General features: G+C 45.9%; 1 protein-coding gene across 3 annotated transcripts; it reads left to right on the forward strand.

Moving 5' to 3' along the window:
• Positions 1 to 131,215: 131,215 nt before the first annotated feature.
• LOC100286187 (peroxisomal membrane protein PMP22) lies at positions 131,216 to 135,377 on the forward strand. Of its 3 annotated transcripts, NM_001159075.2 has the most exons (7): positions 131,219 to 131,633; positions 131,741 to 131,839; positions 133,294 to 133,395; positions 133,948 to 134,023; positions 134,339 to 134,409; positions 134,497 to 134,582; positions 134,686 to 135,093. In NM_001159075.2, the coding sequence occupies exons 1-7, from the start codon at positions 131,508 to 131,510 to the stop codon at positions 134,735 to 134,737; spliced, it is 612 nt and encodes a 203-aa protein (NP_001152547.2). In that variant the 5' UTR covers positions 131,219 to 131,507; the 3' UTR covers positions 134,738 to 135,093. The 3 variants fall into 3 exon arrangements, with proteins under 3 accessions (XP_008643876.1, NP_001152547.2, XP_020409014.1); XM_008645654.3 differs by lacking the exon at positions 134,497 to 134,582 and having other exon boundaries at positions 131,216 to 131,633; positions 135,084 to 135,377; XM_020553425.1 differs by lacking the exon at positions 131,741 to 131,839 and having other exon boundaries at positions 131,225 to 131,633; positions 134,686 to 134,985.
• Positions 135,378 to 144,179: the final 8,802 nt, after the last annotated feature.

The following is a 144,179-nucleotide window of genomic DNA, read 5'->3' on the forward strand; positions in this document are numbered from 1 at the left end:
AGCTAGGGGTCCGACGCCTCGATGCTCGCGGTGACTCGCAGCTCGTCATCGACCAAGTCATGAAGAACTCCCACCGCCGCGACCCGAAGATGGAAGCCTACTGCGATGAGGTTCGGCGCCTGGAAGACAAGTTCTACGGGCTCGAGCTCAACCACATCGCCCGACGCTACAACGAGACTGCGGACGAGCTGGCTAAAATAGCCTCGGGGCGAACAACGGTTCCCCCGGACGTCTTCTCCCGAGACCTGCATCAACCCTCCGTCAAGACCGACGACACGCTCGAGTCCGAGGTACCCTCGGCTCGGTCCGAGGTACCCTCGGCACAGTCTGAGGTACCCTCGGCTCAACCCGAGGCACCCTCAACTCAGCCCGAGGTACCCTCGGCCCCCGAGGGTGAGGCACTGCGCATCGAGGAGGAGCGAAGCGGGGTCACGCCTAATCGAAACTGGCAGACCCCGTACCTACAATATCTCCACCAAGGAGAGCTACCCCTCGACCGAGCCGAAGCTCGGCGGTTGGCGCGGCGCGCCAAGTCGTTCGTCTTGCTGGGAGATGGGAAGGAGCTCTACCACCGCAGCCCCTCAGGCATCCTCCAGCGATGCATCCCCATCGCCGAAGGCCAGGAGCTCCTACAAGAGATACACTCGGGGGCTTGCGGCCATCACGCAGCACCTCGAGCCCTTGTTGGAAACGCCTTCCGACAAGGTTTCTACTGGCCGACGGCGGTGGCCGACGCCACTAGAATTGTCCGCACCTGCGAAGGGTGTCAGTTCTACGCAAGGCAGACCCACCTGCCCGCTCAGGCTCTGCAGACGATACCCATCACCTGGCCTTTTACTGTGTGGGGTCCGGACCTCGTCGGCCCCTTGCAGAAGGCACCTGGGGGCTACACGCACCTGTTGGTCGCCATCGACAAATTCTCCAAGTGGATCGAGGTCCGACCCCTAAACAGCATCAGGTCCGAACAGGCGGTGGCGTTCTTCACCAACATCATCCATCGCTTTGGGATCCCGAACTCCATCATCACCGACAACGGCACCCAGTTCACCGGCAGAAAGTTCCTGGACTTCTGCAAGGATCACCACATCCGGGTGGACTGGGCCGCCGTTGCTCACCCCATGACGAATGGGCAAGTAGAGAGTGCCAACGACATGATTCTACAAGGACTCAAGCCTCGGATCTACAACGACCTCAACAAGTTCGGCAAGCGATGGATGAAGGAACTCCCCTCGGTGGTCTGGAGTCTGAGGACAACGCCGAGTCGAGCCACGGGCTTCACGCCGTTCTTTCTAGTCTATGGGGCCGAGGCCATCTTGCCCACAGACTTAGAATACGGTTCCCCGAGGACGAGGGCCTACGCTGACCAAAGCAATCAAGCTAATCGAGAAGACTCACTGGACCAGCTGGAAGAGGCTCGGGACATGGCCTTACTACACTCGGCGCGGTACCAGCAGTCCCTGCGACGCTACCACGCCCGAGGGGTTCAGCCCCGAGACCTCCAGGTGGGCGACCTGGTGCTTCGGCTGTGACAAGACGCCCGAGGGCGGCATAAGCTCACGCCTCCCTGGGAAGGGCCATTCGTCATCGCCAAAGTTCTGAAGCCCGGAACGTACAAGCTGGCCAATAATCAGGGCGAGGTCTACAACAACGCTTGGAACATCCAACAGCTACATCGCTTCTACCCTTAAGATGCTTTCAAGTTGTTTGTATGCCTCGTTCCTACGCAAAGTTTAGTCATCAAGGAAGGGTCAGCCTTGCCACGGCAAAGCCCGACCCTCCCTCGGGGGCTAAAAGGGGGGAACCCCCTCTGCATCAAAATTTTCAATCAAAAAGGCTTCCGCGTTCCCTCGGCTATGTCGGTAGCAGAACCCCAAGAAGCGAACGCAGGTGCATGTAAGTGGCAAGGCTGACTGAGCCGAGGGACTCCTACGCCTCTGGGTTACGGATACCTCACTCGTCACCTGCCACGAAATATGACTCCTACTTGGGCAAGCAACCCTGCTACTGACGAACGGGGCCGGACACGCAAAATGAAAGGAAAAGGGCACGACTTTATGCTACGATAATAAAGTGTTTGGGCCCCAGCGACCGCAAAAGACACACGTACATTCAAAGGAAACTGCTCCGGCAGAGTTAGGCGTCGCCCGGGGAAGGAGCCGCGCCTTCGGCTTCGTCCCCGCCTTCGGCAGAGTCCACCCCGGCTTCGGACGACGGCGCAGGCAGGAGGATCTCTGCCTCGAAGGTGGTCGCCAGCACTGCGCTCGGGCTCGCGGCGGCCGTGTCGAGCCTATGGACTTCAGCCAGGGCGGCTTCATCCTCGTCAGGGAGGCAATACCCCTCGCTGACCCGCTCCAGATCCACGACGTAGTGGGAAGCGAGCACGGCAAAGGCCCGCCTGACGCCATGGTGTAGCGCCTCGCAGAGTCTACCGCGCACGTGGTCACCCAAGGCCTGCAGGTGATTTTGAGGGGAGCTTCCTGAGGGGACGTCGCCAAAGCCAAAGACCCGGCAGAAGTCCGAGATGGCCTCGAACATGGCCGCGTGGTCGGCCTCCCTCTGCTCGGCCGCCTGGGCAAGCGCCCTGGTGGACTCATCAAGGGCAGACTCGAGCTCTGCGAACAGCCAGAGCGCAAAGCCTCAAACACAAGTGGAGGAAACAAGCTGAAACGAAACCCGAAAATAGCCAGGACACACCTCCGGTTCGGGCACGCTGCTCCGAGGCTGCGGCCTGGGCTACGGCTAGGTCTGCCGCAAGGGCTCCGGCCCGGCTTTCGGCCTCGGCAGCCTGGCCCCGAGATTGATCTCGCTCATCGACGACCTGGTCGAACTCCGACTGCCGTCGCTGCACCTCTGCGTGTGCCGCTGCACCTCTGCTCTCAGATCGGCGCAGGGCAACCGAAGGTCCGCCACCTCGGTGCCCTGCTGGGAGAGGCGCGCAGTAGCCCCGCGCGAGCGAGGTCCTCAGGGATCGCAGCGAGCCCCAGATATCGACCTCGTGGCGGATGAACGACGACTTGGCGGCGCTCAGATCCGTCAGATCCTGAGGGAAGGAAGCGGAGCGTCACAAAGGACGCCTTGGTCACAAAAAAGGTATGCCTAAAATCATTACCTGGAGGATCTTGGGGACGTCCCTGCAAAAGACCTCCAAGGATGACCGGAGCGACCCCACCGTTGCTTCGGCACACTCACGGAGCTCGTCCCAAGACTGCTCCTCCCGCTCATCGTCAAGAACGAAGAAGGGATCCGAAGCCTCACAGGTCCGGAACCGGAGCAACTGGTGCCGCCTCTCGGAGCTCCGCCGCGCAGGGACAAGGCTGCCGCTCGGCGGGACGGATCGCGTTTCCACGCCCCCCTCCTCCGAGGCACCGAGCGTCGACGCCTCGGCCATCTCAGCGTCGGCGGCGACAGGTCGCCCCCCGACTGGGACGGCAGCGGCTTCAGCAGCAGCTGGCGCCAGCGGCATGTCCGGTGGGCTCGAGGCCACGTCCGCGCTAGCCGCCTCCCCCAGCACGACGGCCACCTCGACAGAAGAGCCAGCCTCCGGAACTCGCTCCACGGCGACTGGTGCCGCCTGAGCCCCCCGCTGTGGAGCGCCTTGCGAGAAGGTCAGCTGAACGGCGAGGCCCGGCGCGGCATCGGCTGCGGAAGCCGACGCCGTCTTAAGGACTTTCCGGGGAGCCAGATCGGTCAGGCCATGGCTTCGCTTGCTGAGGAGGAAAGGAAAGTCGCGGTCGGGACATACGAATGAGGAGCCAGGACGAAGACGTTCTAAGGTACTTACCCGCTCTGGGCCATTATCAACCGTGCCTGAGGAGAGGTCTCTCGGATCTCGACCCCCGAAGGTACCGCCGAGGTCCGCCTCGCCGCCAGCTTCGGTACCATCCTCGCCTTGGGCACCTTGGACGCCCGGGAGACGGACTGCCCAGGCGCTGCCACGGCGACCTGAGGGTCGCTCTCCTGCGCTGCCGGCGTGGGCGACGGCTCTTGGGGAACAGGCGCCTCAGCCTGACTCCCCGGGGTCACCTCAACTTCCCCAGCCGAGGGGTCGAGTACCCCCTCGGTCCGCCCTCGCTCTTCGGGCCGGGACCTCGGCGTCCCGACCCCGGGAACTGACGGCACCAGCCCGCTCGGGGGCTGGCTTGACGACTCCTGGCCTAGCCTCAAACCCGGGCTGAGGCCGAGGCGGGCAGCCATGTCGTCATCCTCGTCATCGTCTTCATCATCGTCGTCGTCGTCAGGCGTTTCCGGCGACGGCTCCCTCGGGAGTCCATCCCTCTCCTGCCGACGACGGAGCTTTTCCAAGGCGTCTCAGGCCCGCGTCCGCTCGCGGGCCCGAGCCTTCTTCGCGTCCTTCTTCTTCTTCTTCTCCTCCGCGGCAACCCGCCGCGCTGCTCGGTCCACCGCGTCCTCCGGGACCCGTGGCCGGGAAGGCTTGTGCCACCCTACCTCCTGGAGACAGATGAAAAGTCTCGACCGTAAGGACCAAGGGCAATCTGACGCAAGGAGAAGGAAGGAGCGGACACTCACCAGGGTCACACACCCGCGGTCGGGGCGCATCAAGGGCTGGGAGAAGGCACTGGCGTCCGGTTTTCCCAACGCAACGGCCACCCACCCGTGGAGAACGTCGATGGGAAGGGGATCCGAGGACATCCGCGAGCCCTCCAAGTCGGCCTCCGGCGTCATCTCCCAAAGCCGCAACCGCCGCTCCGCCAAGGGAAGCACCCTCCGGCGGTGAATGGCGGCAATCACTCCCGCGGCGGTGAGCTCTCCTTTCCGCAACGCCTCCAGGGCCTTGAGAAGGGGCTCGAGATTCTTCTGTCTGTCGTGCGGGGTCCCGTAACGCCAAGCATCGGCGGCGATGGTGACCACTCGCTGAGAAAACGACGGGAGCATCTCGTCGTCATTCCGGAGGTAGAACCACCGGCGCTGCCACCCTTTATTCGAGGATGCAAGGACGACGGGAATATACTGCGACGCCCGCGACTGCCTCAACTGGAGGATGCAGCCGTCGGCCCGCACTGCCACGCGGACCCTTCTCTCCCCCGTCGGCGAAGCAAAAAGCTCTGCGGAGAAGAAATGAGTCCACAAGTCCCAGTGGGGGTCGATCCCCAAGTATCCTTCGCACACCGCTACGAAGATGGCGGCTTGTGAGATGGAGTTGGGGCTGAGGTTGTGCAACTCCACCCCATAGTTGTGCAGGATCGCCCGCATGAAGCGGCTTGCCGGCACACCGAATCCCCGCTCGTGGAAGGAGACGAAGCTCATGACGTACCCCGGCGGCGGGGACGGGACGGCTCCGCTCGGGGGGGGGGGAATCCACTCCGGCCGCCTCTCATCAGAGAGAGGGCGAAGTAAACCCTCAGCAACAAGGTCCTCCAAGTCATCCGCCGTGACTGTGGAGAAAGGCCATGGGTCGCGCGGCGAGACAATGGTCACCCGGTCGGCCATCACCGAGCAGAAGGGGTGGCGGCGGAAAGGACTAGGTGGGCGGTTTCCTTTTCTCTGGCTAAAACTCTCAGGTTGCGAAAACCTAAGAAGGAAGCAAGGAGCGAAGCAAAGAACCGTCACCAGACCCTCCCCCGAGTATATAAAGACCAAGGCGAGACCCGTTCAACGCGTCGCCCGAACCCGCCGCGGGATTCAAAGACTCAAAGCGAAACGACCGTTCCTCGAACGGCTCGCGCACGCGCAACGGCCGCCTCACGAACCGCTCGCCCCGTCGCATTAACTCCGCGGCGGGACAGGCGGCGCCTCAGGCAGGAGAAGCGAGCGACGCTTCGCCTTCGCCATAATGACCGCGTCAAAAAAAAGGTACGCCACGTCATTCGATTTCGTATCCTTTTCCTCTTTCTCTCTCTTACAACAGGGACCGGGAAAGGGGGATACCCCGAAAAGGATCCTTCTCCGTGAAGGAAACAGGCCCCGAGCCTCACTACTGATCAGAGGTTCGAAGGCTGGCCCCTCGGAGGGGTTCAACAGCCGCCTCAGAGCGCTTGGGTTCTGCGCCCACTACTGGTCAGAGGTTCTAAGGCCGGCCCCTCGGAAGGGTTCAACGGTCGCCTCAGGCCACTCAGGCTCCGCGCCCACTACTGATCAGGGGTTCGTAGGCTGGCCCTCGAAGGGTTCACAGCCGCCTCAGACACAGAGCGAGGGATGACCCTGGGTACGTTCGATACATAACCAAGGCTCGGGCTACGCTCCTGAGGTACCCTAGGACATTTCCGAGACCAGTGGGAACGATCTTGTAATGGAATCCCATCAGAGGGAGGCATCGAGCCCTCGGACCCCGTCGAAAGGGGACCGGGTCCGGCAGATCACCCGCATGTACTTTTGGAGCGCGCCTCCGGGCCTCTAGCCGACCCCTAACAAATGGGGCACGGGCGTCCACTTGGATTACCCGCCAGCAGCTCACCGGAGACACCATGTTTGACGCCCTCCGAGGGCAACATGGCGCTTTCCCCCCCTCCTCCTTGCGGAAAGGCGACGCATGGGCGTATGTAAAAAAGTCGAGTCTGTCCTTGACCGTCCTCTCGCCCTGTGCAGAGGCTCGGGGGCTGCTCTCGCAAACCCGGCTCCAGCCAAACCGTTGACAACGTCAACATACCAGCCCGAGAACTTGGGACCCGACCGTACACCCGGGCTATGGCCAGCTCGCATGAGGGAACGACCAGACCAGCCGAAGCATTGCACGAGGCATTAAGACCTCGAAGGAGTCAAACCACTCCTCCAAGGCCTCGGGGGCTATACCCGGCGGGTGCGCTCGCGTGCACCCACCGGAACAAAATGCAACCGAGAAAGGCTGGTCCCCTTGCAAAAAAGTGCGACAAAAGCCTCCAAGCGAGTATTAACACTCCCTTCGAGGCTCGGGGGCTACTGTCGGGGACCATAATTAGGGGTACCCTCAAGGCTCCTAAATCTCAGCTGGTAACCCCCATCAGCACAAAGCTGCAAAGGCCTGATGGGTGCGACTAAGTCAAGGATCGGTCCATTCGAGGGACGCGATCACGCCTCGCCCGAGCCCAGCCTCGGGCAAGGGCAGCCGACCCCGGAGGATCTACGTCTCGCCCGAGGCCCCCCTCCAGCAACGGGCACACCTTCGGCTCGCCCGAGGCCCAGTCTTCGCCAAGAAGCAACCTAGGCCAAATCGCCACGCCAACCGACCAAATCGCAGGAGCATTTAATGCAAAGGTGGTCTGACACCTTTATCCTGACGCACGCCCTCCAGTCGATAGAGCCGAAGAGACCGCAGTCACTTCGCCGCTCCACTGACCGGTCTGACAAGAGGACAGCGCCGCCTATGCCGCTCCGACTGCTGTGCCACTCGACAGAGTGAGGCTGACAGCAGCCAGGCCCGGCCTCAGGCGCCATAGGGAACTCCGCTTCGCCCGACCCCAGGGCTCGGACTCGGGCTCAGGCCCGAAAGACGACGAACTCCGCTTCGCCCGACCCCAGGGCTCGGACTCGGGCTCAGCCCCGGAAGACGACGAACTCCGCTTCGCCCGACCCCAGGGCTCGGACTCGGGCTCAGCCCCGGAAGACGACGAACTCCGCTTTGCCCACCCCAGGGCTCGGACTCGGGCTCAGCCCCGGAAGACGACGAACTTCGCTTCGCCCCGGAAGACGACGAACTTCGTTAGCACAATAATCGCCAAGTGGCTAGAGAGGAGTCAAAACACAATAACCACAAGAAATCAATCACAGAGATGGCACGATGGTTATCCCGTGGTTCAGCCAAGACCAACGCTTGCCTATTCCACGTTGTGGCGTCCCAACGGACGAGGGTTGCAATCAACCCCTCTCAAGCGGTCCAAAGACCCACTTGAATACCACGGTGTTTTGCTTTCTTTTTCTCAATCCCGTTTGCGAGGAATCTCCACAACTTGGAGCCTCTCGCCCTTACACTTGAAATTCACAAAGAAGCACGGAGCAAGGGAGGGATTAGCAACGCACTCAAGACAAGAAATCACAGCAACACCACGCACACAAGTCGCAACAAGAGCTCGCAACCCAACTCAATGAGTTCACAACTCCACTAGAGCTCTATATGCTATCACAATGAAACAAATGCGCGGAATCGGTGTCTTGGTGCTTAGAGATGTTGTAGGAATGCTTGGTATACTCCTCCATGCGCCTAGGAGTCCCTTTTATAGCCCCAAGGCAGCTAGGAGCCGTTGAGAGCAATCTGGGAAGGCAATTCTTGCCTTCTGCCGTCTGGCGCACCGGACAGTCCGTTGCACACCGAACACTGTCCGGTGCCCGATTTCTTTCCTTAACTGACGCAGCCGACCGTTGGCAGACTTGGAGCCGTTGGCGCACCGGACATGTCCGGTGCACACCGGACAGTCCGGTGCCCCCTTCTAGCCGTTGGCTCGGCCACGTGTCCCGCGCAGATCGCACGGCCGACCGTTGGCCCGGCCGACCGTTGGCTCACCGGACAGTCCGGTGCACACCGGACAGTCCGGTGAATTATAGCCGTACGTCGCCGGTGAATTCCCGAGAGCAGCCAGTTCGCCCGAGCCAGTCTGGCGCACCGGACACTGTCCGGTGCACCACCGGACAGTCCGGTGCTCCCAGACTGAGCAGATTCTTGGCTGCTCGAGCCAAGACATTCTCAATTGGATTTTTCCTGTTTCCAGCACTTAGACACAATACATTAGTCCATAAAACAATGTACTAAGTCTGAGAAACATACCTTTATCCTTGGTTTGTACTTTGTCCACCATTTTACATTTAAGCACTTGTGTTAGACACTAAATCACCAAAATACTTAGAAATGGCCCAAGGGCACATTTCCCTTTCAATCTCCCCCTTTTTGGTGATTTATGCCAACACAATATAAAGCAAGTAGAACAAATACAAAACCAATTCAAATAAGAACTCAAAATTGTTTTGATTCAATTTGACATATATGGATCACTCTATGCCACCACTTGGTTTGTTTTTGCAAATCAAATTCAAATTTCTATCTCTAAGTCAAACACACATGTTAGGACATAAAGAGAGTCATTCCAAGAGAAATTGATTCAAGATTTCAAAAACTCCCCTTTTTCCCATAATCAACATTTCTCCCCACAAGAAGCCATCTTTTGACAAGAGAGACAATAAAAGAGTTTTGACAATCCAAAAGCTCTATTCTACTATTTTTAAAATCTCTCAAGTGGTAGCTGATCCATTTATCGCTTTGGCCTTTATTTTCTCCCCCTTTGGCATCAAGCACCAAAATGGGATCAATCTTGGCCCCAGAACCCCATTGCCTCACCAAAATTTTCAATAAGAATACAAAGGCAATAAGAGTACATGAGATGAACTTGGAATAAGTTACCCTCTCAACGGAGTGCAGTGGAAGTCTTTCATGGTCCAAGTCCACCTTTTCCCTTTCAAACCTCCTTTGAGACTAAAACAAGCAAACTCAAGCACATGGTTAGTCTCAAAGGGTCAAGTTGTAGCACAGCTCCCCCTAAACATGTGCATCACTTTGCAACGGACTTGTGAGGTCCAGGGAGTGTTTGTACAACTTGAGCACCATTATTAAGCAACAAAATGCAGAAGGAACATGATCAAAAGGCATTAACACATGTATGCTACAAATCAATCCAAGTTCCGCGAATCTAGGACATTTAGCTCACTACGCAACCTGCAAAAGGTCTTCTCATCTAGAGGCTTGGTAAAGATATCGGCTAGCTGGTTCTCGGTGCTAACATGAAACACTTCGATATCTCCCTTTTGCTGGTGGTCTCTCAAAAAGTGATGCTGGATGTCTATGTGCTTTGTGCGGCTGTGTTCAACAGGATTTTCCGCCATGCGGATAGCACTCTCATTATCACATAGGAGTGGGACTTTGCTCAGATTGTAGCCAAAGTCCCTGAGGGTTTGCCTCATCCAAAGTAGTTGCGCGCAACACTGTCCTGTGGCAACATACTCGGCCTCAGCGGTGGATAGGGCAACGGAAGTTTGTTTCTTAGAGTTCCATGACACCAGGGACCTTCCTAAGAATTGGCACGTCCCCGATGTACTCTTCCTATCGACCTTACATCCAGCATAGTCGGAATCTGAATATCCAATCAAGTCAAAGGTAGACCCCTTTGGATACCAGAGCCCGAAGCAAGGCGTAGCAACTAAATATCTAAGGATTCGCTTCACTGCCATTAAGTGACACTCCTTAGGATCAGATTGAAATCTAGCACACATGCATATGCTAAGCATAATATCCGGTCTACTAGCACATAAGTAAAGTAATGACCCTATCATTGACCGGTATGCCTTTTGATCAACGGACTTACCTCCTTTGTTGAGGTCGGTGTGTCCGTCGGTCCCCATCGGAGTCTTTGCGGGCTTGGCGTCCTTCATCCCAAACCGCTTCAGCAAGTCTTGCGTGTACTTCGTTTGGGAGATGAAGGTGTCGTCCTTGAGTTGTTTCACTTGGAACCCAAGGAAGTAGTTCAACTCGCCCATCATCGACATCTCGAATTTCTGCGTCATCACCCTGCTAAACTCTTCACAAGACTTTTTATTAGTAGAACCAAATATTATGTCATCGACATAAATTTGGCACACAAAAAGATCACCGTCACAAGTCTTAGTGAAAAGAGTTGGATCGGCTTTCCCAACCTTGAAAGCATTAGCAATTAGAAAGTCTCTAAGGCATTCATACCATGCTCTTGGGGCTTGCTTAAGTTCATAGAGCGCCTTAGAGAGCTTACACACGTGGTCGGGGTACCGTTCATCCTCGAAGCCAGGGGGTTGCTCCACGTACACCTCCTCCTTGATCGGCCCATTGAGGAAAGCGCTCTTCACATCCATTTGGTACAACCTGAAAGAATGGTGAGCGGCATATGCTAGCAAAATACGAATAGACTCTAGCCTAGCCACAGGAGCAAAAGTCTCCTCAAAGTCCAAACCTGCGACTTGGGCATAACCTTTTGCCACAAGTCGAGCCTTGTTCCTCGTCACCACCCCGTGCTCGTCCTGTTTGTTGTGGAACACCCACTTGGTTCCCACAACGTTTTGCTTGGGACGAGGTACCAGTGTCCAAACTTCATTACACTTGAAGTTGTTGAGCTCCTCTTGCATGGCCAACACCCAGTCCGGATCTAGCAAGGCCTCTTCTACCCTGAAAGGCTCAATAGAAGAGACAAAGGAGTAATGCTCACAAAAATTAACTAATCGAGATCGAGTAGTTACTCCTTTACTAATATCACCCAGAATTTGGTCGACTGGATGATCCCTTTGGATCATCGCTCGAACTTGTGTTGGAGGTGCCGGTTGCGCTTCTTCCTCTATCACATGATCATCTTGTGCTCCCCCTTGATCACACGCCTCCTGTTGATGAACCTGTTCATCGTCTTGAGTTGGGGGATGCACCATAGTTGAGGAAGAAGGTTGATCTTGCTCCTTTTGTTCCTGTGGTCATACATCACCAATCGCCATGGTTCGTATAGCGGCCGTCGGAACATCTTCTTCATCTACATCATCAAGATCAACAACTTGCTCTCTTGAAGAGCCATTAGTCTCATCAAATACAATGTCGCTAGAGACTTCAACCAAACCCGATGATTTGTTGAAGACCTTATACGCCTTTGTATTTGAGTCATAACCTAACAAAAACCCTTCTACAGCTTTGGGAGCAAACTTAGAAGTTCTACCCTTCTTCACTAGAATGTAGCATTTACTCCCAAATACACGAAAGTACGATACATTGGGTTTGTTACCGGTTAGTAGTTCATACGACGTCTTCTTGAGAAGGCGATGAAGGTAGACCCTGTTGATGGCGTGGCAAGCCGTGTTCACGGCTTCCGACCAAAAGCACTCGGGGGTTTTGAACTCTCCTAGCATCGTCCTCGCCATATCGATTAGCGTCCTGTTCTTCCTCTCTACCACACCATTTTGCTGAGGTGTGTAGGGAGCGGAGAACTCGTGCTTGATCCCCTCCTCCTCAAGAAACTCCTCCACTTGAAGATTCTTGAATTCGGATCCGTTGTCGCTCCTTATCTTCTTCACCTTGAGATCAAACTCATTTTGAGCTCTCCTGAGGAAGCGCTTGAGGGTCCCTTGGGTTTCAGACTTATCCTGCAAAAAGAACACCCAAGTGAAGCGGGAAAAATCATCAACAATAACTAGACCATACTTACTTCCTCCAATGCTCAGATAGGCGACGGGTCCGAAGAGGTCCATATGTAGCAGCTCCAGGGGCTTTGATGTGGTCATCACATTCTTGCTGTGATGTGCTCCTCCCACCTGTTTACCTGCTTGACATGCTGCACTAGGTCTATCTTTTTCGAATTGCACGTTAGTCAAACCTATCACGTGTTCTCCCTTTAGAAGCTTGTGAAGGTTCTTCATCCCCACATGTGCTAAGCGGCGATGCCACAGCCAGCCCATGCTAGTCTTAGCGATTAGGCATGCATCTAGACCGGCCTCCTCTTTTGCAAAATCAACTAAATAAAGTTTGCCGTCTAGTACACCCTTAAAAGCTAGTGAACCATCACTTCTTCTAAAGACAGACACATCTACATTTGTAAATAGACAATTATATCCCATATTACATAATTGACTAACAGATAGTAAATTATATCCAAGTGACTCAACTAAAAACACATTAGAGATAGAGTGCTCATTGGATATTGCAATCTTGCCTAAACCTTTCACCTTGCCTTGGTTCCCATCACCGAATATGATTGAATCTTGGGAATCCTTATTTTTGACGTAGGAGGTGAACATCTTCTTCTCCCCCGTCATATGGTTTGTGCATCCGCTGTCGATAATCCAGCTTGAGCCCCCGGATGCATAAACCTGCAAGGTAAATTTAGGCTTGGGTCTTAGGTACCCAACTCTTGTTGGGTCCTACAAGGTTAGTCACAATTTCCTTAGGGACCCAAATTCAAGCTTTATCACCCTTGCATTTTGCCCCTAATTTCCTAGCTACTATCTTCCTATTCTTTCTACAAATAGCAAAGGAAGCATTTAAAGCATGATAAATTGTAGAGGGACCATTCATAACTTTTCTAGGAACATGAACAATATTCTTCCTAGGCACATGATGAATATTTTTCCTAGACATATCTCTACCATGCATGTAGGAAGAACTGGAAGCATACATAGCATAAGAGTCATAGGCATGTGAATCAAAAGTATTGCAACTCCTATGAGACTGTCTTCTATCATTGTACATAAAAGCATGGTTCTTTTTAGTACTACTTGCCATAGGGGCCTTCCCTTTCTCCTTGGCGGACATGGGAGCCTTATGGCTTGTTAAGTTCTTGGCTTCCCTCTTGAAGCCAAGCCCATCCTTAATTGAGGGGTGTCTACCAATCGTGTAGGCATCCCTAGCAAATTTTAGTTTATCAAAATCACTTTTGCTAGCCTTAAGTTGGGCATTAAGACTAGCCATTTCATCATTTAACTTTGCAATAGAAGCTATGTGTTCACTACAAGCATCAATATCAAAATCTTTACATCTATTGCAAATAACAACATTTTCTACACAAGTTGTTGCTATTTCTAACTTAGCACTCAAATCATCATTAATGCTCTTTAAGCTAGAAATTGTCTCATGGCAAGAAGATAGTTCACAAGAAAGCATTTCATTTCTCTTAACTTCTAAGGCATGAGATTTTTGTGCTTCTACAAACTTGTCATGTTCTTCATACAACAAGTCCTCTTGTTTTTCTAAAAGCCTATTCTTATTATTCAAGGCATCAATTAATTCATTAATTTTATCTACCTTGGTTCTATCTAGGCCCTTAAATAGACATGAATAATCTATTTCATCCTCATCACTAGATTCGTCCTCACTTGAAGAAGCATAAGTAGAGTTTCGAGTACATACCTTCTTCTCCCTTGCCATAAGGCATGTGTGACGCTCGTTGGGGAAGAGGGATGACTTGTTGAAGGCGGTGGCGGCGAGTCCTTCATTGTCGGAGTCGGAGGAGGAGCAATCCGAGTCCCACTCCTTTCCCAGATGTGCCTCGCCCTTGGCCTTCTTGTAATTTTTCTTCTTTTCCCTCTTGCTCCCGTGTTCCTGGTCACTTTCATTATCGAGACAGTTAGCAATAAAATGACCAATCTTACCGCATTTGAAGCATGAGCGCTTCCCCTTGGCTTTGGTCTTGCTTGGCTGTCCCTTGCGACCCTTAAGCGCCGTCTTGAATCTCTTGATGATGAGGGCCATCTCTTCATCATTAAGACCGGCGGCCTCAATTTGTGCTACCTTGCTGGGTAACGTCTCCTTGCTCCTTGTTGCCTTGAGAGCAAGAGGTTGAGGCTCATTGACTGGACCATTCAATGCGTCGTCCACGTATCTTGCTTCCTTGATCATCATTCGCCCGCTCACGAACTTTCCAAGTATCTCCTCGGGCGTCATCTTGGTGTACCTAGGATTCTCACGAATATTGTTTACAAGATGAGGATCAAGGACAGTAAAAGACCTTAGCATTAGGCGGACGACGTCGTGGTCCGTCCATCGTGTGCTTCCATAGCTTCTTATCTTGTTGACAAGGGTCTTTAGCCGGTTGTACGTTTGAGTTGGCTCTTCTCCCCTTATCATAGCGAATCTCCCGAGTTCGCCTTCCACCAACTCCATCTTGGTGAGCATTGTGACATCATTCCCCTCATGAGAGATCTTGAGGGTGTCCCAAATTTGCTTGGCGTTATCCAAGCCGCTCACTTTGTGGTATTCATCCCTGCACAAAGAAGCTAGAAGAACAGTAGTAGCTTGTGCATTTTTATGAATTTGCTCATTGATAAACATGGGACTATCACTACTATCAAAATGCATTCCACTTTCTACAATCTCCCATATGCTAGGATGGAGAGAGAACAAGTGACTACGCATTTTGTGACTCCAAAATCCGTAGTCCTCTCCATCAAAATGAGGAGGTTTACCAAGTGGAATAGATAATAAATGAGCATTTGTACTTTGAGGAATACGAGAGTAATCAAAAGAAAAGTTTGAATTGACCGTTTTCTTTTTCTCGTAGTCGTCGTCGTCGTCCTTTTGGGAAGAGGAAGATTCGTCGCTGTCGTAGTAGACGATCTCCTTGATGCGCCTTGTCTTTTTCTTCTTCTTCCCGTCTTTGTGCTTGTGGCTCGAGCCCGAGTCGGTAGGCTTGTCATCCTTCGGCTCATTGAAGATAGACTCCTTCTCGTTGTTGTTGACCACCATCCCCTTTCCCTTAGGATCCATCTCTTCGGGCGGTTAGTCCCTTTCTTGAAGAGAACGGCTCTGATACCAATTGAGAGCACCTAGAGGGGGGTGAATAGGTGATCCTGTGAAACTTGAAAACTTAAGCCACAAAACTTGGTTAATCGTTAGCACAATAATCGCCAAGTGGCTAGAGAGGAGTCAAAACACAATAACCACAAGAAATCAATCACAGAGATGGCACGATGGTTATCCCGTGGTTCGGCCAAGACCAACGCTTGCCTATTCCACGTTGTGGCGTCCCAACGGACAAGGGTTGCAATCAACCCCTCTCAAGCGGTCCAAAGACCCACTTGAATACCACAGTGTTTTGCTTTCTTTTTCTCAATCCCGTTTGCGAGGAATCTCCACAACTTGGAGCCTCTCGCCCTTACACTTGAAATTCACAAAGAAGCACGGAGCAAGGGAGGGATTAGCAACGCACTCAAGACAAGAAATCACAGCAACACCACGCACACAAGTCGCAACAAGAGCTCGCAACCCAACTCAATGAGTTCACAACTCCACTAGAGCTTTATATGCTATCACAATGAAACAAATGCGCGGAATCGGTGTCTTGGTGCTTAGAGATGTTGTAGGAATGCTTGGTATACTCCTCCATGCGCCTAGGGGTCCCTTTTATAGCCCCAAGGCAGCTAGGAGCCGTTGAGAGCAATCTGGGAAGGCAATTCTTGCCTTCTGCCGTCTGGCGCACCGGACAGTCCGTTGCACACCGAACACTGTCCGGTGCCCGATTTCTTTCCTTAACTGACGCAGCCGACCGTTGGCAGACTTGGAGCCGTTGGCGCACCGGACATGTCCGGTGCACACCGGACAGTCCGGTGCCCCCTTCTAGCCGTTGGCTCGGCCACGTGTCCCGCGCAGATCGCGCGGCCGACCGTTGGCCCGGCCGACTGTTGGCTCACCGGACAGTCCGGTGCACACCGGACAGTCCGGTGCACACCGGACAGTCCGGTGAATTATAGCCGTACGTCGCCGGTGAATTCCCGAGAGCAACCAGTTCGCCCGAGCCAGTCTGGCGCACCGGACACTGTCTGGTGCACCACCGGACAGTCCGGTGCTCCCAGACTGAGCAGATTCTTGGCTGCTCGAGCCAAGACATTCTCAATTGGATTTTTCCTGTTTCCAGCACTTAGACACAATACATTAGTCCATAAAACAATGTACTAAGTCTGAGAAACATACCTTTATCCTTGGTTTGTACTTTGTCCACCATTTTACATTTAAGAACTTGTGTTAGACACTAAATCACCAAAATACTTAGAAATGGCCCAAGGGCACATTTCCCTTTCACCGTCTCCCTCCGGCTGCCTCCCCCTTCGCGCTCCGTCTCGCGTCGACCCATCTGGGCTGGGGCACGCGGCGACAATTTACTCGTCGGTCCAGGGACCCCCCCGGTCTCGAAACGCCGACAGGTTTAAAACGCAAAAGTTATCACTGTTTTAAATTAGACTAAATTCCTGCATACGGATTAAAACGAAACAGTGAATAAATTACAAAACTGTCATCTTCTTCCTCCTCTCTTCTCCTTCCTCCCAACCATGGGAGGGGGAGGGGAGGGAGAGAGGAGGGGGTTGCGCAGGGGCCGAGCCGAGCGGGGCGCGCCCAGGGGAGGTCGGCTTGAGCCGCCAAGACCGTGGGCGCGCACTAGGGGAGACTGGCTCGGGCCGTCACCACCGCGGGCTAGACACCGGCGCCGCAGGCAGGGGCTGTGCGGTGGGGGAAAACAAGGGGAGGGGCACCGCCACCGGGGAAGGTGAGGGGAGGGATAGGGAGGCCCTGCACGGACGGGAAAACGAAGAAACCCTAGATATAACAATGTAGGTTTCTCTCTAGAGAAGAAGACCCTCGTCGGAGCCGAGCAGAAAATCGTCGATTGACGGAGATTCGGATGTCCGATTGTAAAGCCCAAAATTGGTAGAAAAAGAAATAAATAATAAAATAAATAGATATATTTATGATAGTATTTCTAGGATTTTTTTAAAAAGAAGCCTTTGGAGAATTTACTCGGACATTTCCTATTCATAATCAATTAATAATGTCAATTTAGTTAAATAGCCACTAAATAAATAATGGGGTGATGCATCTCTTGCTTGTAATTTGTGGTGATACATCCTATTAAAATGAGGTATCATAATTTAAATTTGACCTCAAAATTTTAAATGAAAACATAAAAGACAAAATGAGGAAAGAAATTGTGATTAAATCATTTATTACTAGAATTATATAATGGGAAGGAGAATAGATAATAATATGGAAATAGAAATGTTTATATTCATGATTGGATCATATTTGATATGGGGAAATCTGAATTTAAAATAGGAATTAGAATTTGAGTTGAATGGTAGAAATTTGAAATAGAAATTTGAAAATGTGAAAGAAATTAAAATAGAAAAGAAAAGGAAATGATCAAACTGGTGACTGGGCCGATTTCCTTCCCCGAGGCCCATCTACTCCTTATCCTCCTTTCCACCCACGCGGCCCACTTCCAAGTTTGCCCCGCTCTCGCAGTCGTCCGCGCGCCCGCGTTGTGGTGTCGCTGTCGGGTGGGGTCCAGATGTCGGTCGTCTAGCCGATTTTCTCTAGCGCACCCGTGTCGCCTACACGTGAGCCCCGTCAGCGACCACACCACACACGTGCTTCTGCCTTCGCTGGCTTGTGGACCGTCCCATCAGGCGCGTTTCCCCTCCTGCAGATCACACATGTTCGTCTTGGATGACCGCCATGTGGGGCCGGGTGTCAGGGCGTTTCTTCCCCACGGATCTCACCAACGGATGCAATATCGAGCCCATCCATGGTCGTCGTGATTTCCGGGCGGGTAGTTTCCACCCGAACCTGGGTATAAAAATCCACTCGCTGTGACCTCCTCTTCGCATCTCATCCAAGCACCACCACTGTAGATCATCAGGGCGTTTTGTCACGCTCGCCGGAATCACGTGGGCCACCGCGGACCTGTGGGCGAGGATTGGATTTGCTGTTGTCAATCCACGCTCGTGCCGCCGTCGGATTCTCGGGGCCGGGACTGGGAGCTTCGTCGTATTCCCCTGATGGTGCTAGTGGCCACCTCATGCGTGGCGTGACTGGGGGGCGCGACGAATTGCTCGCCGATGAGAAGGCCGCCAGGAAGCCACTGGGTCGCGTAGACCGGACAGTCCCGTTGCTCGATCTAAGGTGAAAACTTATCCAAGCTGTTGGTCATGCCCGTCTCCCCCTATCGCTCTATTCGGATCGAATTTTGGAGCACCATGGTCGTGGCGTGCTACTCCGGCGGGGGCGCCGTCGCCCTGAGCAACTGCTGCATCGGGGTCACGGCTAGGGAAAGAAGACGATGCGCGGGCCGTCTGATTGTTGTTGGGCGGTGGTGATTAGATCACATAGTAATAGAACCCGAGCCTTCAGATTGAAATCATGCAGTAGTTATTAAATCAGGCGCATACCGATTCAGGATCGGATCCAAGCCATCGATCGTCTAATCAGCGGCTCCGGTGAACTCAACCACTCAGTTCTGCGCTCATCTTACAAACAAGCCCCTGGGTTTCACCGAAATGAACCCGCCGTCCTGGTGAGAGTAGGGGAAATTCAGTTTTGGTCCTAAAAGTTACATGCTACACCCTGTAGTTTTTCAAAATATTAGCAGTAGTCCGCTGATTGCTGTTATTTGATAAAATTAATCCAAAAATGACTTCTAGTGTATAAATAATTCCAGAACCTTGTAAAATTCATAATTAATTCATTTTAACTTCTTTTTGGTCGATTCTAGTTGCATTAAATATATAATAATATTGTTTATCATCTGGTAACCATAGTTTGTTATGAAGCTTAGATTAAAAAGTATGTACTTAGTTTCTTTTTAATCCAATACTTAAAACTTCGGAAATCCATAACTTCTTCGTTTTAATTCCGATTTGGTTCGTTCAAGTCGCGTTAGCTTCGTATAAATATTTACTATGCTGTAACAACATTGATTATACCATATCGCATAATTCTGTAGTTAGATATTTATTTAACCTATGTCTACTAGATTAACTCTTCTAATCAAAGCTAACATGTTCATAATTATAATTGATTAAAATATAATCTCTAGTCAAGTTATAATTAAGATTAAAGTTGAATTAATTATTTCTTTAGATTATCTTTATAAAATCAAAACAAGACCTAGTGTAATTACTTAATCACATATGTCTTCCGAATACTATACCTCTTAAATCGTACCTCCGAATTTAGTGGTTCTCGAACCTAGGTTCTCGTTACGACACGTAGAATATTATAATAATTCACTCTGTGCTTATGTTTGGTGTGATGTTAATTTTGCCTATACACTGTTTGTTTGTATTGCTACGACTAGCGCGAGGTTACGAGTCACCTGAAGAGCAAGTTGATACCTGGAATCTCAAGCCCCAGGCAAGTTGTGCCCTTGATCACTTCTTTTTACCCAATAATGTTCTTATTAATCATAATGATCTGTATAGGTTAATTTTGATGGGGCCCAATAGTTTACCCTAGTTTGGCTATCTTTATACCTTATTTACCACTGAATTTTTGGGTAGTACCTGCTATTGCTTTATGGTTTTGGGTATAGAGATACACATTATTCATGATCATACTTTTATTAACAGTTTGTTATTTATTGTTTATGATAAGATCATTATGTTAATTGGAACATGGAGCGACCACCCGGGAAAATAGTGCTACCACAAGGGTGGTATGGGACGCCCTTGGCTAACTAATTAGGAAAGCTAGTGGAGGACTACCCGAAAGCGGCAAGGGCAGTAGGGAGTGGTCAGTGTAGGGAGGCCCTTGGGTTGATTTTGCTGCGATGGCGGTCAGGCGAGGGGTCCCTGCATTCGAGCTTCCTATAAACCATAGCGGGTTTTCTGAAGATAGTGGAACTTTGTAAATGTCTCGTAGTGTTACCCTGTCTCGCTTCCTTGGTAGAGGTGTATGGGAGTCACGATCCCTTGGCGATGGGTAACATGACTTGTGGGTAAAGATGTGCAACCTCTGCAGAGTGTAAAACTAGTATATCAGTCGTGCTCACGGTCATAAGCGGCTCAGACCCTCACATGATTAATTTATGGAATTAAATTCAATCTGTCATTTGCATCGCATTGTGATTTATTATCAATTTTGATCTATTTATTACGCTGGTTTGGTATTTACTTGCATTTATTAACTGGTAATAAAATTTGACCAACTTATTAAAAGTTATGCTCAGCTTTAACCCTTATTTGTTGATCGGCCTTACACTTCACATGAACTCCCACCTTTGGTGAGTTCATGCACATTATTCCCCACAACTTGTTGAGCTATGATCTTTTGTGAGGTCACTCTTGCAATATATAAACCCCCACAGGTGAAGAGAGCAGGTGGTCCAAGAGAAGCCACCCTGTAATGAGGAGTACGATTTGATCTAGGTGGTGTCTCCCAATCAGCTTGATGGCGCCAAGGAATAACATTTAGTTCGTTTTATTCTTATCATTTATTATTGTAAGACTTCCACTACGTAATAATGATACTCGTGACATTTATCTCTATACACTTTGGTCATTATATGTGATGTTCTTTTTTGGCGCACATATGAGACGCACCCGGCTTTATCCTTTAAATCCGGGCGTGACACCGATCGACGATCCGGACACACCGAGACGAAGTCCTCGACGATACAAACAAAACGGTATCCTCGGATTCTACAGACGATGCACGGATTGGGAGTAATTGCTCCCCGGGGTTGGAACCGCTCCGAACTTTGGCGAGCAATTCTGGGAGCTAGGAGTTAAATCTGAACCGTTTTGTGCTCTGGAACGTGCTCGACGAAGAGAAGTCGGGCATGCATATATATCTAGGGTTCGACGAGATCGAAATTCGGTTCAAATTCGAATTTTACCATTTATAAAATTCAGAAAAGCCTAGAAATCCATATTTTGTGCTCAAAATATTATAGATGCTTCCAAAAATTACAGAAAACTTCCTAGAAATGTTTTGGCACTTAATAAAATCAAAAACATACTTAGAGTTTCTAAAAATATTTTAAGTACCTCAAATAAATAGATTTTTGTTTTTAGAAAATATAAAAATATTCCGAAAAATATGAAAATCTACCGAGAGCTTCTATAGGATACACTAACATGTTTCAAACATATTTTGCCCTTAGGAACACCATGCAGCGACATGAATGCAACAACCAAAGTGCCTCTAGGGCTTATTCCGCTAGGTTTACACCAATCTAAAACAAAAATAATTCTCCATTTTTAGGAAAAAGAGAAGGAAAGCAGAGAAATGAGAGAGTAACACCTGAATTTGGTGGATATTAAAAAAGAAATTTTATTCCCCTAAATTCAGGGTGTTACGGGCACCTCATGTCCTAGTCCTATAGTGTCTGCTAAGTCTTTAGTGCACATCCTGATTCTTGAAGAGGATGTTGATGCTCCATCTCCAGCTAGTGTTCAGCTTGGCACCGACAACTCTAGATCTCTTCTTCAGCCTCGTTTTCCTCCATCAAAGTATGCTCGGTTTGATAGTTTGCTATGGAACAAATAGGAAGCTTTAAAGCAAAAACAAGTTGTGGACAACGTTTATCAGAGACAGGTGGATAAGCAGTCCATGCAGATTAACAAGAAAAGCAGTACATGAACGCGAAGAAGGTCTGCCCGTCAGCGTTACCCACCACTAGTGAGGAGAAGTGCAAGGATCAATGCCATAACCAAGGGCCTCAAGGTCTCCTTCGATCTTGGCTCATCTTCAGGGTCCCCAGAGGTATCTTTTCAGCATGTGTCACATGAGTTGGGAGATTTGTGTGAACTTAATTCCTTTTTAGGGCTGGTTAAATTTCCATCTACTCAAAATCTATTGGAGTATGATGGAATGCAGAAGGTGGTTGTTGAAAGATGTTGAGTGCCCCCTTTGGAGGCATCCGTGGAGGTGCTGCTTCGTCTAGATCCAGGCATGGAGGACAGCATCATCCCCGCAGGGCTCCTCCAAGCGCCATGATGATTAGTAGAACTATGAAATATTTTGTTGAGAAAATGACTGATGTATTTTGTTCCTTAGAACTTGTTTGGTTGCTTGACACTGTCCGTTGTTTCCCTAGGTTACCTATTAGCGGTCAGTTGATACTAGATGGCATGCACCTTATGTTTTGGATGACACTACGATTATCATCCTATAGTTGAGTATCAACGTCGCTAACTCTTTTGCATTGTTTTTTGTTGCTGTTGCTTTGGGGAAAACTAGGGCTGGGGCTTTCTCTTTTGATTATGGCTTGGATTTGATATCCACACGCTTGTCTGCTTTAATATGTAAAGTGTTTTGGATAGATGGATAACAACGTCAAAAAATGCAATGTTCTTAATTGGAACATCAGAGGATTGAATGGTGACGGTAAATGTCGTGCAATGCGACAGAAAATTGAGGAGAGCTACTGAAATGGAGGATATCACCCTTTTTTCTAAAAAAAGCTTGGTCCCAAATACTTCGATAGATTTGCCTTTAGCCCCTCTAAAGGCCCTTCAGGTGGCATCTTGAGTAGTTGGAATGACTCCATATTCTGGGGAACAACTCGGGAAACTAATGGACTCTCTATCACCATGGATTTTGTCTCTCGTTTATCTTCAGATCACTAGAAACTAACAACAATCTATGGCCCATGTCATAGCCCCAATCGTGTGGCTTTTATCAATTGGTTGAGTTCCCTTGTGATCTCCACATCAGATAATTGGATGCTGATTGGTGATTTCAACTTATGTCGATCGGCTGCTGACAGAAATAAGCCTGGGAAATGTTACGGATATGAATCTTTTTAATTCTATCATTAGCGATCTCGGTAATACTGAAATCCCCATGAGCACTACAGGAAAACACTTAATTCCCGTCGGGCAGGAACCGATGGGAATAAGCATTAAACCGACGAGAATAAGTAATTCCCGTCGGTTTAGGGCTTATTTGTAACACCCCTGGTGTTACTATAACTAAAACTTGAGCATGGCATCATAGCATTGGCATTGCATATGTTTGACACACCTAGAGTGCATTCACTAAGCAAAAATTTCAAACAAGTTGTATTGTTTTAAGTGTTTTGCAACTAGAACCCTAGTTAAGGAACTAAACCCTAAATGGGGATTATAGGGGTAAAACTTTACCCAGGTTAAGAAAACCTAAATACTTTAGGGTAAAAGTCATAAAATGACCCTAAGGGTAAGCTTGAATCACATTTATACCCCTGGGATGCCAGAAACCCTAATTGGAACCCTGGAAAACCCTAAATCAAACCCTAGGGGCTTATATGCAAAATTAGTCCACTTTTGGGCTAAAGTGCAAAAACCAAGCCAAATAGGTTTCTTAAGTCCTTTGGTTCACAAAAATGTGGACTTGAAAGCAAAACCCAAAGTTTTGGACTTAAATGCAAAATGGACCTCATTTGAGTTTTGCTCTAAGTCTGAAAATCAGTGAATGGGCTCAACTTTGGGGCTTTGTAACTTACAAAGCATAGGGTTTTTGCCCTAGGTCACCACATCAAAGTTGAAGACCAATTATAGGAGAACAACTTTGCTTGAGGTTGTGAGCTTAGTTGTTAAGAAGAATTTAGAGAAAACCAAGCCTAAAGTTGGGTTGTCAGGCTGTTATGTCTGAATTTTCAGACTAGCAGTGAACTGACCTCGACTTCAAGCTAGGTTTTGAGCATAATCCAGTGCTCAAATATGTTCAAGTCCTATAGTCGAATTGTAGATGGTATATTGCTCTACAATTTTGTTTAAGAAAGGCAATCGAGTTGCTGCACAAAATTGGAAGTTATGGGCTCTGGAAACTGGACTCTCAGTCACTCTGAACCGGTATTCCCATGGTACAGTGACCGCTTAACTGAAGAAGATCGGGTTCGTCCTCACCGCCGGTAGCCGCCGTCGTTGATCGCGACTCGTCACGATTCGTGCTCGGTGGTCTTTGGATAAGCACTGCCGATACGTGTCCTCAACGGCGGTGAGCTGGAAGTCACCCCGCTCGGCCACGGCACGTTCTTCCCCCCTGGCTCACCGCCCGCGGTAAGTACTCGCCGTCGACCGCCGCCTCTCGGCCGGGTGCCGCGTGGCTCTACACTTTCACCGTGTCGCCATAACCTTCTCTGAACCCTCCGTAGCTCACCGGAGTTACTGCCATGCTATGGGACACGTACTCCGTGCGCCAAGCTTCTTCCTCCCATCCGGCCGCCAGCGCAATTTGCTCAAATTGATCGCCGCCGCCCATGAACTCTATAAATTGAAGCCACCACACGCTCCGTATGGTAGTCAAGTACCTCGACGTCCAGTATTGCTCTCAGTGGTTCACCGACGAGCTCTAATTCCAAGTTTCCCCCAATTCCATCCGCAGCACCGTGAAAACTAGCCCTCCCGTGGCCAGCTCGTTCTGGTGAGTCGCCATCCAATTCGTATACTGTTTTCGTGCCTCTGCATGCTTGTGATGCTCTCGGTGGCGTCCGTTTGCTCAGTCCGGCCATGGTTGTACGGGAACGTGGGCTCGACGCCCCGGTTTCCGCCCTGAGCGTGGGCAGAGCAATTTCTTGGAGCACCGTTCGAAATTGAGGGCCGTTCTTAGGTCGCCTTAGGTCCGTAGAGACTCTCCGACCGTTAGCTTGAGTAGTCCTCGCCGGCCATGTCCAGTACGGGTCACGCCGGGAAGAATCCAGGGCGCGGCGTGGTCAGGGGCTATCGCGGGGAAGAAACAGAAGCTTGAGGGCGTTTCTGCAAATCGTCAGTGACTGCGTACAATAGTAAAAGGACCTTTTTCGGATTAGCTAGAAGCGCGAGGCCCTTTCTGCAAAATCGCCTGGGCGCGGGCGCGCGCGCGCGGGCGCGCGCGCGCGGGCGCGAGCGCGCTGTTCTCCCTGGACCTGGGCTTGTTGGGCCAGAATCGGCCCAGTACTGTTTTATCGTTTTCCTTTTTCTTTTCAGCAGAACTTTGAAAAACTGTAGAAAATAGTAGAAAAATCCTAAAATTACGAGACCAATTTTCCTAGGCTTGTTATTTTCCATAGTATTTAATAAAAATAGTTTTATGATTTTTAGTTTGAACAGGGAATTTTAGGGTATTTAAAATAGCCTAAACTATTGATTCTGGATTTTTAGAGAATAAATAATAAGCCCAAAATTTCCCAAACTTTTTATGTGAGCTTATCACATTATTTAGAAGCCATGGGTAGAGTTTGGTTTGATTTGGACCTTGTTTGATCACTAAACCCAAAACCACCCCCTCCCCTGCCCTATGAACTCCTTTACCGACTCCGGAAACCCTAAGTTCCCGGAACTCCGTGAAGGAAAGTTGTACTCAAGACATAAATGATAAGTTTATGTTGTCTTTGCATCCTCATGAGCATCCCATGGCATCCATTCTTATACATATGTATGGTTATGATTAGAACGAGAAGAAGAGGTAGAAGTAACTGAAGAGGAGACACCACCACCACCACCTTCGGAGTCTCAGGCTGGGAATCATTTCTACTTTGACATCTGTGGATCTGAGCCTGATTCACCAGTAAACGAAGGCAAGCCCCGGTGCATGCAACCCCTTTCCTTGTGTTTTTAAATACTTTTTGCACACTTAAGTCTAGTGAAATATGCATTAGGTTCATAGGAGTTACTTGAAACCCCCTTGATGCATTGCTTTTCCTTGATATCCACACCTTTATAGATACTTCTGTGAAGTATCAAAATTATGATTTACAAAAATGCTTAGCCTTGCTTAGATCTTGTGGATAGAAGTTGTCCTCAACACCATGGAGAGGATAGCTTCTACCTGCAAGAATATTTTCATTTGGAGCAATAGTGGGATCTTACTGCAAAGTTCCCTGTGATGCTCTTTCATCCTAAGGAACAGACACATTCCTAAGGATGGAAATATTTAAATTGAAACTTGGGGTAGGAACAGGTGATGTTCTACCCAGGTTGATTAAGGATTAACGCGTATGTAGGCGTGCTGACCGAGGACCCTTTAACTGGTCACATGCCTCGTCATGGGTAAGCCTTGCCTCGGGCAGACTAAGGCCGGAATAAGATAACACGAAATGGGCGTGGAGCGGTGGCGAGAGTAGCGTGTACCCTCCGTGGCAAGAGGCTGGACGGTGGTGTATCTGTGCTCTCGGTTTGCGTGAACCTGATCCGGTCTTAAGAACCCCGGTGGCGGGTTGACATATGCAAGGGTTAAGTGCTACATATGTCGTGTGATTGGAGATCCTCAGCTGAGTATAATCGATTCGGATCGCCGTACCTTCGCGGTTATGAAGACTTGGTCACTTCCCTGCAACCTAGAGTCAGGATGTGAACACAATGGATAAGAATGATGTTGTCTTGATGTGATGTGAAATTAGAATAGATGCAAATGGAGTCTATTAATACTTAACATGGCGTTAAAAGATTGAAAGTAAGGACTCACTTTAGTAAGCTCCTTCTGCAAAAGTATAAGTTGATTTTTGCTAAAGCCTCTCCTTGACTCCTATTTATCCAGCATACCCTTGAGAGTCTTTTCCTTAGTCGGGTAAGACTTGCTGAGTATTCCATACTCAGGGTTTATCCCTTTGTTGTTTTTAGGTGAGGAAGCGACAAACTTTTGTTGCTTCTGCTCCAAGGTGGTACCAAATGAGGAAAAAGAAGACTGAAGTGCGGGAGGACTCGGTCCTCCACTTAGGATCTTTTGTTTATTAAACTTATCGGGAGGAGTTTGTGCCTCCCCTGGCTTGTATAATATTACTACTCTGCACTCACTTATAGTCTGGTCTGTAATAATATAACTCAAGCTTGCTTATGAAATAAATGTAAGATTATGTAATTCGCTTCCGCATTTCTTCATCTCCGATGTTCTGTAATGTCTACAAGATGGGTGAGACGTTCCTGGTGAGGTAAGGAAAGATACCGAACTTGTCAAGTAGTTCGGGGGCACCTACAGGGTTGTCTGATGTCCGTTGGACAAGGGCAACTGTAGGTGGGCCTAATTACTTGGGAGGTTCCGCCACATTATTCCTGTCGGTTGTCAGCCGACAGGCGTCAGGTGTCGGGGATAAGGTTATTCCCGTCGGCGACTGACGGGAATAATTAATTCCCGTCGGCCACTAACTAGCCGACGGGAATTACGGCTAACTCCCATCGGTTGTGCTGGCCGACGGGCGTTATCGATTAATCCCCGTCGGTTCCCTAGGCCGACGGGAGCTAATAATTAATTCCCGTCGGCCCTACGTGGCCGACGGGAGTTAACTGGGCCGACGGGAGTTATTAATTAATTCCCGTTGGTTCGACCATAGCCGACGGGAATTAACTGGGCCGACGAGAATTACTCTATACTGCTATAAAAGCAACACTAAATTATATCACTATTTCTGCACACATAACATATATCACACATAACATAAATCACACATAACAGCCACATTACAAACACATGCATTCATACAAACATAACATCCACCAACATAGTTTACACAAACATTTCAAATATAAGTTCAAGTACGACATAGAGTCAACGAGTACGACATAGTATTGAAATATAAGTACGACATAAGTTCAAGTACGACCAAGAGTCAACGAGTTAAGAAACATGTTCAAGTGTTTAGGGATAACCACCACTTGGGTGGTTAGAGCTTTGACCGCTGCCGCCACCACCACCAGGAGGAGGGAACGCGAAGAGGGAGTCAACAAATCCAGTCCGTGCTGCGGGATCAGACCCACTACCACCCGCTTCGGGCGTAACCTATGCAAGTTAGCAAATATCAACACGTTAAATGCAAATATCAAAAAGTATACAAGTGTATAAATTAATCAAGAATTATCAAACGTACCCTATCTCCAGGTGCAGGTATATGTGTCGGAGGGGTGTTGAACTGTGGTGGTGGAACTGGTGTGTTTGCAAATTGGCTCCATTGTGGTGGCAGTGGAAAATTTGTTGCCATGCGCCCTGTTGCTGCATTAACTGTTAAACATATGTGTTAGTACTGAAGATGTTGTATTGAAATATAATAATTTAGAGTTCGGATTATGTGTACTCACTTAATACATCTCTTGGTTATGTGCATTGCAAGCCTCCATAAATTCGCGTTGTTGTCTCATCTCTTCACGCATCCTCATAATCTCCAACTCCTGCTCGTTCGGTCGACGTGAGCATGAGCTACGGGAAGACGAACCCGTCCTCTGAGATCTCATCGACGACAAGTCAATGAATTCGTCGAAGAGTGCGTATCTATAAGTGATTCAAAAAATGTGATTACTGCATAATCAATTTAGTGTCAACCATATAATTTCATCAGTTAGAGCTTACCGTCCATGCGCATTGCCACCACCACTTGCGTACACCACCGAGGGATCCACCGGCTCATGGCGCCAGTCGAAGTCAGGGCCATGGCGACGAACCATCTCCTCCCCATATGCCGCCTATACATCATTCACAACCTTACAAATGCAGGAATTTCTATACTTTGAACGTTTGTACTTTTGGGCCAAAACTCACCAAGCGATCCGTGGCTGTCTGGCTGCAGAGCTGGTTAGGGTTGTTCGGGTCTGGTCCTTTGTGGCCCTCCTGGTAGACCTCAATGTCACTAGGCTTTTGGCCACTCGTAGCTTCCTGTATAAACAAAAAACATTCATAAGCAATCGTACTATTTGCTGATCGGCATAGCTAGATCAAACTTACTATTCTTTTAGCTTTTCGTATCATGTCGTCACCGCCAAACTTGTGGTTAGGATTGGTTCCTTGACATTGTCTGTGATGCGCTGACGCTTTCTGGAAGCCTTCGGAAGCCCAATATCGACACCAAGCATAGTACGCATCAGGCACGGGCGCCATCCATAGAACCATCACCTGCACACACAATGTTACATATTATATCAATCACAACAATCAATATAAAGGGTAAAACAAATTGAATACTAACCTCACGATATTGATCCTCAGTCAAATATATCTTTGAGGACCCTTCCTTTTTATTTAAGGGGCCTGATTCTTCCGGGTGCTTTTGAAAATACAGGTTTGTAGCCTGAATTCTCGCATAGTATATGGCATCCTTCACCAGCTTCTTTGCATTGTTTTGGAAGACACGTTCAGCGTGCCCCATGTAATCATCTCCGAAAGGCAACCGATATCGAAGCTACAACATAAAGAATACAAATACAATGGTATAAGTCATAGATTTACAATATTAAGAAACATAACAAAAATAATAAAGAATTCATACCCAAAAGTCATTACGCACAAGTCCCTGTCTGTCGGTGTGGTTTCGTTCCTTTTTAAACTTGTACTCGTCCCAGGTACTGACGAGCACCTCATCCTCGGTATCACCGTTTGACACCTTCACTATACCAGAGTAGTGAAGGCGGCAAAGAGAACCCAACGTAAGGTTAACCTAAGTGTGGTGTCCCTTGCCGTCAAAGGACAGGTCCTCCCAATTCCTGCATTACACAAAAACATTAACAATACACATAATAGTTATATGAGATAAGTTAATATATTACACTCACTGATCTCCATGTGGCATGATTAAAGTCCTATCAGCCTCTCGCTCTATCGCGTGACGAGGCTTTACTGAGTGGCTTTTTCTTGAGCGACGTGTGTGTGTCGCTGAAGAGCCTCCCGAGCCATCATCCATCGGGTTGTCAGCCGGTTTGCCCTATTGGCCCCACTAGTCCCACGCCTGTTGCTGCTCTCTCTGGTGGTCCCACTGGTCCCATGGCTGGTAATGCTGTGCGGCCTGGTCCCATGTCACGTGCTCCACCTCCTCATTGTGCTCCACCTCCTCATTGTGCTGCTCAGCCTCATTGTGCTGCTCCTCCTCAATGTGCTGCTCCTCAGTGTGCTGCTCATCCTGGTACATACAACTCAAGATTTATTTGTAAATATGTAAACAAATTTATTTGTACAAGATATGTTATCTCATCTCCATGTACCGCGCTCAACAGCTCTCGACGTCTGCTGCTGCTCGAAGAACTGCCCTGAAAAGGCCCAGGCCCTTGAACAATCCCTTCACTGACTTCTTTGATTTTGGCAGCATCCTGCATAAAAAATAAGAAATTATTCATTAGTGCATCAAAAATGACATAATACTTAAAAAATAGAAACAAAGGAAATAACAAAAACAACTTTACTTGTTAAATATAATCAAAATCAGGATCTAGTTCTCTTCTATGCAGAGGTCGCCATGTAACTTTTCTCCTAACAGGTTGTCTTCTCTGTCTCTCGAGAAAAGTTAAGTCGTTAACGTCTGCAACTAGTGAATCTAATGCCGGTGCAGGATCAATATGAAAACTAGTTGGCAACTCTTCTTCTTGAAACACCTCATCAACCTGCTCAAGGTGACCAATTTGATATTCGTCCTCACCAGGAGTGTATAGGCATTCGCGGGGATTTACATTGTACACAACCCTCCATTTAGACAACTTTTCGCATGGATATGTCGAGAAATAAACTTGGTCTGCTTGATGGGCAAGGATATACGTGTCGTGTCCTTGAAGCAATTTTTCATGTTGGATCTGTGTCATCCCAAATTTGGTCCTATAATACTTCGGGTCATACCATTTACACTCAAAGAAAACTAGCGCTAAAGGCTTATTTCCAGCAAATGTAATCTCGATTATATTTTTGATTTTCCCGTAATAGCAGGCTTCGTGTCCTTCGATGTCGGTTGCCCTAGTAACGACTCCACTATTTTGAGTGGCGGCCATAGGATGACTTGATTCAAAAATGCTTGAACGAAAGCGATATCCATTGACGTCGTAACGTTCATAGCTTTTGGCAGTTACGCTTCCAATAGATAACTGACGTAAGTCATCATTCAAATTCATTTCCTCCCCAAACTGTCAATTATGCCACAAAGCATTAGCAAATTCTGTAATATTAGTTAACTGAAATTAGCTCTCGGAGCCACATAATTAAGACTTACACGGTCCCGAAGCCACATAATGAAATTAGGTCGCCCATGCATACCATCGCGTCGCAATTTGTCTATGTCTCTCGCTGTTGGCCTACCGAGACACCTCATGTTTTGTTCATCAAACTCGCTGTCAAATATTATTGTTTGACATGAGATATTTGATAACATAAACTAATTCACATATGGAGAGTTTAAGAAAATAAGTCTTACACAAAGTATTTCTCCACCTCAGGCATATTCGTGAACATGTACAGTAAAGCAAACTTCTGTTCTTCCATACTGAGGTGATATGCCTTGGGTGGACCAACGACTTTGCCGTTTGTCTGAAAAATCGAAAGATCACTACATGGAGGCATCTCTCGTTCATCATCATGGTACCTTTTCTTTCGAGCAAATACATTATGTTCTTCTGCAAAGTAACAACTTGTGAAGTGTGCTACCTCCTTTAGTTTAAATTGTTCCGCAATACATCCTTCAACTCTTGCCTTATTGCCCACCATTGGTCTAAGCTTCTTTAATGCTCTTTCTATATGAAACATCCACCTATACTGAACAGGACCACCGACCTTAGACTCATATGGAAGATGTATAAAGAGATGCTGCATAGGATTGAAGAAACCCGGTGGAAATATTTTTTCCAATTTGCACAAAAGCACCGGTGCCTGTTTCTCCAGTTGTTCCATCACATCTCTTCTGATTTCTTTAGCACACAACTGTCTGTAGAAATAGCTAACTTCAGCTAACGTTTTCTACACAGCTTCGGAAATGTACCCACGAAACATTACATGCATGAGCCTCTCCATAATTATGTGGAAGTCATGGCTCTTCACTCCATTCATCTTCATTGTCTTCAAGTTCACAGATCTTCTAAAACCAGTGGCATAACCATTGGGGAATTTAATATCCTTCATCCACTTCATCACTTCTTTCCGTTGCTTAGATTTCAGACAATAGTCAGCTTTTGGTTTGCCTCCGTTTTCTCTAAGCACTTGGGTTGGATGATCACATATCACTGCTAAGTCCATGCGTGCCTTGTCATTGTCTTTCATTTTATCAGGGAAATCCATGCATGTATTTATGAGGGCTTGGCAAAAGTTACTCTCTTGATGCATGACGTCGATGTTGTGCATCAAAATCAATGGCTTAGCATAAGGAAGCTCCCACAAGCCACATATGTGAGTCCAGTTATGCTCCTCACCAAAACCTTGATACCTTTTCCCACTCTCGTCTAGGACAAGTTTCATATGCTCTTCTATAATTTCTATCCCACTACGTCGCTTGGGCGGTCCCTTCGTGACGATGGTGCCCTTCCTAAATTCCTTTCTCTGCCTTCTGAAGGGGTGATTGAAGGGTAGAAAACATCTATGACAATCAAAGTAACATATCTTGCCACCAGCACTAAGACAAAAACAATCTGTATCTTTAGCACAATAAGGACACATCAATCTTCCATGCACGCTCCATCCAGAGAAAATACCATACGCCATAAAATCATGAACCGAGAACAGATATGCAACACGAAGATTGAATTTCTGCTTCTTGAAGCAGTCATAGGCTTCCGCACCTTGCCATAGCTTCTTTAACTCTTCAATCAGTGGTTGAAGCATCACATTGAGGCGTACGCCAGGATGCTCAGGCCCAGGTATAACAAGACATAGGAACATAAACTCATATTTCATGCAAAGAGCAGTTGGAAGGTTGTACGGTATGGCAATGATAGGCCAACATGAATACGACGTAGCAGTCATATTGAACGGCGTGAAACCATCAGTTGCCAAGCCGATACGAACATTTCTTGCATCGCTGGCAAAATTTGGATCAAATTTGTCAAGAGTCTTCCATGCATCACCATCTGACGGGTGCACCATTAACCCATCTTGTCTGTCCGTACAATCTTTATGCCACCTCATGTGCATAGCGGTCTTCCTTGAGAGAAACAAATGTTTCACTCTAGGAGTGAGAGGCATGTACCGAAGCTGTTTATGTGCAAACTTTGTCACCACCTTCTCCCCATCTTCATTTACAAGCTCCACATACCTCGACTTCCCACATTTTAAGCATTTCTGTTCTCTGCCATGTTCCTTCCAAAAAAACATACAGTTGTCCTGGCAAACATCAATCTTCTCATACTCCATACCAAGACCTTCAAGCAATTTCTTGGACTGGTACATGTCTTTGGGCATCTTATGACCCGTAGGAAGAACCTCGCTAATCAAATCCACAAGCTCCTTGTAACAATTAATTGAGAATGCAAACTTGGACTTGATTGACATCAGTCAGGTCACGAATTCGAGGACGGTCACGTCAGTGTGCCCGTGAAGAGGCTCTTCTGACGCTTTGAGTAGGTCGAAGAACTTCTGAACCTCTGGTGTAGGTGAATCATGATGATCTGGTGCTAGTTCAGGCTATAGATCCTCAAGCATCTGGTCCATCCTATCAACATCATCTTTACCGTCATCAACTTCTACTTCTGCTGCTCGTTCAAGGCATGACTCCCCGTGGAGATACCAGACCTTATAGCCTGGCACAAAACCATGCGAGCACAGGTGTAGTGTGACCTGCCTCTTGGTGTGGCTCGTCATATTTCTACATTTATTGCATGGACACCTAATATTATCTATTTGTGACAAAGCAGCTGCATGGTCCAGAAACATCTGCGTCTTGGCAAACCATTCACTTGTGTGACACCCACCCTTCTTGAAACCTTCATACATCCAATCACGTCTATCATCCATTATTGCGGTTGTGTGTACGAGTAAGAAGTGCGTGTGTGAGACATTCATGTTTCTAAACGTCACACATACATCTATAGATAAGTAGTTAAACTATATATATACATAACATAACTTCATCACATTAACATGATTAATACTTGGATAACATCAAATTCATTAAATAATAATATTTGAAATAACTACTATTTGTATAACACATCACATTCATCATCCAATTCATTAACTACAATGTATAAAGTCATATAAAGACTACTAACACTGTTAATTAACAAATTTAAACAAACTATAATCACATAACAGTTAACTCCCGTCGGCCACAAAAAACCAATAAAAATAAAACATTACAATATATATAATATACCTCGCTTTGCATGGACGGCGGTGGTGGATGACGTCGGTGGACGACAGTGATGGATGACGTCGATGTGGAGAGGCCGCGGCTACCGTGGACGGCGGCGGTCGTGGTCGGCGGCGGGCCTCGACGGGCGCGCGGGCGAGGGCGGCGGCCGTGCGCGCGGCGCGGGCGCGTGGTGCACAGGGCGGGCGCGGGGCGGCGGCTACCGGCGGCGTGGGATGGCGTGGGGCGGGCGCAGGGAGAGGGCAGCACGGCGGCGTGGCTCGGTAGAGGAAGAAGAAACAGGAAGATAGAAGAAAGGGCCCCCGACGTCAGTTATTTCGAATAACTCCCGTCGGCCTGGCGGCGCGGCCGATGGGAGTTACTTAATCGCCGTCAGCTTGTGCGTGGGCCGACGGGAATTAATTAATCCCCGTCGGCTACTTTGACTGGCCAACGGTAATTAATTAATCCTTGTTGGCTAAATTGACTGGCCGACGAGAATTAATTAATCCACGTCGGCCTTCTGCTGGCCGACGGGAATTAAGTTAGCCGACGGGGATGCTTTGGATTGCTGTAGTGGAGGTCAAAAATTATACATGGAGCAACATGCAGTCTGATCTGTTGTTGGTTTAATTAGATTGATGTTTCACCTGCATTTATTGGACCTCTTTATACCCTAACACTTTGTTGATTCCTTTGGCTAAGACCACCTCTGATCACATCCCTTGTGTAGCTCAAATTGGTACCTCCATTCCAAAAATTAATATTTTTTGTTTTGAGAATTTCTGGATCGAGCTACCAGGTTTATTAGAGGTCATTTCCAATGCTTGGAATAAAGAAATCAGAATTTCTTCTAGTGCCGCAAGAATTGTCGCCAAATTCAAGAATGTCAGATATGATCTAAAGAAATGGAGCAAAACAAGTTCCAACCTTAACTGCCTAATAATGAATTGTAAGAATGTTATTTTAGTCATTGACAAGTTAGAGAAACAAAGAGCTCTATTTCTTCAAGAAAAAATGAGAACAATCATCAAGACTCAAACTGCAAGACTCCTAAAATCTAAGAACAGTTACTAGAGGCAATGATACACTGAAATATCGGTAACCCTTGGAGATGAATGTACTAAATTTTCCATGATGTTGCAACAAACAGGTATAGACACAATGTCATTGCTTCTTTATCTAATGAGGAAGGTATTAGCTTCTCTGATCGTGAGGAAAAAGTTGCTTGTCTCTAGGGGATTTCAAGGAAAGAATGAGGGTCTCTAATGATCCCAACATGATCTTCAATTTAGCAGACTTGGTTCATCCTGTTGAAGGATTAGAGTCTCTCACTATGCATTTTTCAATAGACGAAATTTATATCATTGTGCAGAGCATGCCCACTGACAAGGCTCCTCATTCTTTTCAAACCATACCACCAATATTTTTCTTTCAGATCCTAGTACATCTTAGTGCTTCCAGGGTTTATAGAATATGTTGAATCATGAGCTTCTCTCAGAATAAGCTGGCAAAGATGTTCAATTTTCGATATATAGATCCCCTTTTTAAATCAAATTGTGCCTCGTTCATCTTTAGTGAAACCTAGAGCTTTACCCAAACAAATATGCGTTTTAATTTCCTTAATCTTCTCATCAGACTCTTGCCCTTTACGAATTCCTTGCTCCAATGTAGATTCCAGTTCCATAACTATTGCTTCTGTATTATTAACCATACCATGATTAAGTTGTTCCATCTCCCAACATAACTATTGCGGCATCAAATATGTAGTAACATTATTCAATTGACCTTTACGACTCAAAGCATCTGCCACTACATTCACCTTTCCCGGATGATATTGGATATCCAAATCATAATCTTTTATTAACTCAAGCCATCTTCGTTGTCTTAAATTGAGTTCCTTTTGGGTGAATATGTACTTCAAAATTTTGTGATGAGTGAAGATTTTGCACTTATTTTCACTCATGTAGTGCCTCCAAATCTTCAAAGTGTGCACTACAGCAGCTAACTCCAAATCATGCGTTGGTTAGTTCTTTTCATACGTTCACAGCTGCCTTGAGGCATAAGATATTACTTTTCCTTCCTGCATTAACACACATCCAAGACCTAAATACGAGGCAACACAATAAACATCAAATCCTTTGTGAATATCTGGCATAACCAAAACTAGTGTAGTGGTTAGCCTTTCCTTAAGTTCCTCAAAACATTTCTGGCAAGCTTCATCCCATTTAAACTCTTTACCTTTCTCCAGTAGTGAAGTAAGAGGTTTCACTAACTTGGAGAAGCCTTTGATTAATCTTTTGTAATAACTTGCTAATCCAAGAAAACTCATGATCTTTGACACATCATTCGGTTGCTTCAAATTTAGTTTTTCACTTATCTTGCCTAGATCTACCTTAATTCTACCATCAGTGATAATATGTCCTAGGAAAGCAACTTCCTTCAGCATAAAATCTCACTTCGAGAATTTCGAATACAATTGATTGTCACGAAGCTTCTGAAGAACTAATCTTAGATGATCTTCATGTGTTTCTTCATTCTAGGAGTATGCTAGTATATCATCAATGAATACGACCACAAACTAGTCGAGATATTCCATGAATACTTTATTCATCAAGTTCATAAAGTACACTGGTGCATTCATTAGTCCAAATTACATGGCTAAAAACTCATAACCCATATCTTGTGGTAAAGGTTGTCTTTAGTACAGCTTCAGTTTGATTCTTCAGCTGATGATATCCTAATCTTAGATCTACCTTTGAGAATATCTTAGCTCCTCTCATCGGATCAAACAAGTCTTCAATCCGAGGTAAGGGATATTTGTTCTTAATCGTTACTTCATTTAAACTTCTGTAATCAATACACATTCTCCTTGAACCATCCTTTTTATCCATAAATAGAACTAGAGCTCCCCTGCAAATGTGTCACACGTCGGGAACACGTCGGGATACTCACAGCGAAGGCCTAAAGGTTTGGGGGATGAGGGTCATGACGGCGGTGGCGGTGCAGGAGCAAAGAGCCTGAGATTTGAAGACGAGAGAGGTGGGAAGGGAATAGGAACGAGAACGCTCAAAACTCAAAAGTGAATTCGGGTCCATTTTACTTAGTTATGTTGTGTGACACATTAATGACCAGGGCGTACGATAGGTCCATTTTACCATATAATCACATTGCAGAGATAAGTTTTACATCTTATATCATATATATCATCAAACTAAGTCGAATTTACTATTTACTATATTTTTTATAATATGTCTAATCAGAACTATAATACGAAGACGGTTTTATATTTAAAAGTATCTAGTATACTCACTAACATCTAAGATAGTTCTTATAGTCTAGACGACTCTAATAATATCTTTATTTGAGATGGTTTAATGTACAGAGGTGGCTAATATACTAACCAAAATCTAATACAATTTTTGCAATCTTAATGACTCAAAAGATATATTTATTTGAGATAGTTTTCAATAACAATCTGTCTTAAATCAATATAAGACATTTCCTATGATATAACTGTCTCAAAACACTTCTTTATTACAGACGGGTCTCCAACAAACTGTCTTACTTTACTCATCGCCATATGAAAAAAAGACTCTTCTATAAAATACGTTGATATTCGTCTTAAATGTGTGTCTTAAATAAGCATATCTCTAGTAGTGCACCTAGGCAACTCCAAACACATGTGCATACTTCCCAAAGGAGCAAGCACAAAGGCAGTCATTCCTATCGTATGACCCTAGTTTAAAAGCGACCCAATCATACCAAGGAACCCATCCTAAGGGGCTCATGTGACCTAACTAACATGATCAAGATGCTTAAAAGGAGGGTGAATTGGGCTAATCTAAAATTTCTTACACAAACTAAATCCTACCAGATAGCTCACTTCACCCCTTGTGCTTAAGAGTGTTATCTAAACAAAACAATATAGCTTAGGTTTCAACCGTACTCTAGCATGGCAATTATTGTAGAAACAAGAATTGATTTGCTCGAATGTAAATGTGTAGTGTAGATAAGGATTAAGAAGATCACAATGTTTTGGCGAGGTATAGAAAAGTCGACACTCCCCATTAGCCTTTTTGGAGCAATCGCATAAGAGTGTTAGTCCCCCTTGATCCATGTAAGGACCAAGTGGTCTATATTGGATTATTATTTGCCACTCTAGTATGGTGAGTCACACAACCATTCACACCTTGAGTTGGGCCATCCATAATGTCCATAAAGTGATCACCTAACTCCAGTCGCCTAGGTGATGTTGATCACTAACAATATCAAGCACAAACTCTTACTTGACCCAACCAAGGCTAATGAGAATGGTGGATGCACACTTGCTTCTCTCAATGGACTAATGAGGCACTAATCTCATGGTTATCAGGACTCAATTATCTCACTAGGAAAAGGCCTTCCCTTTTCTCCAAATGGGTTCTTCAGTTCAACAAATGGGCATGAGACCAAGGGTATATATAGCCCCAAATCATGGAACTAGCCATTTCCCATCCACTTAGCTTTCATGGGTGCACCAGACATGTTTATTGCACACCAACTCTCTACACCAAACACATCTGATGCAAATCCATTGGTTAGTTTGTGAAACTAGTCGTTACTATAGTGGTGTCCAGTGCCATGATTGGTGTGTCACCAGACATGTTCAGTAAGTACACTTAATGGGCATAGGTGATGTAACGCCTTGAATTTGGGGGTATAGATTTGTTCCTCCAATATTCGCCAAATTTAGGCGTTACTCTCCTTTTCTCTTCATGTTTCGCTCCTTTCTCCTATTTTTAAAGCAATATAGAGACTGGTGTTTGTATCGCGTGTAACCAAAACCCTAAGTTGATATTGTTGTTGCATCATGCCGGAGCATATTTATTTTGTCTAATGTTGTGCCTAGGCGTGTGTTCGTCTAGTTTTGGTGTTTTTGGTGTTCGATTCACGGAGTGATCTTGATTAGAAGCAGGCGAGATTGAGTAGAGGGAAGTCGACCCGGCCCTAGGCGTGTGGCCTAGGTGCCCATGTCCTTCCCCGCGCAAAGTAACCTCTCTCTCTCCCTCTCTTCCACCTCTCCCCACCTCTCTCCCTGCCCTAGGGTGGATCCCGGTGAGCGGTTGCTGCCATCTGTCGAGCCCGTGGTGAGTTTCCCCTCTCCCTCCTCCCTTCCTCCCCCGCACGACCCTGCTCGTCGTCAGCTGCCCCTGTCTGCCCCCACCCCCCCCGACGGCGCCCCCCTGTCCGGCCCCTCCCCGTCGGCGCGTGGCCCCCGGCGTAGCCCCGCCACGTGAGGCTTCAGCCTTGGCGCTTGGCCTTGGCACATGACCCGGTCCCTGTGCGTGTAGCTCGGTTCTAGTGCGTGCGTCGTCGCGTTTTAAATCCCGTTGTAGTCATGCGCTTTGCCGTGCGACAACTCATTTTAACTCCGTTCGAGTAGTGTGTTGTGTCGCGCGCTTCGCCCCGCGATAATCCTTTTTAAATTCACCTAGAATTGTGTACATTAATCTAAGTGTGTAGTGTAATGGCGATTAATCAAATATCGAACTAAACAGAACCTAGCGCCAATTTTATTTATGCATTACACGATTATCAATTAATATGATTATGTTTAGATAAGTATTGTAATCCATAACTGCTGTCACACCTGGGTTTTAGGGGTCCAAAACCCGGCGCGAAATTATCACCAAATGTGCTAGGATCAAGTCTCACACATATGATGACTCATGGTAAAGAAACAAATGTCACATCTTTAATATATAACGGAGTTCTGTACAAAATAGTTAAATAATTACATCATATGAAGACAACGATCCAGCAACCCAAAGTTGACTGGGAGACAGGCCTAGACCTCTCACGAACACATCGCGCCATCTTTCATGCTCCTCATCTAGTGGTACCTATTCTTGACCTGGGGGATATAAGTACAGCAAGGGTGAGCTCACATACGTTCATCGCTCAACAAGTTTTGGGGAATAATGTGCATGAACTCACCAAAGGTGGGAGCTCATGTGAAGTGTAAGGCTTATCGAAGGAGATGGTTAAAGCTGAGCGTTGCTTTTAAAGTTGCTCAAAATTTTATTAGCAGTTACTAAGTATAAGTAGATACCAACCTAATTAAGTAAGAGATCACAATTGATAATAACACCCACAATGCAATGCATATGGCAGATTAAGTTTAGTTCCATAAGTTAATCATGTGAGTGTCTGAGCCGCTCATGACCGTGAGCACGACTGATATACCAGTTTTACAATTTGCAGAGGTTGCACATCTTTACCCACAGGTCGTGTTACCCATTTGCCACGGGGTTGTACGGACCCCATACATCTCTACCAAGGAAGCGAGGCAGGGTAGCACTACGTGGCCTTTCCAAAGTTCCACTAGTTTGAGAAAACCCGCTATGGATTCAGGAAGAAGGAAGCATAGGAATCCCTCGTCCGAAAAGCTTTAGAGAGAGTTTGACCCAAGGACCTCCCTATACTCTGCAGTGACGCCTCCCTGCTTGCCCCTACACGGGTAAGGTAATCTCTCCCTAGCTTTCCTAATTACTTGGCCAAGGGCGTCCCATTCCACCCTTGTGGTAGCACAGTTATCCTGGGTGGTTCTCCATGTCTCAATTAACAATATGATCTTATCATGAACAATAATTAAACAACAACATAATTGGAACATGATCATAATAAGACATTAGTTTCCCAAAACCAAGTAGAGCAATAGCAAATGTACCCAATAATTCATCTGATTGCATGGTGGGGGATAAACAATTCTAGGGAAACCTATGAGGTCCCATCAAATTAACCTGAGCATATCATAGTGATTAACAGTGAACATTATTAGGTAAAGAAAAGTGATCAAGGGCACAACTTTCCTAGGGCTCGAGATTCTAGGTAACAACTTGCTCTTCAAGTGACATGTAACCTCGCTGCTATTCGTAGCAATACAAACAAACATAATATAGGCAAATTTAACATCACACCAAACATAAGCACAAATTGAATAATAATGTTCTAGACATCGTAACAAGATCCTAGGTTTGAGAATCACTAAATTCGGAGTTACGGTTAAAGAGTTGTGATTTTCTGAAGGTTTAAATGCTGGATATAAAACAAACTATATGCATAATTTTAACCATAGGTTTCATGATAAAATAAGGTTACCAGATGATAAACAACATTATTATGAATTTAATGCAACTGGAATGGGTTAAAAAGGAGTTAAAATGAATTAAATATGAATTAAACAAGTTTCTGAAATTATTTTTATAATGAAAACCATTTTCTATATTAATATACCCTTTTATTTAATCATTGGGCTGCGACTATTATTTCAAAAGAGTGCAGGGGTTAAACTGCAAACTCCAGGGACTCGGATGTAACTGTTTTCTAACAGGTATGGACGGCGTGTTGATTACTTGAAAGGTCGAGGACTCATACACAAAGTGTCCAGCGATGAAGGGGTATCATCGGATCTAGGCCATCCGACCCCGAACGGGCGGTCCAGATTAGATGTAGTTGTGTGACGAGTCGGTACGCGGCTGGTGCACACGATCTGAGATCTGCGGTCGAGGTTTAACGAAGACGCGCCACAACCCCAGCCCTCTGATCAAATCGGACGGCCCACGCAACCCAGGCCGAAACAGTACACTTAATAGGATCTGGGCCGCCCATCACGCGATCAACTGTCCACATATTATCTCCTTCCCCCGCGGCGACCACCACGACACAGCAGTCACTACGCGACAGCGGGGACGCCGGAGAACGCCACTCAAACCCCCGACGCTCCAAATACCTTACTAACTAGTGCAATGCATAGAGGGTATGAAGGCGGATATGACGGAAGCTGACATACCACGAATTACACCGCAGAGAGGCACGGTCATGCCGCAGTGCGGTCCCGAGATGAAGGGTTGGCGCTGGCGGCCGATTGTCGACGACACGGACTCAAAAGAGCCCACGCCGCGAGTTGTGTACCTTCCACGACCTTTGACCACGACTCTGAATCGGGCTTGGCGATCGATTCGGTGAGCAGGGCGGGGATCGTCGACAACGGATCAGCTCCAATAGAGCACGGTGGCGGCGCCCGGTATGGTGTTTCCCTCACCTGACAGTGGTGGCCTATGACTCAAGCACGAGAAGATAGGAGAGACCCCTCCTTGGGTTTTATCCCCAGGTTGAGGGAATCCGGGACCCAATTTCCCGGCCAAACCGCTCAGTCGTTTCAACGACCATCGCGGCGAGGAAGGGAAGAACCCGACCGGTGGGGCCCAGGGTACAGCAAGGGGAAAGGAGGTAGGGGAAGCTGACATGTTGTAACACTCCAAGGTTCCACAAACAACCCGGAATGCTACTGTACTACACTTCCGACGTCCATATATAAAATTTCGGCAGCATCCCCTTTGCAAGATTGCATAAAAGAGGGAGCAACAGAGTATAAACATATATCATGACTAAAACATACTAAGTATTATTACTCGGCAAGCAAGGAAAGATAAACATACGACCTGAACTGAATTAACCAGTGCGCACGACCATATAAAAAAATAAACAAACTTCCTTTGACAATAAGTTTCTAATTAAATCATGGCTGCGCCTGGGCAGCGTTATTGTGAGAGTGAAAGTGGACGTGCTGCTACTCCTCTCATTCCCAACATGTATCAAGTACCTGCATTGAGTAATGCAAGAGTGAGATGACACATCTCAGCAAGTAAAATAATATCAAACAGTTTAACCACATAAGAACATTGTTTTACCACCACTTGATTCCACAACCTTCTTATTACGAAGGTGCAGCACGTATACAACGTACAACGCACCTAGTTACCACACCTCGCAGGTAGAAACCACAATAGTAACATAGTAATGTCACACTTCATATATTTCCTCATGAGTGCAAATGTCTGCAAATGCAAGGATGACTTCTGCCTTCATACCTCTAAGGATATGAAGCCGCATCGTACCCCTCCTCGGGCAACGTACGATGCTAAAAATGTACCGGTACGGTCGGACCATAAGATCACGACATAACTTCAAAATGCAAGATGGATGATGCGATGTGCATGTCATGCCTACAACACTTCATATAACATGATTCAAAAAGACACTTCAACTTCATCCAGATGGGAATCAACCACATATATCATTACCAAATTATGATCATCCACAATATTAGACAATTGAGAATTTTTCTCGAAAGCGCAGGGGAACTGCGCCTTTAATTATATTAAGAAGAGGAGAAATAGTACATAGTACAATAGCTCTCCTTACGGAGGCCAGAAACAAACATAAAGGAACGAATCCGTTAGGAATTCAGACTACCGACAAAGGGGCAGCCAAAAAGGAGAGACCCTTGGCCCCTGCTAGCACCCAAAGGTTTCTCTCCTCATCAGCCTGCTGCAGGATTCGAGAGAGGCTGGGGGTCTCTCCATCAAACACACATCTATTGCGGAGGTTCCATATCTTCCAGGCACCCAACATGATAAGAGAATTCAGCCCTTTCTTGACCATTCCCTGCGCTGCCTCAGCAGCCCCTTTCCACCACTCTAAGAAGGATGTAAGGCCAGGCTGTGGGGCCAGGGCATGTAACCCAAATTTCCTTAGGAGCATATACCAGAAAATTCTTGTGAAGACGCAGGAGATAAGAAGGTGGTTCATGGTTTCATCTTCCTGATCACAAAGAAGACACCTTTGCGGGTGATTCAGGCCCTTTTTGGCCAAACGATCAGCAGTCCAGCATCTGTTGTGTGCCACCAACCACATGAAAAAACGGCACTTTGAGGGGGCCCAAGATCTCCAGATTCTTTTGTAGTGATCAAAGGAGGCAGATCCTAAAAACAGACCATTATAAGTTGCTTTCGTTGTGTATTTACCATCTGTAGCAAGGCTGAAAACATGCTTATCCCTTATGTTTGGCTGTAACTCAATCCCTGAAAGGGATTCCCAAAGGTTTAGATAATCAACCAAGACTCTTACTGTAAGAGCCCCCTTAATATCTGAAATCCATTTCCTGTTTACAAGTGCTTCTTTCACCGTCCTTTTGTTAGCAATTCTTCTTGGAATTGACTTGTGCAGGCTAGGGGCAATATCAGCAATTCGAGTGCCATGCAGCCATCTATCATTCCAGAACAAGGTGTTTGAACCATCCCCAACCATAGAAACAAGAGCCATAGAGAAAAAAGCCCTAGCTTTGTTTGGGACCTGTATTGGAAGACTTGCCCAAGGCCGCCCCATATCTGTTTTCTGCAACCACAGCCATCTCATGCGGAGAGCCCAACAAAGCTCAGGGAGACTAGAGATTCCCAAGCCTCCCAGTTGAAGGGGACGACACACCTTTCCCCAGGCAACCAAACAGTGTCCTCCCTTTGCTTCCTTTGTGCCTCTCCAAAGAATAGACAATTGAGAATTAATACTCCCAAACAAATAAACTTCATCATAGAATTCAATGATTAACATAATTAAAACTTATGCATACTCAATGACAGGGAATAGGATGCAAACCAAACGGTAGCAACCACCACTGTATTTACTTGCCTTTACCGGAAGTTCGGGCAAATCCCTAAGTACGATCCGGAAGTCCACCACCTGTTTTTGACACCCAACTTAGTACATCAATTTCACATAATCAGGCCCATAAGCGACGCCGCACCTACGCACAACTCAAACCCCGCCGCGGGTTACATCTCTCCCTACACCCACCAAACTGCAGCGGCGCTGCTTAATAATTTCATAACTTTAAAATTATGACAGCAGTGGTAACAAACAAAAACTCCAGAGGCATCTACATAAAATTCCCCACAAGTTTTGTATACAATTTATAATTAAATTCCAATATCTAATTAGCCCAAAACAGTCCACAAGATGAACCCTGTAATCTGTTTTTCTTTGTCTTTTGGACAGCGACATACCCAGATTCAAACAGCGATATCTTTTAAAATATAATTCCAAATCAAGCGCATAAGTACTCATTGGAAAGATAAGACAAATCCCTACATGATTACCATACTGGTTAACACTAATTACCCACGAAAAATTCCCAGAAACTGCTAATACCACTGCTGTTCACCCACCTGAAAAATCTGTTTTTTTTGGACAGCAACATAACCGGATTCAAACAACGATATCTCCTGAATTATAACTCCGAATCGAGCGCATAAGTACTTGTTGGAAAGATAACATAAAGCCCTACATGATTCTCATACTGATTAACACTAATTACTTCCGAAATATCCCCAGAAACTGCTAATACTGCTGCTGTTCATCCCCCAGAAAATCTGTTTTTTTGGACAGCCACATACCCGGATTCAAACGGTGATAACATTCAATTTATAACTCCAAATTGAGCGCATAAATACTCGTTGGAAAGGTAAGGTAAAGTTCTACATGATCCCCAAACTGATTTCCCTTAATTCCTCACGAAAAAAACACAGAAACTGCTAGACTACTGCTGTTCACCCACCACCTAAAATTCTGGACAGCCCCCTCTACCCAATCGCAAACGCAACCTCTAATCAATTAAATTGCAGCGCAAATGAACAAGGGATGAACACAAAAATCACCTTGGATTCTCCCCCTTTCCTTCCTCCCTTCTTCCCTCCACCAAAACGATTGAAGACTCGCACCACGACGACGATGATCCGAGCGGCAAGGATTGGCACCTTGGGAGGAGGGGATTGAGGGGGGGGGGGGCTAGGGTTTGGTGGCTGCAAGAATGGAGAGAGGAGGAGATGGGCAGGGGGCGGCGGCCAAGGGGGAGAGAAGTGGGGGGGGGGGGCGGCTGCACATGGGGGGAGGGGGTTAGGAGGGAGGCGACTAGGGTTTGGGAGGGTTAATGGGCCGAAACTCCAATTGCGGCCCAACTAACCCACGCGACAGCTCCCGACCGCAACGTAAGCGTCAAATCAAATAAATTCTACTGCCCTAGTTGTGAATGTTTTCCACAAAATCCCAAATCCCCAAAACAACAACCGGATGAGGAAAAAAACAAAAAGAACAACCCCCAACTTCTCTTCTTTGCAAACCGGGTATCACACTCTACCCCTCTTAAAAAGAATTCGACCTCGAATTCTGACGCTTCTATCAGAACAACAAAAGAAATGTTAATGAATCAACAAAACTCACACATAAAGAAAAGTTCGAGTACTTCTGCCGCATCAGCTCCTCAAGCTCCTAGGATTCTAAGATACGCAGCAGACGACACTCTAGAGTCTGCTCTTGCTACACAGGAATCGGCTCTAGCTCGATTTGATGGTCTGGATCCCGAAAATACTTCCTCAACAAAAAGACATGGAATACTTGGTGTACATTGATCACAGATTCCGACAATTACATGTGCTAAGCCCAGCTGCCAACTCGGCCAAGATAGCAGACGGTCCTATATACCTCGGACCAAGCTTTCCTGACACCAAATCAATCATTGACATATGCAAGTACTTCAAGGAATGTATATATGAATGCAAGGCATATAATGTTCCTATAGGCTAAACCAAACTTAGCCACACAAGAGCAACTTCAAGAGAGCAACTTAATGCTTGCATATTTCTAGATAGCAGCACAACGGTTAATTGTTTTGCTCCTAACTCACAAAAATATGCATCGAAAATTAGTAAACTAGGACTTTATGGAAAACTTATAAAGTCCACTATACCCTTGGTATTATCATCACAACAAGATTTGACACTTAGAAAGGTCAAACAGTGCTAAATGTAAATTCTGTCCAGACTTGGACATAATTCAACTACTCAATTCAAAAATCCATAATTGGAGTCTCAATCATCCAATTCAGGTGCTCCCAGACTTTTTAGAAAGCTAGTAGAATTGTCTATAATTCATTTATAAACATATCAAGTTAATTCAATGCATATTAAGGTCAAAAGACACGAGAAAGGCTCTGCTGTCCAAATTTGGACAGATTCAGAGATCACACTTAAAACAGCTGTAACTTAACTTATAGATCTCCAAAAAAAAAATTTATCCAAAATTTGTTGTAACAATTAAGAAAAGTAATACAACTTATTTATAATTTATAAATAGTTATTCGAAGTTTAAATTGGGCAAACAAGGTCAGCTTCGAAATCTGTATAGAATCTGCACAGATTTCAAGACTGGACTTGAGAAAATCATAACTCCCAAACTACTAGACCTATGGTCATGAAATTTTTACACAAGTAAGATAAAAAAGTTGGCTACAACTTTTATATATAACATCTCTACAGAAAAGATGGTTTACTTCACTGAACTAGCTGCATAACTAAAATTGGTCATGCAGTCCCAATAACAAGCAATAGATTTTATCAGGTTCATTACTCTTCTAAGATTAAGCGTTCATTGAAAGACTAATAACTTTAGGTTCTTTATTACGAGACACCTAGAACAAATATAAGTATAGAAGCAATATGATAACCTTTTAAATCATTTAAGCCTAATCTCACATCATGCAAACAAGAATCAATTTAAGCATGTTATGTCTGCCCACATATTCATCCAAGCACATTCTATACATGATATCATAACTCCCTGCAGCTAACAAAATTTTGCAAATATAAACTCACTGAAAAGATTATAACATTCCCTAGAACTTTTATTATAGCGAGTGTCTCGGAATTGGTTTCCAAACCGATAAAACAATGCAACTCTTTTGTTTCAAAACTGATAAGATTGAAACAATGGACAACTAAAATTCAAAAACCTATAACTCCTGCTATACTCAACTTAAACTACAACGAACACGCGTTGGAAAAGTTTTGAAAATTGTCCACGACTTTTGCAATAAAGTTGCGCCCAAATTTATCCTTATAGCCCACAACTCTGCATGACCTACAGCTAAACTCAGCCTGAGATACTGCACATTAGAGATTCGACTTATATCCAGGCAACCACCTCTCCAAATCTATTTAACAGACAGTTACAAGTAAATACCCATTAAAAAGGTACTGAAAATACCTACAAGTTTTGCTTAAAGAGAATTCGCAAATTTGTGCTCTGCAACTATCAAAACGCGGTCGATTTATTGGTGATTATAACGACGCCTAAAGTTCAGACACAACAGTGCAACAACTTCAGAGCAACCTAACTCCAATTATATGCAATGAGAATTAGAAACCCATACTCTTTGAAAAGATCATGAAATTACTAAAACTTTCATAATCCACAAAGACCAAATTATACCGTCTTCAATGTCTACTCTTCCGTGCAAAATTAAAGACTCACTCTTCTAGAGACACCAACAAAGATGTTTTAAGAAACCCATATCTCTCAAATGTTTAGACCAAACATGGTGATTAAGCATCCTATGGAAAGATGCAGAAACATACTACAAAACATTCTAGATAAGTGAAGCCTGATTCAGCCTCCAACTAATTTAAAATGCCTCCCGAAACCAAACAACATATTATCAACAATAATAAAAAAACAATATAAAATGAAACCCAAGTCATTGGCAGGTGCCATCAACACTAGGATTTTCCACTACCAAACTGGGATGCAACTCCACAAAGTCTTTAAATAACACTCTACCAAATAGGTTAGAACACTAAGCACAACAATCAATGAATTCAACAACCTCGTTTGTTAATGCCACTAAGGTCAAACATCCATGTACCGACAATGTATGAAACACCTGACATACCCGTCTCTAGCTCTATAAAACATGGTTGTTATTACACTAGAATCCAACTACTAGAAATCTCCAAAACTATTCTGTTGACGTGAAGCAAATGGTGCTCATGTCATATAACATCTTTTCCCCCTCTCAAAAGAGATAAAATTTGCAATACTCATAAAGCAATGGAGGGATAACAACAAGAAAAAACTAATGTACTTCTTGACACAGACTCATGCAAAAGCTTCATAAATATTACTTTCAACACTAAAATAATAACACGATAATATGCTCAACAGGAGTAATTGGACTTCAATAAGATAATCCACCTAACCCAACTACTTTGATTAACCTCACATACAACAATTTGTACCTAGTGATGTCATAGGATGAATTCAAAGTAGTAGACATACATGATCTATCAAACCATCATTCATATAATAAAAATCTCCATCTAATGCAACAACCACATCATTATAGAGATAGATGACTAACAAACATAAGCAACTTCCAGTTAAACATTGACTTTGTTTAAGATAAAGCGGTCCAAATAATAATTCCACAAGCATGCATAGAGAACTGATCATATAAAAAAAACTACCATGTATCATCAGCGATTAAAAACAATATAAAACGGGTTGTCCATATCGTCCACATGACTAGCCTCCAACAAATAAAAATTATGCATAACCTTTTTGGCTATAGAAACAAACCATAAAAGGAAAATATGCATGCCTCTTCAACTATAATATAGACATAAAATCCACTTGAAATCACCCTATTTATTATTAAAGATAAGGTTGCACACAATAAGAAAACCTATCATGTAAACATGGTTGGACTTATCTACCCACGTCATCTTGCAAATTCACTTGAGTTCTTCTAGTCTCAAGATTTCATAGACAGTACAACATTGCCTTTGCTCTATGGAGACAAACCTATTGTACTCTAAGATCAAGTTGGCAAGTAGCCACACTAGCCAAAAAAAAGGTGAGGTGTAAAGCACTGCACCCATGGAAATATTACATTGATAAGTTGGGTTGTAACCCAACAGTCAATCAAACTCAACAACACCATAAAACTTCATTGTATAGTGTTTTCACGCTACACCAAGTCGGATTAGATCCTCTATACACAAGCTCAATAAACAATCGGTCCTGCAAGTACTAGAACCCAAGAATCCTTTTGGGAAAAAACATCCACAGTCAAGCATATAGAAATATATGATGGTAATAGCTCAGAGATTAGTAAACATTGCATCCCAAAAAACATCATGACGATATGTATATAAAACAAGTACATTAGTAGCTTCACTCGCATAATAATTTCAATAACAACCACATCAAGAAACCAATATTAAATAGAAGTAACATTTCATATCAAGCATTACGTCGTTAACGACATACCTCATCAAACCATAAAGGGGTTTGGAGTAAGGAAATTCTAGTCATCTATACAATAAAATACTAATATGAAAGATATATGAACCCATACCCTTCCTATATGTGCAAGTGTGTCAAATTTATCTTCAAATTGCGTAGAATCTAAAGCCTATCCTCTGATACCAACTGTAACACTCCAAGGTTCCACAAACAACCCGGAATGCTACTGTACTACACTTCCGACGTCCATATATAAAATTTCGGCAGCATCCCCTTTGCAAGATTGCATAAAAGAGGGAGCAACAGAGTATAAACATATATCATGACTAAAACATACTAAGTATTATTACTCGGCCAGCAAGGAAAGATAAACATACGACCTGAACTGAATTAACCAGTGCGCACGACCATATAAAAAAATAAACAAACTTCCTTTGACAATAAGTTTCTAATTAAATCATGGCTGCGCCTGGGCAGCGTTATTGTGAGAGTGAAAGTGGACGTGCTGCTACTCCCCTCATTCCCAACATGTATCAAGTACCTGCATTGAGTAATGCAAGAGTGAGATGACACATCTCAGCAAGTAAAATAATATCAAACAGTTTAACCACATAAGAACATTGTTTTACCACCACTTGATTCCACATCCTTCTTATTACGAAGGTGCAGCACGTATACAACGTACAACACACCTAGTTACCACACCTCGCAGGTAGAAACCACAATAGTAACATAGTAATGTCACACTTCATATATTTCCTCATGAGTGCAAATGTCTGCAAATGCAAGGATGACTTCTGTCTTCATACCTCTAAGGATATGAAGCCGCATCGTACCCCTCCTCGGGCAACGTACGATGCTAAAAATGTACCGGTACGGTCGGACCATAAGATCACGACATAACTTCAAAATGCAAGATGGATGATGCGATGTGCATGTCATGCCTACAACACTTCATATAACATGATTCAAAAAGACACTTCAACTTCATCCAGATGGGAATCAACCACATATATCATTACCAAATTATGATCATCCACAATATTAGACAATTGAGAATTAATACTCCCAAACAAATAAACTTCATCATAGAATTCAATGATTAACATAATTAAAACTTATGCATACTCAATGACAGGGAATAGGATGCAAACCAAACGGTAGCAACCACCACTGTATTTACTTGCCTTTACCGGAAGTTCGGGCAAATCCCTAAGTACGATCCGGAAGTCCACCACCTGTTTTTGACACCCAACTTAGTACACCAATTTCACATAATCAGGCCCATAAGCGACGCCGCACCTACGCACAACTCAAACCCCGCCGCGGGTTACATCTCTCCCTACACCCACCAAACTGCAGCGGCGCTGCTTAATAATTTCATAACTTTAAAATTATGACAGCAGTGGTAACAAACAAAAACTCCAGAGGCATCTACATAAAATTCCCCACAAGTTTTGTATACAATTTATAATTAAATTCCAATATATAATTAGCCCAAAACAGTCCACAAGATGAACCCTGTAATCTGTTTTTCTTTGTCTTTTGGACAGCGACATACCCAGATTCAAACAGCGATATCTTTTAAAATATAATTCCAAATCAAGTGCATAAGTACTAATTGGAAAGATAAGACAAATCCCTACATGATTACCATACTGGTTAACACTAATTACTCACGAAAAATTCCCAGAAACTGCTAATACCACTGCTGTTCACCCACCTGAAAAATCTGTTTTTTTGGACAGCAACATAACCGGATTCAAACGATGATAACTTTCAATTTATAACTCCAAATTGAGCGAATAAATACTCGTTGGAAAGGTAAGGTAAAGTTCTACATGATCCCCAAACTTATTTCCCTTAATTCCTCACGAAAAAACACAGAAACTGCTAGACTACTGCTGTTCACCCACCATCTAAAATTCTGGACAGCCCCCTCTACCCAATCGCAAACGCAACCTCTAATCAATTAAATTGCAGCGCAAATGAACAAGGGATGAACACAAAAATCACCTTAGATTCTCCCCCTTTCCTTCCTCCCTTCTTCCCTCCACCAAAACGATTGAAGACTCGCACCACGACGACGATGATCCGAGCGGCAAGGATTGGCACCTTGGGAGGAGGGGATTGAGGGGGGGGGGGGCGGCTAGGGTTTGGTGGCTGCAAGAATGGAGAGAGGAGGAGATGGGCAGGGGGGCGGCAGCCAAGGGGGGAGAGAAGTGGGGGGGGGCTGCACATGGGGGAGGGGGTTAGGAGGGAGGCGGCTAGGGTTTGGGAGGGTTAATGGGCCGAAACTCCAATTGCGGCCCAACTAACCCACGCGACAGCTCCCGACCGCAACACAAGCGTCAAATCAAATAAATTCTACTGCCCTAGTTGTGAATGTTTTCCACAAAATCCCAAATCCCCAAAACAACAACCGGATGAGGAAAAAAACAAAAAGAACAACCCCCAACTTCTCTTCTTTGCAAACCGGGTATCACACATGTAGGGCCCATCAGGCGGCGAGTGCAGGTGCGACAGAGGAGTAGCTAGGCCGCGTAGGTGAGCTGAGATCCAGGCGCGTGTGGTAGTGGGCCGGGGGAAGGAAAAACCGGTCCATGACGAGGCATCGTGTGTTTTCTTCAATTTTTCTTTTTCCTTTCTATTTCAAATTTCAAACACTCAAATCAAATTCAAATTTAAATTCATGTTTGAACGTTAGCTTCAATTATTAAACACAAAATATAATATGAATAATTTTTCTATTGCCCGTCATAATGTTATTTATTTATTATTATTATCTTATTTAGGTAATGAAATTTACACCAAATTTATTACACATGATATTGTTTTGGGGTGTGTAATCAATTTAAAGGTATATCCCAAAGTTCATATTCCTTTGTTTTGATAGAAAACATTTTCCAATGTCTAATCTTTATTAAGACATGTTTTGAGCAACATTATTTTATTATAACCATTCTCTTTATTTAATTCTAGGGGTAATAAATGATTATTACAATTTCCTTTCTCATTTTCTATTTTATGTTTTCATTTATAATTTAAGGTCAAATTTAAGTTATGTTTTCAAAATGCATCCCCAAAATTATCAGCAAGAGATGCACCTTTCCTTATTTATTCATTGGTTGCTTAACTACTTGAATATCATTAATTGATTATGAAAAGGAAGGGTTCTAATAAATTTCCAAGGTTTCTAGAATCCCCGAAACACTATCATGAATATATTCGTTTATTTATTTTATTATATATATATATATTATTTTTCTTCTACCAATTTTGGGCTTTGCAACTGCCTAACGTAATTGCTATGTCTCTCGGTCGTAGCTTCGACCGCTATAGTTTCTTTTCTCCCATAGTCATAGATGCGGGTCCTATGCCACTCGTCTGTTTAGTTGTAATATTTTATTGTGTGGTGTATTGTTTCTTTCTATGTTAAGATTGTAGAATGTATGTTTGAACTCGTATAGGTAACGGTATGTTGGCGGAGTCCGAAGGAGTTGCAGGCGAAGACCCTAAGCAGCAGCTGGTTGGTGAAGGCAAGTGTCCTCTGACCTATCTATGTCCTATACATTTTATAATTCACCTCCCTGCATTTACATAATTTATATCTAAGGATTGACTAATCTTTGTTTATCCTGTTCTTGTTCACCGATTTGGGTTGGATCATTTTTGGATTAGCTCTATGCTAGTGCTTTACATTAATCAATGAATATGATGAGATTATTTATGATACGATGTTTACCTTTTGATTATGAAAATGGCATTGTGACATTCATGGGGGACTCGAGCAATTTCTCGAGTGCCTCTTCGTAAGGACTGGTTCGTTGGATGACCACCCGGGAAAACAATACAACCATGAGGGTGGCATGTGACGCCCTTAGCTAATTAATTAGAGGAACTGAGGTGTAGTTTGCTTCGCCGTCGTGCCGTTAATGGGGCTCGGTGTATGCGGCTCGCTCTGCCAAGGGTGGTTTGCCCCTTGGAGAGGAGTGCGGTACATTTAGGAAACCTAACGGGTGACTACAGCCTTAGTGAATCTTTGTAAAGGCTTCATAGTGAATCCCTGGTCGTTCACCTCGGGTGTGAACAAGGGTCTTGCAAGACCGGGCTAGAGAGGGAATCACGACTCGTGGGTAAAGTGTGCAACCTCTGCAGAGTGTTATGAAACTGATATATCAGCCGTGCTCAAGGTTATGAGCGGCCTTGGGAGCTCCTTTGATTAGAGACACTATGAGTACAGATGATGACGAGGATAATTATGGTTTCAATGATTATGATTATGATTATGGTTATGGTTTCTGGTATTCTTTCCATTTGGAAGGAGTACTTTTTGGTTAATAACTTGGCTTTAATGCTAAAACTTGGCTCTCTACTAGTAATAATTATCTGACCAACTAAAAGTAATCGCTCTGAGCTTCACCCCACATAAAGATAGTCCAACACAGCCAAACAGAACAATTGTTGAGTTGTTGATGTGTACTCACCTTTGCTTTACAATACTAAACCCCCCTAGGTTGTTGAAAGTAGCCTAGAGGGGGTGAATAGGCTACACCTGAAAATTTTCACTAAAAACTTCGAGATAATGTTAAATTCAAGTTGCACTGGTGCAAACTGGTTCAGCTGATTTTGTTTACATCTGAACAAGTTTGAACCTGCTCAACTTAGATTAGATAAACAGTTAAACAAGTGTGACAAAGTAATGAGAGATTCTTTCTTAAGACTTGCCCTAGAGAAAATCCACCCAAATGGGTGACAAATCGATGTGAATTGATTTCACACGATTTGCACACAATATAATCAAATATAAGCTAACCAACAATTTAAAGCACTTTTCAAGAGCACACCAAGAACACACAATTTAACCCGAGGTTCGGCAACCACCACAAAGGTGTCCTACTCCTCGTTGAGGAGCCCACAAAGGGTTGTGTCTTTTCCAACCCTAATCCTCCACAAGCCGACCACCAAGGTCAAGGCAATCTCTTCTCAACTTAGCTCAACGAGCGGGTGATACAAACTTCTTGGGGTCGTCCACAAATTTGGAGACTCCCAAGCAACCTCTATCCGTCAAGGAACTCAAGGTTCCAAGAGTAACAAATCCGCACAAGATTCAAGTTTGTGATGAGCTCGGGAGATGAAGAGAAAGGGAGAATCGAGATGAAATCAACAGCGAGTTAGACCGACTTCACCTCACACCAAGGGTCCTTCAATCAATTGAAGGAGATGCGATTTTGGGTGTGAGAGGTGGATCGAATGCTCTTGTTTTAGAGTTGGTCAGCCAAGAAATCGTGGAGAGGGCAGAAGTGAATGAAGAGAGAGAGTGTGAGGGGTATATAAAGGAGCCCCCAAAAGCTGGTGGCCGTTGGGGAATCCTGTCTGAAAACCGATTGAACCGGTTGAACCGATTTCCACCAGGGTGGTTCTCGGCTCACTGGCTGACTCAGCCAGAGAGTGGACCGGTTCCAAATTCGATTGAACCGGCCTAAAATCGGTTGAACCGATTTTCCAACAGTCTGCACACGACTTTTTCTAATAGGACTGACAGGCAGACTGGTAGGACAGAAAGTGGCAGAGGGAACAGTGCAAAAACCGGTTGAGCCGGTTTTTAGTCCGGTTGAGCCGGGTTTTGAAATTGGCGAATAGATTTTTAGAAAACTGAAGAGAACCATGAGGAAATCTTAGTGGGAAGTGACAGTGGTTTTTCCAAGAGCATTCATGATCTAGTAAAATGTTTTCTTAGAGGATTTGAAAGAGGTTTGGACTGAGCTCATCGCAATTACTTACTCAACTATTATGGATCCCTCTTAATTGAATGACGATTCCTATGACTCAAGAATTGTAAAAAGTAAATTGTCGTTGTTCCCAAGCACTTGAAGCACGCTATATGATATAGAATTTTAACCCGCTGTGCTTTTCCATTTGCGTATATATAAAATCTGTGCTCCTCCTGTCTTTAGAATAACTGTATACATACTAGGAGCAAACTTGTTAGAAACTCTATTTGTTTTGTCATTTAATCACCAAAACCGTCAATCATGGTTGATTGCACTTACAATCTCCCCCTTTTGGTGATTGATGCCAAAACAAACTGGAGTATAGATAAAAACAAAATCACTTGCGAGATTGTGAATACTTATGTATGTGTGGCTCCCCCTAAATATGTGCATGAGTTTTGTGATCTTCATATTGACTTGATATGTCAATTATGCAACATATTTGGAGAGAGTGAATAGCCAACACATTACACAATTATTCGAGGGATGCAACAATATTATATAAGATATGATGATGTAAATGACATACTCTCACAATTTCATCATGTCATAGCATAAAATATATGATGGATAAGAAGGATCATAAAAATAATAAACTAGCTATTACAATAATGATTACCATCACATAATATTGTTCATGGCCCTAAGCCATCATCACAAGCATAGACAAATGCTAAAGTTATTACAGACAATAATGTTCATTACATAAATAAAAGTAGTACAGTTTAGCCCCTTGGGCTACCATCCATCAACCCTTCTCCCCCTTTTTGGCAACGAGCACCAAAAAAAACAGGAGAAGAGAAATAAACACATATCACCAGGAAGGGGAGGGATCAAAGAATCGCGACGCCAGATTGACTGCAAAGTTTTCCTCCCCAGGGTTAGCAGGGGGAGGAGTGCTGCCTGAAGGATCCTGGGGGGAGGATAAGATGAAGATGGACCCGGATCACCCTGGTGGGGAGGCGGGACAAACTGATTCCTGTCATCAAAGAATTCTTCTTCTTCAACATCTTCATCTTCAGCTGTCATGAATGGAACTCTATAAGTTTGTTGATGCCATTCATTAATTTCTGGAGGAGGTGCATGGATAGGCACGTCAGGCGAGCGAGGAGCAAAAGGGATACCCGTAGAGATAGACTGATGACGGAGATTATCATCCGTCTCCCGCTGCCGCCTGGCCAGCTCGTGAACATCAGCAGAAATATTCCTGCACATGGAGAAAAAAGCTGCTATCCCATGCCGCGACCACGACCTCGACCATGACCACGACCACGACCACGTGGTGTGGGAGAGCCACGACCAGGAGAAGGACGAGAGGGACCAGCAGTAGTTTGCTCACGAGAGCTTGCAGGAGCCTTCCTCAACCGCCCTGCTGGATTATTAGGGTCAATCCAGAAAGGGGTGTAGGAGAGATGTCTGGTGCCCTTTTCATATCTGAATTGGGTGACCACTTCAATCATTTTCATGATGAAGGGTGCATGCAGACATCCCTTGAGAGGAAAGCAAGAGGCATGAATAATTTCTTGCCAAATCATATCAAAGACATTCAAGCTCTCACTGATATTGGGCTTCATGAAGGAGAGAAGAACTTTGCTTTCACCTAGGATGTTCATTTGATTTCCCCCTTGGGAATGAGAGTCATCCTGAAAAGAGAGTTGAGGTATATGTAGTACTTATGCAAATTTGTGGATTTCCAGTACTCATCAGTCTCATAAATGTGAAGATCTTTAGCCTCAGCCCTGGTGGGAGGGCGAAAATCATGGATTTGGATCTTATCTCTAGCAATATCATCATCAGTGAATCCCAATATGTGAGCAAATCTCCTGTAGCTAACTTTGTACCAGCTTCCTTCAATAAAAAAATCATATAAGGAAAGTTGTAGGGACTTTCCTCATCAGCAGGCTTGATCCACAAAGTAGAGTAGAATTGAGCAATGATCTCATCATTCCAATCAAATTGGAAAGACATGATATTCTTCATTTTCTTTTGCTCACAGGCCCTTAGTGCCAATGTCATCTCTGGATCCCCAATACCTTCACACCCACTCAAGTTGATAAAGCGTTGATGGAGAATGGGCTGGTGCTTCTTGGGAAGAATAACCAAATTGTAGAAATCTACATGAAGTAGAATCCAAAAGCGATTACCTTCAATCCTGACATCACGAACATAGAGAGTAGGATTCTGAAAGCTCATGTCTTGAAGAAGAGCGGACCCTCCGCTGGCACTGAAACCAATAATCTCTTCGTTGGGGAACGACGAGCCTAAGCTTTGTGGAGCACCAATCCTTGGATGATGGGGGCATGAGCAGGAGGGAGGTCAACAACATCATCTTTGCCTCCTTCATCATCACTTGTAGACTCCCAGGCCTGAGGATTTGTCGCGGGACGAGAACGACTAGAAGGGTTTCGAGCCGTTCGTCCGTGAGTTCCTTGAGACCCAGAGGCCTCACCACACATCATGACATTGCCAGATCCTCGCCCACGCTTGGATCTGGACCGAGGGGGAGTCTCCTCATGAATTTCTGGGGAACTGTCATCAGAATCGGATTCAACGACAGATGGATTTCGACGATGAACCATCCTTAAGATCAAACAAAATACATATGGTGAGAGTGATATTGATGTTCAGGAGTTTAACGAACATGTTTGAGGAAAGATAAGTATAATATTGGGCATGCACTTTAACCGTTCATATGAGCGGTCTAGCTACAATAAACAATATCAACCTACTTAACTCAAAACAATGTTCGAAACAATGAGAACAAATAAGTGTGTCATACACCTGAACTACACAATCTCCTTGAAGATAATCTCAAGATATTCAAGAAATGAATAGATCGAGTCAAAAAAATAGGGAAGATGTAATAATACCTCGATCTGTGAAACCGTCCACAAAAAATCCCGAAGAGAAGTGGAGAGAGTGTGGAGGAGCTTGAGAGGATCGAATCCACAACAATCTCCACAAAGTTTTGGAGAGATTTAGTGGGTTTTTGGAAGGATTTGAGGGGAGAAGGTGAGAGAGGGAGAGAGAAATGAAGGCATCGGCGACTGGGAGAACTGAGAGAGAGAGAGATAGAAAGTAGAGGGGAAAGGAGAGAAAAGGGGGCGGCGGTGGCTGGGCAAACTGCCCAAAACCGGTTCAACCGGTCTAGAAACCGGTTCAACCGGTTTTGCTACAGCGCGCACAGTAAATGCACAGAAAAAGAGGTTTTACTGCGCAGACTACTGACGCACTGACAACGTAGACTGAGAGACAGACTTACGCGCAGACGCCGAGACGCAGAAAATCAGTTCAACCGGTTTTGAGACCGGTTCAACCGGTTTTCACCAGAGCAAAAACCGGTTGAGTGGCTGGCTCAGCCGATTTAATCAACCAAATTTCAGAAGGAGCCCGATAGGGCCTAGTATACAAACAATATTAATGATATGAATATCTTAGACAACAAAAGTAAGATTTCAAACTTCATCTTGTTCACAAAACAACTTTATACTAATCAATCATGATTCAAATTTTATTTCTTAAGACATGTTTCGAGAATCCAAGATATTTAGTTCACTCCTTAGAAAACAAAACCTAGTCTCACCAAGAGGTTTAGTGAAGATATCGACTAGTTGATTTTCGGTGCTTACATGGAATAATTCGATATCTCCTTTGGCTTCATGGTCTCTCAAGAAATGATGTCTAATATCGATATGTTTAGTTCTAGAGTGTTGCACAGGATTGTTTGCAAGTTTAATAGCAGTCTCATTGTCACACAGCAGTGGAATTTTGTTAAACTCACAACCAAAATCTCTCAGGGTTTGCTCCATCCATAACAATTGTGCACAGCATGCACCAGCTGCTATGTACTCAGCTTCTGAAGTAGAAAGTGCAACACCATTTTGGCAAGTGCCAGTAGTACTTTTTCGATCTACTTTGCAACCGGCATAATCTGAATCAGAATAGCCAAGTAAATCGAAAAAGGAGCCTTTAGGATACCATAAGCCTAGATTTTGGGTGTGGACTAAGTATCTTAGGATTCTCTTAACGTCTACAAGATGACATGCTTTTGGATTTGCTTGAAAACGAGCACACATGCATACACTTAACATTGTATCAGGTCTAGATGCACACAAGTAAAGCAGTGACCCTATCATTGATCTATATAGCTTTTGGTCTACCGGTTTACCTTCTTCATTTAGGTCAAGATGCCCATTTGATGACATTTGAGTCTTGATGGGTTTTGCCTTTGCCATACCAAACTTTTTCAACATATCTTGGGTGTATTTGGTTTGACACAAGAACGTTCCTTCCCTCAATTGCTTGACTTGAAATCCAAGAAAGAACTTGAGCTCACCCATCATAGACATCTCAAACCTGTTCGTCATTACCTTACTAAATTATTCACAAAATTTCTCGTTAGTACTACCAAATATAATGTCATCGACATATATTTGGCACACAAATAATTCATTATCAACTTTGCGAGTAAATAAGGTAGAGTCAGCTTTTCCTATCTCAAAACCATTTTTAAGCAGAAAATCTTTGAGACATTCATACCAAGCTCTAGGGGCCTGTTTAAGCCCTAGAGCGCTTTGTGGAGAAGAAAAACATGGTTGGGCTTCCTTGGATCTTCAAACCCTGGCGGTTGCTCCACATAGACCAACTCTTGTAGTGGTCCATTTAGAAATGCGCTCTTGACATTCATTTGGTACAACTTGAAATCATGATTAGTAGGATAGGCAATTAATATTATTATTGATTCTAACCTTGCTACCGGCGCAAATGTTTCACCAAAGTCAAGTACCTCCACTGGAGTGAAACCTTGGGCAACCAATCGTGCTTTGTTTCTTATAACAACACCATGCTCATCTTGTTTATTTCTAAAGACCCATTTGGTTCCAATCACATTTTGCTTAGATCTTTCAACTAAGGACCAGACTTCATTCTGAGTGAAGTTATTCAACTCCTCTTGCATTGCAATTATCCAATCCGGATCACTCAGCGCTTCTTCAACCTTAAGTGGCTCAAGAGAGGAAACAAACAAGTAAAATTCACAAAAAATTGCTAAACAGGATCTAGTTGTTACCCCTCTTTTGATGCTGCCAAGAATGTTGTCCACTGGATGATCTCTTTGGATGGTATGGTGAACCCGAGGATGAGGCACTAATGGTTGTCTTTGAATTTGCCCTTCATCATCATCCTCTTGTTCAAGAGAAACTTCATTAACAACAACTTCAGGTTCATCTTCCACAATTGTTGGCAACTCTTGTGGTTGATGAACTTCTTCAAGGATTGGATGACTTGAGGTTGATGTGTTTTCTTGGGTGGAGGATTTATCACCCGCCACCTTTGCACCCACATCAATGACCTCATTTGTCATCCAAAAGGTTTCTTCTTCATCATTCTTTTCTTGTGGTCTTACTTCACCTATTGCAAGCTTCTTTATGGCCTCACAAGGTGGTTCTTCATTTCCTGCAATATCATTAGAAACATGCCTTTGCGAGCCATTAGATTTATCAAATGTCACGTCTATCGCTATTTCAACAAGACCAGTGGTATTGTTGAAAACACGATATCCATGCACATTTGATGCATAACCAAGCAAGAAACCCTCGTCCACTCTAGGAGCAAACTTCAAGCTCTTGACTTTCTTGTTAAGAATGAAGCATTTACAACCAAAGACTCTAAAGTAATCAACCTTAGGTTTGTTACCAGTGAGAAGCTTGTAGGCAGTCTTCTTATAAATCTTATGAAGATATAGACAGTTGATTGCATGACAGGTGGTGTTGACCGCCTCGGCCAGAAGTTGTCAGGTGTCTTGTGTTCATCCAACATGGTTCTTGCGGCTTCAATTAGTGTTCGATTTTTCCTTTCCACTACACCATTTTGTTGTGGAGTGTAGGGGACCGAGAACTCATGTTTGATTCCTTCTTCGCATAAGAATTCTTCAACACCTGTATTCTTGAACTCTGTCCCATTGTCACTTCTCACTTTCTTGATTTTTAGCTCAAACTCATTTTGAGCTTTCTTCATGAATTTCTTCAAAGTCTCTTGGGTTTCACATTTGTCACTCAAAAATAAAACCCAGGTGAAGCGAGAAAAATCATCAACAATGACTAATCCATATTTACTTCCTCCAATACTTATGTAGGCCACAGGACCGAATAGGTCCATATGAAGAAGCTCATAAGGCCTCTTAGTTGTGACCACATTCTTTGATTGATGTGGGACTCCATGTTGTTTTCCTGCCTGGCATGCGCCACAAATCCTATCTTTCTCAAACACAACATTTGTTAGTCCAATGATGTGACTATCCTTTTGAAGTTTGGCCAAGTTCCTCATGCCGACATGAGCTAGCTGGCGATGCCATAGCCAACCCTTGTCGGATTTTGCCACTAAACAAGTCTCAGGTGTCACCTTATTTGTTGTGAAATCAACAAGATAAAGTTTACCCTTCAAGCGACCTGTAAAAGCAACAGAAGAATCCTCCCTTCTAAGGATCTTCACATCCACATCAGAAAATAGGCAGTTATATCCCATTCCACAAAGTTGTGAAACAGACATCAAATTGTAGCTTAAAGAATCTACTAGCAAAACATTTGAAAGTGACTGGTGGTCAGAGATAGGAATTTTACCAATACCAATCACTTCACTCTTGCCACTATCTCCAAACACAATTTCTTGTGCTTCTTGAGTTAGTTGCAAGGAGTGAAACATGTCTTTCTCCCTGGTCATGTGATTTGTACATCCATTGTCAAGCACCCAGCTTGACCCACTAGAGGAGTAGACCTGCAAAACAAATTTAGGCTATGCTTTTAGGTACCCAAATTGAATTGGGTCTTACGTTGTTAGTTATCGCCTTGGGTACCCACACACTCCTTTTCATAACCTTTCTCTTAGTGTAGGCACCCACATATTTAACAACCAGTTTTCCTGAATCCCAAGTCAACATATAATCACAAAGATAAGAATGAGAAATGGGAGCTCTAAACTTTTCTCCATTGGTGGAAACTGCTTCCTTCATCTTATCCTTTGTGTAACTCAAGTTTACCTTCACTTGAGTTGACTTATCATTTGAGGAGTGAATCCTCCCCAAGGCATCATATAGGGTGGTTCCCTCTATGAACTTGGGGGATCTCCACCCCTTATGCTCTATGCTAGGGTTTACCTTGTTTGAGTTGTACCCAAGCCCCTTTATCCCATTGTTGGGCTTCAATGACTTGTACTTGGGTTCAACTTTCTTTAACCCATCATTGCTAGAGCATTTCTTCAATATTTTCTTGACTTTCACCTGTGAGCTTTCCTTCCTTGCATGGTTAGTCAAGCAACAAGAAGCATGATATTTTGTACAATGTTTGCACATATTATTATTTGAGGAGCTAGCCTTAGATTCTACCAACAAAGATGAAGCGTTGAAGTTCTTGAAGTTCTTGATTTTGAACTGTCAAGCTTAACATGCTTGATTCAAGTGCATCTTTTTCATTTGCAAGACTAACTATAGAGGTTTTTATATTGGCCATTTCTTTCTCTTTATCCTCTATAGTTATTTTGACTAAAGATACAGTCAAAACTTCGAGCATCTCATCTTTATTGGATAGCAATTCTTGAAGCTCTTAGTTTCTCTCCTTTTCAAGGATGAGCAAGTCTTCTTGAGCGTCAAGGGTTGCTTTCCTTTTATCTAGCTTCTCCATCAATTTAGTGATTACATTGTATCCATTTAAACCAAATTATTTAATCATTTTATTTTTCATGGCAATTTATTCACCATCATCATTAGTAAAATCATCATTAAATAAGGTTACCTTATCTCCTTTTGCCATGAGGCAAGTAGGGGTGTAGGAGTCGTCAGAGAGGTTGGTGAGGAGTTGCGAGGTCGAGGTGGATTGAATGGCGACATTAGCCACCTCTTCCTCTTCCTCCGAGCTTGAACTCTCTTCGTCGGAGTTCCATTCTTCACCTATGTGGGCTTGGCCATACTTCTTCTTCTTGAAGTATCCCTTGCCCTTGCCTCCCTTCTTCAACTTGTCCCTTTTGTAATCTTTCTTGGCATCTTGTTCCTTCTTGTTTGGACAATCCGCAATGAAGTGACCGGTCTGGCCACATTCATAGCATGCCCTCTTCTTTCCTTTTCTCTGATATTTGTCATTCTTCCGTACAAACTTCTTGAAGGTCTTGATGAACATCGTCGTGTCCTCATCACTTGAACTATCTTCATCGCTTGATGTTTCAACCACCTTCTTTGACTTGTGGTCTTTGCTTTTCTTGGAAGAATCTTGCTCATTTGTAAACAAGGTATGTGAGTCTCTTGTTTTGATTGGAGCTTCTTTGGACTCATGTTGTTGACTTTTGGCAAATAGTTGATGAGGAGTCATCTCCTCATAATCATCACGATCTCTTATCATCCTTGCCAAACTCTTGTCCTTTTCTTTATAGGCTCTCATGAATAGCCTAGTGACCTTCGAGTCACTCCAATCTTCACTACCCAACACCCTTATTTTATTGACCAATACCATTAACCGGTCAAAGAGTGATTGAAGAGATTCACCCTTAGACCAATCATATCTTGCAAGTTCGCTTTCCAAAGCTTCAATTCTGTGTCTTTTAGTTTTGGGATCTCCTTCATGTGACATTTTCAAAATATTCCAAATGTCACGTGCATCTTCTCTTCCTTGAACTTTCCGGTACTCTTCCGGACAAAGGCTTCCTTTGATTATGCTCACTACTTGAGCATTGCGATGCACCTCTTGCATCATTTCTGATGTCATCTCTTCTCCTTGGGTAGGCTTATGCATACCTATATTAACAATCTCCCAAAGACTAGGATGCACACCGATTAAATGCGACTTCATCTTATCGGCCCACTCATCATAGTTCAACTCACTAAGAGTTGGTAACTTTCCGAGTGGAGCCGAAGAGAAGTTGGGAATAAAATTTCTAGAGTAATCAAATTGAACCTTATTGAATTTGGTACCTTTACTTTTGGTTGATGATGCTTCGGTGTTGAGACTTACCTTGCTCATCACCCTTGACACCAAAAGTTCCACCAAGTCGTCATTGCATTCAATTTTTCCTTTTCCTCTGTCTTCTTCGGCCTTTCTTCTTGTTTCTTCTTCCTTGGCCTTTTTCTTTGCATCTTCCTCTTTCATTTTGAGGAAAATTTTCTCCGCAATCTTCATGGCGAGGTCGAGGACCTTGGGGTCCACTTCCTCACCGGTGGAGGTGGTAGGGATTTCCTCGAGAAGAGGATCCACATGGTCCCTTTGCGTAGACATGATCGCAACCTCACGCGGGTAAGCGTAAAATGAGGCACGAAGCTTTGATACCAATTGAAAGTAGCCTAGGGGGGTGAATAGGCTACACCTGAAAATTTTCACTAAAAACTTCGAGATAATATTAAATTCAAGTTGCACTGGTGCAAACTGGTTCAGCTGATTTTGTTTACAGCTGAACAAGTTTGAACCTGCTCAACTTAGATTAGATAAACAGTTAAACAAGTGTGACAAAGTAATGAGAGATTCTTTCTTAAGACTTGCCCTAGAGAAAATCCACTCGAATGGGTGACAAATCGATGTGAATTGGTTTCACACGATTTGCACACAATATAATCAAATATAAACTAACCAACAATTTAAAGCACTTTTCAAGAGCACACCAAGAACACACGCTTTAACCCAAGGTTCGGCAACCACCACAAAGGTGTCCTACTCGTTGAGGAGCCCACAAAGGGCCAGGTCTTTTCCAACCCTAATCCTCCACAAGCCGACCACCAAGGTCAAGGCAATCTCTTCTCAACTTAGCTCAACGAGCGGGTGATACAAACTTCTTGGGGTCGTCCACAAATTTGGAGACTCCTAAGCAACCTCTATCCGTCAAGGAACTCAAGGTTCCAAGAGTAACAAATCCGCATAAGATTCAAGTTTGCGATGAGCTCGGGAGATGAAGAGAAAGGGAGAATCGAGATGAAATCAACTGCGAGTTAGATCGACTTCACCTCACACCAAGGGTCCTTCAATCAATTGAAGGAGATGCAATTTTGGGTATGAATGCTCTTGTTTTAGAGTTGGTCAGCCAAGAAATCGTGGAGAGGGCAGAAGTGAATGAAGAGAGAGAGTGTGAGGGGTATATAAAGGAGCCCCCAAAAGCTGGTGGCCGTTGGGGAATCCTATCTGAAAACCGGTTGAACTGGTTTTGAAACCGGTTGAACCGGTTTCCACCAGGGTGGTTCTCGGTTCACTGGCTGACTCAGCCGAAGAGTGGACCGGTTCCAAATTCGGTTGAACCGGCCCAAAAATTGGTTGAACCGATTTTCCAACAGTCTACACACGACATTTTCTAACAGGACTGACTGGCAGGACAGAAAGTGGCAGAGGGAACAGTGCAAAAACCGGTTGAGCCGGTTTTTGAAACTGGTAAACAGATTTTTAGAAAACTGAAGAGAACCATGGGGAAATCTTAGTGGGAAGTGAAAGTGGTTTTTCCAAGAGCATTCATGATCTAGTAAATTGTTTTCTTAGAGGATTTGAAAGAGGTTTGGACTGAGCTCATCACAATTACTTACTTAACTATTGTGGATCCCTCTTAATTGAACGATGATTCCCATGACTCAAGAATTGTAAAAAGTAAAATGTCGTTGTTCCCAAGCACTTGAAGCACGCTATATGATATAGAATTTTAATCCGCTGTGCTTTTCCATTTGCGTATATATAAAATCTGTGCTCCTCCTGTCTTTAGAATAACTGTATACATACTAGGAGCAAACTTGTTAGAAACTCTGTTTGTTTTGTCATTTAATCACCAAAACCCTCAGTCAGGGTTGATTGCACTTACAGTTGTCCACATTGCAACCCCTGCTCAGGAGAAGATGAAGTCGTGGTGGAGGATTTCCAGGAGTTCCAAGACTATGATAAGTTCTAGGCCTGGGTTGACGGCAAATCCCCAGTCGGCTGCCTGTGAAGGCCGTGTTTAGCTACGTTTCGTTTTCGCACTTTGATCTATGTTAATGACTATGTGGATGTCGTGGGAATCATGATGTAATCAAACTATTACCTTCTTTATGTTATTATTTGAGCACTGTGTGATGATGTCCGGTTATGTAAATTGTTGTGTACGTGAATTGCTGATCCTGACACATACTTGGTTCACATTCGGTTTGGCTTCTAAAACTGGGTCTGACATAAGTGGTATCATAGCCATGCTGACTGTAGGACCGCTAACCTAGAGTAGAATGGTCGTTCTAAGGATTATAGACCTCTATTCGCACCTTGACCTTGGTGTCACTTCAAAAGTTGGTCATCTCGACCAATCCTATGTTCTACTATATATTACTTCTTGCTAAAATTTTGTTTTTATTGTATTTCCTGAATTTTTATGGTTTACTTGCTGGTCATATTAGTTCTGTTCTTACTCTTATGCTTACGGTGTCTTTTGTAGATGGCTCATCTTAGACACACAACACGGAAGTCAGTCATTCCTTTCTTGCCCTCTCGTCTTACGAAGCGTCTGCTTCGTCACCCAGTGACTGGTCAGTCCAGCCACTTGGAGAGGTTGCACCACCGCCTGCACGAGGAGCAAGAGCGTCGGCGCCAGGGGCTAGAGCAGCAGGGCTCTTCCTCCTTGCCTCAGCAAGAGATAGAGTCTGCGAGGCATTGCTCCCCTGTGCCCCCGCTGGAGGCATCCACTGCACCACCACTGGGTGCCCCAGTCACTAGAGTAGCTGCTGGAGGAGACCCTGATGACGGAGACAGCGACGACAATAGCTCAAGCCACAGCACCAACCTCTCAAAGGAGCAGGAGCCGGAGGGATGGGTCGCCCGACCCATCACTCGTGACGCCGCTTGCGGGTGTCACTTCCACAATACGCTCGATACCTTGCTACACTGGGCACTTGGCCGGCACACTTGGTCCATAGAGTATCATTGTGTGGTCTACCAGCACATTTGTGGGGTATACCCGGACCACTGGGAGGCGACTTGCTTGGTGTGCCATCCGGAGGATGGCCTCCAGGGTGCGGAGGTCTGCTCAGAGCATTATTCTATCTCTGAGTGGGACTCAGCCGAGGCGACCATGCAGGATGCCGCACAATGTGCGCTTTCGCGGTACTGCTCGGTGCTCGGTGGGGTGGCCAGTGGTCTTGACCTGAAGTATTACACATGTCGTCCATCTAGCAGCATTGGAGGTGTGGTTGTCTCACCTATTGGTGAGGACAATCCTAGCTTGAGCAGCACAGTTAACCTAGCTGCCGTGCTAAACAGGAGCTGGACCACGCTTTAGACGAGCTAAGTAGGGCTCGTGCTGAGATCGCCCAGTTGCGGGCTGTGCGCGCGGAGCGCCATCACCTGGAGGATGGCTCTCCCGTCCCCGTTGGGACTCAACACCCTTACTGCTCGCCTTGGCGTGGACACCACATCTAAGGCAACCCCAACTGCAGGACCCGGATAAATTTAGTACCATAGATCGTCAGCGTTGGATTTTGTAATTAATGTTTAAAATATGAGTTTTAGTCTTAGTCTTAGTCAGTCTTAGTTAGTTAGGATAGTTTGCTTATCCTGTGTTTTTATGCTTGTCATGATGAACTATGATGGATTTGGATCTTTGTAATGATAGTCACCAAAGTGTGGGTACCCCCTGCATTTTTGTTTAGCTGTTAATGTTAATGAGATTAGTTATTTAGGTGGGAAACCTTTTATCTCTACTTTTCTCTTTATCTGAGAAGTTGTGTTTGCCTACGTTGGGAGTCAGTAAAGATGTGTGTTTGTTCAGTGTTGTGAAGAACTCTATACTCTTTTCTTATGCTGCAAGATTTGCAAGATTAGTTCTGATGTGTGATTGCCTTCCGCAGATGTCGGACCAAAGGCGTAGAGGAGGGAGCTGTGCCTAGCCAGAGCAGCAAGCCCCGCAAGATGAGGCACCGAAGCCGCAGTTGCCTCCGCCTACTTTGATGTCAATAGAGCAGATGTTCCTCATGCTAACTCAGGCAATTCAGGCAATTAGGTAGACCTTGGCAGCTATGTAGCAAGTTCAACAGCAACCTCAGCCTCAACCACAGATGCAGATGCCTAAAGATAAGTGTGCAAAGTTCATGAGAGTTCCCCATGTGTTCGTTCATTCTGCTGACCCCATGGACTCCGAGGGTTGGCTGTGTACCGTGGAGCATGAGTTGCACACCGCTCAGTGCAACAAAAGAGAGAAGGTTTTGTATGGTCCACGTCTGTTGAGGGGAGCAGCTCAGTCCTGCTGGGAGTCCTACCTCACCACCCACGTCGACCCCAAAGCCATCACTTGGGAAGAATTCAGAGATAACTTCCATCGATATCATGTTCCAGTAGGTCTAGTGATAGTGAAGAAAGAGGAGTTTCTAGCACTAAAGCAATGGCACCTGTCAGTCGGTGAGTACAGAGACAGGTTTCTGCAGCTAACCTGCTATGCTCCTGAAGATGTCAACACATATGCCAAGAGGCAGTACCATTTCTTGAGAGTCTTGGTTGATCCCTGCACTATCAGCTGATGAATCATACCTTCCCCACCTTTTAGCACCTGATCGACAGAGCAATCATGATTGAGAAGAAGCGCAAAGAGATGGAAGATTGAAAATGCAAGATTGGTGGACCTTAGCCCGAGAGCAACAATGGACCTCGTTTCTTAGGTAATCCACCTTAGCAGTTCAAGCAGAGTCACCCTCAGGGATATCAACAGTAGAACCAGTGTCTGCCTCAGCAGCAGTTCCAGAGGCAATACCCTCAGCATCAGTAGCAGTATCGCCAGAACAGCCAGCCAGGAGGAAGTTAGTTCCAGAGGCAGAATAATCAGGCACCTCATCTTCCTGCCCCAGCAACCAACCAGAGTAGTCAAGCAGCCCCTGTGCAAGGAAGAGGCAAAGGATGCTTTCATTGTGAAGAGCAGGACCATTGGGCGATGCATTGTTCAAAGAAGATGGCTCAACAGTAGCCGCCCAATGCCCCAGCAAGGCAGAATGCACCTCAGCAAGGAGCAGGCAATCGTGTTCAGATGCGCTACAACCATGGGAGGTTGAACCATCTGGAGGCCAAAGCAGTCTAGGAAACACCGGGCATGATAGTAGGTACGTTCCTAGTCGAATCCCATCTTGCAGAAGTGTTATTTGATACTGGAGCAACACATTCATTCATTATTGTATCATGGGTAGAAGCGCATAATCTCCCAATAACCACCATGACAACACCAATTCAAATTGACTCAGCCGGTGGAAAAGTCCAAGCCGATAGTGTATGCTTGAATGTAAGTGTGGAAACAGGGGGAAGTCCAAGCAGTTATCAATTGTGATAAGAGTACACTGAAGTTGGTGTCCCCACTAGGAGAAGAAGTGGTGACTGAGCTAGCTCACTTGAGCCAAACATAGGAGGTTGTAACCAGATGGCTATTGAAAGCGAAGAGGTCGATCCACTCGAGGCTATCAAGGTTGTGTCAGAATTTCTGGATGTGTTCCTTGAAGATTTACCAGGTATGCCACCTGAGCGAAAAAGTTGAGTTTGTGAAAGGAAAATGTGCCTTTGGGCCATTTCCATAATGTTTTGGTGATTAAATGTCCAACACGTTTGATTAAGTTCTTATGTGCCAAATAAAGTGAGAAGTACAAATCAAGGCACAAGGTATGTTTCTAGACTTAGTACATTGTTTTTTAACACTAATGTGTTTCTCTAAGTACTAGAAATAGTGAGAAAAGAGAAGAAAAGGATTGCAAAAGAATTGGCTATGTGCATCAAACTCTAGTTCGGCCTAGCACACCGGACTGTCCGGTGGTGCACCGGACAGTGTCCGGTGCGCCAGGCTGGTCCTCGGTGAACTCGCCGCTCTCGGGATTCGACGACGGCGTACGACTAAAAATCACCAGACTGTCCAGTGGTGCACCGGACTGTCTGGTGAGTCGTCCGCGGCGGATTAGTCGCTCTCGGGAAAAGCATCAGGGCGACGTGGCTATAATTCACCGAACTGTCCGGTGGTGCACCGGACTGTCCGGGGAGTCAATGGTCGCCAGCGCCAATGGTCGGCCGCGCAATCTGCGGGCGACACGTGGCTGCTCCAACGGTCAGCTAGGTGCACCGGACTGTCCGGTGTGCACCGAACAGTGTCCGGTGTGCCTTTTGGCCCAAAGGAGCAACGGTCAGCTCTGCCCGATTTGGAAGGAAAACGTGCATCGGACAAGCTACAGTGGTTGTCCGGTAGCGCAGTGGACTGTCTGGTGCGCCACTCGATAGAAGGCAAGGATAGCCTTCCTTGTTGGCCTCCAACGGCTCCTAGCTGCCTTAGGGCTATAAAAGGGACCCCCTAGGCGTATGGAGGAATCCTCTAAGTATTTACTAAGCATTCTAAGACTCCCACACTCCGCCTCCGCGCATTTGATCGATTGTGTTAGTGATTTGAGCTCCGTTCGAGTTGTGAACTCTTTGTGCTACGTTTCGAGCTCAAGTCTTGGCTTTGTGTGCGTGTGTGTGCTGCGGATTTGTGTCTTGTGTGTGTTGCTCTCCCAACCTTACTCTGCGCTTTCTTTGTGATCTCTATTGTAAGGGAGAGAGACTCCAAGTTGTGGAGATTCCTCGCAAACGAGAAAATACACTAAAAGAAAAGAACGTGGTATTCAAGTTGATCATCGGATCACTTGAAAGGGGTTGAGTGCAACCCTCGTCCATTGGGACGCCACAACGTGGAAGTAGGCAAGTGTTACTTGGCCGAACCACGGGATAAAAATTGTGTGTCTCTTGTGTTGCTTTCTCTGTGATTATTGTGTTCACAAGAACTCGCTTCAAAGCTACTTAGTCGCACTAACACTTCTATAACTAAGTTTTGTGGCTATTTACTGTTTGATTTTACAGGATCACCTATTCAGCCCCCTCTAGGTGCTCTCAGTTTGCCATAGAGCTTATTCCTAGCACCGCCCCTATTTCTAAAAGATCATACAGGGTATCTGGACTAGAATTGGTGGAGCTCAAGAAGTAGATAGATGAGCTATCAGAGAAAGTTACATTAGACCAAGTACCTCACCTTGGGCCTCTCCTGTCCTGTTCGTGGAAAAGAAAGATGGCACCAGGAGGATGTGCATCGATTACCGAGCTCTGAATGAAGTCACAATCAAGAACAAGTACCCTCTGCCCAGAATACAGGATCTGTTCGACCAGCTGAGACGAGCCAGTGTGTTCTCGAAGATAGATTTGAGGTCAGGTTATCATGAGCTTAGGATCTGACCTTCGGACATCCCGAAGACGACATTTATTACCATGTATGGGTTATATGAGTACACAGTTATGTCTTTTGGCCTAATGAATGCGCTAGCCTTCTTCATGAATCTGATGAACAATGTGTTCATGGATTACCTCAACAAGTTTGTGGTGGTGTTCATTGATGACATTCTCATATATTCTCAAAGTGAGGAAGAGCATGTGGATCATCTAAATATGGTATTGCAGAGGTTGCGAGAGCACTAGTTGTATGCAAAGTTGAGCAAATGCGAGATCTAGATTAATGAAGTCATGTTCTTGGGTCACATTAGAAATAGAGATGGATTGGCTGTGGATCCGAAGAAAGTGGCAGACATTTTGAACTGGAAAGCACCAACAGATGTTTGAGGAATCAAGAGGCTTACTTGGCCTCTCAAGGCCCTCAGGACCCTTAGACTCTCTCGATCTACAATGCCCTCTAGGTCAACAACCAAGCTCACATCTAGGCTAAGGTCCCTAATAGGCTAAGTTCTATGACTAGACCTCTCAGACATCGTTGAAAATGCCCTAAGGTAAGACTCCCATGGAAGTAAAATCCTCAAGGGTAGAACAACCCTAGGTGACATGCCCCCTAAGGTAGGGCAACCCTAAGTTAGACGACCCTAGTGCCATGTGCGCCCAAATTCTAGATGACCACATAGAACAAATGATTAGGATAAGGCTTCCATCCACTGCTCTAAATGCAATGGACAATGATCAAGGAGATGCACTGTTACCATGATGAAGTTAATAAGTGTACCTGTGACCACTGTGTGATGCGTGCTAGCCTCCTTATAGCCACACTTGAACATGCCAGCATACCCACAAGCATTATAAAGTATAAGTTGCTACATTTTATACCAACTATTACATACCTAATGGATTGGGCTTTGGTACCCACCACTATGATACATATCTGCCGCTATAACATGACAAGCTCAACAATATAGAATGTCTAACGCATGTACCATGTACAACTCTATGTCAAAGACAAGATAAGAGCAGTTGGGCCTTTGTTGGTAGGGTCCACTATCCAACAGGCATGTAACTCTCTCTCTCTCTCTCTCTTTGAGCTATAAAAAAGAGGGCTAGAGTATAGTAGAAAGGGCTTGCATTTTTGGATTCAATTCCAAAGCATGTCTTGGGGCTTTGGTTTCAATTTGATTTAGCATATACTCCATTAAAGCAGGATAGAAAGAGGAGAACTAGAGACCTTTTGTCTAGAACTCTCACCAAAACCAAAAGAAAAAGGGAGCTAATTAGTCATCTAGTGTTGGGGCGAAGGCGAAGACGCTACCCTTCGCTCGATGCCTTCGCCGATCTCGCCGCACCAACGGAGGCGAAGCGACCGGCAGTTTCCACCCTTCGTCCGACATGCCGCAAGACGAAGGCCCTCGACGAGGTCGCCCCGTCTCGCGTCCTCGTCCAACACGAAGGCCCACGCGGAATTCGGCCCATTGTAACAGGCCCCGCGCGGCTGAGTGTATTACGGGCTCGATTTATAAAGGATTTTCTGTAATGACAGTCTGTAACCCTGCTTTATGGGAATATTTCGGGGATGACCTAGGCGCCTGAGGGCACATGCGTCCTTAATCCAAGACGTTGGGTACTCAGGCACCTATAAATACCCCCGCACAGTGCCCTTGAGAGGCTAGATTAACAGAGCAATTGCCTTCCTGAGCCGAAACCTTGTTTGCATTACTTTCACTCCCCCGTTGGATCAACTTGCTCAGGAGAGCAAGTTCCAACATTTGGCGCGCACCGTTCGTGCTACGAAAAAACCACCCGCGATGGCACCCAAGAGAGCTAGCTCGAAGGCAGCCCCATCCGTTGACGAAGCAGCGAAGGCAGCGATGTTGGCCGAGAAAAAGGGCAAGGCCCTTGTCGACGCCACCCACCATGAAGCCTGCGAAGACGACGCACTCAGCAAGAGGCAGCGCAATGAACAACCCACACCCGAAGGCAGTCTCCGCACCTTCAGCTCCGTAGGACAACCGCAACCTCCCCCAGGCTTCGCTCCACCGGAGGGCGCGGACGCCACTGAGGATGGCGAAGTCATCGGCGTTTCAGCAGAGGAACAGCTACAGCTACGGGCCTTGTGCATCAAGAACCGCAACCTCCAGAAGCAAAAGGAGATCCTCGAGGCCAAGCGCCAACGTGTCTCTGTGCAGGCCAAGGTGCGCCAGATGATACACGACGAGGAGCAGAAGAATCAGGAGCTTGAGCAAGAGATTGCGCTCATGCAGAGCGAAGGCCAACTTAATCTGCAACAAGGCCCACCCCTCCAACAGCGCGCGCCATTCGAAGACCTGTTCATTCCTCAGCGCGGACCCATCTCGCACGCCACAACATTCCAAGGTGTCAACTACCTTGATGAGCGAAGTCCCCTGGCGCCGCACCTGCAAGTGTCATCATGGCCCACCAATTTCAGGGCAGGGACCTACCCCAAGTACAACGGCAGCACTGACCCAGCACAGTACATCATGAGCTATCAAGTTGCCGTTGCATCATCCAGAGGGGATGACGCCACGATGGCCAAGTCATTCATCATCGCCCTCGAAGGCCCGGCTCTCACCTGGTACACCAGGTTGCCCCCGTTGTCCATCGACTCCTGGAGAAGTCTCCGGGACAAATTTCTGCTCAACTTCCAAGGGTACCGCCCAGACACCGACGCCTTGGTTGAACTGTCACTCTGCAAACAGCTGGAAAGAGAGACTTTGTGGGAGTACTACCGCAAGTTTCTGACCCTCAAGTCACAACTGCCTTCGGTTGATGACCAAATAGCCATTCACTACGCCATCAGCGGCCTTCGGGCTGGCGTCCTTTACAGCCACTGCATCAGAGATCCACCCAAGAACCTCCAGGAGTTGTATCAGTTGTTCGAAAAATACGCCAGGTCAGAAGAGCTCCACCAGCGCAAGGTCGAGTCACAGAGGAAACCCAAAGACCCTCCGCAGTCCAGCCGTACGTGGACGAGACCTTCGCAGCCAGACTCTGGTCGGGACGGTCGTAGTCAGCAGCAAGTACACAACATCGCCAACCAGCACCCCTCTGGTGAGGCCCCTCGCCGCCAAGAGTATCCCCCCTAGGGCCGCGGCAACGGAACTCGTGGTCAGGGCCGAGGACGGGCGCAGCAGTCGCACTGATTTTACTGCTTGTTCCACGGCGAAGACTGCGCGCACCCTACAAGGGACTGCCCAAAAACGAAGGCCACCAGAGACAGGATGTCTCGGGCGCAACCAGCCGACAACCCTAGAGTTGTCGCGCACACATATCAACAACTCCCTCAACCATACAACCACGGCCCCACTCAGCTTCCACCTAACCACGCATACCCACACCACCAGGAGGTACAAATCGTACCTCCCCCACTCCCACCTCCACACCCGCAACAGCCAAACATCCACCACCCCAACCACCCCCAAGCACCAAAACAAGAAGACTTCGCCGATCAGCCGTATCGCGGAGTCATTCACATGATCACCGGGGGTCCAGCGTCGACTTCGACACGAAGCGACAGAAGAGGGACCACTACCGCAGCATCAACCACGTCGCCGTCACCGGTCCAGTCCTGCAGATAAAGTGGTCCCATGTCCCATTGACCTTCGACGCCCGAGACGTCGACCTGCGCAGCGCACCCCACATCGACGCCATGGTTATCAACTGCAGCATGGCAGGCTGGGACCTGCACAAAGTCTTAGTCAGTCGCCTACCCTACGTGGCTCGCCAACGTAGTGATGGTGCAGAAGAAGAGCGGCAAGTGACAAATGTGCATTGATTTCACCAGCCTCAACAAGGCCTGCCCCAAGGACAATTTCCCGCTGCCTCGGATCGACAAGATCATCGATAGTGCGGCCGGGTGCGAAGTCATGTCACTCCTTGATTTCTTTTCCGGCTACCAACAAATATATATGAAGGAGGAAGACAAAGCCAGCACCAGTTTCATAACACCCTTCGACACGTATTGCATCATCAGAATGCCAGAGGGACTTAAGAACGCTGGGTCCACATTCTCTGGGCTCACCAAAACGGTGCTCGAGAGCCAAGTCAGTAGAAACATATTTACGTATGTGGACGACATCGTCGTCGCCAGCAGAAGCAAGGAAGACCATCTGGCTGACCTCGCAGAAACGTTCGCGAACATGCGGGACACACGACTTCGCCTAAACCCCGAAAAGTGTGTCTTCGGCGTTTGCCAGGGGAAAATGCTGGGCTACCTGGTGTCGCACCGCGGGATCGAAGCCAACCCGACCAAAATCCAGGCCATCATCAACATGGTGCCCCCGCAGTCAGCCAGAGACGTCCAACGACTGACAGGCAGATTGGCCGCCCTCAACGGATTCATCTCCAAGTCCGCAAAGCGAAGCCTACCTTTCCTCAAAACACTCCGCGGCGCAGAAGACTTCGCATGGGGACCAGAGCAAGCGGCGGCCTTCGCTTCATTAAAACAGGACCTGTCAGAGTTGGCGATTCTTACAAGCCCCGACCCCTCGCTACCCCTGTTGCTCTACATCGCAGCTTCGCCGCATGCGGTCAGCGCAGCACTGGTTCAAGAGCAGGACAGAGAGGGCACGATTAGGCAATGTCCAGTTTATTACGTCTCTGAAGTACTCACGACATCAAAATGCAACATGACGGAACTGGAAAAAATCGCCTATGCAGTTGTCATGGCTTCACGCAAATTGCACCATTATTTTGAAGCGTTCAAGGTACGGGTCACCTCAGACAGGGGACTCGGCGAATTGTTTAGAAATCCGGAGGCATCTGTCCGGATTGCCAAATGGGCAGCCGAGCTTTCCGGCTACCATATCACCTTCTAGCCCAGGATAGCCATCAAGTCACAAGTCCTGGCAGACTTCATCATCGACTGGATCGGGCTGTGGCGGAACCGCCCGAATTATTCCAACTTAAGTGCCTAAGCCCTGCCTTAGAGGCTAGACCACACTTAAATGGGAATAACCCGTCAATCCCTCAGATCTAGTCCGACACGGCCACTGACAGGATCAAGTACCACAGTCTCACTCGATGGTGAGTCACAGAGCAAATACAATAAAGCATAAAACCATGCATTAAAGAGTATTAAGTTATTACATCATCATCGGAGTTTTGCAAAAGCGGTCATCATTGTTCGAAGTGCAGCGGAATAAAACTAACGGTAAATAAACAGAGAGATGGGGAAGCCTGTCCCATCACTCCTCATGCTCCTCCTCAGCCGAGGTAGGGTCTCACTCGACAGTCCAACCCGGTGGCAAGATGGACGGCCAAGTCACTCCAGCAACCATGTCCTCCAAGGAACCTGTAAAATTATGCCACAAGCAAGGCTGAGTATGCTAATACTCAGCTAGACTTACCCGGTGTGAGGAGTCTACTCCTCTACCTCTAGACATGCAGCTGTTTGGCTATGGGGTTTAGTTGCCAAAAGCACTAACTGAGTTTCTAAGTCAAGTTTTAACTTTGTCAATTTAAGTGTGACTCTATTAAGGCTAAAAGTGTATTATCTACTCATACATAGTAGCAAGCATTATTAGCAGTCAACAGCTTATATCAACTCATCACATTTCACTTGTTACTCAATGCAGTACAATGGATCAAGCAGTCTCATTAGCTGCGAGAAGCAGACGATTCGAATCGAGTTTTTATCCTTGCAAGGTAAACCTAAACACACGACATATAGGGGCACTCCGTCCCCACACACATCAACCGTCCCCATCGATTCCCCATCAGCAGATCAGGGCTCACCGCCTTGGCGTACAATGCCTCACTGACCCCAACTGCCGTCGTGCAGTGACCGCACTTGTACCCACCATAACCGGAATGGGAGACCACGTCTCAGGTCGCGTGAGGGGATATGTCCACTGAGGTTCACTCAGGTACTAGGCTTACCGATTTACCATATTTCTCGGCATGTGCTTAGTACGTTCAATCGCTTGACACAGGTATCCGCACGTTAATCCTTATTCCATTTTCCCATCTCGTAGACAACCAATCCCCATGGATTGTTGTCTACCACTAGTATCATAATAGTAGGAAGGTGGTACAACCAAATCCTGATCTCGCGCGAGTGCTAGAAAAATCACTCGTCTTCTACCGAGATCCTAATTAAATAAAGCAACTATTCGACCTATCATACTAGTATTCATCTCAAAAGGATTCCTGAGATCATGCAACTATGGTTTCAAACAATTCCTACACCTAAGTGCACAATCAATCCTACAATCATTAAGTGAAGTAAAATAGCATAAATAACAGGTTATGCATAAACCGGGGCTTGCCTTCCAAAGCAGTGGCAGGTAGGTCCTCTGGTGCAGACTCTGGTGCTGGATCCGGGGCTACCTCCTGAGCAGCTCCTTGCTCCGGCACAAGGACGTACTCTCCGTCAGCAAGGTTGCAGTCTATCGAAATGCAATGAATATGTATATCATGATTATGCAAGATTTAATAACATTATGCTAAAGAAACTAAGTCAAGAAATAACTTAGGGTTTCTTAGTCATGCGGGGCTTCCAGTGGTATATACTTATTACTTTTTAGGCTTAGGTTTTCATTAAGGATAACATAGTGGATTTGTATTGTCTTTATACATTTCAGTGGACAATTTACAAGGGTTTTAGGATGACATTAATTACCATTATTCATTTTCCTTTCTTTAATTTTCTACTTATGGTTTCTAGTGTAGGTTTGAACTACGACAGTGGTTTAATATTTTCCAAAAAATTTGTAAAAATTATAGTGGGTTGCCATTTGCTATTCTAGCCTGTTTTAAGAATTTGAGGCTCAACATATAAAGGCTATGCTTTAGACAAAAATAACAAGAGTTGTGTAAAATGGGCTACTTTACATTACATCTCTTAATTAGGGGTGAGTTCAACTCTAAGGGTTATTTTTGTTGGCATCTAACAGTAATAATAGGCTTCTGTGCCAAAAACCACAGAAGGCTAAGGGGTGGTTATTTAGTTATGATTTTCTAAAGTTTAATGCCAAAAAGGCACTTTCTACTACATTGTTATTTGAAAAATGTCAAACAGCAGATTTCATATTTTTCTTAAGTTCTTAATAGCAAAACATTTACTATCCCAAGGGTGGGGGTGTTTTCACCTTGGGGTTATTTTTGTAGGGTTTTTCTAAGTTTCCCTTGTCTTATTAAAATAAAAGGTATCCTACTTATTTTATACCAAAACAGGGTATGATAGATTTTTCCAGTAAACTACATTGCATAAATATCCTAACAAAAATAGGGGTATCCTCTGGTTCCTTATTTAAATCACATTTTCTATTTTTCTTAACCTTAAGCCTATTGTAAAACAAAGAGTAAAAACTAATCTAATGGGGTGGACAGAGAGGTTTAGCATTTTTAATTGGGTCAGTAGGTAGATATAAACTTCTCCAAATTTTGCTAACCCTAGTCAAACAATATTTCTATTTTTCCTTCTAATATTAAGTTTTTAGCAGTTTTCTTATTTAATTCAAAACTTCAGAAAAGAATACAGGAACTATGGGTTTTACTAATTTTATCTGATAGTTCATATTTCCCAGAGTCTAGCAAAATTGGTTTGACAATTTTTGGATGATTATTCTTCAAGTTATGCATTTATTAAGTTATCTGCCATATTAAAAGAAAATAAATTCGAAAATGGAAAAGAAAACAGGTTTGCGCTGAGGCCCCTGGGTTTTATCTCCCTCTTCTCTCACAAAATAGTCCTCAGTCTACTATTGGCGTGGGTCACTAACATAGTACAAAACCCCCTGGACCCAACCGAAATCTAACCCGCGCTCCCTGGCTGACTTAAACATTACCCGCGGCATAGATTACGGCGGCGAGGCTTACCTGCGGCGGTAGAGCTCCGGCGGGGTGGTCAGTGACGTCCGGGAGGTCACGACGGTCACGTCGGTGTGCGGGTTGGCGTCGGAGGTGGTCGGAGCTACCCTGGCCACGAGCACAGGCGGCGGGGGTCGTCGGCGGCTCCTGTTCCGGCCAAACCACGACGGTATAGTTCAATTAAGGTACACAAGGAGCTCCATGGGGTGATGTAGAGGCCATGCGCGCAACGAATTGGGAAATGGTGCAGAGGCTTACCCGGTCCACGTGCGCCGGCGGGTTCTTGAACTCCGGCGAGCACGATTGTGCTATTCCGGTGACGCGGGTCCTCGGTTCAAGCTTGAGTAAGCTTCACGGCCTCACCAGGAAGCTATCTGAAGGCTTGGATCAAACGAAGGAGGACGGGAAAGGGGCTGGCCACGGTGGTTGCTCTCGGGCGGCACTAGCGGGTTGTGGGGAGGTCGCCGGAGCTAAGGGCTGGCTCGGGAAAGTCAGGCGAGGTACGGAGGAGGCAACGGGGAAGGCAGCCGAGCACTGGGGCGGGCTTTATAGCCGTGGCGCGGGCGTGGTCACGGGCGGCCGCGGGCGCGCGGGGGTTCGCGCACGGGCGTGCTCTGAGCACGCCCCCGGATGTCAGCCCGCGTCGAACACGTGGAAGCTCGCTTCTGCCATGGTTCAATGGCGGATTTGAGCACCATAGCGTGCGTATCTTGGCAAAGTCACTGTGTACGGTCGCTTCCCTGCTCCATATCCTACCTTTTTGCTGTGAGTTCCAAGTCAAGATATGGTCAGAGTAGGGAGATAGAGGGGTGAGAAGTTGGCTATGTCAGCTAGGTCCAAGCCGAGACAAAAATGGTGTCAAGTCGTGTCTAACACCCTAGGGTAGGTGTCACCTCTTTCCAGGGTATTCTAGGGTTAATTTGGCGCCACTTTGTCAATTGGGTCGAAGTGTTTTGAAATTTGGATTAAGGTGAACATGTGGAATCTTTGTTCAAGGGTTAGTTTTTATACTTAGGCAAATTCTGAATTCTCCCTTGTGCTCAACCTTAGGTGAACTTTTTGGGGTTTTTTTGAAAACTTTTTGGGGGTACTCCCTTACTATTAATTGTAGGTTATGAAGTATATTACCACTTTTATATTTGGCCCAAGCCATGATCACAAGATTTACATGACCTTTTGATCATAGCTTCAATTAGGGTTCCTATTGCCCAAGAGGGGTTTGTTTTAGGGTTTTGGGAAAATTCCCCACTTAGATGTGCATGACAAGCTAGGGCATGATATCCAAGATGGTTTGCACTTGCTTAGGACCTTGAATTCCAAGTTTGATGTACTTTGCCCACCTCAATCTTCATGTGATAATAGGTTAAAAGGGATAGCCCTGGGTGGACACCCTGAGTAACACCTGGGGTGTTACAGCCCTGAAAGGGAAATGTGCCCTTGGGCCATTTCTAAGTATTTTGGTGATTGAGTGCCAACACAAGTACTTAAATGTGAATTTATGCCCATGGATGGACAAAGTGCAAATCAAGAGTAAAGGTATGTTTCTAAGCCTTAGTACATTGGTTTTGTGTACTAATATACTTGTCTAAGTGTTAGAAACAGAAAGAAGAAGAAAAGAAAAGAGGTGCAAAAGACTTGGCTGTGTACAGCCAAGACTCAGCTCAGTCTGGCACACCGAACTGTCCGGTGGTGCACCGGACAGTGTCCGGTGCGCCAGGCTGACTCGGCGTGAAGTGGCCGCTCTCGGGAATTCGCCGACGGCGTACGGCTATAATTCACCGGACTGTCCGGTGTGCACCGGACTGTCCGGTGAGCCAACGGTCGGCCGGGCCAACGGTCGACCGCGCGATCTGCGGGACACGTGGCCGAGCCAACGGTCGGAAGGGGGCACCGGACTGTCCGGTGTGCACCGGACATGTCCGGTGCGCCAGCGGCTCCCAGGTCTGCAACGGTCGGCTGCGCCGTTTAAGGAAAGAAATCGGGCACCGGACAATGTCCGGTGTGCACCGGACTGTCCGGTGCACCCGACGACAGAAGGCAAGATTAGCCTTCCAGATTTGCTCTCAACGGCTCCTAGCTGCCTTGGGGCTATAAAAGGGACCCCTAGGCGCATGGAGGAGTACACTAAGCAACCTTAGAGCATTCTTGATCATCCACACTCAGTCTTTGCGCATTCGTTTGTCATTCTCAGTGATTCGAGCTCCGTTCTAGTGAGAACTTTGAGATAGTCTTTTGAGCTCGACTCTTGGCCGTGTGTGTGCGCATTTTGCTGTGGATTTGTGTGTGTTGCTTCCCTCCCTTACTCCGTACTTCTTTGTGAAATTCAATTGTAAGGGCGAGAGACTCCAAGTTGTGGAAATTCCTCGCAAACGGGAAAAGATCAAAAGTAAAGAAGAACACCGTGGTATTCAAGTTGATCATTGGATCACTTGAGAGGAGTTGAGTGCAACTCTCGTCCGTTGGGACGCCACAACGTGGAGTAGGCAAGTTTTGTACTTGGCCGAACCACGGGATAACCACCGTGTCATTTCTGTGTTTGATTTCTTGTGGTTATCGTGTTTGGACTCATCTCTAGCCACTTGGCAACTATTGTGCTAACACCTAACAAGTTTTTGTGGCTATAAGTTTAAGTTTCACAGGATCACCTATTCACCCCCCCCTCTAGGTGCTCTCAATTGGTATCAGAGCCGTTCTCTTCAAAAAGGGACTAATCGCCCGAAGAGATGGATCCTAAGGGAAAGGGGATGGTGGTCGACAACAACGAGAAGGAGTCTATCTTCAACGAGCCGAAGAATGACAAGTCTACCGACTTGGGCTCAAGCCACAAGCGCAAAGATGGGAAGAAGAAGAAGACAAGGCGCATCAAGGAGATCGTCTACTACGACAGCGACGAATCCTCTTCTTCCCAAAGGGACGACGACAACGACTACAGGAAGACGGTCAATTCGAACTTTTCATTTGATTATTCTCGTATTCCACATAGTTCGAATTCGCATTTGCTTTCCATTCCTCTTGGCAAACCTCCACACTTTGATGGGGAGGACTACAGATTTTGGAGTCACAAAATGCGTAGTCATTTATTCTCTCTCCATCCAAGCATATGGGAGATTGTAGAGAATGGAATGAAATTTGATAGCTCGGATAGCCCTATGTTTATTAATGAACAGATTCATAAAAATGCACAAGCTACTACTGTGCTGCTAGCCTCTTTGTGCAGGGACGAGTACAACAAGGTGAGCGGCTTGGACAACGCCAAGCAGATCTGGGACACCCTCAAGATTTCTCATGAGGGAAATGATGTTACCTTGCTTACCAAAACGGAGTTGGTGGAGGGCGAGCTTGGACGGTTCGCGATGATAAGGGGCGAGGAGCCAACTCAAACATACAACCGGCTCAAGACCCTTATTAACAAAATAAGGAGCTACGGAAGCACGCGATGGACGAACCACGACGTCGTCCGACTAATGCTAAGGTCCTTTACCGTTCTTGATCCTCATTTGGTGAATAATATTCGTGAGAATCCCAGGTACACCAAAATGTCGCCCGAAGAAATCCTAGGAAAATTCGTCAGCGGGCGAATGATGATCAAGGAGGCGAGGTACATGGACGACGCCTTGAATGGACCAATCAACAAGCATCAACCTCTTGCTCTCAAGGCAACAAGAAGCAAGGAGATGCTACCTAGCAAGGTGGCACAAATTGAGGCGGCCGGACTTAATGATGAAGAGATGGCCCTCATCATCAAGAGATTCAAGACGGCACTAAAAGGCCGCAAGGGGCAGCCAAGCAAGACCAGGACAAAGGGGAAGCGCTCATGCTTCAAATGTGGTAAGCTTGGTCATTTTATTGCTAACTGTCCCGACAATGATAGTGATCAGGATCAAGGGAACAAGAGGGAGAAGAAGAAGAACTATAAGAAGGCAAAGGGCGAGGCGCATCTAGGCAAGGAGTGGGACTCGGACTGCTCCTCTTCCGACTCTGACAATGAAGGACTCGCCGCCACCGCCTTCAACAAGTCATCCCTCTTCCCCAACGAGCGTCACACATGCCTTATGGCAAGGGAGAAGAAAGTGAGTACTCGAGACCCCACTTATGCTTCTTCTAGTGATAATGAGTCTAGTGATGATGATGACATAGACTATTCATGCTTATTCAAGGGCTTAGATAGATCTAAGATAGACAAGATAAATGAACTCATTGATGCTTTGAATGACAAGAATAGATTACTAGAAAAACAAGAAGATCTTTTATATGAGGAGCATGATAAATTTGTTAGTGCACAAGAATCTCTTGCTCTAGAAATTAAAAGGAATGAAATGCTCTCTGGTGAGTTATCTACTTGTCATGAAACCATTTCTACTTTACAAGGTGTTAACAATGATTTAAATGCTAAATTAAAAGTAGCAAATAAATCTAATTCTTGTGTAGAACATGTTATAATTTGTACTAGGTGTAAAGATTTTGACATTGATGCTTGTAGTGAACACCTAGTTTCAATTTCCAAGCTTAATGATGAACTGGCTAGTCTTAATGCTCAACTTAAGACTAGCAAGAATGATTTCGATAAGCTAAAATTTGTAAGGGATGCCTACACGATTGGTAGACACCCCTCAATTAAGGATGGACTTGGCTTCAAGAGGGAAGCCAAGAACTTAACAAGCCATAAGGCTCCCATCTCCGCCAAGGAGAAAGGGAAGGCCCCTATGGCAAGTAGTGCTAAAAAGAACCATGCTTTTATGTATCATGACAAGAGACAAACTAGAAATGCTTATAGGAGGTACAATGCTTATGATGATTTTGATTCACATGACATGGTTGTTTCTAGTTCTTTCTATGTGCATGATAGAAATGATGTGTAACACCCCTGGTGTTTTTATTCCGCTCGACAACGAGTACGGATTTAAGCACGTAATCAGTGGATAAAACAGATGCTAAATTTTATCATCCTCGTCTGTCGTGATTTTAATATCACATCTGATTCGGCTGTCGCGAGTGCGACATCATTTTTATTTTTATCTGTCCGGGCTCTTCCTAAATTTTCGTGATGTTCGGAACAACGTCGTTCCGAAAATCGGTGTGTCCGGTGATTATTTAAAATACATCGCTCGCGCGAACACGAATTCGGAAGTCCGACTCTTTCGGATAATTTTATTTCGAATAAATTCATTGGAACTCGACAACTAAAGTGTTCGGGGCAAAATAATCTGAATCGTGCATCGTCTGAGTGAAATCGTGCGCGAGATTATGACCCAGTTTATTCTTAAGCACGCTGTTTTGGCGGCGAAATCTTGTATGCATTAGCCGATATGGTTTCGGCTAATGTTATTCGAATCACGCAGAATAAATTATCGAAGCCGAAATCTGTTTAATTCAGTCTATTATTTCTCACCTCGATTTAAACGTTCGGGTACATACATCTGATACAAATTTATCTGATCCTGGGAATGCCTACCAAATCAAACATCATTTAAATATTATCGCCGATCTCATTTCAGTCTAATCGATTTGTGTATCTGTTAAATGTTAATTCGAGCACCCGTATTTATCCATAGGTTATTGTAAAATAGAGAAGAATTCTAACTTATCATCTCCACTATTTTGTCTTCGATTTATTCAAACTGTATCTTCCTTTCAATATCCATACGGGATTTTGTTAAAGAAAAGAGGAAACAAATCACTTCTCTATTTTCTTTACTTATCCTCATTGCTCCCTTCGTTTATCTAATGCACATGAGGCACGTACATTTCTCTGGAAGCCATTCATTCTCTTACAGCACGTAAGAGCTTTTCTCCTCACACAACGTCTTTCATTGCCCGGCCTCCCAGCTCTCCTTGCCCAGGTGTCGAACACGTTGCTCAGTCCATCGTCCATGTGCCTTCTCCAGCACTCTCGTCTCCCGCTTGTTCCAGATCACCAACGTATGTGTATTCTCTCTGGAAAATTCCCACCCTTCACTATCCTTATCGCTTACGTCCTCAGCCTCATCCTACCGGTTCCCAGGAATCGGATATTTTTTTTCTCCAGGCCAATTCTCAGCGGCCGCTCGCCCTCAGCTCCCGGCCATGGAGCTCGCCCCGGCCTCCTGCTCGCCGGACTAGTCCTTCTCTGCCGGCTGAGCTCCTTCGTCGCGGATTCCCAGCAGACCGCGCCCAGCTCCCTCTCTCCTCTCCATTTCCCTGTGCTTGCTCGCTCGGAACCCAGCCATGGCCGTCCGAGCCCCTACCTGCTTTCCATTTTTCTTCTGCCGCACGCCTAGCCTCTGCTCACTGTGGCTGGCGTGTCTCTCTTCCTGGTGCAGCTCGCCGTGCCGTGCGCTCGCCCAGCTCTATAGCTATAGCCGCGCCCTGCTCGGAACCCCTCCCTCTGCTCGGATCTCGATTTTCTGCCCAGCTCGCTCCAGCTCTGTTGTCGCGCAGGTCACCGGCGTTGCCCTCCGTTTGCCGCGCGCAGCCTGCGTTTCTCCTTGACGCGCGTTCCGCCTTGCCGTCTCCCTGCGCGCCGTGGTATCCCGGCTTTTCCTAGCTCAGACCGCGTTCAGTCCCCCAGCTCGCCGTGCCCGGTCGAGCTCTCTGCGCACACGCCGCGCGCAGTTGTGTCCCTATGCTCGCTGTGGCCGGTTTCCTGCGTCGTGCGTAGAGCAATGAAACAAAAAAATCTGTGCGCGTTGGGCTCGCGCGCCAAATCTTTTTCTAGCTCGCCAGCGTGCCCTCTCGGCTCGTTCGGCTTTAAAATTCCTATCTTGTCGTCAATCTCGCCGCGACTTAGTTCGTCGTCGCGCCGTTCGCCATCGAGTCTCGCTACCCTTCGCGAAGTCCCCTGCTGTCAGTCTCAGCACATGTCCTAAGCCGTTGTAGCCAGTTTGCCTCCATCTCGTGGTGGTGTTGCGCTGTCGTCGAGTCCCGATATTGATCTGGTTGTCGTCGAAGTGAAGCTTAGTTTAATGCTTGCCAAGGGTTCGATCAAGGACTTCAGCTGAGGGCCGTCGTCAGGCAACTACCAAATCGGGTTGTAATGTGGTGAGTCGATTCGCTATTTTTACTATCAATTTTATGATCGTAAAATAAGACGCTACGTTTGCGTGTACGATTAAGTTAGAAATACCAGTAAGGCGAAGTGTGCTTCGCGGAGTTTAGTTGCCGAATATATTCGAACTAGTTCTATTTTGTAGAATATAGTATTTCGGTGAAGCGTAGGTTAAATGTAGTATTTTAAAATGTCTAGACAATAATATTGTTAGTATTACTATTGAGGAATTATAATTGTTTGATAAAATTAAATTAGTTCTTGGGAAGCAAGGTGGTATGATTTATAAAGCGGGGATGAATTTAGCATTTAACCAATTAGCTAATGAGATGTGTTTAAGCTAATTATGTTTAAAGTGTATGATTTGTTGTTTGTGATGTTTGTGTTAGGTTCGTTTAAATTTGAAAAGCGTAATTATTGCGCGTAGTCGTCTGTCGATAACTAGTATTTTCTTATAAAATTGTACAACGCCTCGCCACTAGGTGTTTAATCCGCTATCGTGTAACACTATTTAGGTTTGTAATATTTCCGTTGATATGCATTCATGTGCATAATGCATTCCATTCAGGTACGTTAATTAATCGCGCGATGCGGAAGACGACCCAAGTCGATCCCAAGCGCGGGCTACTCCGCAGGATGATGCTGATGAACAAGCCTGAAGATACTCGTCAAGTGGTCGTCGTCTAACAACACTAACCTAGTGTTACTCAGGCAAGCCCCGGTGCACGCAACCCCTTTCCTTGTGTTTTTAAATAATTTCCGCACACTTTAAGTCTAGTGAAATGTGCATTAAGTTTATAGGAGTTGCTTGGAACCCTTTGATGCATTGCTTTCCTTGATATCCATACCTTTATAGATACTTCTGGTGAAGTATCAAAATATGATTTACAAAAATGCTTAGCCCTGCTTAGATCTTGTGGATAGAGGTTGTCCTTAGCCTAGCTCGAGAAAGGATGACTTCTACCTGCAAGAATATTTTCATTTGGAGCAATGGTGGGATCTTACTGCAAAGTTCCCTGTGATGCTCTTTTCATCCTAAGGAACAGAAACAATCCTAAGGATGGAAGTACTTAAATCGAGACTTGGGCTAGGAACAGGTGATGCTCCGCCCGGGTCAATTAAGGATTGGATGCGTATGTAGGCCTGTTGATCAAGGACTATCTTATCTAGCCACATGCCCTGAGAATGGGACAGGGTAAGCTTGAACCCGGCTATTCCATACATGAAAAGACAATCGCGCACTGGGCGTGGAGAGATGGCGAGAGTGGCACGTACCCTCCTGGCAAAAGATCGCCTAAAAAGGGTGGTGTGCTCTCGGGTGGCGCGGACCTGTTCATGCAGTGGAGGATCCGTGGGAATAGTAGACATCAAGGTTTACGAGAAACATATGTCGTGTGGTTAGAGATCCTCAGCTGAGTAAATCGATTCGGATCGCCGTTATATCCCCGGAGAGTGGAGACTTGAGCTCCGACCTACAACCTAAGTCAAGATGTGAACACTATGGATAAAAATGATGTTGTATTGATGAGATGATGAAATTAGACTAGATGCAAACAGAGTCTATTAAATATTTAATCTGGCGTTAAAATATTGAAAGTAAGGACTCACTTTAGTAAGCTATTTCTGCAAAAGTATCTAAGTTGATTCTTGCTAAAGCATCTCCTTGATTCCCAAATCTAGCATATCCTTGAGAGTCTTTTCTTTAGTCGGGTAAGTCTTGCTGAGTAATTCCATACTCAGGGTTTTATTCCCTGTTGTTTTTCAGGTTATAGTTTTTGTGCTGCTGTTGATGGTGTTAAGTGCCGGTGGGCTCGGCCTTCTTATATAAGTATACCCCGCCTTTATCTTCTTATTGAGGATGGTCACTTGAGCTAGCATATATTTCAAAACTATAAATAATTTATAACTATTCAAAGTTTCTTTCTTTGAATCAATGTAGTAATCACTCTGATCATGTACGAAGTAAAATTTTTGTAACTTGTAAAATTTGGTAATAAGATTTCCGCTGCAAAAATATTGGTGTGTGTGATTTGTATTACTTAATCTCGCGGTTCTGGTTGTAAGTGGTTTATCCGGTGTCCGTGGGGCAATCGGACGGATCCTGTTAAGTTATCTGGTGCACATGCATGGCCGTCTGAGTTCTTTGAGACAAGGACAGGTGCATGTGGGCCCGATACCTTGGGAGGTTCTGCCACAGCTGGTATCGGAGCTGGATTAAGTATATACGGTCACATACGTATTTTCAAAACAAAAGTTTTGGTTTTAGAAAATCTATTTTCAACTAAACCCATTGTTTGGTTTGAAAAAAAAACAATTTTGAAAAACTATAATGCTAGCGACATCCTCTGTTAAGCCCTAAACTAAGGACTATCAGGTGGCTTAGTTGAAAACCATAACCCATAATCGGGTGGGTATTGCATACATGTGTATTGTTATTTTTAAGGCCATTCAGTTTTGAATGGAATCGACGCTCAAGGCAATGTGAGATGTGAGAGCATGACCGAACAAACGTCGGTCTAGGGAAGTGCTTAATTGTAGCGCTTGATTATATACATGTTACACATATGTATATATGAAGGCTGCGATGTGGAGTATTTACTTTTCTGGGAATTCAGTACCCCATGGACGTGTATGGGTATACAGACATGGGAATACTGAAAAGTGTAATGTACTTGTAACGACGCACCTACGCTCAGGTAAGAAGGTGAGTTACCATAATGAGTTGCCCTATGGTTAAAGTGTGGCAACGGCGCCTATGTGTGGCTCGGCGCTTAATGCTGAGCTGGCCTCCATATAGCAATATATGGAGTATAAACTGTGATAAACTGTCATGTGTGACTTGCATCATTGGGAAATGGGCTGTGATGGATTTTTCTGCAGGTACACTAACCTCGAAAACGTATGTGTAGTTGACGACTAGCAAAACACTGTGAGAGTCGTAAGTATGCCACCGATATAGAACGCTATCGCCACATTATGTGGGCAAAATCTGTGAGGACGAATAAGACGAGCATGCATCCTGATTGTTGCATCGTGTTTGTCTCCTATACACCCAAAATGCTTCTCTCATCCTTATTCCAGTAACCATTGATTGTAAATAATGTGGTGTAATATTGTATTACGAACTTCGAGAAAATAGCTGTCCTCCGTTCTTAGGTAACCTGTTAAGGTCTTATATGGTGTTGTTCTTGTGCTTGATGTGTCGATAGAAGGTTAGTGACTTGTTTGCCTAAATCTAGAATTAGGCCATGTTCTTAGTTGGTGAACCGAGACCCAAATTTGAATTTACCATTATCGCTCCATGACCAAGCCCATGCAAATAAATGCGTAGATAATTTCCTTATTGGACATAAAGTGTACCCAAGCTTAAAACAAGAACCTCGAGTCATGTCTCCTTCTAGAACCATGCCCTTGCTCGATTGGCGCAAGCTGATATCCCTAATTCCAGTTTGCCTGTTCTTGAAGATCGCCATGTTGTTTTACCAACCTAACTTAGGAAAGACATGTCCGATCATTTTCTTAAGTTTGATGCCTTTGGTTTCTTCATATCTCTCGAAGGCATACCAACTTAATTTGATGATTGTTTTCCCTTCGTATCTAGTCAGATACTAATCCTTGACCTTGTAATCCCTATGATGGGCATATAAATATGTTTGGGGCTGAATTAACAGTTTCCCATCGTACTCCTTTCATCAAGTTTAGGTTATGGCCATGCCTTGTTCAGTTCATCGGGCCATGATCTATTTGGATCTCTACTTGTAATCATTCTTACATGTGGAGTATCTCTTTGTATATTGTCACCCTTGCCTAATCCAGTGGTGTCGTGGCGAAACCGAGGGCCTTCTGTGTGTGCGCACATGGTTGCGCTACTCGGCACACGCTAGTATCATAGTTAGTAGTCATAATCCATTATTAGATTATATCAATATGTTATCTTCCGTCGACCTTCCCTTGAAACGATCTCGGTGTTGTTTGTCGAAGTGACCAAGCAACATCTGTCATCTCTGTTGGATCAAACGGGCATACCACTTCCATATGTGGTCTCTTTTCTTTTGATCTTGGTAGTGACTACTTATACAAGTTCCCTTTACATCCTTTGTGTAAAGGTGAAGCCTTGGAGTTTTTTTAGTGTCGAGAGACAACTGATTAGCTCTCAAATTGGGGATCTGTTTCCCCTGCTGCTAAAATGCAGGAGTTTTTTTCATTCTCTCTCCTATTTAATCCATGTATTCCTGAACCAAGTCAGTTCATCTCGCATGAAGAAACGGATGAACAACCTGACCAAATGGATTTCTCCCCAAATACATGATCAACTGTTAACAAGAGTGAACTCTTCACCCTGATTTGCCGATGGTACTGAGAGGACTTGCTTAATGTCAGAAGTAGTTCAACAAGTTGGTTTTGACTAACTTGTAACTGCCCAATGAACGAAGGTTGAGTTTAAATATCGTTTTGTCGAGTTGTCTAAACTCACTTTTGTACAACCCATCCTAAGGAAGTATTTATAAAAATCAAGATTAAGTCGGCTAGAAACCACCTAACTATCGCTCTAGTCATGCCTTGATCGTCTCGCGTGTGCTTTTCTAGCATGTGTGACCATGTCGAGCCGTGCCTAGTGCTCGATAAAATGGACTCGTTGCAAACTCCGCATCTACATGTCCCTCCGCTGGTGATTCTTTTGAATCTATACCCTCTTTCGTGGACTTGAATTCTCGGGTTAGCCACATGTTAACCGCGACAGTATTCGACATCCACACACGTCCCCTGTGCTATGAATTTCCTGTAACCACTTGCTGGTAAACCTCTTTCTGTGTGTTTTACCCAAGAGGTTGTGTCTGATTCTGTTTGGGTAAAATCGTGTAATTGCCGCTTGCCCAACAGACACAGATAGTACAGTGTCATTCGAAAAAGCAAATTGCACACATGGAACCGTATGTGTTCTTCTGGCGGACATCGTCTCTATTGGTGGATATATCTAAATTGGCTTAAGTCGATACATGATATGTCCACTAGAGAAACCACATCCTGAGGCACTCGCCTTTGCTCAGGACTGTCTTAGGATTATCGCTGATATGGACATGGGTTACATGCTTCTCTACCCTTAGAAGTCTTTCGCTCCGAATCTCGGGACGAGATTCTTTTAAGGGGGGAGGGCTGTAACACCCCTGGTGTTTTTATTCCGCTCGACAACGAGTACGGATTTAAGCACGTAATCAGTGGATAAAACAGATGCTAAATTTTATCATCCTCGTCTGTCGTGATTTTAATATCACATCTGATTCGGCTGTCGCGAGTGCGACATCATTTTTATTTTTATCTGTCCGGGCTCTTCCTAAATTTTCGTGATGTTCGGAACATCGTCGTTCCGAAAATCGGTGTGTCCGGTGATTATTTAAAATACATCGCTCGCGCGAACACGAATTCGGAAGTGCGACTCTTTCGGATAATTTTATTTCGAATAAATTCATTGGAACTCGACAACTAAAGTGTTCGGGGCAAAATAATCTGAATCGTGCATCGTCTGAGTGAAATCGTGCGCGAGATTATGACCCAGTTTATTCTTCAGCACGTTGTTTTGGCGGCGAAATCTTGTATGCATTAGCCGATATGGTTTCGGCTAATGTTATTCGAATCACGCAGAATAAATTATCGAAGCCGAAATCTGTTTAATTCAGTCTATTATTTCTCACCTCGATTTAAACGTTCGGGTACATACATCTGATACAAATTTATCTGATCCTGGGAATGCCTACCAAATCAAACATCATTTAAATATTATCGCCGATCTCATTTCAGTCTAATCGATTTGTGTATCTGTTAAATGTTAATTCGAGCACCCGTATTTATCCATAGGTTATTGTAAAATAGAGAAGAATTCTAACTTATCATCTCCACTATTTTGTCTTCGATTTATTCAAACTGTATCTTCCTTTCAATATCCATACGGGATTTTGTTAAAGAAAAGAGGAAACAAATCACTTCTCTATTTTCTTTACTTATCCTCATTGCTCCCTTCGTTTATCTAATGCACATGAGGCACGTACATTTCTCTGGAAGCCATTCATTCTCTTACAGCACGTAAGAGCTTTTCTCCTCACACAACGTCTTTCATTGCCCGGCCTCCCAGCTCTCCTTGCCCAGGTGTCGAACACGTTGCTCAGTCCACCGTCCATGTGCCTTCTCCAGCACTCTCGTCTCCCGCTTGTTCCAGATCACCAACGTACGTGTATTCTCTCTGGAAAATTCCCACCCTTCACTATCCTTATCGCTTACGTCCTCAGCCTCATCCTACCGGTTCCCAGGAATCTGATATTTTTTTTCTCCAGGCCAATCCTCAGCCTCGCTTACTATCCTTATCGCTTACGTCCTCAGTATCTAAGTTGATTCTTGCTAAAGCCTCTCCTTGATTCCCAAATCTAGCATATCCTTGAGAGTCTTTTCTTTAGTCGGGTAAGTCTTGCTGAGTAATTCCATACTCAGGGTTTTATTCCCTGTTGTTTTTCAGGTTATAGTTTTTGTGCTGCTGTTGATGGTGTTAAGTGCCGGTGGGCTCGGCCTTCTTATATAAGTATACCCCGCCTTTATCTTCTTATTGAGGATGGTCACTTGAGCTAGCATATATTTCAAAACTATAAATAATTTATAACTGTTCAAAGTTTCTTTCTTTGAATCAATGTAGTAATCACTCTGATCATGTACGAAGTAAAATTTTTGTAACTTGTAAAATTTGGTAATAAGATTTCCGCTGCAAAAATATTGGTGTGTGTGATTTGTATTACTTAATCCCGCGGTTCTGGTTGTAAGTGGTTTATCCGGTGTCCGTGGGGCAATCGGACGGATCCTGTTAAGTTATCTGGTGCACATGCATGGCCGTCTGAGTTCTTTGAGACAAGGACAGGTGCATGTGGGCCCGATACCTTGGGAGGTTCTGCCACATGATGGTAGGAGAAAAGTCGTTCATAATATGCTTAGGAGAAATGTTGTTAATGTTCCTAGGAAAATTAATGAACCTTCTACAATATATCATGCTTTGAATGCTTTCTATGAAATTTGTAGAAAGGATAGAAAGGTGATTGCTACGAAATTAGGGGCAAAATGCAAGGGAGATAAAACTTGCATTTGGGTCCCTAAGACGATTGTGACTAACCTTGTAGGACCCAACAAGAGTTGGGTACCTAAGTCCCAAGCCTAAATTGGCCTTGCAGGTTTATGCATCCGGGGGTTCAAGCTGGATCATTGACAGCGGATGCACAAACCATATGACGGGGGAGAAGAAGATGTTCACCTCCTACGTCAAGAATAAGGATTCCCAAGATTCAATTATATTCGGTGATGGGAATCAAGGCAAGGTAAAAGGGTTAGGTAAAATTGCAATTTCTAATGAACACTCCATCTCTAATGTGTTTTTAGTAGAGTCTCTAGGATATAATTTACTATCAGTGAGTCAATTATGCAATATGGGATATAACTGTCTATTTACAAATATAGATGTGTCTGTCTTTAGAAGAAGTGATGGTTCACTAGCTTTTAAGGGTGTATTAGACGGCAAACTTTACTTAGTTGATTTTGCAAAAGAAGAGGCCGGTCTAGATGCATGCTTAATAGCTAAGACTAGCATGGGCTGGCTGTGGCATCGCCGCTTAGCACATGTGGGGATGAAGAACCTTCACAAGCTTCTAAAGGGAGAACACGTGATAGGTTTGACTAACGTGCAATTCGAAAAAGATAGACCTTGTGCAGCTTGTCAAGCAGGTAAACAAGTAGGAGGAGCACATCACAGCAAGAATGTGATGACCACTTCAAGACCTCTGGAGCTGCTGCATATGGACCTCTTCGGACCCGTCGCCTATCTGAGCATAGGAGGAAGTAAGTATGGTCTAGTTATTGTTGATGACTTTTCCCGCTTCACTTGGGTGTTCTTTTTGCAGGATAAGTCTGAAACCCAAGGGACCCTCAAGCACTTCCTCAGGAGAGCTCAAAATGAGTTTGAGCTCAAGGTGAAGAAGATAAGGAGCGACAACGGGTCCGAGTTCAAGAACCTTCAAGTGGAGGAATTCCTTGAGGAGGAAGGGATCAAGCACGAGTTCTCCGCTCCCTACACACCACAGCAAAATGGTGTGGTAGAGAGGAAGAACAGGACGCTAATCGATATGGCAAGGACGATGCTTGGAGAATTCAAGACCCCCGAGCGTTTTTGGTCGGAAGCCGTGAACACGGCTTGCCACGCCGTCAACAGAGTCTACCTTCATCGCCTCCTCAAGAAGACTTCGTATGAGCTACTAACCGGTAACAAACCCAATGTATCTTACTTTCGTGTATTTGGGAGCAAGTGCTACATTCTAGTGAAGAAGGGTAGAAATTCTAAGTTTGCTCCCAAAGCTGTAGAAGGATTTTTGTTAGGTTATGACTCAAATACAAAGGCGTATAGAGTCTTCAACAAATCATCGGGTTTGGTTGAAGTCTCTAGCGACGTTGTATTTGATGAGACTAATGGCTCTCCAAGAGAGCAAGTTGTTGATTGTGATGATGTAGATGAAGAAGATGTTCCGACGGCCGCTATACGAACCATGGCGATTGGAGAAGTTCGGCCACAGGAACAAGATGAACGAGATCAACCTTCTTCCTCAACAACGGTGCATCCCCCAACTCAAGACGATGAACAGGTTCATCAACAGGAGGCGTGTGATCAAGGGGGAGCACAAGATGATCATGTGATGGAGGAAGAAGCGGAACCGGCACCTCCAACCCAAGTTCGAGCGATGATTCAAAGGGATCATCCCGTCGACCAAATTCTGGGTGACATTAGCAAGGGAGTAACTACTCGGTCTCGATTAGTTAATTTTTGTGAACATTACTCCTTTGTCTCTTCTATTGAGCCTTTCAGGGTAGAGGAGGCCTTGCTAGATCCGGATTGGGTATTGGCCATGCAGGAGGAGCTCAACAACTTCAAGAGGAATGAAGTTTGGACGCTGGTGCCTCATCCTAAGCAAAATGTTGTGGGAACCAAGTGGGTGTTCCGCAACAAACAAGACGAGCACGGAGTGGTGACAAGGAACAAGGCTCGACTTGTGGCAAAAGGTTATGCCCAAGTCGCAGGTTTGGACTTTGAGGAGACCTTTGCTCCTGTGGCTAGGCTAGAGTCCATTCGTATCTTGCTAGCATATGCCGCTCACCATTCTTTCAGGTTGTTCCAAATGGATGTGAAGAGCGCTTTCCTCAACGGGCCAATAAAGGAGGAGGTGTACGTAGAGCAACCTCCTGGCTTCGAGGATGAACGGTACCCCGACCACGTGTGTAAGCTCTCTAAGGCGCTCTATGGACTTAAGCAAGCCCCAAGAGCATGGTATGAATGCCTTAGAGATTTCTTAATTGCTAATGCTTTCAAGGTTGGAAAAGCCGATCCAACTCTTTTCACTAAGACTTGTGACGGTGATCTTTTTGTGTGCCAAATTTATGTCGATGACATAATATTTGGTTCTACTAATAAAAAGTCTTGTGAAGAGTTTAGCAGGGTGATGACGCAGAAATTCGAGATGTCAATGATGGGCGAGTTGAACTACTTCCTTGGGTTCCAAGTGAGGCAACTCAGGGACGGCACCTTCATCTCTCAAACGAAGTACACGCAAGACTTGCTGAAGCGGTTTGGGATGAAGGATGCCAAGTCCGCAAAGACTCCAATGGGGACCGACGGACACACTGATCTCAACAAAGGAGGTAAGTCTGTTGATCAAAAGGCATATCGGTCAATGATAGGGTCATTACTTTACTTATGTGCTAGTAGACCGGATATTATGCTTAGCGTATGCATGTGTGCTAGATTTCAATCCGATCCTAAGGAGTGTCACTTAGTGGCAGCAAAGCGAATCCTTAGATATTTAGTTGCTACGCCTTGCTTCGGGCTCTGGTATCCAAAGGGGTCTACCTTTGACTTGATTGGATATTCAGATTCCGATTATGCTGGATGTAAGGTCGATAGGAAGAGTACATCGGGGACGTGCCAATTCTTAGGAAGGTCCCTGGTGTCATGGAATTCTAAGAAACAAACCTCTGTTGCCCTATCCACCGCTGAGGCCGAGTACGTTGCCGCAGGACAGTGTTGCGCGCAACTACTTTGGATGAGGCAAACCCTCAGGGACTTTGGCTACAATCTGAGCAAAGTCCCACTCCTATGTGATAATGAGAGTGCTATCCGCATGGCGGAAAATCCTGTTGAGCACAGCCGCACAAAGCACATAGACATCCGGCATCACTTTTTGAGAGACCACCAGCAAAAGGGAGATATCGAAGTGTTTCATGTTAGCACCGAGAACCAGCTAGCCGATATCTTTACCAAACCTCTAGATGAGAAGACCTTTTGCAGGCTGCGTAGTGAGCTAAATGTCTTAGATTCGCGCAACCTGGATTGATTTATAGCATACATGTGTATATGCCTCTGATCATGTTCCTTCTGCATTTTGTTGCTTATTGTGGTGTTCAAGTTGTACAAACACTCTCTGGACCTCACAAGTTCGTTGCAAAGTGATGCACATGTTTAGGGGGAGATGTATTACAACTTGACCCTTTGAGACTAACCATATGCTTGAGTTTGCTTGATTTAGTCTCGAAGGAGAATTGAAAGGGAAAAGGTGGACTTGGACCATGAACGACTTCCACTGCACTCCGATGAGAGGGTAACTTATTCCAAGTTCATCTCATGAACTCTTATTGCCATTTGCTCTTAATTGAAGATTTTGGTGAGGCAATGGGGTTACAAGGGCCACGATTGATCCCATTTTGGTGCTTAATGCCAAAGGGGGAGAAAATAAAGGCCAAAGTAAAAAATGGATCAGCTACCACTTGAGAGATGTGAAAATAGTAGAGTAGAGCTTTTGGTTTGTCAAAACTCCTTCATTGTCTCTTTTGTCAAAAGTTGGCTTCTTGTAGGGAGAAGTAGTGATTATGGGAAAAAGGGGGAGTTTTTGAAATCTCTGATCAATCTCTTTTTGGAATGACTCTCTTTATGCTTCAACATATGTGTTTGACTTAGAGATAGAGATTTGAGTTTGATTTGCAAAAACAAACCAAGTGGTGGCAAAGGATGATCCATATATGCCAAAATTGAATAAAACTCAAATTTATTTTTATTTGAAGTGATATTGCACTTGTTCTAGTTGCTTTATGTTGTGTTGGCATAAATCACCAAAAAGGGGGAGATTGAAAGGGAAATGTGCCCTTGGGCCATTTCTAAGTATTTTGGTGATTGAGTGCCAACACAAGTACTTAAATGTGAATTTATGCCCATGGATGGACAAAGTGCAAATCAAGAGTAAAGGTATGTTTCTAAGCCTTAGTACATTGGTTTTGTGTACTAATATACTTGTCTAAGTGTTAGAAACAGAAAGAAGAAGAAAAGAAAAGAGGTGCAAAAGACTTGGCTGTGTACAGCCAAGACTCAGCTCAGTCTGGCACACCGGACTGTCCGGTGGTGCACCGGACAGTGTCCGGTGCGCCAGGCTGACTCGGCGTGAAGTGGCCGCTCTCGGGAATTCGCCGACGGCGTACGGCTATAATTCACCGGACTGTCCGGTGTGCACCGGACTGTCCGGTGAGCCAACGGTCGGCCGGGCCAACGGTCGACCGTGCGATCTGCGCGGGACACGTGGCCGAGCCAACGGTCGGAAGGGGGCACCGGACTGTCCGGTGTGCACCGGACATGTCCGGTGCGCCAGCGGCTCCCAGGTCTGCAACGGTCGGCTGCGCCGTTTAAGGAAAGAAATCGGGCACCCAACGACAGAAGGCAAGATTAGCCTTCCAGATTTGCTCTCAACGGCTCCTAGCTGCCTTGGGGCTATAAAAGGGACCCCTAGGCGCATGGAGGAGTACACTAAGCAACCTTAGAGCATTCTTGATCATCCACACTCAGTCTTTGCGCATTCGTTTGTCATTCTCAGTGATTCGAGCTCCGTTCTAGTGAGAACTTTGAGATAGTCTTTTGAGCTCGACTCTTGGCCGTGTGTGTGCGCATTTTGCTGTGGATTTGTGTGTGTTGCTTCCCTCCCTTACTCCGTACTTCTTTGTGAAATTCAATTGTAAGGGCGAGAGACTCCAAGTTGTGGAAATTCCTCGCAAACGGGAAAAGATCAAAAGTAAAGAAGAACACCGTGGTATTCAAGTTGATCATTGGATCACTTGAGAGGAGTTGAGTGCAACTCTCGTCCGTTGGGACGCCACAACGTGGAGTAGGCAAGTTTTGTACTTGGCCGAACCACGGGATAACCACCGTGTCATTTCTGTGTTTGATTTCTTGTGGTTATCGTGTTTGGACTCATCTCTAGCCACTTGGCAACTATTGTGCTAACACCTAACAAGTTTTTGTGGCTATAAGTTTAAGTTTCACAGGATCACCTATTCACCCCCCCCCCCCTCTAGGTGCTCTCAAGCCCTCGCCCCTTAAAGGAATCTCGTCCCGAGATTTTAGGTAGAGTCCCTTGGAGGGGTTCTTGAAGGTGTGCGGGTGTGCTACTCTTTCTTTATACTCAAGTTTCTCTTGTTAACTGCTCTTCGAATGTCATTCTCTTTGCAACTTCAGAAGGAAGCCCTTTTTAAGTTAAATCCACAACTTAGACTATTCTTGTTATCTAAGTTTTTCTTCTAATTGTATTCAAAGGGCAGGTGGGGGTGGGGGTTTTGGGGTACGTACCGACTCCTTTGGGCAGAAAGTCGGGGAAGCGAGAGCGTAGAAAATCCTCAGTCTCCCATGTAGCCTCTTCTGCTGAATGGTGACTCCACTGAACCTTATACATTATGACCGACCTTGTCCGAGTTGATCTCTCCTTTTGATCTAATACCTTGATGGGGTACTCTTGGTAGGACAAGTCTGGTTCTATCTCAATATCTGGTTCTAGTAGCACTTCAGTGGGTAGACGAACACATTTCCGCAGCTGAGATACATGGAACACATTGTGAACTGCTGACATGTGAGGTGGCAATTCCACTTGATAAGCTACGGGTCCACAACTTGCTTTGATTTCATAGGGTCCAATGTAGCGAGGAGCTAACTTGCCCTTGATCCCAAATCTCTGGACACCCTTGGTGGTGATACCTTAAGATAAACATGATCTCCCACCTCAAACTGTAGAGGCTTCCGTCTCTTATCATGATAGCTCTTTTGCCTGGCCTGAGCAGCTTCTAAGTTCTTGGTAATAACCTTGACCTTTGCCTCTGCCTCAAGCACCAAGTCTGGTCCAAAAATTTCCCTCTCTCCTGCTTGAGACCAATTCAGTGGGGTCCTACACCTTCTCCCATATAAGGCTTCAAAAGGTGCCATCTTCAGACTGGACTGATAGCTGTTATTGTAGGAAAACTCTGCCAAAGAAAGACATTTATCCCAATCCTTCCCATAGTGTAGTGCACATGCTCGCAACATGTCTTCCAAAATCTGATTCACCCTTTCTGTCTGGCCATCTGTTTGGGGATGGTATGCTGAGCTTCGTATTACTTGGGTCCCAAGTGATTCTTGCAGCTTTTCCCAAAAGCGTGCCACAAACAGTGCTCCTCTGTCAGATATAATGGTCTTTGGGATACCATGTAATCGCACTATTTGATCAACATAAATTTCTGCATACTTCTCCGTCTTGTGGGTGGTGTGTACTGGCAAGAAATGAGCGGTCTTGGTCAACCTGTCCACAATAACCCAAACGGAATCATGGTGCCTGGAGGTATTGGGCAATCCTACAATGAAATCCATGCAAATGTCCTCCCATTTCCAAGATGGTATGGGAAGGGGTTGCAAAGGGCCTGCTGCCTTCAAGTGACTGGCCTTGATCCTCTGGCAAGTGTCACACTCGGATATGTACTTGGCAATTTCCCTCTTCATTCTGGTCCACCAATATAAAGTTCTGAGATCATGGTACATCTTGTTGCTACCAGGGTGCATGGAGAATTTGGAAAGGTGAGCTTCATCTAGTATCTTCTTTCTGAGCTCAGGGTCCTTGGGAACAACCAATCGATCTCCAAACCATAAAATTCCTTTGTTGTCCTGGCGGAAACACTTGTATTTCTCTGCCTTCTGCTTGATCATTTCCTTGATGACCTGAACACCCTTATCCTCAATCTGTGCCCTGACTATCTGCTCTTGCAATGTGGGCTCTACCGAGATATAACTTAAAGCACCTGAAGCAACAACTTCCAGGTTCAGCTTGCACAATTCATCGCACAGGGTGGTAACTCTTGCATCCATGCTCATACAATTGCACTGGGCCTTTCTGCTCAAAGCATCTGCCACAACATTGGCTTTACCAGAATGGTAATGCACCTCTAAATCATAATCCTTGATCAACTCCACCCATCTTCTCTGCCTCATGTTCAGATCTGCCTGAGTGAAGATGTATTTGAGACTCTTGTGATCAGTGTAGATGTTACAGTGAGCTCCCATCAAGTAGTGTCTCCATATCTTAAGAGCATGAACCATAGCTGCCAACTCCAGGTCATGGGTAGGGTAGTTCTGCTCATGGGGCCTGAGTGCTCGGGAAGCATAAGCAATGACTCTATTCTCTTGCATCAAGACACACCCCAATCCTGTACCAGAAGCATCACAATAAACATCAAATGGCTTGGTGTTGTCAGGTTGAGCCAGCACTGGGGCTGTTGTCAAATGCTGCCTCAAAGTGTGAAAGGCATCCTCGCACTTTTGGCTCCACTCATATTTGACTCCCTTCTTCAACAGTTCAGTCATTGGTTTGGCAATTCTGGAGAAATCCGGAATAAATCGTCGATAATACCCTGCCAATCCCAGAAAACTCCGAATCTGCCTCACTGTAGTCGGGGGTTTCCAATCCATCACCTCTTGTACCTTCTCAGGATCAACTGATATCCCATCCTGAGAAATTGTGTGACCCAAGAATTTGATCTCCTTCAGCCAGAATTCACATTTGGACAACTTAGCATAAAGATGATGATTGCGCAGTCGCTGAAGCACGATGTGCAGGTGCTCAGTATGCTCGTCCTCATTCTTGGAATAGACCAGAATATCATCAATGAAAACGACCACGAACTTATCCAACTCTGGCATAAACACTGAGTTCATCAAGTACATGAAATAAGCCGGGGCATTGGTCAGCCCAAAAGACATCACCAAAAACTCATACAGCCCATATCTGGTAGAGAAAGCCGTCTTGGGAATATCGCTGGCACGGATCTTGATTTGATGGTAACCTGAGCGAAGGTCTATCTTGGAGAATACCTTGGCTCCTACCAACTGATCAAACAGAACATCAATACGGGGCAGTGGGTATTTGTTCTTGATAGTCACCGCATTGAGAGGGCGGTAGTCAATACACATCCTCAAACTCTCATCCTTTTTCTTCACAAATAATGTTGGACATCCCCATGGTGAAGTACTTGGGCGAATAAACCCTTTGTCCAATAACTCTTGTAATTGCTTCTTCAATTCTGCCAATTCCGCGGGAGGCATCCTATAGGGTCTCTTGGAGATAGGAGCAGTCCCGGGTTGCAATTCGATTGCGAACTCAATGTCTCGGTCTGGTGGCATACCTGGCAATTCATCTGGGAAAACATCTGGGTAGTCGCAGACCACTGGGATCTTTTCCACTGGGGACTCTATCATAACAAAGGCACTGGAACGGGTACAACCTTGGTCAGGCAAATAGAGTGTGGTTTCACCACAAGTTGGTGAGTGCACCTCAATGGCCCTAGCTGCAATATCCATCACAGCCTGATTTTTGGTCAACCAGTCAGTTCCCAATATGATATCCACCCTATCCAACCCCAAAATGAGGAGGTTGGTTTTAATTATCAGACTACCAAACTTTATAGGCACATTCTTGTTAATTTGGTAAGTGGCAACCCTGCCTCCTGGTGTTGAAATTGTGATACCCCCATTGGTGTGGTGAAAAGGCAATTGGCACTTGGCACTAAATTTGGCACTGATAAAACTATGCGATGCACCAGAATCAAAAAGAATAATAGCAGGATAATTCAAAACTGTAAAGATACCAGTCATGACGGGTGCTCCCTCAGGAATATCAGCCATGGTGGTGAAGTTCAGCCTGCCCTGCCTTACTTGCACCTTTTGCCTCTTGCCTTGATTCTGATTAAGATTCTGCCCCTGCCTCTGCTGGTTCCTGGGGCAATTCTTGGCATAGTGTCCGGTGTTGCCACATGTGAAGCACCTGTTGTCATTTGCCTGGCGGTACTGCTGCTGCTGCTGATTGTTCCTCTGAGCTGGAAACTGGGTGCGGTTGGGTGCCTGCTGCTGCTGCTGCTGTGGTCGGATCACCCATCGCCCTTGCTGCTGCTGGGGTCCCCTGCTCTGAGTGTCGGACACAATCCTGAAGCGCTGTGGCTGAGCTGAGGGTCCTACCACAGGGGTCTTCCTCTTCTTCTCTGCCTGTCGAGCTGTAATGCAGTCCTCCTGGGAGATAGCCATGTTGACCAACTCATTGTAACTGTTGGCCCTGACGGTGTTGAGACGATCACGGAGCTTAGTGCTGAGCCCCTCCTGAACCTGTCTCTCTTCTTCTCATCCGTGTCTGCGTGATATCCAGCATACTGGCACAAGTCATTGAAAGCCTGGGCATACTGCAACACTGTCCTGTTGCCCTGAGTGAGTGCCAGAAACTCGTTGAGCTTTCGGTCCATAATCCCGGCTGGGATGTGGTGTCCCCTGAAAGCTGCCTTGAACTCCCTCCATTCCACCTCTTGATCCTCTGGCTGCATGGCAAGAAAATGGTCCCACCAAGTCCTTGCGGGTCCGCGAAGCTGCTGGGTGGCGAACTGTGAATCATCTAGGCCCCTTTGGTAATGTTTTGGTAATTAATGACAACTGTTTGTGGACTAACGATTCTTGGAGAAATAAGAATGCAGGGTTGGACCACATAGAACAGGAAATGTTGAAGAATCATACGCATTGGTTGTGGATCAGATGAAGGGAAAGGTATTATATAGGTTTCTTTTTTGCCGGTCTTAAGGAGTTTAGAGAAGATACCTGACCGGATTAGTAGGCTAGATAGCCGTACTATTAAGAGGGGTCAATGACTTAGATCTGTGTAAAACTTAGTGCCTCATAGAGCATCAAGTAGTTGCATTTGCATGAGGACTAACAGCGCTTCACATTTCGCGAGTCAAAAGTTCTTTCAAAAGCATGTTTGAAAAATTGCGAAGTCATGGACGCGCGGACTGTCCGGGCCTTAGGGGCGGACCGTCCGTGATCCACCAGAGGGGTCCGAAGTCTGACCATTTGTATTGACATTGTGTTCTATTGCACTGCGGACCGTCCGGGCCTTAGGGCCGGACCGTCCGCAGTCATGACCAGAGGACGGTGGCTTCGGGCCAGTCCCTGAATTATAGGCAGACGGTCCGGCTGTGAGGGGCGGACGGTCCGCAAGTGTCAAAGTCGTTTTTGGACAGGGACTGTGTGTTTTTATAGATTTGTACTACGGACTGTCCGGGGGACCAGTCCGGACAGTACTGTCTCAGGTCGCGGACCGTCCGGGATTTATAGCCGGACGGTCCGCGTGTGTTAACTTCTTTTGATCCGAGGCTCGGGTGTTTCATTCTGCCTGGTCGCGGACGGTCCGGCCTTGAAGGGCGGACTGTCCGGACCCACCTTTTGAGTCAGCTCTGACATGTTTCAAACGGTCATTATAGCCGTTATATGTACGGCGGACCGTCCGGCCCTAGGGCGCGGACGGTCCGCGTGTGCGCAGAACTGCCCCCTCTTGCACATAACGGTTGGTTTTAGATGGGGGACTATAAATAGAAGGGTAGCTCGTGTGAGAGAGCTCTCTTGGCCATTCCTTGCACACATTGAGCTCATTTGTGATCCTCCAACTCACTCTCTCACACTCTTTGCTTGAGATTGCATTCTAGTGAGAGATTGAGGGTTCCTAGTGCATTTGCATCATTTGGTGATTCTTGAGGCACTAGGTGGTACACCGAGCAAGCGTCGTTGGCTTGTTACTCTTGGAGGTTGCCGCCTCCTAGACGGCTCGGGTGATTGTCTCCGTCGAGCTCTCCAAGAAGATTGTGGAGAAGCCGCGGTGTGGATTGTGAGGGGTTCGTGCCTACCTCGCCGGAGCGGCAAAGGTGACATTAGTGGAATCAAGGTATTGAGTGATTTCTTGTCCACTTGGCTCAAAGATCAAGTCGTGTCTTGATAGAGGAGCAAGTGAGAGCTTGAAGTCCACCTCAACGTGGATTAGGGGTGATCGGCAAATCACCGATACCACGGGATAAATTTCGGTGTCTATTCCTTCTAGCATTACTTATTGCCTTGCAATTGATTAGTGATTTGCTTATTGTTCTTCAAGTGTTCAATCTCCGTAGTTGTTTTTCATACATTGTTTACTTATTGACACTAGATAATTTATTCCTCTTGTTGTATTGATTAAATTTATTTAGTATTGTTGATTTTAGTCAAAACCGTCTATTCACCCCCCTCTAGCCGGTGTCCTAGATCCTACAAGTGGTATCAGAGCCGAGGACTCCATTGTTTGTGGATCTAATCATCCCGGAGTGGGACAAAATGGCTAGTAACAACAATGTGCACATTGGGAAGCCACCGCACTTTTGATGGAAACAATTATGATTATTGGAAAATAAGAATGTCAATGCATCTTAGAGCAATGGGTGGAAAAATTTGGCCAATTGTTAGGGATGGATTTGTTGTATTGAAGGAAGATGAACCATCCGTTAGTGATAATGAGAATATCCTCACAAATGATCAAGCCATGAATGTCTTTTATGATGCTCTTGATATAAATGAGTTCAATCGTATCAAGAATCTCACAACCGCTCATGAGATTTGGATAAAACTAATAGAAATTCATGAAGGAACTACAATTGTGAAGAGTGCCAAACTATATGTGTGCAAAGGGAAGTTTGAGCAATTTATTATGAAAGAAGATGAGAGTGTATCCGATATGTTCAATCGGTTGAATGAGATAGTAAATGAACTCAAAGGACTTGGTTTTAATGTACCGGATGTGGATTTCACACACAAGTTCCTTAGATCACTTCCGGAGAAATATGAGACTATTGTGACAATGCTAGTAAGGAGTGATCTATCTACAACTTCTCCAACCGAAGTATTGGGAGAAATTCTCACTCAAGATATATTTAAGAAGTCACAAGCCGATGCTTTAAGTTTGGCAAAGAAGGTGAAAAATGAATCTATTGCTCTCAAAGCCAAGGCCTCAAAGGCAATTGAAAAAGAAGATAGCAATGATGAAGAAAATGAAAGTGAGAGTGATGGTGACATGGCTTTATTTGTAAGGAAATTCAATAAATTCATGAAGATGAAAAGAGGTCAACCTAGAAGAGGTCAAACATCTAGAAGAAATGCTTTCAATGATAGAAAATGTTTTGAGTGTGGGGAACCCGGTCACATTGCCATGAATTGCCCAAGCAAGAAGAAGAAGGGCAAAGATGAAAGTGACAAGAAGAAAAAGAAATACTATAACAAGAAGAAAGATGGCAAAGCCTACTTAGTTGAATGGGACTCGGATGATGATGATGATGATGACACCTCATCCAAGCTTAATGCCGGAATTGCCATCAAGGAAGCTCCCTCACTCTTCTCATCCCCCCATTGTCTCATGGCAAAGGGAGATGCTAAGGTAAAAATCATCACCGATTTAAATGATATAAAAGATGATGATGATATCGATGATGTTGATGATGATGGCTATTCATATGATGATCTTGTTAGAATGTTAGGTGAGGCCGATGACTACATGCACAAAGAAAAAGAAAAATTTAAGACCTTGAAGGAATTATATAAAAACCTCCAAGTGTCTTTTGAGGAGCTCAAGACCTCTCACAATGACCTCAAAGAAAATTATGAGAAGCTTGCGGATGCTCAAAAATCATCTATTGTGCATGAATTTGAGGTGGTCACTAAGGATGTTGGAGTCACTTGTGACTTACTTGATAGTCTTACAAGTGAACCACTACCTACTAACTCTATTTGTGATAAATGCAAAATTTCTCTCAATGATAACATTGCTCTTGATGAATCAAAAATTATTGTTGAGAATGAAGTGTTAGTAGATAGAATAAATACTCTAACTCATGACCTAGAAAAGGCATATGGTGGTAAGACTAAATTGGATTTCATATTGGGAAGTCAACGATGCTCTCTTAACCGTGAAGGTCTTGGATATGTTCCCAAGAAAGGAAAGAATGCTTTTGTAAAGCAAAAGACATTGTTTGTGAAAGAATGTGACAAAGTGTGTCACAAGTGTCACAAAAAGGGACATGTTAAGAAAATTTGTCCCAAGTTCAAAAATGTATCCTCCACTTGTTTTGAGCATTGTTATGTTCTTTCTCATAATGCAAAAGGTGTTCATGCTAAATTTGTTGGTACTTCAATTGTTGGAAACAAAAAGAAAGCTATTTGGGTACCAAAGACCTTGGTCACTAACATCCAAGGACCCAGCAAGTTTGGGTACCTAAAAGAGATTGATTTCCTTTTGTAGGTAAACTACAAGGCGGGAGGGAATCATTGGGTGTTGGATAGTGGATGTACTCAACACATGACCGGGGATATGAAGATGTTTACCCAAATGAGTGAGGAAGATTGCTCAAATTATGATAGTATCACATTTGGAGATAATCGTAAAGGAAAGGTTAAAGGTTTGGGTAAAATTGCTATCTCAAATGATCATTCTATATCAAATGTGCTATTGGTTGAGTCTTTGAATTTTAATTTACTTTTCGTAGCTCAATTATGTGATTTAGGATTTTGTTGCAATTTCACGGTTGAAGATGTTATTATCTCTAGTGTTGATGGTAGCAATCTTAAGTTTAAAGGTTTTAGACATGAAAATCTTTATCTTGTTGATTTCTCATCTAATGAGGCAAAGCTCACAACTTGCCTATTTTCAAAAGCTTCACTAGGTTGGTTATGGCATAGAAGACTTGGTCATGTTGGGATGAAGCAACTCAATCGGTTAACCAAGCATGACTTAGTTCGAGGCTTAAAAGATGTGAAGTTTGAAAAGAACAAATTGTGTAGCTCTTGTCAAGCCGGTAAGCAAGTGGCAAATACTCATCCAAATAAAAGTCAAATGTCCACTCATCGACCTTTGGAATTACTTCACATGGATTTATTTGGGCCCACATCTCTTGTAAGTATTGGTGGTAATTCTTATTGTCTTGTGATTGTGGATGACTATTCAAGATTTACTTGGGTTTATTTTTCTACGAGACAAATCCAATGTGTTTGAAACATTCAAGTCATTTGCTATATTGGCTCAAAATCAATTTGATTTTGACATCAAAAAGGTTAGAAGTGATAATGGGTCGGAATTCAAAAATGCAAGAATTGATCAATATTATGATGACAAGGGTATCAAACATGAATTCTCTTCCAAATATACCCCGGAACAAAACGGTATTGTTGAAAGAAAGAATAGAACTCTTATTGACATGGCTAGGTCTATGTTAGCGGAATATAGTATATCGGATTCTTATTGGGCCGAGGCAATAAATACCGCTTGTCATTCATCAAATAGACTATATTGTCACAAGCTCTTGAAGAAACTCCATATGAATTGCTCATTGGTAGAAAGCCAAATATCTCATATTTTAGGGTATTCGGTTGCAAATGTTATATTTTGAGAAAGGGGAGCCGGCTTTCTAAATTTGAGAAGAAATGTGATGAGGGTTTTCTTCTTGGATATTCATCAAATAGTAAGGCTTATAGAGTCTTCAACAAAACTCATGGTATTATTGAGAAAGCATATGATGTTGAATTCGATGAAACAAATGGGTCTCAAGATGAGAGTGATAATCTCAATGATGTTGGGGGAACTCAATTGATAAATGCAATGAAAACAATGGCCATTGGTGAAATAAAACCAAAGGAAGATGATGATGAAAATAGTGTGGTTGTCATTCCTTCATCCTCAACTATAAATGAGGAAGATCTCCAAAGCCAACAACTCAATGAAACCATGGATACTCATGATCAAGGTACTTCAAGACCTTCGGTTCCTCCTAATGCTTCAACAAGCAATTATCAAACGGTATCAAGAATTCATCATTCCATTGTGAAGGATCACCCGGTTGATCAAATTGTGGGCGATATTAGTAAGGGTGTTCAAACTCGCTCTCGCATAGCTTCGTTTTGTGAACATTTCTCTTTTGTATCTTGTATGGAACCTAACCGTGTAGATGAAGCTCTACTTGATGTTGATTGGGTGAATGCAATGCATGAAGAACTAAATAACTTCGCTCGAAATGAAGTTTGGGAGCTTGTTGAGAGACCAAAGAACCACAATGTTATTGGTACAAAATGGGTGTTTCGCAACAAGCACAATGAAGATGGTGTGGTAGTAAGAAACAAGGCAAGATTAGTTGCACAAGGATATACTCAAATTGAAGGATTGGATTTTGGGGAGACATTTGCTCCCGTAGCGAGATTAGAAGCAATCCGGATTCTACTTGCTTATGCTTGTGCACATAATATCAAGCTCTACCAAATGGATGTAAAGAATGCCTTCCTAAATGGTAAGATTAGTGAACTAGTGTATGTTGAACAACCTCCCGGTTTTGAGGACCCCAAAAGACCTAACCATGTGTTCAAGCTTTCTAAAGCTCTCTATGGGCTTAAGCAAGCTCCACGCGCTTGGTATGAAAGGCTTAGGGATTTCTTGCTTTCTAAAGACTTCAAAATTGGGAAGGTTGACACTACTCTTTTCACTAAAAGAATTGGCAAAGACTTATTTGTTTGTCAAATCTACGTTGATGATATTATTTTTGGATCTACTAATGAATTATTTTGTGAGGAGTTCGGAAAAATGATGTCAAAAGAATTTGAAATGTCTATGATAGGAGAATTGAGCTTCTTTCTTGGCCTTCAAATCAAACAATTGAAAGATGGAATTTTTATAAGTCAATCAAAATATTTGAAGGACATGCTCAAGAAGTTTGGTTTAGAAAATGCTAAGCCTATCAAGACTCCAATGGCAACAAATGGTCATCTAGACTTAGATGAAGGAGGTACTATGGTTGATCAAAAACTTTATCGTTCAATAATTGGTAGTTTGCTTTATATTACCGCATCTAGGCCCGATGTTATGTTTAGTGTATGCATGTGTGCTCGATTTCAAGCTTCACCTAGAGAGATTCACTTGAAGGCCGCTAAAAGAATTCTAAGATATTTGAAGTATACTCCCAATATTGGTCTATGGTATCCCAAAGGTGCTCACTTTGAATTAATTGGATATTCGGATTCGGACTATGCGGGGTGCAAAGTTGATAGAAAAAGCACCTCCGGTTGTTGTCAATTTCTTGGTAGATCTCTTGTTTCATGGTCTTCTAAGAAACAAAATTCGGTTGCTCTATCTACCGCCGAGGCGGAATATATATCGGCCGGAAATTGTTGTGCTCAACTATTATGGATGAAACAAACCTTATTGGATTATGGAATTATTTTCAAGAATGTGCCTCTCATGTGTGATAATGAGAGTGCGGTAAAATTGGCTACCAATCCGGTCCAACACTCAAGAACTAAGCATATTGATATACGGCATCACTTCTTAAGGGATCATGTTGGCAAGGGAGATATCTCTATTTATTCCATTGGCACGGATGATCAATTAGCAGACATTTTTACAAAGCCTTTGGATGAAACAAGATTTTGTTCTCTAAGAAGTGAAATGAATGTGATCGATCTCTCCAATGTGGCTTGAAGTTGATCACACATGTGTCGTATTGCATCTCGAGTCTAAATATGCTCTTTATGCTATTTATTTGGTATTATTGGTGCATTTTTCATTCCAAATTGCTCTAGATAGTTTAATTCAAAATTTTGCACTACTCAATTACATAATATGTATATGCATGCATACTAACTCTTGGAGTGGTCGAAATGTCCATATATAAGCACCAATTCGGATTCGAAATTCAAAATCAGAAAGTGGACAGCAATTGGAAAAATGAGTATCAGGCCGCGGACTGTCCGCCCATGGACCGCGGACCGTCCGCAGCATCAGGAACTAGACAGTCCGATCAGCCTCGCAGACCGTCTGAACTCATCAGGGCGCGGACCGTCCGCCGCCCCAGCGCGGACCGTCCGCGACAGGGCAGTAAAATCGACCAGTGGCCGCAGACTTGTCATTTGTGCTCATTCGCTCTTTCACTCTTGCTCTCCACTCGCCCAATACTCTCCTGTGTCGAGTGTGCGCGGACGGTGAAGTAAAGTTGCGCGCGGACAGTCCGGCAGCTTGTGGCAACATTCCATCAACATGTCTTCATCACGGTATCTTCAAATCTTGTGGATTTCATCAAATCTCTTCAATTTTGAGATTATTTGGGTTTCCTCTCTGATCTGAAATTGAGTAGTAGGTTTCAAAATCTGATTGGTGGGATTGTTAGTTCTCCTCAATGTGAATGCTATGCAAAATTTTGAGCTTGTTTGGATGCGTATTCTCTGCAAAATCATCAAATTCAACATTTGTGGCGGCTAGGGTTCTTTGGAGTCGCCCCTGGTCGGTCGCGGACCGTCCGCCTGGTGGACGCGGACCGTCCGGGCCTCTGGCGCGGACAGTCCGGCCCCCTAGCGCGGACCGTCCGGACCCTGGCAGAGCATTACATTTCCATTCCTTTTTATAGTGGTGATTGGTATCAATTATTTATCTATGGATGTCTGTCACATTGTTGCAGTGGTTTTGGTGGTCTCCGCAAGAAACTTGCAGGTCGCTTTAAATCCAAGCGCCCTCGTGGAAATGATGATGACTATACACCAACCACTGATTCAGAGGCCCAATCCTCAGCTGGGGGCACTGAATCCATGGATGCTGAAGATTTTCCTCATGTTCATCCCGATTATCCCATTGATACCCAAGGATGGACTTATCCAAAGCGGAGATTTTCTATGGCTGAGTACTGCTCTAGATGGACTGTGAACCAGTATACTCTGCCATCTGATACAAATATCCAGTTTTTCCACACTCAGCTGCAGTTTGATGTCTTTTGGGGCACCCTGGTGGATACAAATTTTCATAAGCATCAGGTGATTGATTGGTCTTTCTTGCTAAGTCAATCAGTCATGGAGGGTCTGATCCCTAAGTTTGAAACATGTGGACTGTATCAGTTTATGGGACAACGCACAGATTTCAATGAAATGGCTGTTAAGCAATTCCTGGCTACCTCGGAGATTGATATTGAAGAAGAATCTATCACCTGGATGACTGGCTTCAAGCACTATTCTGCTTCTTTTGCTGACTTTGCCGCTGCCAACAGTCTGGACTATGGCACCATTTCTGCTGGGCTGGATCTTTATACTGAAGATAATTTTGAGGATTTTGTGCAATTTTATGAGCCAGCCAGGCTCGGAATACCCAAGAGGTTTGGAGAGACAGCAGGACTCAGACATCATCCTGCTGTCATCAACAAGATTGCCAGAGTCACCATTCTTCCCAAGAGTGGTGATAAGAGTAAAATACGAGATAAGTTCTGGAACATCATCCAGCACATCATGAATGGTGAAGTCATGAATATTGTTCTTTTCATGATGAGGCAGCTTAATGATTTGAAAATGGACAAGAATCAAAATTTAGCATATGCTCCTTACATTATGGCTCTCATCAAATCCAAGACAAGATTTGAGGGCCCATGCGAGATTGTTCACACCCCATTCAGGCCTTTTAAGAATGAGATAGGGTTTCTCACCAGGCCCCTCACTCCCTTCCCAGATGATGAGGAAGACCCTGGCTATGAGGGTGGAGCAGCTCCTAATGTTGAGGGACAGCAGATGCCTCCTCCTCCACCTCCTCCTCAGCCTCAGCACTATTGGGAGCCTGCTCCAGGATACTTTGATCCTTATTTTCACAATATGCAGCAAGGGCTTGAGACTCATATTGATACTCGCTTTGAGGGCCTGATGACACATGTGGATCACCGCCTCGATGACATGCAGTCTCGCTTTGACAGTAACTGGGATGCGCTCAACTCTGAATTTTCTGAATTTCGTGATCAAGTTCACACTAATATCACTGATCCCATCATGTCCAGGCTGAATAATATGCAACAGAGTTTTCAAGATAACATGGGTGCTCTCTCCAGTCAATTTGACAATCTTTCTACAAATGACAACATGCATGATATAAGTCAGAGGCAGCAGCAGCTACAACAGGATTTTGGCCAGTTCTCCTCCCTGTTTGACACCTTCAGCACTCACTACTACAACATGCATCCTCCGCCGAGTGATCAGTGAGGCCTCTCCTTTGTGGCAATTGATGCCAAAGGGGGAGAGAAGTGATGAGAAGTTGTCTGGCGTCTCCTTCAGGGGGAGTTGGTGGTTCTATGTGGACATTAAGACCATGCATATGCATTTTACCTTTTTATGCCGCTTGCATTAGTTTATGTCTTATGCATTTGGAACTGGTTTGAACTGTTAACTCTATGTCGTATGTCTGTGGACTATTATCTGTAATATTCTGTGGGATGAACTATGTTTTAGTTCAAATTACTCTATGTGTGGTTAATCGAGGAGTGATTATAATTGCTGCGCTCACTCTACGAATCATCTCTTGTATGCCTCGATAACCATGATTGTAGGAAAGTCTCCATCAAACTCCAATATATTATGTGTGTTATATCTTCAGCTTCAAATAATCCTGCACACACTTAGGGGGAGCCTTTCTTACATACTGAGTTTTTATTGGGATTTATCTATCTCTCGGACAGAACTTCAAACCAAGATAAGTCCTATGAAACTCATCTCCAAGATCTATCTTATACCTTAGGTATGAGAGAGATTTGGAAAAACTAAACTTCTCTTTAATATACTATGTGTTGTTGTCATCAATTACCAAAAAGGGGGAGATTGTGAATCATCTAGGCCCCTTTGGTAATGTTTTGGTAATTAATGACAACTGTTTGTGGACTAACGATTCTTGGAGAAATAAGAATGCAGGGTTGGACCACATAGAACAGGAAATGTTGAAGAATCATACGCATTGGTTGTGGATCAGATGAAGGGAAAGGTATTATATAGGTTTCTTTTTTGCCGGTCTTAAGGAGTTTAGAGAAGATACCTGACCGGATTAGTAGGCTAGACAGCCGTACTATTAAGAGGGGTCAATGACTTAGATCTGTGTAAAACTTAGTGCCTCATAGAGCATCAAGTAGTTGCATTTGCATGAGGACTAACAGCGCTTCACATTTCGCGAGTCAAAAGTTCTTTCAAAAGCATGTTTGAAAAATTGCGAAGTCATGGACGCGCGGACTGTCCGGGCCTTAGGGGCGGACCGTCCGCGATCCACCAGAGGGGTCCGAAGTCTGACCATTTGTATTGACACTGTGTTCTATTGCACTGCGGACCGTCTGGGCCTTAGGGCCGGACCGTCCGCAGTCATGACCAGAGGACGGTGGCTTCGGGCCAGTCCCTGAATTATAGGCAGACGGTCCGGCTGTGAGGGGCGGACGGTCCGCAAGTGTCAAAGTCGTTTTTGGACAGGGACTGTGTGTTTTTATAGATTTGTACTACGGACTGTCCGGGGGACCAGTCCGGACAGTACTGTCTCAGGTCGCGGACCGTCCGGGAATTATAGCCGGACGGTCCGCGTGTGTTAACTTCTTTTGATCCGAGGCTCGGGTGTTTCATTCTGCCAGGTCGCGGACGGTCCGGCCTTGAAGGGCGGACTGTCCGGACCCACCTTTTGAGTCAGCTCTGACATGTTTCAAACGGTCATTATAGTCGTTATATGTACGGCGGACCGTTCGGCCCTAGGGCGCGGACGGTCCGCGTGTGCGCAGAACTGCCCCCTCTTGCACATAACGGTTGGTTTTAGATGGGGGACTATAAATAGAAGGGTAGCTCGTGTGAGAGAGCTCTCTTGGCCATTCCTTGCACACATTGAGCTCATTTGTGATCCTCCAACTCACTCTCTCACACTCTTTGCTTGAGATTGCATTCTAGTGAGAGATTGAGGGTTCCTAGTGCATTTGCATCATTTGGTGATTCTTGAGGCACTAGGTGGTACACCGAGCAAGCGTCGTTGGCTTGTTACTCTTGGAGGTTGCCGCCTCCTAGACGGCTCGGGTGATTGTCTCCGTCGAGCTCTCCAAGAAGATTGTGGAGAAGCCGCGGTGTGGATTGTGAGGGGTTCGCGCCTACCTCGCCGGAGCGGCAAAGGTGACATTAGTGGAATCGAGGTATTGAGTGATTTCTTGTCCACTTGGCTCAAAGATCAAGTCGTGTCTTGATAGAGGAGCAAGTGAGAGCTTGAAGTCCACCTCAACGTGGATTAGGGGTGATCGGCAAATCACCGATACCACGGGATAAATTTCGGTGTCTATTCCTTCTAGCATTACTTATTGCCTTGCAATTGATTAGTGATTTGCTTATTGTTCTTCAAGTGTTCAATCTCCGTAGTTGTTTTTCATACATTGTTTACTTATTGACACTAGATAATTTATTCCTCTTGTTGTATTGATTAAATTTATTTAGTATTGTTGATTTTAGTCAAAACCGTCTATTCACCCCCCCTCTAGCCGGTGTCCTAGATCCTACACGAACCTGACTTTAGTGACTTCAGAACAAGCTCCATGGAGTAGCGGGAATTTGGATTCCACCACTCGCAACCATACATCTGCATCAAGTGGGTCCTCTGCCCTTGTGAACAATGGAGGCTGGGTACTAAGGAACTCCTGGTAGGTAGCTGCCGCGGGGTGACGCTGATGGTCTCCACCACCATAGTGCTGAGGTGGTGGCTGATGCTGAGCTAGCTGCCTCAAGATCTCGTTCTGCTGAGCCATGAGCTCCTGCAGAGTGGGAGGTGGTGGCGGCGGTGGAGGAACGCGCTCATTCTGGCCACGACGCTGCCTCCCTGCCATCTGAAAAACCACATATATACTTAACACCATATCTCCAAGTTCAAGATTTAATCGCGGCGAAAAGAGTCAAAAGCAAAATGATAGACTCCAATTTCAACAAAAGGATTTAAAAAGGCATAAATTTCTTCTTCCAATTTAGACTGATAACAGCATCCATCAAACAAGCTTCCAAGAGAGTTTAGCACGATTACATCAATTGTCCCAAAAAGACTCAACTCTATCTAGCCTAGTACCCCAAGGGTGCAAAAGCTAAGCTAGCTGCGAGGAGTCCTACCATCACTGACGTCTAACTCTATCCCGGGCACCTAGTGAGCGAACGAGGCAACACTCGACTCGAGGCAAGGTGGTCTCCCTGAGCCAGCAGTGTCCACACTAGAGGCAGGCTCCTCTCCTCCCTCGATGTCGACGTCCTCGTTGGCCTCCATATCCTGGATCTCCTGGTGATGCATATCCAAGTGCTCATTAGCCTCGGCAAGCTGCTGCTGGGTGTTAATGAGCTGATCCTCGAGAACCTCGATGGTGTTCTCCCTGGTGCCCACTAACTCCTCCAACTCTTGGATATCAGTGGATAGCTGCTCCACCTGCAAGTCCTTTTCCACCATTTCCGTGGACAAATCAACCACGAGCTCCTCTCTGTTATCCAAAGTGATCTTTGTTGCCTCCAATAGTGCCATCAGATGGGACATCGCCTCACCGCGCATCACTTGCAGACGGTACAGAGCATTCATGCACCGTACGGTCAAGTGCGCAGTCTGTCCTGGGTAGATGGCCCAGATATCCTTGGCATGCTCCACCCGATCCTTCCACATTGGGTCATCCTCCCTTTCGGCGGGGAACAAGCCAATGGGGTGGGTAGCCAGCTCCAAAGGATGGAATCCGCAGAAGGTGGTCAATCCATGCAGAGCAATCGCCTCGATCGTGTCCTCCGCTCGGTATCCGAAAGACTCGGAGTCCAAAGAGCGCCAGCCTGGCTGCAGGGGATGAGGCTCCAAGGTCATCCTCACCCTACAGCGGGGTACTCGGTGCTTCTCGAACTGCTGCACCGCGTACTGAGGGGGTGTCGTGTATCCGGCCCCCTGAAGTACCTCCCACAAAATGCGGGGAAAGCCCTCTCGTGCAAGCCCGTCAGTGTGGGATAGTGCATTTCCGTCCTCTGAGGATCCGTAGGAAGTCATCTGTGTACGGTTAAGCGTAAGTAAAATAAAAATAATTATAAAAAGAACAAGAAGAAAAAAATAAAACTCAGCCTTTCTCTAGTTAAATAAAAAGGTACTGGGGACCTAGTTGGTTGTTATCTTGTTTTTAAGTCCTTACTCAGTTATCCATTTGCTTAATTAAGAATGCATGCATGCTCGTCCTGAACGACCTCTCAACAAGATAAAAGGAATAGGGAAGAACTCCCATCCTATAAAAGTGGCCTGTAGGGTCTAATTAATTAGCCACCTAGCTACCCTTCTATTACCCTAAGGCTTCACGTCCTAGGTCTATCCGGCTCGTTCTCCTATCTATCCAACATTGTTTCTATCAAATTTTATTTTAGGAAAATGATGGTAATTACATTTTATTGATTCCTCTGTGGTGGTACAAGCTCCGATACCAGCTGTGGCGGAACCGCCCGAATTATTCCAACTTAAGTGCCTAAGCCCCGCCTTAGAGACTAGACCACACTTAAATGGGAATAACCCGTCAATCCCTCGGATCTAGTCCGACACGGCCACTGACAGGATCAAGTACCACAGTCTGACTCGATGGTGAGTCACAGAGCAAATACAATAAAGCATAAAACCATGCATTAAAGAGTATTAAGTTATTACATCATCATCGGAGTTTTGCAAAAGCGGTCATCATTGTTCGAAGTGCAGCGGAATAAAACTAACGGTAAATAAACAGAGAGATGGGGAAGCCTGTCCCATCACTCCTCATGCTCCTCCTCAGCCGAGGTAGGGTCCCACTCGACAGTCCAACCCGGTGGCAAGATGGACGGCCAAGTCACTCCAGCAACCATGTCCTCCAAGGAACCTGTAAAATTATGCCACAAGCAAGGCTGAGTATGCTAATACTCAGCTAGACTTACCCGGTGTGAGGAGTCTACTCCTCTACCTCTAGACATGCAGCTGTTTGGCTGTGGGGTTTGGTTGCCAAAAGCACTAGCTGAGTTTCTAAGTCAAGTTTTAACTTTGTCAATTTAAGTGTGACTCTCTTAAGGCTAAAAGTGTACTATCTACTCATACATAGTAGCAAGCATTATTAGCAGTCAACAGCTTATATCAACTCATCACATTTCACTTGTTACTCAATGCAGTACAATGGATCAAGCAGTCTCATTAGCTGCGAGAAGCAGACGATTCGAATCGAGTTTTTATCCTTGCAAGGTAAACCTAAACACACGACATATAGGGGCACTCCGTCCCCACACACATCAACTGTCCCCATCGATTCCCCGTCAGCGGATCAGGGCTCACCGCCTTGGCGTACAATGCCTCACTAACCCCGACTGCCGTCGTGCAGTGACCGCACTTGTACCCACCATAACCGGAATGGGAGACCACGTCTCAGGTCGCGTGAGGGGATATGTCCACTGCCAGGTTCACTCAGGTACTAGGCTTACCGATTTACCATATTTCTCGGCATGTGCTTAGTACGTTCAATCGCTTGACACAGGTATCCGCACGTTAATCCTTATTCCATTTTCCCATCTCGTAGACAACCAATCCCCATGGATTGTTGTCTACCACTAGTATCATAATAGTAGGAAGGTGGTACAACCAAATCCTGATCTCGCGCGAGTGCTAGAAAAATCACTCGTCTTCTACCGAGATCCTAATTAAATAAAGCAACTATTCGACCTATCATACTAGTATTCATCTCAAAAGGATTCCTGAGATCATGCAACTATGGTTTCAAACAATTCCTACACCTAAGTGCACAATCAATCCTACAATCATTAAGTGAAGTAAAATGGCATAAATAACAGGTTATGCATAAACCGGGGCTTGCCTTCCAAAGCAGTGGCAGGCAGGTCCTCTAGTGCAGACTCTGGTGCTGGATCCGGGGCTACCTCCTGAGCAGCTCCTTGCTCCGGCACGAGGACGTACTCTCCGTCAGCAAGGTTGCAGTCTATCGAAATGCAATGAATATGTATATCATGATTATGCAAGATTTAATAACATTATGCTAAAGAAACTAAGTCAAGAAGTAACTTAGGGTTTCTTAGTCATGCGGGGCTTCCAGTGGTATATACTTATTACTTTTTAGGCTTAGGTTTTCATTGAGGATAACATAGTGGATTTGTATTGTCTTTATACATTTCAGTGGACAATTTACAAGGGTTTTAGGATGACGTTAATTACCATTATTCATTTTCCTTTCTTTAATTTTCTACTTATGGTTTCTAGTGTAGGTTTCAACTACGACAGTGGTTTAATATTTTCCAACAATTCTGTAAAAATTACAGTGGGTTGCCATTTGCTATTCTAGCCTGTTTTAAGAATTTGAGGCTCAACATATAAAGGCTATGCTTTAGACAAAAATAACAAGAGTTGTGTAAAATGGGCTACTTTACATTACATCTCTTAATTAGGGGTGAGTTCTGCCCTAAGGGTTATTTTTGTTGGCATCTAACAGTAATAATAGGCTTTTGTGCCAAAAACCACAGAAGGCTAAGGGGTGGTTATTTAGTTATGATTTTCTAAAGTTTAATGCCAAAAAGGCACTTTCTACTACATTGTTATTTGAAAAATGTCAAACAACAAATTTCATATTTTTCTTAAGTTCTTAATAGCAAAACATTTACTATCCCAAGGATAGGGGTGTTTTCACCTTGGGGTTATTTTTGTAGGGTTTTTCTAAGTTTCCCTTGTCTTATTAAAATAAAAGGTATCCTACTTATTTTATACCAAAACAGGGTATGATAGATTTTTCCATTGAACTACATTGCATAAATATCCTAACAAAAATAGGGGTATCCTCTGGTTCCTTATTTAAATCACATTTTCTATTTTTCTTAACCTTAAGCCTATTGTAAAACAAAGGGTAAAAACTAATCTAATGGGGTGGACAGAGAGGTTTAGCATTTTTAATTGGGTCAGTAGGTAGATATAAACTTCTCCAAATTTTGCTAACCCTAGTCAAACAATATTTCTATTTTTCCTTCTAATATTAAGTTTTTAGCAGTTTTCTTATTTAATTCAAAACTTCAGAAAAGAATACAGGAACTATGGGTTTTACTATTTTTATCTGATAGTTCATATTTCCCAGAGTCTAGCAAAATTGGTTTGACAATTTTTGGATGATTATTCTTCAAGTTATGCATTTATTAAGTTATCTGCCATATTAAAAGAAAATAAATTCGAAAATGGAAAAGAAAACAGGTTTGCGCTGAGGCCCCTGGGTTTTATCTCCCTCTTCTCTCACAAATTAGTCCTCGGTCTACTATTGGCGTGGGTCACTGACATCGCACAAAACCCCCTGGACCCAACCGAAATCTAACCCGCGCTCCCTGGCTGACTTAAACAGTACCCGCGGCATAGATTACGGCGGCGAGGCTTACCGGCGGCGGTAGAGCTCCGGCGGGGTGGTCAGTGACGTCCGGGAGGTCACGACGGTCACGTCGGTGTGCGGGTTGGCGTCGGAGGTGGTCGGAGCTACCCTGGCCACGAGCACAGGCGGCGGGGGTCATCGGCGGCTCCTGTTCCGGCCAAACCACGACGGTATAGTTCAATTAAGGTACACGAGGAGCTCCACGGGGTGATGTAGAGGCCATGCGCGCAACGAATTGGGAAATGGTGCAGAGGCTTACGCGGTCCACGTGCGCCAGCGGGTTCTTGAACTCCGGCGAGCACGATTGCGCTATTCCGGTGACGCGGGTCCTCGGTTCAAGCTTGAGTAAGCTTCACGGCCTCACCAGGAAGCTATCTGAAGGCTTGGATCGAACGGAGGAGGATGGGAAAGGGGCTGGCCACGGTGGTTGCTCTCGGGCGGCACTGGCGGGTCGAGGGGAGGTCGCCGGAGCTAAGGGCTGGCTCGGGAAAGTCAGGCGAGGTACGGAGGAGGCAACGGGGAAGGCAGCCGAGCACTGGGCGGGCTTTATAGCCGTGGCGCGGGCGTGGTCACGGGCGGCCGCGGGCGCGCGGGGGTTCGCGCACGGGCGTGCTCTGAGCGCGCCCCCAGATGTCAGCCCGCGTCGAACACGTGGAAGCTCGCTTCTGCCATGGTTCAACGGCGGATTTGAGCACCATAGCGTGCGTATCTTGGCAAAGTCACTATGTACGGTCGCTTCCCTGCTCCATATCCTACCTTTTTGCTGTGAGTTCCAAGTTAAGATATGGTCGGGGTAGGGAGATAGAGGGGTGAGAAGTTGGCTGTGTCAGCTAGGTCCAAGCCGAGACAAAAATGGTGTCAAGTCGTGTCTAACGCCCTAGGGTAGGTGTCACCTCTTTCCAGGGTATTCTTGGGTTAATTTGGCGCCACTTTGTCAATTGGGTCGAAGTGTTTTGAAATTTGGATTAAGGTGAACATGTGGAATCTTTGTTCAAGGGTTAGTTTTTATACTTAGGCAAATTCTGAATTCTCCCTTGTGCTCAACCTTAGGTGAACTTTTTGGGGTTTTTCTGAAAACTTTTTGGGGGTACTCCCTTACTATTAATTGTAGTTTATGAAGTATATTACCACTTTTATATTTGGCCCAAGCCATGATCACAAGATTTACATGACCTTTTGATCATAGCTTCAATTAGGGTTCCTATTGCCCAAGAGGGGTTTGCTTTAGGGTTTTGGGAAAATTCCCCACTTAGATGTGCATGACAAGCTAGGGCATGATATCCAAGATGGTTTGCACTTGCTTAGGACCTTGAATTCCAAGTTTGATGTACTTTGCCCACCTCAATCTTCATGTGATAATAGGTTAAAAGGGATAGCCCTGGGTGGACACCCTGAGTAACACCTGGGGTGTTACACAGGCCAATAACGCAGTCGGACATGTCCGTAGAGAAGGTGTGGACCATCCATTGCGATGGCGCATGGTGCCATGCGGGGGCAGGCGCAGCTGCAGTCATTACTTCACCCACAAAGGTCAAGCACAGATATGCAGCACGCCTCAGCTTTGCTTTGGAGTCTGACAGATGCACCAACAATATAGCAGAATGTGAAGCTGTCATCCTTGGCCTTCGCAAGCTAAGGGCACTTGGTGTCACCACATGCATCATCAGAACAGACTCCAAGGTAGTCGCCGGTCAAGTCGAGAAAGATTACGCAGTGAAGGACCCCGCACTCATGCAGTATCTCGTGGCTATCCGCAGTCTCGAGAGGCAATTCAAAGGCTTCACCTTGCAGCACGTGGACCGAGCCAAGAATGAGGAGGCCAACGCATTGGCCAAGGCAGCCGCCAGAGGCGAGGCCCTACCCTCCGACGTATTCTACCATGTCATCGGCACGCCAGCCGTCTGCAGCCCAGAGGGCCTCCAAATAACCAATGACAGCGAGGGCCACCGCATAGTCAACCTCATTATGACCGAAGACTGGCGGGCACCATTAACCCTGTTCCTGCAGGGGTACTATCATCCAACCGACATCAGCGAGGCCAAGCGCCTCAAACACCGAAGCCGGGACTTCGCACTCATCGAAGGCCAGCTTTACAAGAAGGGGATCAGCCAACCCATGCTTAAATGTGTCACCGAAACTGAAGGCGTCCAAATCCTGCGTGAAGTCCACAGCGGGACGTGCGGCTCTCACGCAGGGCCTAGGGCTCTAGCTGCAAAGGTGATCCGTCAAGGCTTCTACTGGCCCGCCATGATCTGCGCCGCAAATCGGGTCACAAGGTCATGCAAAGCCTACCAAAAGTTTTCTCCACGCTCGGGAAGCTCTTCGCAATTCACAAAGCTAATCGCCCACATGTGGCCCCTTCAGCGCTGGGGCCTGGACATCGTCGGGCCACTACCCACGGCCCAAGGGAACCTCAAGTTCACCTTCGTCGCCATCGAGTATTTTACCAAGTGGATCGAGGCGAGGGCAGTATCCACGATAACATCAAAGACTGCCCAGAAATTCTTCTGGCAAAACATTGTTTGCCGATTCGGAGTCCCGTCCAAGCTCACAGTTGACAATGGCAAGCAATTTGACAGCCAAGACTTCAGGGATTTCTGCTTCTCCATTGGCACCAAGCTTGCCTTCGCCTCAGTGTACCACCCACAATCCAACGGCGTTGTGGAGCGTGCCAACGGCAAGATTTTCACGGCGATCAAGAAAATGCTCCTCGACGACAAGAAGGGCAAATGGGCTGACCTGCTACCTGAAGCAGTCTGGGCACTGAACACGACCGAGTGTCGGGCGACCGGATTCACTCCCTTTCGCCTTCTATACGGATCGGAGGCCATGACCCCCACAGGAAATCAAACATGGGTCCCCACGGACAAGCGCTTTAGCAGTACCCGACGTCGACGAGCCAACTTCCAAAGACCTCATTGACGGAGACCGTGTCTTCGCCCTGCAGGCCCTCGCCAAGTACCAAGCCCAAACGAAGGCCTGGCGCGACCACGCAGTCGTCCCAAGAGAATTCAACGAAGGGGACCTCGTACTTATCCGCACAACCCGGACAGAGTCACGGGGTAAGCTGGAACCAAAGTGGGAAGGACCGTTTATCGTCAAGACGAAGTCGTCTCCCAGCGCGTACAGATTAATAACTCAATCTCGCGAAGACCTGGAACATTCCTGGAATATAGATAATCTTCGCAAATTTTTTGTTAAATCCTCAAGGCCATCACGCCCTTGTAATTCACCAAACATTATCATTCCAGCCCACACTCTTTTCCTCCCAGGGGGTGAGGTTTTTAATGAGGCGGCGCCATGTAATATACAAGCAAAAATCCCTCGCAAAAAACTAAGCCAATGTCGAAAAAGACCGCATCAACGGTCTTCGGCATTCGACCACACCGACGTCACCACGAGGGGCAGCGCTGACTACCCTCGCGTGCGACACTCCACGCAAAAGTCGCCTACGGGTGCAGCTGGAATAGCACAATAAGTGCGCAAAATCGCAGTCTTCTCCAAAAGACTCCCCGTGCAAAAGTCGCCTGAGGGTGCAGCCGGACTCTCCACGCAAAAGTCGCCTATGGGTGCAGCCGGAATAGCACAATAAGTGCGCAAAATCGAAGTCTTCTCCAAAAGACACCGTGCAAAAGTCGCCAAAGGGCGCAGCCGAACTCTCCGTGCAAAAGTCGCCTACGGGTGCAGCCGGAATAGCACAATAAGTGCGCAAAATCGAAGTCTTCTCCAAAAGACTCCCCATGCAAAAGTCGCCTACGGGTGCAGCCGGACTAGCATAATAAGTACGCAAAATCGAAGTCTTTTCCAAAAGGTTCCCCGCGCACAAGTCGCCTCCGGGCACGACCGGATCAACGAAGGCACGCAGCTTCATATAAATTACGGTTACATACATACAGCGAGGGCATCGCACTTTACATTGGCTCAACCTTCGGGATGATACCCATCTCCCTGTAGTTGAACAGCATTATCCTCAGCTCCTCACCCTCAAAAAGATTTCGCAACTCCCCCGCACCTACACTCGCCCCAGCCGGCGAGGACAACAAATCCCGTTTGCTAGCCCCGTCCACACGAAGACGACCACCCTCCACCTCACTCACCCTCCGTTTCACCACCGCCCTTCGCCACCTACGCCCAGCACTCGGACCAGGAAGAACTTCAGCACCCATCACACGCGGACAAGCCTCCGCCGCAGCCACATCCAAGGCCGCAAAATAATCCAAGTCCTCATCCGAAGACTCTTCCGACCACACAACCGAACTCCCAGAATCATCAAACTCAAAAAACTTAGACATGGAATCATCAGAATCATTTTCAGCAACCACGGTTGAAGCCGCCACAAAATTAGCATTGTCAGTAGCGGTTGCGTGCGCAGGCCCAAAACCCTGAACCTGCGCAGCAACCGAGGTTCAGTAACGCGTAGACAAAATTTACAAACTCCTCTGCACCCATTTAACTACTTAGCCACCTGTGAAGGCACGGCCGCGGCCGTGGGGTCTTCGACTGTCGGCTCAGCCACCACCTCCGGGGCACCTTCGACCGTCGGCGCAGGGGCCGACACAGGGTCTTCGCCGGCCATAGCAGTCACGGGCACGGTCGAGGGGCCTTCACCGGCATCCAAGGGCAGCACCGGATTGACCTCCGCAGCCTCGGACGGCACGCCGACCAGACCTCCAAGGTCCTCGACGTCCTCGGCACGCTCCATCTGCAGCAACAACACATTCACTCAACAAAAACTACACATACCCACACGCAACCAACCACACAAAAAATAATAACCTTCACCTGCTCTCTCGCCCGGTCGGATTGCTCCCTGACAGCCTCCTGACCATGCGCCCCCACATCCTATCGAAAAGTGCCCCCGCTGACTGCTTCACAACAGGGTCTTCGGCCTTGAAGATCTCGCATTCAAATCTCTCGTCTGATTGGTCGAAGACCTCGTAGTGTCTGCAGCCCTCGCGGGACAACGCATTCACGGCCCCCTCGCAGGTGACGAGGGAGGCAAAGGACATGAAACCCTCGACGATGGTCGGGAGCACGAGCAACTCCTCCTGTAACCATTCGAGGAAGCGAAGGCCCGCCTCCCGGTCAGGCACCTCGAAGTCAGTAGTACGCGCACCCAGCTCGCGGTACGAGTCCACGAACTATGCGAGCGTCCGCTCAACCTCCGAGCACGTAGAGGCCTCGGCCTTGTCCACGCGGCCGCGCAGGGCATTGAACCTCGCCTCCCACTCCTCGGCGCGCTGGCTGGCGAGACTTCCCTCTGCCTGCGCCACTTTGGCCTCTGCCTGCGCCTCAGCGATGGCCTGGTTCGCCTCCTTCCTTTCCTCCACCAGCTGGAGCCGGAGGTCCGTCTTCTCGGCCTCCAAGGCGGCCACTTTCTCCGCCAGCCTGCGGTTTTTGCTCTCCGCAGCCGACTTCTCCCGGACGGCATCCGCGTGCTGCGCCCGAAGTCTCTCGACTTCGGCAGCCACGTCCGCAGTCAGGACACCAGACGCAACACGGTCGGTGAAGTCGGCCGCCTGACAAAAGCACATGAGACCCAACTCCTCATGAAAACAACAAACACCGAAGTCCAGCTCAACTTACTTGACTCAGCTGCTACGACAGCCGCTGCGATGCCTCCCTCAGCCACTGGGACATGGTGCCCGCCACGTCCTCAGCGGCAGCGGCTGTCAAAATCTCGCTGCTTGCGCAGAAGGCGGCCCACGGGTCCTGCACGGTTCCCCTCGCCCTTACCACCACCGATGGCGAAGTGGTCGCCACCAAAGGCGGGACAACAACCATTTGTCCCTCGCCCGGCCCTGCAATACATCACCGGTCAGAAGACCCCCACAAAAAAAAACTTACCAACAAAATAGTCCTCCACGCTGATATTCGTTCCGAAGTCGGCAACACGTTTCCCCGGCGAGGGCAGCTCCCGTACTTTCGCAGCCTCGACCGGGGGAGGCTTGGTCCCGCCAGCGGCGGCTGTCTTCGCGCTCGCCGACGACTTGCCGGATCCGGGCGCGGCCGGTTTTGCAGCCGGCATCGGCTGGCTGCTGCCGGGGGCCACAGCCTTCGCGCTCCCCCGCGCTCTCTTCGCCTCACGTCTAGGATCTGCGATCCTGATAACCGCTTGGCGCTTCTGCGCAGCGTCTTGACGGTCCTTGTTCATCATTGCCGACACAACAGCAGCAATATTTCGTCCGTAAGGGAAAATCCTCAAGCCACGAGCTATACGAGACGTAGACATGTCTTCGCCCTTCGCCCAGGGGATCGGAAGATTCTTTGGCCATCGACCCCCGGTAACCTCCAGCATTCGCGTCGAAGACTCCCGGAGCTCGGGCGAAGATATCCTTCCCCTGGGGGCCACGCATGTCCCCATCAACTCCACAGCAAAAATATCAGACACCCCCATTCCCCCACCGTAGTACCTAATTTCCTCCTCTTAGCGACCGGGGCAGCATCCTGCGAAGGCCCTTCGTCGGTCCCGCCCATCAGTTTCTTCCCGCGGCGGTCGGCGGCGTCTTCCCCGGGATAACCACCGTACGACAACCGGTTCAATCCGAAGACCCGATTCAACCTGTCATTGGACCCACGGATATCCTAGCTCTGCAGACCCTCTGTCTTCGGCACGTAGCGCCCCACGATCCTCGCCGCACCGTCTTCCGCTTCATGCACGAATGCGGCGGGATCTCGGCCACGCAAATCCAGTGCGAAGGCAGGACTTCGCACCAGCTGCCCGCCCCGGGAGGGCATCTCGCGAGGGCATACTTCGCCCAGCGCTCAGCCATGCGCCAATGGCCATACCCCATACCCGACAAATTCCTCAACAAGATCGCGCCCGCTACTCATGCGGGCAGCGCACCGAAGGGCTCCTTCGTCTTCATCATCCTCCGCTACCTCAAACTGCGGGTACACTACGTAATAATGCGAGCACATGATGGCCACGGGGAGCCCTGGGTGGTCTTCGACTGTGCCTTCGGAAACGTAAAACCAGAATTCCCACCAGTTGCCCTATTTATTGCGGGCGCAAGGAACCAACTCCACGACTTCCATCGAAGTCTTGCCGGTCTTCGGCGTAAATGTGCACGATCCAAATTGTGTAATCTCATGTCCAATTTTCCTCTTTTGCCAATACAGACAACAATGTTTTGCGAAGACTTCCACAGAGGGCTGACTGCCATACGAAGTCGTCGCCCAAACATACTTCGCCAGGGCCACCACGGCATTCGGCGTCAGCTGGTGGACCTGGACCTCGAATCTCCGCAGGACCTCCGCCACGAATCGATGCGCAGGCAGACGAAGGCCAGCGGCGAAAAAAGCCTCAAAAACGACCAACTCCCCTTCTGGCTCGGGGACCTCCTCCGCCCCCGGGACACGCCCCACTCCGCTGCCAAAATATCCAAGCTATTGCATATCTTGCACGTGGACCGAGGACATCCGCGACACGCCAAACTCCACTGTATCACTAGGACGCAACTCCTCCGCCGCCACGTTGCTTAGTGTATCCTCGGACGATGTGCCGGCCGGCGGCGTATCGGCAGCAGAAGAGGAAGAGGACGGCATGGCTACGTACCGTCGGCGGCGGCGGGCGGTCTGCTTCACGCGGGCCAGATCTCCGATGAGCGGGAGCAAGGAGGGCAGGCGAGCGATCAAACGGTTTCAAGAGCAGGCTAGGGTTTTATGGCACGCAGAAAGAGTACCTGACCCGCGCCGCCCGCCCCCTTTTTATACATAGGACGCGACGCTTCGGGAAACCCGCAGTCCAACAGTGCCGCGTCCGTCAACGGTCACATCAAAAACCCACACGGAACCACTTCGAGCGAGGGCAGCGTCTCCACCATCTAGCGACGTCTTCGGCACCAGATGACTTAGTCGAACTGGTCCCTCGGAGGGCAAATGTTGGGCCGAAGGCGAAGACGCTACCCTTCGCTCGATGCCTTCGCCGATCTCGCCGCACCAACGGAGGCGAAGCGACCGGCAGTTTCCACCCTTCGTCCGACACGCCGCAAGACGAAGGCCCACGACGAGGTCGCCCCGTCTCGTGTCCTCGTCCAACACGAAGGCCCACGCGGAATTCGAACCATTGTAACAGGCCCCGCGCGGCTGAGTGTATTACGGGCCCAATTTGTAAAGGCTTTTCTGTAATGACAGTCTGTAACCCTGCTTTATGGGAATATTCCGGGGATGACCTAGGCGCTTGAGGGCACATGCGTCCTTAATCCAAGACGTTGGGTACTCAGGCACCTATAAATACCCCCGCACAGTGCCCTTGAGAGGCTAGATTAACAGAGCAATTGCCTTCCTGAGCCGAAACCTTGTTTGCATTACTTTCACTCCCCCGTTGGATCAACTAGCTCGGGAGAGCAAGTTCCAACATCTAGCTCGGGAATATTTGAGCATGTAATATTATTCACCTCTACCATTACCAATCCATTAAACATAAAGAGGATGTAGGATCTTATGCATTTGTAGCCCAAACCTTTGTAAATATCCCTTGTGTTGATAGCTAAGTCAGTACCTAGGATCAACGTGCCTTCAACTTGTGTTGTGCTCTATCCTTCATTCAACAATCCTCTCGGGTACCTATAATACTTCGATGTCATTATATGACATCGGTGTGTATACATAGGGAGTGTGTGTATGTCTATGAGTGTTTATGATGCTTAACAAGAATCAAAGTTAGGATGGTCAATCCAATAAGGGAATGTATTAGGTGCAAAACAACCCATTGGTGCAAAACGTGCAAACCAACACAAGAATGAAAGTGGGAGGACCTTTTAAAAAACATATTTCAAAACAACCCTTCAACCTCTTTGTGGATATTTTTAAAAGGTCCTCCCATCTCTATTCTTATGTTGGCTTGTACAGTTTGCACCAATAGGTTGATGTGCACCTAAGACATTTCCATCCAAGAAAGACAAAAGTTTAGGGGTGCAAAATAAGTACTCCTAGAAATAAAAAAACTAGAAATATTTCTCCTTTTGCAACATAGGGCTAGTTTGGTAGGGCTCCTCCTCAACCTAAAGTGTTCCTCTAGAGGACTAGGAGCACTTGAGAAGGAGCCAATTTTGTGTCTTTGTATCCTAGCCACGAAATGGCTTTGGCTTCCTACTATTCACCATAAAATGCTTCTCCTCCTATAGTTTTTGCTAGGTCTCCTCACGCTCGCACAAGATGCTATCCAGGCTAGAGACGGAGTCGTACCAAACATGCCCTTAAAAAACTTCACGGGGCGTTTGGATCCCTTCATTTCAGAGAATTGGAATTCACTCAATAAAGTAACTTATTTAGTTTGGAATTTGATATTCCACCACTTTCCAAAGTTCAGATATAAGCCTATCTCAAATTCATGGGGTGGAGGATGGAAAATTATTTTATGCATTAGTAGAATTTGATTCTACTCTGTAACTTACATGACGTTCTTCGTCTCACTCATCTATAGTAAAAATGTAGCACATAAATATCTCCGACATCTTGCTAATAATAGCATACAAATATATTTTGCATAAAACTGAATTAGCTTAATTGATATATGCCAAAATTACTATTGTTAGAATGGAATTTAATTCTAATGATCCAAACGGAGCATCAGGGATAATTTAGAAAACATGTTTCATTTGCCTCAAATTGGAATGAAATTAGGGAGAATGCAACATTGTGGTGTATGAGTATGCATGGTATAGTTGTCAATGGTGAAATTTTATTCTTTTGTGGGGAGGTTTATTGGATGCATTCTATAGTTAGAAATAATTGAATTTCATTTTCTCAAGTGATAAAAAATCTAGGTGAAATTGAACTTTATTTTTTCTTTTTTATCTAAGAGGCAAATAACTTTCATAAACATTTGTAAACAGTTCAAACTAGCTTTATTCTCATAAAACTTATTCCATTACATAAAATTTTAGCCATCCCTCTTTATTAATATTGTCATATGTTAATATACTTCTCCGTTTAAAATCATATATGCATGATGTATGTCTAGATTCATAACAAACTAGTTTTTTACTCATGCTTCGCTATGGTTTCTATATATCATATAGGCAAACATTGTTGAAATAAAATAGTTATTCAAACACGATCTAAACTTATAGATTGGTTGAGTGCGAATGGCGAGGTATGTGGTGCGGGATTAGATAAGATAAAGTTTTTCTCTTGCTTTTTTCATGCTCGTGACATCTGAGACAGCGAGGGAAGAGGTAATGGACCATAGATGACTAAATGGGTTGTGTCTAGCGGGCTGGCCTAAGGTGCACCCTATTTAATAGTGCCACGATCCAGCCCCATACGATTTAAATTGTGCTGTGCTTGAGCTGCCTTCTTTGCTCGCAGTGCCGAGCCGATCCGTCATAATTTTTATTTTAAATTTTTTAATATATATATATATATATTTGTAGTGCCATGAATGTGTAATTTTTTTTGATTTTTTGCTGGTGTGTGGGGTGAAATTGTTTTCCGCGTGTGGAAGGGGGACGAGCACACGTGGGGAGAAGAATGACACATGAAGGAAGAAACTCCTACTAGAGATGTGATGCAAAAAATAAAACAATTTATAATTTAGAACGAAAAGAGTATTTGCTAAGTTATTAAAAGTTACTCACTCCGTTAACCTATTTTTTCCGTGAATATAGATATACATAAAAAATATATTTATATGTTACTTAATATATAAATATATGATTAGTTTAAAACAAATTATATTTTAGTATGAAGTGAGTAATAGATTATAATTTAGAGCGGTAAAAATATTTATTCAGTTATTGTAACTCTCAAATCTGAGGGGCCTAGACCTCCCAATAGTTTCCAGAGAAATAAAGCCCAACATCTAAACTGGGCCATCAAAACCCGGTCCATACAAGCGCATTGGTTGGGCCTAATAAAAGCGCCAACTGCATATCATCACCTATCACCTGTCAGGTTGTTAGTGGGGATTAACTTTAGAAGAAGGGATTAACTTCCTCTGGCCCACACGTCAGCCACCACGTGCATCGTCCGGCCGGTGAGGGACCACCGCGGCAGCTATCCTCGGCGCCGCGCTCACGATTCCGGAATCACTCCCCACGCGATTCGATCCTCTCGCCGGCCCAGGCATCGTAGAATCCCCCCACCGAAAAAAATCAAGCGGGCATACAAAGAGCGCGTGCGCAGTGCTTGGAATAGGTGGGTCGAACTTCGAAGGGGTTCGAGGACTTCAGCTATGGCATCTGTGGGACGTGCAGGACGAGGAGGGAAAGGAGATGGAGGGAAGGGAGAAGGGTCGCTGGCTCGCAGGGCGTGGAGGCAGTACCTGCTCCAGCTCCAGCAACATCCTCTCCGCACAAAGGTTTTCTCTTTTGGTCATGTTCTTGGATTTTGTTCACTCTTTCGGTTTCGGGAATCGGTAGTGGGGGATTGTTGAAGTGGGTTGCTTTGGTTGGCTGCCACGCGTAGATGATCACGGCGGGGTGCCTCGCCGGCGTCAGTGACTCCGTGGCGCAGAAGCTCTCTGGGTTCCAGAAGATTGAGAAACGCAGACTCCTGCTCAAGATGGTAAGGACGCTGCCTTGAATTTAGTTTCTGGTACATACAGATGCAGTTACTGGGGCAACTGCATCTTTCCTTGTTCATTCATTGGGAGAATAGAACATTTAGTTATATCAGAATAGAATCAGTTTATGGTGATATACTGATTTATAATGTAATGGGAATTCCCTAGATCAACTCAACTGTAATTTCTGATATACTGATATGTAAAGTACGGGCAATTCCCTAAATCAGCTCAATTATAATCTTGCTGTTCTAGCCTCTAGGAGTGAGTAGCTCTATTAAACTGGTTCTAGGGGAAATTCTTGGGAGGACGTGGAGGTGCAGTTGAAAGATGTATTGCTTGAATTCTAGTCATTCAGCAACTAGTTCCAGTTCAGCTGTTGAGTTGCAGCAATGTGAATGTCATCTCCTTTGGCTCTGTATCACTGTGTGATTTATGTTGTCGTAAGTTGAAGTTGGAGATAATTTGTTGGGGAACGATAGAACTTTTATGGTTTCTTAATGTTGAGTGAAGCATGAATCGTTAGTTTACACTACCAAATGAATGTTGCTACTTATTCAGAATCATGTATGATTATCTGGCCATTTTTCAAAACAAAAATCCACACCACAATTTCACTTTTGGGTTATCTGCTAGTTTCCTCTGCCAAATTTTGTAAAGATGATCTGCAGCCCAGTTATGTAGGATTTCTTCTATGAGGTTGAGGCTCTTTTCTTTTGCGAAGAGAGTGTCTCACTGGTGGTCTCATGTCTTGTCATGCTTTCAAAAATATTTTAGGAGGATATTGAGTTTGAGTCCAAATGAAACTGAAAGACATTTCACAGTTAACTTAAGCTACGGTCTATAATTTTTTTACTTTGTTTCATTGATCGCCAAGAAAGAGCAGGTCTAGTGCAGTGGTGAGAGTTGTCTTACTGAGGGGCTGTTTAGCACAGCTCTAGATTCCAGCTTCAACGTGAAGCTGTAGTGTATAATATACATTTGAACAGTTTTAAAAAATATTTTTAATATAAATAATAAACAAAATGACTTATCTAAATGTACGCTAAAAGTTTGTAACTTCAGCTTCACGATTTTCTGAAGCTCTTAATGACCTGCTTCATCAATTTCACCAAATTTTGTGTAGCTGAAGCAATCCCAAACTGGGCTTGAGTCACCAGGTCACGAGTTCGAAGTAGTCTCTCTGTATTTACGGGGGAAGGTTTTATCCCTTCCCCGGACTCCACTCATGTGGGAGCCTCCAATACTGGATCTGCCTTTTCATTGATTGCTGAGAAACAAATGGCACTCCACATACTCTATTCCAATCCATTCATGTATGATATGCTTCAGCCCAAAATAGTTTATTTGTGTATGGGCATCTTCTTTTATATCCCTCTATTCTTTTATTTATTATCCTTGTTTACATGTACCTATGTATTATAATCTGACACCATGTTCTGATGATATATTGCAGCTCTTTGGTTTTGCGTATGGTGGCCCATTTGGACATTTCTTGCACAAAATTTTGGATTACATCTTCCAAGGGAAGAAGGATACCAAAACCATAGCAAAGAAGGTATATCTTTTTCATTGGCAATTTGGACCACAGCGTTCACTTCTCTCCATGCATGGTATGCATAAATAGTTTGTAGTTCTACTGCAAACTATAAAATCCAGAATTTAAAATAAAACATCAAGTCAATATTTTGACTTAAGTAACCAGCTAATAATTGGGAAGAAACGGATATTAATGTTTAAACTGCAGTAAACTGTTGCTCATAGTAGCATTCTTTTTTCTGGTGGTAGTAAAAAGTCCTGTACTTTGTTGTGACATTTTTACTAGAACACGACAACCTCGTGTCCTGATGAATTACTGGCAATGTTTTTTTTTCAGAATTCACATAGATAGCTTGCTGTGAAATTTATAGAGCGGTAGCTTCTTCAAATTAGTAGCCAACTATCCCTTCCCTGCGACTTAATGATGGGATTTTAGAGCCTTTTTTAGTACAGGGAACCTGCACTCATGTGGGAGCCTCTGTCATTGGGTCTTCCCTTTTTCGGGGTTGAATTAAAGCTATACTTGTTGAAGACCTTGTCATACATTTTTCATGTATGGTACTCTTTTCAGGTGTTGCTGGAGCAAGTGACATCTTCTCCCTGGAATAACATATTGTTCTTGTTCTATTATGGATATGTTGTTGAGAGTAAGTGTGTAACTTAATTAGTTATGTTGGCATGACTTCATACTGAATTTGCATTTGCATCCTCAAAAAAATTCCCTCCCAACCTCTTTCCTGTCTGGATTTATAGCTTTGATCACATTGTCACTTGTCAGTCTCCTATGACATGATAACATCACAAGCATATGTTCTTTGATTATGCAGAAATATGAGATCACAGCAATGCATCTTGAACAATATATCCATCTATCAAAATATAGCATCAACGTCGATTCCATATATGTTAAGTCTTGCCATACTTTTCCAGTTCATACATACTTATCCCATCTGCCAATGTAGGGAGGCCTTTGAAGGAGGTGACGACCAGGGTGAAGAAACAATACCCTTCTGTGCAACTCAGCGCTTGGATGGTATTTTTTTTTTCCTCCCTTCCAGCATCGATACTTGGCTTTTGAGTTTCTCTCTGCGGACGCTTCATAAATCTGATTGAAACGCAGTTTTGGCCGATAGTTAGTTGGATAAACCACCAGTACATGCCTTTACAATTCCGAGTGATCTTCCACAGCTTTGTCGCATGTTGTTGGTAATGTCCTTTTGGCCTGAACATTTTACAAGAACCTTTCCCCCCCCCTGATGTGCCACTTGTTATCTGAATATCTGCCCATCTCCCTTTTCTGCCTGCGCAGGGGGATTTTCCTGAACCTTCGTGCAAGGGCCATGTCTCTGAAGCAGGCCTAGATGGTTTAGAAGGAACGTATAGCATCGTAGCTCCTGCCCGGTGCTAACTAAAGCAGCCGAAGAAGGAGGACGCTGGATGCTGTATCCTGTACTGTTACAAAAACCGTTGTTTATTTCCTGGTAGTAGTCGGTTTATTTGATTGTCAACGCATGCGAAGACAGATTATGCTTTTGTAAAAAAAAAAATTGTGATGGGAGCAAAGTATGGTGAATTCGGTTAGCTTTGAGGACCAGTTCGTATTCGTTCATTCATTGTTCAGCTAAATGGTCATGGGACTGTTCCAGCGTCCACCGTTCTTGCTTTGCTGGTAATCAAACCTGTTGCCTGACCGGATGCTCTTGGCAGCTCCATTCAGACATTGGACCTTGAAGGATTCAGAACTTCACACTGGGCGACTGGCTGCAATTCGCCGTGCAGGACCGCCTGCAATTCAAACTGGTTGTCACAGCAGACACCACAAGAGACCTAATTAAACCAGACAAGTTCATACCAACTTTCGTGAAAAACATTCTAACTTCCTTAGCAGTCAAAATATATTATATCTGATCAAAATTATAGAAACTACAACAGCATAATTAATTATACTTATTTCATGTTATAAATGTTATTATTTCATCATATGAATTTGGTTAAACCGGAGATGCTTTGACTTTTAGTAGAGTTTGGGTAATTCATAATTAGAGATGGATGGACCGATGGAGTATATCGTTCTGTTTGTTTTTTTTTTTTTTGGTCGTTGAAACCGTTAACGTGGACTGACCGTGCCGCCGTCTCTGAACCGAAGCAAGAACAAGTCGTTGCCCAGATGGCTGCTGGCTGCTCGTAATGGGCAACCGTAGGCTTGACAATTCAATTACACTACAAATGAACATCGGCTTTCAAGGCGTTCGTTTGCAACGTCGTCGCTCGTCAGCCTGTCTTGCCAAGAACCCGCGTGAAAACCGGACTGTCTTGCCAAGAACCCGTCTGAAAACCGGACTGAACCAGCTCCGGACTGAACCAGCTGAGGCTTTGTTCGGCTATTGATATTACATGTGTATTGGAGTGTATTGGGTGTGATTGTCATGTATTTTGACTTATTATGGATTTAAATCGTTTCAATCCCACCCAATACATGTGGATTATCACTAAAACAAACAAGCCCCGAAGGATCAAAGGGTTGAAGGGTCTCCTTCCAAGGAAGAACACACGCCACCCAGCCATCATCTTGGTGGTGCCAAAACTGCCAATCATCAGGGGCAGCATACAAGACAATATCATCACTTAATCTATTCTTCTCAGCTAAACGAGGCGGATGGATGCACACAGACTACTCTATGTTATTCAAAAAAAAAATGAAGTCGTAACCTTCCATTTAGAATTTAAATATGCTAGAGATATGCTATTTAAAGAAGCCTGGCGGCCACCCAAAGCAAAAAAAAGACAATCTTGTGTTCATGGGCTCCAGAAAGGCATGCCACTGATTGATCCTACGAGGCATTGTATTTTAAGGAGGTGGTGCACAATATCAACGCTACGGATATGTGCCATCCTCGCGTTAGGCAACTTAGGCCCCTTTTGGAACGCGGGGATTTTAGAGGAACTATATAGAATTTTTATAGAAAGTAGTTCATTTTCATAGGAAAAATACACAAAACAACAAGAAGAAAAATCCCGCGTTCGTCTTTGCTTGTAGTGGGCAGCTTTAAATGTTAGCCAGCTCAAATTAGTTATATTCAGAGATCTAACATTTAGAGTTTAATGTGTCTCTAGCAATTACCTCTAAATTTTATTCTCTAAAAAATATTCACCATCCTTTACAAAGATTTTGTTCTCTATATTCTTAACGTCTCTAGCAGCGTCCTCTAAATTATATCATCTATATTTCATCATCTACACTATATCAACTATAATAATAAAATATATTTTTTTACTGAGCAACAATTAATAAACAAAGGCTATGCAGCGTACCTTCTTCACTTGTTTCGTGATGGCAAAAGGACACGACGTTGGCTTGCACGCTGATGCTACAGGGAATCGCTAGGAATAGCGCATGCGACCAACATCCGCTATTTTAGCGTGCGCTTTAGGGCGCGTTGTTGGATGGCTATAACGGACGTTTGGTTCGCTAAATATAGAGTAGATGAGCATACAGGGTACCTTGCTGGAGCTGCTATTTAGATAGCTAAAATGAATTGTGTGGGCAGCTTCAACCATCAAGTAAATATTCTGTTGCTTATTGTGTGGTGGTTTCGAAAACACAGATACCAGATATAAATTGTAGCACCTGAACCCCGGCAGTAATATAAAAGATGGTCAGATTTAAAAACATTGCAAGGATCGTATAAAAATACCGATGCTCTCCTCTACAACTAGCGCTTTGCTCTTTGTCCATATCCTTGATTGATTTTGCTGGACACCATGAAAATGAACCAGTACATATGGACTCAAAACATCCAAGTACCATCATTGTGACCCCCGGGCGGCGCAGGCGCTTGGGTCGTCGTCGGTGGGTTGGTGGCGCAGCGCCGTGTTCGGAGTCGGGCAGTAGGCCGCGTCTCAAACTTTTTAATCGGGGATCCAACTAGATAGAATCGAAATCAAAGAATTGTCATTTCACAGTTTGCGTGAATGGGGATTGTTTACATAAAGAATCAATGGAATGTAATTCTTCCTCCTATATCTACGTTTAGAACATTCCGAGCCGTGATCAGAAGAGCTTCCCGGCGTAGTCCTTGATGTCGTCGTCCTTGACGGACACGGACGCCATCCGCCTGAACTGGCGGAGCTCCGACGCGTCGCGGCCCAGCAGCAGCGCCACCTTGGTCCGGAACACGTCCCCGTTCTCCCGGCGCTCCACGTCGGGCTCGCCCAGCGCCGCCTCGATGTCCTCCTGCAGCTTGCGGTAGAAGCCGGCGCAGTTGCGCAGCAGCTCGAACAGCATGCCCAGCTGCGCGCCGTGCTCCACCGTGTTGACCGCGGCCGCCAGCGCGCCGCACGTCACGGCGGCGCCGGACGCCCAGGCCGCGTCCCCGCCGATGAAGGCCGTGGCCACCGCCGCGGCGCCGGCCAGCGCGGGCCCCGCCACGGCCAGGCCGCGGTTGACGCCCAGCACCAGCTTCCCCACCCTCAGGTACTCCTGCTCGTCCTTGGCCCGCAGCACGCGCAGCAGGCCGCGCATCTCCTCCTCCACTTCCTGGCCCCACCCATTGCCGCCGCGGCGCCCGAAGCTCCTGGACCGGGAGCTGCTGGCGCTCTTGGCCTGCTGCTGCGGGCGGCGGCGCGGCCACCACCGCGCGGGCTCCACCGCCTTGGGGAACTTCTCCAGCATCCCCGGGAGCAGCGGCAGCGGGTAGGCGGCGTCGAGCGCGAGCACCCTGTCCACGGCGTCCTGCACGTCGGCCTGGGCCAGCTGCGCCTCGCCCTCCTCCCGATGCTGCTGCAGCGTGGCGCGGACGTCGCGCTCCAGCTGCCTCCAGAGGCGCGTGGCGTTGCGCTGCTCCTCGGCGAGCTGCGACGGCTGCAGCCGGTTGGCGGCGGCCATGGTGACCGCGGCCGTGGCCAGGAGCGCCCCCGCGGAGGCCCTGAGCGCGGGCGCGGGCGCGGCCGGCGCCAGCGCGGCCATCACGGACGCCGCCAGCGCCAGGGAATTGGTGGAGTGGAGCAGCAGGTGGTTCCAGTTGTCCCGCTGCCGCCCGATGATGTCGTGCATCTCGGCGCGGTCCGCCGCGGCCTCCGCCACCGCGCGGAGCTTCTCGGCCGCGTTGCTGCGGCCCGCTGGAGACGGAGAGCCGACGCTAAGGGCGGTCACGTCGATCCAGTCGAGCTTGATTCCCCCGAGGCCGGCGTCCGCCGCCGGGCTGGAGGACGGCGACGCGGCTGTTGTTGTCGTCTGGACGCCCGACGGAACGCGCAGGCCGGCGCGGCAGGTGGCGGCGGCGGTGGTCGGACGGCGCGGCCGCGTGGCGAACGACGAGGAAGAGGAGGCGGAGGTGGAGGTGGAGGCCGTCGAGAAGAGGCGCTGTGGCTGAAGTGCCGCCGCCATGGCCGATGGATCAGGTAGGTGCCGGTTTCGTTCTTCGAAGATTGCTGCAGATTTTGCTCGCTCCGGCGCGGTGGGTCGCTTGGAGTGGATTTGGATGGGCGGTGATGACTCAAAATGTGAGAGCTGCTGGGTGGGTTGATGAGAGCTGGGAGCGAGCGGGAGGCTATTTATAGGAGACGGGACGGCGCGGAATGGTGGGTGGAAAACGTTTGACCGGGTGGGCTGGGCTGGGCTGGGTCAATTCAATTCCCCAACCCGGTCCCGGATCTGTTCCTGTGTGGCCTGGACAGTGGAGACCGTTTCTGGCAGGTGACGACCAGGCAAGCAATCCGTAGTCCGTACGCCCCCGTCCGCGGTTCCGCGTTCACCGATTGCCATCGTAAGCGAGTGCGTCCGCTTGGCTCCTCCTCCGATCCGTTCCCCTTTTCATTCCACTTCTGAGTGAGATGCAACTAGACGCCTGCGCTCGTCGGAGCGGATCGAGCTTGCACACCAGCCGACGTGACCGTACGTCCTCCTGTCCTGCAGTCGGAGGAAGCAGAAACTAGGAGGTATGGATATCTTTCCAATTGTTTTTCACATTTCCCGTTTTAGTCGGAGTTTTCATACCCACATAATATCACGTTTCTACTACATATAACATTGGTGCTATAAATCATGACGCCGACTCCCAAGTTTCAAAACATGATTTTTTTATAAAAAAGGAATTAAATAAAAAAAATCGTAAGCACCACCGTCAGCGGCAGCATCGCTGGCTGGCCAGATGTGCACTGCATTTGCATGCATTGCGCGCGCATCTCGTCGCATATATGGACACGGTTGGCTGGTGGTTCAGACCGACAGATAGATAAGATGCCCTGTCGCGTGTCCACGGTTCACCAGCGTGTCCGTGCTGGCTTAGCTATACTTGAGCAGTCAGGCTCAGGCCCGCCCAGGCGCCCAGCAGGCCTGCACTGCACCGGCAGCCGTGCCCTCCGCCTTCCGCCCAGTGCATATGCATGTGAAGTGCAGATCACGTCCTACACGTACGCGTATAGGTAGCAGTAGCGCCAGCAGTGTCCTCAATCCGGATGCAGTGTACTGCACTGAATCCGGGCTACCCGGCCGATTTTTTTATATTTTAGTTTTTTCTCGAAAAAAAATCAGGTTTAGACTTCCGATCGACTTCTGATGCTCGACACCACAACCCATGATGTCAAGGTAACACGTCTCGTCAGCTTTCTAAAGCTTTCTCCTGGTGTATCACCATTCACCACCAGTCCATCACCGCATTCCTCGTTAATTGTTGGGTTTGTCGGTGACCACTCTACGTTATTGAATCAGGCTAATGAATTAAACATTGTGTTGAGTACCATTTGTGGCACTGGGCGCGGCTGGACGGTACGGCCTACGGAAACTCGTGGGAGCTGTTCGAGAACGTGTAGGAACGGGTCCATACCTGCACCCTTATATATTTGATGGGGTAACCGGTTGAAGACCAACAATCGGGCCAAAATCAATATATCTTCTGTTCTTTACCTTTTTCCCTAGGAGTAGACAGTAACGTAGCCTTCTTCACCTCTCTTCGGCTCTACGTCGTCTGGAGACGTCTTGGGTGGCCTATCGATCCCAAGACAAAACATAGGATCTCTCCTCCCGATGAGGCCCCTCCCAAGAGCGAGATCCAGATGCTATTGCGAACGTTGTCGCCCGTGCGCACACGCGTACAGTCCGGTCACCAAGCGCGAATCGTTCGGCTTCACCACAGGGAAGACCCACCTCTGCGCCAGGTCGTGGACCATCCACGCTGTCGCAGAGAGCACCGCCGCTGGTACACCTCGCAGTGATTGATGCCCAGATCGACGCCAACACACTTTTTGGCGACTTTGCTGAGGACATCGCATGAAGATCTATTAGATCGGACCTCAATGGTCGGTTTAAAGGATAGTTCCGGCGTCTCTCACAGCAACATCATCGAGCCGACTATAGAGACTCTGTCGGCTGAAGATCAGTAGAAGTTTGAGGAACACAAGGAGCAGCTGATCAAGGAAGCACAAACAAAATTCTTGGCCAACTTCAAGGTGGACAGGAATCACATGGTCGTCCGACAGTGGGCGACTGATCTGGCTTCGCTCTGACTTGCTGTAGCTACCCCCAAATTAAGTGAAACAAACGAAATTTCAATCTCTTAGATCTTAGATAGATGAGCAACGTGAGCAAATGCAACAAAATATTAAGGGGTATGCAAGATGATTATAAGAGGCTAGCATGTATGTTTGATAAATCTGTTGTCACAAGTTTCCATATACGAGGTTGAAACTAGGGAAAACACACGTGATTCATCGGCTGCAAATTGGCACGATCAATCTCAACCCCTTTATGGGATGCCTATAACCACATATCCTGGACAACCACAACCTCCTGCGCAAATCGGGGGTACATCCACCGATCTGCGCACGGCCGGACCGTCCCTGCGCGAGTGCGGACCGTCCGGGCCAGTGACGGTCGGCCCTGTTTTGCTAACCAAATTATCAAAATCTATGCCAGAGCCACCGCATCCCACACAACCCTAACAGATCGATTCGGACCGTCTGCGCATAGCGCCAGACAGTCGGAATACATCACCAGATGGTCCGCCTATGCGATCGGATAGTCCGCGCACATAGTCGGACGTCGGTGTATCTTACCGGATGATCTGGTGTGGAGTACATAGAATATAATGATAATTATTATTCCCCATCTATACATTTGTCCTAGCCAAACCTTCTGTTACATCCTACGGCGCTTCATCACCATAACATGACATCCCAAACACGTGGGGGCGAGTACTTTTGGCTCCTCCCAAGAGGTTGGAAAGGATGATTAGCTGATACGACCACACCATTAAGCAACACGTTACAACCCCTAAGTCAGACTACATCAACTCAAGTACAACCAACATCATCACCAACCCAAGTCTTTGATGGACCAATTACACGTAGCCGAGCTAAGAAGCTACAGCAAGAGGTGCACACGCTACTTTATGAATTTCAATTAAACACTAATGAGAAATTTATGCTACCTAAGTCATGTATGTTGATATTACTTAGGTTCACCAAAGAGGAAGGACAAAACATATCAAGGGCGAATCAGCAAGAAGAGCTATGTCCGAGTGAGTCCAGTGCTACAGAACCGTCCAGAAGAAACAGTCATATCTTTTGATTCCCAAAAGCTATGAAGGCCCATAAGTACTTTTTGGAAAGATCTTGAAGTATAGTTTCCAATGCTTCTAAAGCCGACTTAATCAAATCTACCAGAAAGGCAGCCGACCTACTTTAGTGCTGACTGGTCAGAAGGTCAACAGTCTGTTTGATGACCACGTTTTCGTATTAAACTGCATCATTCTACGAAGTTTCATTAAGCATGCTATACATGGTGAGAAAGCTTATCAAGTCAGCTTTCCAACGCATCCAGTCCCACGTCATTTGAAGAATCCTAGGAGAAGTTATTGTCAAATTACTGAAGGCTGCGCAGAAGTCAAACAGTCACACAGAAATCAGCTCTGTAGATCTCCCGAAGAGGCTCCTTCACATTAGCACGTGAAAATAGTTTTGTTTCGTGTTTATACCTCGCTAAGGCTGGTTGTTACTAGTATAAATACCCCCTATGTCTATGATGTTGAAAGGGAAATGTGCCCTTGGGCCATTTCTAAGTATTTTGGTGATTGAGTGCCAACACAAGTGGTCATCTATGCCAAATGATGACAAAGTGAAAATCAACATAAAGGTATGTTTCTAAGACTTAGTACTTTGTTTTGAAGACTAATGTATTATGTCTAAGTGCTAGAAACAGGAGAAACAATTATGGAGAAGTTGGCTGTGTACAGCCAAAAGGCTGCTCGGTCTGGGTACACCGGACTGTCCGGTGGTGCACCGGACAGTGTCCGGTGCGCCAGGCTGGCTCTGGTGAAAAGGCCGCTCTCGGGACTTCGTCGGCGGCGTACGGCTAAAATTCACCGGACTATCTGGTGTGCACCGGACTGTCCGGTGAGCCAATGGTCAGCCGGGCCAACGGTCGGCCGCGTAATCCGCGCGCGACGCATGGCAGAGCCAACGGTCAGAAGGGGGCACCGGACTGTCCGGTGTGCACCGGACAGTGTCCGGTGCGCCAACGGCTCTGGATCTTCAACGGTCGGCTGTGCCAAAATAGGAAAGAAATCCGCACCGGACAGTGTCCGGTGGTGTACCGGACTGTCCGGTGCGCCAGTCGACAGAAGGCAAGAATTGCCTTCCTGGAATGCTCTCAACGGCTCCTAGCTGCCTTGGGGCTATAAAAGGGACCCCTAGGCGCATGGAGGAGGATACCAAGCATTCTCTAAGCATTCCTAAGCACCAAGACTCCAATCCCGCGCATTTGATTCTTTGTGATAGCAACTAGAGCTCCATTTGAGTAGAGAACTCTTCGGGTTGTGTTGTGAGCTCGAGTTGTGACTTGTGTGCGTGTTCGTGCTCTGATTTTGTGTCTTGTGTGCATTGCTCATCCCATCCTTACTTCCGTGCTTCTTTGTGAACATCAAATTGTAAGGGTGAGAGGCTCCAAGTTGTGGAGATTCCTCGCAAGCGGGATATAGTGAAACAAAGCAAAACACTGTGGTATTCAAGTGGGTCTTTGGACCGCTTGAGAGGGGTTAAGTGCAACCCTCGTCCGTTGGGACGCCACAACGTGGAGTAGGAAAGTGTTGGACTTGGCCGAACCACGGGATAAACCACTGTGCCTATCTGTGTTGATCTTCTTGTGGTTATTGTGTTTTTGCAAGAACTCCTCTCTAGCCACTTGGCTTTATTGTGCTAACTCCTAATCAAGTTTTGTGGCATTAAGTTTCAAGTGTTCACAGGATCACCTATTCACCCCCCTCTAGGTGCTCTCAATTGGTATCAGAGTCGTTCTCTTCAAGAAAGGGACTAATCGCCTAAAGGGATGGATCCTAAGGGAAATGGGATAGTGATCGACGACAAGGAGAAGGAGTCCTTCATCAATGAGCCGAAAGATGACAAGCCCACTGACTCGGGCTCAAGTCATAAGAAGAAGTAAGGGAAGAAGAAGAGGCGCATCAAGAAGATCGTCTACTACGACGACAGCGACGAGTCCTCTTCTTCCCAAAAGGACAACGACGACAACGACTACGAGAAAAAGAAGACAGTTAACTCGAACTTTTCTTTTGATTACTCTCGTATTCCGCATAGTTCAAATGCACATTTGCTTTCCATTCCTCTTGGCAAACCTCCTCACTTTGATGGAGAGGACTACGGATTTTGGAGTCACAAAATGCGTAGTCACTTGTTCTCTCTCCATCCAAGTATATGGGAAATAGTAGAAAATGGAATGCAATTTGATAGCACGGATAGTCCCTTATTCATTAACGAGCAAATTCACAAAAATGCACAAGCTACTACTGTGTT

The sequence above is a fragment of the Zea mays genome, chromosome 5, assembly GCF_902167145.1.
Source record: "Zea mays cultivar B73 chromosome 5, Zm-B73-REFERENCE-NAM-5.0, whole genome shotgun sequence".
NCBI lineage: Eukaryota > Viridiplantae > Streptophyta > Magnoliopsida > Poales > Poaceae > Zea > Zea mays.

Coding starts and splice junctions, on each gene's coding strand:
- LOC100286187 (NM_001159075.2), top strand. CDS start 131,508: ATGGCATCTGTGGGACGTGCAGGACGAGGAGGGAAAGGAGATGGAGGG. Junction 133,396..133,947: donor CCAAAACCATAGCAAAGAAG/GTATATCTTTTT, acceptor TACTCTTTTCAG/GTGTTGCTGGAGCAAGTGAC. Junction 134,583..134,685: donor AGCTTTGTCGCATGTTGTTG/GTAATGTCCTTT, acceptor CTGCCTGCGCAG/GGGGATTTTCCTGAACCTTC.